The following is a 129,793-nucleotide window of genomic DNA, read 5'->3' on the forward strand; positions in this document are numbered from 1 at the left end:
GAACCCCCCAGCCCTGGGCATGTCCAAGTTCCTGATATGTCCCCTTTCTAGCACTTATCACCATCATCCTCCAATGTTGACCATGGAATTCTTGTTTCAGATCTGCCTCCCATGCAAAAGTGTGAACTCCATGAAGGTGCAGCTGTCTTGTGTCTTCACCACTGAATCTCAGGTACCCAGACCAGTATTTCTCAAGCTTTAATGTGCCTATGAATGAATGAATGACCTGGGGGATCTTGTTAAGCTGCGGATTCTGATCCAGTAGGTCTGGGGTGAGGCCCGAGAACCTGCTTTTCTTCCAAGTGATGCTGATGTTACGGGTCTTCTGAATCACTTTGAGTAGTCAAGTCTTACAGCACAGCTTGTCCCCGTGTCCCCACTGCCTTTAATCCATCCCCTTCTTTCCATCCTTACAGCTATTGTCTTAATGGAATCCTTTTGCATCTCTTATCCAGATGATCTGATCTCCCAACTGTTCTTCCTGCCTCAGTTTCCTAGAGGTCCAACCCCTTGGTCTGACACCTTCAAAGTGTTTTTCTAATATGTAAACCCGTCATGTTGTCCCTCTTCTTTAAAAACTTTAGAGATTCCCTGTCACCTTGTAGGAAAAAAGTCTAAGCTCCTCAGTATGGCATTCAAGGCTCTACCCTGCCTACTTTTCTGATCCTACCTCTTTTGTACCCCAATCTCACATCCCACACTCCTGACCTATCAAAGCCTTTGCAGTTCCACGGACTCACTAGGCTGTTTCATTCCTCCCTACCTTTGTTCAGGCTGCTGACTCCCAGAAATACCCTCCCCCAGCTCCATCTGCCTGTCAGAAGTCCACACTCATACTCTGAATTACCTCCCCTTGGTGGGAAGCATTTCCAAGGATTCCCCTCTCCAAGGAGAACTGGCAGCTCCCTCATTTTCTTACCAAGTCCAAGCTCGTACTGCTCCCCACATGACGGGTCAATAAATTGAGAGACAGTTTGTTGGGGCAAGGAGTAGGGACTTTATTTGGAAAGCCAGCAGGTCGAGAAGATGGTGGACTAGTGTCCCAAAGAACCATCTTCCCTGAGTTAAATTCAGACTTCCTTAATACTAAAAAGAGAGGGAGTAAAGTCCTGGTTCCAGGATGTCTTAATTTCATCTTTCCTGTAGCCATTTACAGGTGGGCCTGGTCAGGAGGTTTCCTGTGGGCTAAACAAAGGTATTTTAGCTTAACGCTCATTATATGGGAGGCAGGGTTCTCAGAGATGAGTCATTAGGTATACCTGAAGCTATAGGCAACACCCCTTTAGTGATTAACTTGTAGCAAAAGCAATAGAATACGAAGGTTAAAGTAATTTGTTCTTCCCTATTACAATTTGGGTTTCACTGTAGCTGTCTATGCTGGACTGTCTTATTTACAGGGCAGCCTCTTCCTTCTGGGCAGTGAGTCCTCTGAGCACAAAACTTTCTCATCCATCCATGTTACCCTTACACCTGGCACATGGGACACTTAAGGCATGTTTAACACATATGAATGGATGTTATCATGCTTTGCTCCAGATGCCATATTGTAAAGGTGATGCTTTGACACAGTGGTGTCCTTCTAAGGAAGGCACACCAGTACTGGTCCAGAATCCCTGTGACATGAGAAACAGTTCAAAGAACAGTCTAAACATAAATCCTGAAGAAAAGATGTGCCTGCACATTGTAGGTGCTCAATATTTATTGAATGAATGAACAAACGAGTCATAATAGCTCTCTTCATACGGAGCTGTCAGGTAGAAGAGAGCACACACGCATCCTGAGTTACCTGTAGCTCCCGAAGCTCCAACATTATATCTAAGGCAGAGATTTCGGTCCATTAAAATAATGAATTTCCTAACAAGACCAAGATGTACCAAACCGCACTTCCTCTAGGAGCCATCTAAATGATTTCTTTCTTTTACCAAGATAAAAACAAAGTAACACAACACATTCTCTGGACCAGTTAGAGTTATTTTTGTGGCAAATGACAGAAAAAAGTTAAGTTGTGGGTGATTTATTGCCTCTAATGATGTATGTCATCAGGACCCTCTCTCTCCCGCCCTCTTTCCCTTTATCTCCCCACTCCCCACTTTCTCCTCTGTTGGCTTCAGTGTAGAGACCCCACACACAGCTCCAGCTCACTTCTCCCCAAAGCAAAGAAAGGACACGGTCCTCTGACAGGACCAGCTGGAACTGTGGCTGAACAAAGCCCAGTGGCCCCGGGAAGACAGTTCTCTGGTACACAGAGGATCACCTACCAGTGTAGGACCCAGTGTACCTGGGGGAGGAGAACAAGATGGGACTGAGGGTGAAGGAGGGCGCAATTTCCTAGACTAACACTGGCTAAGAGTTACCCGAAGGAAAAATAAGAGCTGGAGGACAAAAACAGCACTTAGCCACCGCGGCCTGAACACTTGTCCCTATTCCAGAACTTATAACTGCATTCAGTATTACATTTGCCCATAATATAAATTCAGCTGACAACCACTGGTTATTAAAAATTCCTGAGCAATTCAACCCACATTTTACTAACCTAAAAAGATTTCACTATTCCTATAACATAGACTAGAAGACTTTTTCTGCGTTGACTTTCTTTATTCATTTCTTCAAAAAAAATGTTGTTACTGTATTGAGGATACAATGAGGAGGAAAACTGTCCTCATGAAGCCTATAATCTCGCAGAGAAGGCAGCCAAGTAAAATGACAATCACAAAGCAGGTGACAAGTACTTTAAGAAAATAACTCGTCTCCCTATTGTTGTATTGAGATAGAAAAAGATAAAGCGAAAGTTTCATCACACTCCTTTATGACCAAACATCGTTTTCTTTGTTAACACGACTAGCTGCCTCTCTGAGTTAGGATGTCAACTGGCAGAAATGTTATTTTGGCCGAAGTAATCTCAATGTTTCCCTGGCATAGCAACAGAAGAAAAGGGATCCTCTTGCTTGGAGCGCTGAGTTTCGAAGCTGGAAGAACTCATGGATGTAACATTGCAGACGCTGGAAATCAGCACCTTCAGAGCACAAAAAGCAACAGATCACTTCACGTGAAATCAGCAGCTCCTATCAGTGGCTGGGTCTATAAAGAATAAAAAAAGGAGGAAGTGAGGAGATTAGCAATGTCTTGATTCCCACACCATTTAATCCCTTGTGCCACCCATACTTCCCACTTGGTCATCAGTTTCACTTATTTTTCTCAGGTTGATGTTTTGAACTTCTATCATGATCCCACAAAGTATATGACCTCTCAGATGTCACCTTGGCTGTGGACATCCTTTTCTCTGTCCGTAGTGACATGGCATACTACTCGTCTTTCAGAATCTGCAGTAGGTGAAAAGGTTTGGGTGATACCCTTTTCTCAGGCAGAGAATAACAACACTTTCTTTTACTTGCCGCTCCAGCCTTGATCATATATTTCAGGTTATTGAGGTTTTGAGTGATGGCAGTGGTTGCTGAATTACAAAGCTCATCAGAATTCTGATCTCTACTTCTCACCTTGTTTTTAAAAATTTTCCTGTCGCTTATTAAAATCTTAGTTGCTGTTGTTAAGTAGCAAAGAGACATCTAAAATAACTGCTCTGGATTATTTTGCTATCCCTTCTGCAGGAGGCACAGATGTGCTACACTCAGGTGATCGAAGAGGCAATGGGTTCCATTGTAATTGCTGTGGGCCCAGCTGGGCTGACATTTTAATTTCTGTCTCTTTTGTGGTTTCCATTATCCTGGGGGCCAAGGTAAGAACGTGTCTGGAATCACAATTTGTGGAAGGTTAGTGAAATTCTGGAACAGGCCCAGGACCATTCAGTGCTTGGGATGGATTTCTTGGAGTCTCTCCAAATGTATGGGTTGTCCATTAGTGCCACGTGGCCAGACCTGAGTTTAGAATAGAGAGTTAAGACAAAATTATGCTTGCTGCAGCCTGGTTGTACAATGGAAAAAAACAGAACAGAGGTGAGTGGTCTGGAGAGGGTTGCTTCAGTGCTTTAGAAAGCTAGTTCCACAGAGGAATGCTCCCTGGGTGTATAAAGGGTTTAGGGTGCTTAGAAAGCAGTTCTTAAATAAATATAAAAGATGAATTACAGGGAAAATAATGGCTAAGACTGAAAAGGCTCTGGTTTGGGGAAAATGTTCTGTCTCCCAAAAAGAAGGTAGTTCTATGTAATGAATAAAAGCATGGCATTCTGGTTCAGCCTGGGTGGGTGTCCCAGCTTCACCAGTTATCAGCTGTAAGACTTTGAGAAAGTTAACTTCTCAGAAAAGCAGCAGTCTTGTGAAGTTACGGTTAAATGAGGTAATACATATAAAGTGTTTAGCATAATGCCTGACACATAGAAAGTGTTATTTCAAGCCTTATAAGGAGACAATCTACAATGTTATAATCCAGTGGCTTATAAGGTTTTGGGGTCTCAAACTACCTTGGGAATTTGATGAAAACTATGGATCCTTGTTCCTCAGGGGAAAAAATGCACATATATAAAATTTTTATGCACGGTTTTAGGGAATTCAAATATACAAGGAAGGACAACCATACACTTCAGGTTAAGTTTTTTTGTTCTAGGGCTACACTCATTCCCAAAAGAGAGAATAAAGACATCAGTTTTATTTATTTTTTATATTTTTTGATGATTTATAATTATAGTCTCAACTTTTTAGAATTGGAGGGAATTTTATCTAGTCTAAACCCCCCTCGACCCCCGCTTTTTAGGAATAATAATATTAAGGTCCTAGGAAAACTTGGTGTTTCAGATAAACAGGGAACGCTTTATCAATTTCACATTTCTATAATTAAAAAGCTTAATTTTCTCTTTATCAGCTACCCTTCATGTTCAAGATGCTCCTTAAAATTTAGTATATTTCTACTCCATTTTTAGTCCTGTTCTCTGAAATACATTTACAGCCCTCAGAAGCTCACGTTCATTCAAAGCCCATGATATTTACAACGATCTTTTTTTCCCTTGTGTATATTAATTAGCATATTAAAATCGACTCTGCCATACCTGTTTGACATTGTGCTATTTGATCGAGAAGAGCCTTGCTGAAATGCGGTACTAGAGTAACAATTCCATCGGGCAGGAATTCAAATTAACAAAGACTTATCGGGCACCTACAATGGGACAGGCGCCATTCTGTGCACCTGGGATACATGAATGAAAAGAACTCAGACAAAGATGTGTGCCCTCAGGGAGCTTACAGTCTACGACGAAAATGATCTTTGCTTTTGGAAGGATTTGGCTGGGCTTGAGATTCTGTTCGTGGGCAGGACCAGAGCTAACCTGAAAGGTTATTATCTACATGAATGTCACCCACGCCTCCATCACTGTTCCTCAAGGATACTTGCCTTCATTTGTTTCAAAAATAGCTGACTCAGCATGGGCAGCACAAAACACAGAATGGCCAAAGTGTGCCTGGGCAAAATCCCACCATACCTTCCCCCTGGCCAGAGCATGAATTACATCAAGCAGCAAATAGGCCATGCTTAGGTAAGTCATCTCTAGGCTTTCCACTGCAAAAATAGTTTAAGCTCTTCTCCTTTGCTTCCAGGATACTTTGGGTGACTTTTGAGGGGAATGTGAACAAGAGAGCAAAGGTACTGGGGTTGGCAGTTTGCTCTAGTGAGAAGGGAGCAGAAAGTAGGGCTGATGATATGGGAAAGAGTCAGATGAAATAAAAGGGATGGGAGATTGGAACATGAAAACTTGGAAGTAGGTCAGATAAGTGACACGCCAAAGGCAAGAGACATTAAAAGGCTCTGAAAAATCATGTGATCGTGTTGAATCTGCTTCTGGAGAAGCAGAGGTGACACAAAGTTGGTGTAGCTAACATGTCACTGGGATCCATGGGCTCTGAGGAATTCACCTAATCTCACTCTGAAATAGGGTAGAATGATGTCAGTGAAGCCCTGAAGATAAAGAGCAAATAGAACAAAGCTGAGGGTGCGCGGAGCTGGCTCAGGAGCTGGCAGGTGGGGCTAGAGCCGCTCTTCACCCCCAGGTCGTTGTCCTCTCTCGGGGCTCAGATGGCTGGTCTTCACTCTGAAGATACTTTGGGCAGCTCCAGGGCTACAGAAATTAGGCCACCAACACACCCAAGCATCTGCCTTCCCTTTGCTTTTTCCACCTAGAAAAATCTTACCGCTCCTTGTTACCTCCACATCTAGAACCTTATCCTTGTCTGGCTAAATCTACTCCTTAGTTCTTTGAAAAAGGGGAGAAAATCTTCTTGATGTTCTCAGGAGGATCCAACTCAGACTTTGCTTCAGGCCCTTTTTACCTGAGATGTCGCTGCACAAGCAACTAAGAACTATAGTGAAAAAGCAAAAATTATGTTCATGACATCTGAGGAAGGCAAAATCAACCTAAATGGGTTACATCATTTGTTCAAGAGAACAAAATCATTGTCTTATGACGTGGTAATGCGGTGACTTCTTTCTTGTGCACTCAGAATCTGCAAGCCGCAATATTTTTGTCAGATGAATCGCTCATCTCTTCTCCCAGTGAATGCTATGATAGACAACAGTATAAATATCCTGTAGCTTGGGCCCTTGGTTTTGTAAATAACCATGAAATAAATAAGGCATTTTGCCTGATGACCAAGGCAGACTCATAAATAGGTTTCTATAAACAGAGGGCAATTGTAAAAGGCAAAGAGGAAAGAATCCATGGCTTGGTCCCTGCTTTATATATCCTGCCCATTACACCTCCCAGAAGACCCTCTCAGCCCAGACCTATATTTTAAAAAAACCAGACCTATTTATAGTATGGTTAGGTTCTTCTAGAGTCATACAGAATACATGAGGTATATTATCTTTTGTGATTTTGTCCATCTCCCTAAAGGTAGTTACCTCCTGTAGAGTAAAACTGAGAATCATCAGCTATTGGCTAGTAGGCAAAGCTCTTGATGGCAAGAGCCAAGGCACTCTATCTTAGAACTCCAGCTCTTAAATGGGGATGATACATCCTGTTCATTAACTGGCAAACTGCAGTTCTTCAGTTAAAAGCTTAAGGAATGGGACTTCCCTGGTGGTGCAGTGGTTAAGAATCCGCCTACCAGTGCAGGTGACACGGGTTCGATCCCTGGTCCGGGAAGATCCCACATGCCATGGAGCAACTAAGCCCGTGCGCCACAACTACTGAGCCCACGCACTGCAACTACTGAAGCCTGCGTACCTAGAGCCCGTGCTCCGCAAGAGAAGCCACTGCAATGAGGAAGAAGCCCACACACTGGAACGAAGAATAGCCCCTGCTCAACACAACTGGAGAAAGCCCGAGTGCAGCAATGGAGACCCAACGCAGCCAAAAATAAATAAATAATTAATTAATTAAAAAAAAAAAAACACTTAAGGAATGATTATGACTCACTATCTCTAGCTTATCAAAAAAGAATTTGTTGGGAATTCCCTGGCAGTCCAGTGGTTAGGACTCCACCGTGCTTCCAAAAGCAGGGGGCTCCAGTTCAATCCCTGGTTGAGGAACTATGAGGAACTAAGATCCTGCAAGCTGTGAGGCACGGCCAAAAAAAAAAGAATTTGTTGAGAGCAGGACACATAAAGGCATATATCCATGTGTGTGGACGCATACACTCACCTAATACGCGTGAGAGCCCAAGTCCCAGAGAAGATGGTCTTTCTTCATCTTCATCTAGAGACAGGTTAGAATGGGGGTTACATTGTGGTCATTTAATTTCTCCAGACACTTAGGCTCTTCACTTTCCCACAGGCTCTCTGACACAGAATTCTCTATCTTGTAATGTGATTGAACAGACTAACTAAAAGAAGACCAAAATGTACTTTGCGAACACAAGTGCAATAAAGATGCTTTGATGATCAACCTTGCATGTTATCAAGTACTTGAGGCCCTTTTAAATCAAAACAAACAGTGGTAAATGGCATCAGGGAACCCAAAACATTAAAATTCAAGTAAATTTCAATTGCTATTGAACAAATATATTATTGTTGTATGAAAAATTTTAAAAATAATAATAGCTAACATTTATTGAGTGCTCATAATAGGAGGGACACTGTTCTATGCACTTTACATAAATTTTTTCATTTACTCCTCAAAAAACCCTACAAAGTAAGTACTAAAAAATGAAATTTGAAGAGTTTTTGAACAGCGACTTGATTATACAATACTGAGACAGAAAAAATTTCACCCGTACAGAGTTCTTAGGTAATACATTTCAGGTCACAGCTGAAGTTCCACTTGTGTAATATATTTCCATTTGTTTCCATTCCTCAGCATTCCAATTCCCCATAGACATGTGACTCTCTAGATGTTCAAGTCTTATTGAAGAAACAGAAAATGCAAAGCGACAGGCCTTGAGTATACAGAAATAACTGTAGAGTTATTGCATCAACAGCAAGTCCAACACGACCACAACCCTTCTAGTATGGCCCAGGGATAAGCACCACTTCCTTTAATTTCCCATCCACAAAGTTTCCAAAGGTGTGGCAAAAACAATCCTCACTGGTCAGGTGAAGTACCTCCTTTATTTTCCAAGGTCTTAGCAAATCCTAAGAACTATTTTACCTACAAGATAGAGAATGGGTTCAAGGGTGGCTGAGCTCAGAATAAGCCCAATATAAATGAGAGAGAGAGAGAGAAGGAGAAGGGGAAAGGGAAGAAGAAGAAGAAGGAGAAGGAGAAGGAGGAGAAGGAGAAAAGAAGAAGGAGGAGAGGGAGGAGGAGGAAGGGGGAAGGGAGGGCGGAAGAGGGAGAAAGAGGGAAAGAGGGAAGGGGTGGGGGAAGGAAGGGAGGAAGGAGGGGAGAGAGAGAAAGAGAGAGACTTAGAAAGGGAAGAAGAAGCAGCGGCTCCTGCAGAGACAAGGCATGTGAGGCACAGGAATGGAAACCAAGAATATTCCAGATCTATTCTGGTTAGCTGAGTTGAGCTCCTCCAAGGCTAGTGATTGGCCCTACGGAAACAGATCACTTGTTGAGGCACATTCCTCACCTGGCAAGTTGAGTCAAATTAAAGCATTTATACCTGTTCATATATATATGCCTGGTCCCCTTTGTATTTCATAAAGACCACCACAGTGATCTTTAACCTGCAAACTGACACAAAGCTGCCCTCATTCACTTTATCTTTTTCTTGACTAACTACTTAGTTCTTGGAAACATTCAAGGACATTTAACTTTGATTTCTGTTTTTACTTTTTAAAAAAATCTTTTTGGTTCAAAAACTCTAGAAAATCATTAAACTGGGCCAGCAGGCATGAGGTCTGAATGAAGGATAAAGAGTGGAAAGGGAGAAAGCCTTTTGTCTCTCAAAGTTTTCTTCACAGGCAGTTGCTCACGTAGACACATTAGAATCACTTTGACATTAAACTTGGAGAGAAGCAGTTCGGCTAATAGATTACTGATCTCCATTCTCCAACTGGGAACACAAAACGTTCTAAAAAGTTTGAGAGCAGACTTTCTTAATGAAACGTATGCTTAATGAAACGTAAAAATTTTCTATGTGCGAAAATCAAAATGCGGTTTTCTGGCTCAGCGTATTCCAGTTCTTTCTTTTGAATGTCTGACTTTTCACATCCATTTACTAATGAGAACTAAGAGTAATACTTCCTATTTGTAAGTGCTTGACATGTAAGGGAAGGAAGATGGTTTTAGTCTCTTTTGATTGAAAGAAACAGGCGCACTCAAGTTACTTCACAAAATTAGTGGTGGAAGGCGATTCAGATAGGGGTAGGGGCGATTACAGGGATACATAGCAGGGACCAGAACTGGAAACACCCAGGATCAAAGGCACCTCTAAATACCAGTGTCTTAGTGTCTTCGCTTTCTTTCTGTGCATTGTCTCTATGCTTCTTTTCCAACCAGCTTCCTCAACCTTTACTCTCTATCTGTTTTGCCCCTTCATAGTTTTAGCGTCCATATGGTTCATGGCATCCTCTCACAATCTGACTTTGCTGCCAACTGGCCTGGTGCCTTAGTTTCCAATTGCTGAATTTCCCAGAAAGGCAACTGATCAGCCCAGATCATCATTTTAAGCTAGTCCATCCAGATGGCTGGCCAGGTCACAGAATGTCTGTCTTCCAGCAAGCATCTACCCCTTGGTCCACTCATCTGAGACAAGGGGCAAACACACAGTATAGAGCACCATTGTGTAGAATGAGGCCACAAGCAGAAAGATTTCCTTAGAGGAGAATCTGTATGGGACAGGTTGAGATAAATATCTCTAGTACGCTAGCAGATTATGTGGAAACCAGTTCATTCATCTTCTTTCTTAGAGGAGCTAATCTCAACCAATCACAATGGACCCAGACCATCCTTGATACAGCATGTAAGAGGAGCAATGGCAACTTCTTTCCTCTCCCCTCTCCCTCAACTTTATCTCCATTACATCCATCACTTTACCTTCATGACTAACCAAGTGCCTAGGAATCATCAGACTTATATATCAAAACGTTTGGCATTTCAACTTAGAGTGTCAACAAAAGTATTTTTCACATCCCAGGATCATTTAGTTTTATTTTAGAGTAACATGCCAGTGGACAATAAAATATTAGAATAGGGAATAATGGGTATTTCTTTTCCTACTCCCATAGCATTGATCTCAGTAGGAATCCAACTACTGGAGGTGCCCACACTGTATTTGGTGGATGTTGGGAGATCTAAGTCAGTGGACCTCACAGTTTGGTAACCTATCACAGAGAATTAGTTCAAAGAATATCTACAGTATTCTGAATGTACAATGCCAAGGCAGGATTGAATAATACTATAAACACTGGCATCAAGCAAATCTGGGTTCAAATCTCAAATGTCTTGTAATAACTGTGACTTTGACCAAACTTTTAATCCCTATAAATCATTTGAAAAATGGAGATAATAATAACCATTTCATAGGCATTTTATAAATATTAGGTAAGATAATGTATATAAGATATTGCAAAATGACTGGTACATAGTAAGCATTCAGTAAGTGGTAGTGGTTGCTTCTATCACTATATCTATTATGATTATAGTATCATTACCATGGATGTTGTGGGGATTAGAGAAAATAGGTTAGAGATATGAGGATTACCTTCAAATACTTTAGAGTCTTAAGAGAGATAAAATAGATGTACCTCTTAGAAATGGTGCCTACATTTAACTTGCACATGCACGGATGGAACGCATCATGGTGGTGGCCTGAGTGAGAAATGTCAAGTGTGAAATAATGACGTTAAATGATATTCTTTAATCTGGAAAAAGAAGTTAAATAGGGATAGTGCTTCTTAGAAAAAGAAAGGAGGATTGCTCCCAGCATAAAAGTTTGTCTACTGTACTGTAAAAAGTCAGGATTCATAGGAGTTTTATAACTGGAACAGGAACTATATTAAAAGGAGAATTGAAACAACAAGATGAGAGTTGCAGATGGAAAGGACCTACTGGCTGGAATATGGGGAGTCACTGTCAGAAACAGTGGACACCCCGCCACTTGGGTTTCCATTTTACTTCCTCAGGGAGGCCAGGACCAGGTTAGATTCCCCTGCTCTATGTTCCCTTCCTGTGTTTTCCTTACTATAATACTCATTACATATTGGCATTACTTGTTTGAAGTCCATCTTCTCTGCTAGATTATCTGTTCTGTAAGACCCTGACTCTCATGTTTATCACTTTATCTCCATGGCTAGCCAAGAGCCTGGCACATGGTAAGTACTCCACAGACATACGTTGAGGAAATTAATGTGTGACTGTGGGAATGAATTGAGTAATGAACATGGAATTAAAAGGTGATTTCATTATATACTCTTCTGTATTGTTCTCTAGTATTTATAAGGGTTAATCCTATCCTCCTGTTGACATTGTAAATTGCATGGAGACACAGCAAGAATTCTGCATCATGTGTCTCCATCACTACCACTAAGGCATCCGGTTACAGGCATAAATGCTCAAAGGAGCTTTCTGAGTTCTTTGCTAATAATTCTCTTACCCTCTATTCTCCATTTTCTATTTATCTTCTACACCAATGCAGAGATTATACCCCAGTCTCCTTATTAGATTATAAACTTACCTTTTGTTATTTTTTGTCACCAGGACTTACTACTTGCTGAGGGTCCAATAAATAAATGAGCAAATAAAAGACTATCTGTACAGCATGTATTTCAAAGCATACTCTTGCAAAGTTGCAGCCTTCCAGAATCTTACAAGATGCTATTGTGATTCCAAGCTTGCAGCTCATGTGGGAATGCCAACATTTTATCTTTGAAATTGCTGTGTTTGTTACATTTATATAATTGTTGAAAGCTGCTTCTTGCTAACAAGGCAAATTTTACCTTTGCATGAAAATCATTTTACAGTTTTAAGACAACTTGGGAACTTTATTTGGTAAAAATATGTGTACTCGCTTTCCAGTTAACAAACTCTAATACATCCAACCATTTCATCCAACAAGCTCTTTCAAGCACCTCCTCTTAGGTTCCAAGTACTTGAAATACTCAGATGAATAAGACTCATCCCTGAAGATGCTCCAAGTCTGTATGTAATTGTCACTTTCAGAAGGCCTGAAAGTTGAAGTATAGACTGTTTCCTTCTAAGGGTCCCTTCAATCCCACCTCAGTTCTACATGTTGATTTACTGCAAATCCTTCACAATAGAATACTATGTCATCTAAGATACCCGAGTCTAAAAATTATAACTCTTCTGTGCTCTTATTAATTGGATCCTACTCCCAAACTCCTTCACTCTCATGTGGATTTTTGTTTTATTCACCCACTTTCCTTTCTAACACCCAGACAGCCAGCATATTTCACAATGATCTTTCCTTAAAATATATAAAATTATTTCTCTGTCTCAGTTTCCTTACATCTGAAAGAAGGATATTGAGAATTGGGGAGAGTGAATTTAGATTATCAAGGAGACGAACAGACTCACAGAAGAAATAAGGGAACAAAGGAAAACCAAGGCAACTCTGGGGATTTTTGAGACTAGAGCTGCTTTTACTTTCTCCCTGCTTACTTGCAGAAATTCTCCTACTTCTCCTATCCTACTAATCCTGCTTGCACTAGATTCTCATGGAAATCCTAAGACAAAACAAATTCACAGAATTTTAGAGCTTGGAAAGGTCTTTGCAATTCTCAGACACGGATTAACCACAAATTTATTAAAATTTAAACTTTAGTGTCCATCACTAGCACTGGCCCCTTCCAAGGCCCTTGGAGAGGCCAGAGCAATGTGTTCACGTGGTCATATTCTTAATTAAATTTCAAAAGCAAGCTATTTTAACCATTATTTGGTAAAGACCACAGTCTCTTTTCACTCAAGTTACCTCTTTCAAACTCTCCTTCATGCTGGAAGAATTGGGAAGCCATGTGTATTTTTGTTATTCTGGCTAAGGGAAAATTAAGATGCAGACACCTTTAGCTTGGGTTTGGTGGGTTATATAGAGAGAGTAAGATCACAGTCATTTCAGTGTGTGGTTGTTGTTTTGAGTTGTCCCAACATAAGAATGGGTTCTAGGAATATTTCTATCGCCCACCAGGCCAATTCACATGCATCAGATCACAAAGATGTAGGTTGGAGGACATTTCATGATGCATAAGTATCCTAGGGCACTAGACTAGAGAAAAATATTGAATTACCTTTCTATTTTCTCCATCGAAGATAACATTTCAAAAATCATTGTCATATGAAGAGGAAATCAAAATATACAGCCCAAAATATGTAGGGAAAAAAGTAATACAGGGTTGTGTCAGGTAGTTAATTAATAGAGATTTGTTATTTATTTGGATTTTGTGATGTTTATAGTATTTTCAACTTTTTAAAGTTTATTGATTCTATTGCTGATTTTAAATAAGTATTTGCTTTCATAAATAATTTTGCATCCACAGTTTTATATTCTTTTATTAAGGCAGGTCCCCACATTATATAAGCTTCAATTTTCCTACACTCTGGATTTGGCCCTGACCCTACTTAATTACCCTTCCACATTTAATAGATAAGAAAACTGAGACCCAAAATCACATCATTTACAGCACTACTGAACTAAACCCTGGGTCCTCTGACTTTCTGTCCATTGCTATTTCTACTACCCTACATTACCTTCTGAGAAGTATCTTGAAAATCAAAGATCTTCACAGAAAAAAAAAGAAACAAATAAAAAAGATCTCCTGACCACAGTATATAATAATAGTAAATATTTATATAGTATTTCTTATATGCTAGGCATTGTTTTACAGTGCTTTACATATAGCTCATTTAATCCTCAAAACAACTCTATGACTAAGCTAATATTAATATCCTCTTTTCAGATGACAAAAATCGAGACATAGAAAAGTTAAGTAACTAGACCAAGGTCACACAGTACGTAGAGAACATGACATCCTTTGTATTGTGGCAGCTAGCAGCAAACATTTTCTGAGGGCTTGCAATGTTCTAGCCACTTTGCTGAACACTACAGTGAATTAATCTCATTCAATCTTCACAATCACTCTTTGAGGAGGTAGCATTATTACTCAGTCTTACAGATGAGGAAACTGAAGCCTAAAGACAGTAAGTAACTTGCCCAAGGTCATATATCTAGTAAGGGGCAAAGTCAGTGCTCAAATCCATATCTGACTCCAGAGCCCAGGTTCTTAGTCTCCATGTGATAATGCCCATCAAAGAAAACACTCTCATGGTCCTTCTACTATTGCCACATTCCCCTTGGTCCCTTTCTCCTAAAGCTACAATTAGAATGGGGATGCGGGCAGACTTAGAATAAGGAGTGGGGTGAAGAGTGTAAAGGACATAATAGTCCCTTCTTAGACAACTATCCTTCCCATTGTGTACACACACACACACACACACACACACACGTCAGGGTACCTAGCTATCCATCATGATATTCCTTTTTTAAATATATATTTTTTATTGAAGTATAGTTGATTTACATATCATGATAATCTTTACATCTGACCCCTTTCCTCAACTTTTGCTATAGCCACGAGATGACAAGCTTCTTTTCAGTTCGTATTCTATAATAAAGTTAAGAGGGACAGTCAGCAGATCAGTAATTTAGGTATTTAGGTGCTGGAGAAAGGTTATAGAGGTGGCGAATCCTTACAAAGATCAAGAAGATAATGTAAATAAAGTGGCAAAACAGAACCCAAAAGAGTGACAGAGATGTTGGTAAACTAGAAAGTGCATGTCCAAACCCAAATAGCAGGTACTGGGTTCCAGCAGACGGTTGCCATGTGGCAGTATGAGTCCAGTGTGATCAGATCTGACAAATTTTCAAGAGACGCCAGAAATCTAGATTTGGGGGTGGGGGGGGGCGCAAAATCTCCTAAATTATAAATATTTAAAGTAATTCAATGTTTAAAAAGCACTGTGCTGGCTAACATCTTGCAGGCCAAACAAACACCATAAACCCACATCTGAGGGCCTTGCTCGCCTTTGCAGTCTGCTTTACATGGGGTTAAATGCAGGAAACTCTGAAATAGGAAGTTAGAAGAGAAAGCCGACAGAAATTTGGATGTTGGTGGAATATTTGTTCTTTGAAAAATGAGCTTTGGTAAGAATAATTTTCTCGGTGGAGGTGGGCGATGGAGGGGGTGGGATGGGAATGGGCACTCAAGCAGTGGCCTTTTTGGATCAGATCCTCTTAATTTCTCCTTTGGAGTAGTATTGGTCTTGGGCCGCAGGAATCTAATGAACAGCTCAAAGGGAGCAATCAATTTATAATTGTGTGAAGTACAAATTCCTTTGTGCACAACACAAATTACAGTATTTGCAAATTTGTAAATAATGCAGTACTTTCCCTGAAATCCAAAGGCTTTGGGTGCCCCCAGGGGAAAGAAAAAGAAGTCTGAGGAGGCAAAAGGTTAGAAAATGACCTATTGTCTCAAGAAATGGAATTTTTAAAATATCTTTAGTAATTGATTTTTTTCAATCGAATCCTTATTTAGGAACTATAAAGGGGCCCGTTCTTAGGTCAGTAGAATGAGAATATCTAGAGAAGTAAACAGTTTTAAGTCCAAAAGTCACAGCACGTTACTAACAGGGTATCTTCTTTCAAAAGCGCCGAGCATAAAAATGTGCCTCAACCCTCCCTCCCTACACCCTTGGTTTGTGGTAGGAAGTTTCATTTTGTAAAAGAGATAGCAAGTCCCAGTTATGATCATTATGTACAATGTCAGAGAAGGAATTGGTGACAGATAAGGACACGAATCCAATCTCTCTGCTTTGCAACAATAGTTGTTTTGAACCATTCAATTCACAAATATGTATTGGGATCCTTTTATAAGTTCCTGTAGCTGTTATTAGAGATTCAAAAGAGATGTTCTAGAAGAACTTATGGTGTACCGAGGAAAGTCAGAGTGAAAACTCCTTATTTTCTCCAAGATTTTTTAAGCACTTCTCTTAACATTGGTTGAGCTAGGAGTTGGGAGTGAATAAGTGAATGTAGTCCATCCCTGCCCTTAAGGGGTTCACCAGTCTAATGAGAACATAGAATTTGAACCAATCATTTCAGTATTGAGCTTGATGCTAAGGAAGAGGTATAGGAAAGCACTTTGGATGCTTTGACAAGTGCTTATTTCTACCAGAAGATCTTGCAAAGAGAAAGAGATGGAAGGCATTCGAAGTAGAGGTAAGCGGACTATTGACTGGCCTTCTGTAGGAGGACGACAGATCAGATTTGTGCTTTCAAATGATTCTCTCCCCTGTGCTCTTATTCACTGTGAGTTGGTTGCAAATTGGTTAAACCTTTCCACAAAATCTTTTAGCAAATTGCATCAAAAGCCTTAAAACATATTCATACCCTTTAGGTTAGAAATTCCATATCTAGGAATAAAAGATGCTGCCAGAAACTTACATATGAGGAAGCTTATCAGAGCATTATTTATAATCATGAGAAACTGGAAACAACCTACATGTTCCATAGTGGAGTAATGGTTAAATAATTTACGGTACATCCAAGCCATGTGATCTTATGCACAACTAGGAAAAAAAAGTCACATTTAAAAAAAAAATAGTTCAAAACAAGCAAAAACTATTTTTAAATGATGTAAAATGTTTAATGAAGTGTCATTCTCATTTTCTAATTAAAAAATTAAAAAGTAGTGCCCCACATTGGTTGGTAATTTTCACCCAGATCCTACTTTCCTAAAGTTCTTTCTTGTTTTAGATCAACCAGACAACAAAAGGGGTGGAGTTTTTCCTTGCTCTGTACAAAGTTCAAAGAATGGGCTTTTGTTTCCTTCCCTCTTAACTAACAATGAGATCCAGGATTTGCAAGTCACTTATTCTCTAAGTTACAGTCTCCTTCTGGTATCCAGGCTAGCTGGGAAAGAAAGGGAGGTCAGGTGAGGAATGGAAGAGAAAGGAAGGGTCCAGAAGTTGAACATTACCGTGAGAGGGTAGAAGAAGGATGATGGGACTGAGGGTGTGAGAACCAGAAGAAAGGGTGGTCATTGTGTATTGAGAATGAGTTACTGGATTGGAGATTTCAGGGGTGGGACACAGACACATATATCGTGGTTCAATAGAAGAAATGTTACAGTGCAGTACATGGTTGACAGCCAAATAAATGACAGTATAGACAATGTTATAACAGTTTGGAGGATTTGGTGGAGAGGGCCATCACTTGGTCACATACATGTATATGACCATGGATCAATGAAGAGATTCCTCTAAAACCTCCTTTTAGCAATCTTTGTTAGAGGGTATAATTGTATAGGGCTGGCCTCTCTTGGCCTCCCTCTTGAGAGATTTAGTTATGGAAGAACTTAAAGGACTTCACTGTGAAAGAATTTTAGCTATTAAATAGAAGGAAAGGATATAAAAAGTATATGATAGAAAATAATTTGAAGTTAAAATACTGTTTGAGAAAACTCAGTCTCTGCACAAAAATTCACTTCATCCTTCAATTTCTCCTTTCCTTTAAAATGTATTCACATAAAATCTGCTTTACAAGCCAGGAATATAACTCAAGATATTTACCACTAAATGGGGACACATATGTGTTTCAGTTCTTAGGACAACTGAGACTTCCTTTCTCCCTGGATTTCTTGGTTCTCTGCGTTGAAGTGTATGTAGTAATTTCTCCCTTTGCTGAATCTTCTTGCTTTTACAGTTTCTTCTAACTGCATGTTATACACCTTCCCCACGCCATTGCTATTCTAGGCTCTATAAATCTGCACAGCACCAAGAGAACTTTAGCTATCACTAGTTAAATGGATCAACACATTTACCCAACCACATAACTTAGACCCTTTGGGGGTTTTCCAGTCTATTTTAATCTATTTAAACCTGACACTGGCAGATTTCCATTTCCTTTGTTCCTTGTGTAGACTTGGTTTATGCCTGTTGGTCTCTAAAAGGGACAGAGAGGAGGCAGCTGTTGAAAAATGAGGAGATTGGCAGTTTTAACCACACAATTTGGTCTAATAGCTTTGATATGCTAAACTTGCTAGCTCCTCCAAGTGTACCTTCCTGATTTTGCATCACAACACTACACTGAATCCCTAAGGAAACCAGGGTAGTTTTTTAAAAAGAAAGGGAAGAAAAGAAAGAAATGCAAACCAGTGAAACCGTTCTTTTAAACCATCTCCACAGATTCATCCTGCCAACTGCAGGCCTTCACAAATCCTCGTACACCAGAGACCTTTAAAAAAGGAGAAGCAGAGAATACCGATCGTGTTCTCAACAGCGAAAACAGGTGATGTCATAACGCACAGTCCTATGTGGTCCCGGCCAAGGCCGGGTGGGGAGCTGGGGCGCCAGTGCGCACGGAGCTCCGCGCCAGTGGGCAGAGCAAGTTATCTCCGGGGTCCGGAGGACACCGGTGAGGACCGGGCACCAATCAGGTTCTCGCTCGGAGCCTGCCTTTGTTCTCACTGGGGAGCAGGTTTCGGGGCGTCTCTCGTTGGGAACCAGCATTCGAGTAGCATGCGCGCTGCTAGCTCCTCGGGAGACCTGGCTCCCCCACTCGCCTGTCCCCCACACCCTGCCAGCCTGAGCTTTCCCCAATTACATCTGCCTTCTCTCCCCAGAGCGTGAACGCCAAAATCCTAAATCCATTTTTAGCTTCGGAAGAGGCAGGTCCAGCCCAACAGTTTTAAATGGCAATTTGTTCTCTGAACCTTCGCTCCCAGGCAGAGCTCCATGCTCTGCGTTTATCTAAGCAGCTGCCTCAGAAGGACTTTTGGGTGGAAGACAACCCTGTCTCTTTGGCCTTTTCGTGCTGGACAAATAAAGGAATTTTCGTTGCTGAGAGACTGCGAGAAGGGGCTTTAGATGGAGGAGGAAACCGCTCACCTACAGGTTTTGGGTCTTTTCTTCCCTCTAACTTGATTAATGGTGCAAATATACTTAAACATCTATCCCTACCCGCTGCCGAAGCCTCAGGTAACTGGTCTTTTGCAAAACAGGGCTCACGATAAATGATGCATAAAGTTCTTTGAGATCCTTGGATGCAAAGTGCTACGTGATTGCAGTCTTCTTTATAGCTAAGCTAAGATTTTGGTTAAGAGAAAGCCTAACCACTGCCCTGACGGTAAGAACGTTTTAGCTCCCCCCAACCCCCACCCTCTTTCTCAAGAAATCAGGAAATATTTAGCTCAGTCTTAGACCCACTAGCGAGCTCTAGCTCCCAGTTATTTATCTCATTCCCTCACCATTTCTGCAGAGACCTAGAGCAGGGGCTGTGCCTTGTCTTAGGGGAGGGGCTGGGCTTCACGGAGTTATTTGCATATGACACACCCTCTTCCTCCTATTGGTGGAGCAGCACACTGTATTCCCTCCCACCCCACTACCTAACTAACCCGCCATCTCCCTTCAGTTCGGAGCCTCGGAGACAAACTTAACTTGCCCAGAGATTCAAGGCGTCTTCGGCCTCTCTGATTGGCCGGTGGAGCTCCCAGCCGGGCTCTAGTTGCTCATTGGCTGTGGGTTAGCTCCCGGGGGGCGTGGCCGGAGCGGCACGATTGGCGGGAGGGGGCGGTGCCCGAGCGTGGAGGTGGTGAAGGTGGTGGGGAGGGGGGGGCGGGGCCGCACTGAGGCGCTGCGGCGGCGGCGGAGGCGGCGGCGGCGGCAGCGGTGGCGGCTGCTCGTCCTAGCCTGGCGGGGGCGGGGGTCTGGAGGATGGGGGCGGGTGGAACAACGGGCCGGTGAGGAGCAGCCGCCACCGTCTCCGCCGTCGCTTCGGCAGCCGCCGCGGTGGTCGCTTCGGGCAGCCGCTCGCTCTCGGGGCGTCGCCTCCCATCCCGACATCCCGCCCGGAGGACGCTGAGGCTGAAGCGCGGCCGGCGGCTGGGGGACGGTCCGGCCCCTCAGCTGCGCGGGCGGCCGCAGTGACAGCCCGGCCCCAGCCCGCCGCCCGCCCTCGCCCTCGCCCTGAGTGCCCGCAGCCACGATGAACCGGGGCAGCAGCAGCCCGTCGGCCGCCGCCAACTACCTGCTCTGTACCAACTGCCGGAAAGTACTGCGGAAGGTACGGGCTCGGCCTGGGGTCCGGCCCGAAAAGGGCGCTTCCTGCCGGCCGCGGCTCGGGCTGCTCGGCCCCGGGGCGCACTCTTGGAGCAAGGCTCAAAGGGATCCCGGGGCACCTTCCCTACGCCGAGACCCAAAAAGGGGGCATGGGTTGAGAGTGGAGGGTTTAGCCTGCTGCTGCTTTTGATCTCTGCCGGGACAGACGCTAGTCCCCAGGGGTTGGGGATTTGGGGACGCGGGGGGTGCCTGTGGTCTGTTCCTCCGTTCACCTCCCTACCTTGCCACCCCCGGCCTGCTCCCAGGGCGGAGGGAGGGACGGACTTGTTCGATCCTCCTCCCCTTGCTCTTGATGGAGGTCGGTGTGAAATCAGAACTGCCTGGTCTGGTCCAGAGGAACCTGGCTCCCTCTTTGCTGTGCCTAACTCTTGCGGGTGTTGTTTTTGTTTATTCGGTTGCTTCTGCCTTCCTTGCACGCTTTCCCCGAACACTCCCTTTTTACATTCTTTGGATGGTCGTCTTGTGGCTACAGTTCGATCCTGAAAGGAACTGGTAAAGCAGCTTGAACTTTATGCCCATGGGAAATGCTATTCGACGTTACAGTTTCTCAAGCTGGGGTTGGGGGAGGTGGAGACTGAGGTGGACGTGAGTTATCCCTTTTTAGCACTTACTCATCCCCAGCACCCCGGTGTTGCTCCAGAAAAATCAGACGCACAATCAGCTTATTGCTTCCCAGAGTGACTGATAGAAAGTTTACTCCAGTATTGTTTAGCTTACTTGGCTTAGTCGCTCCGTTAAGGGGGGTGGGGTGAGGGGGCTGTGGAAAGATGTCGTTTTAGACCGAGAAAAGCTTTTAATCAGACTTTAACAGCCGCCACTGGGTAATATTATAATCAGTTTATTCTTCTCGAGACTCTATTTTTACATTTCATTAAGTGGAAACAGTAGTTGAGGTGCTTCTGTTTGTCCAGTACAAATGAATTAAAATTGCTGAGCTGTGCAAATGCGTCGGGACTGAAAGACTAAGATGAATACGGCACCGTTTTTAGTCAATTTCTCTAAATACAGTTCAATTGGGATTGTTCTTTATATATTAAAAAAAAAAGAAAGAAAGAAAGCATGTAAGTAAGCAAGCTCAAATATTTGCGCTCTTTGTCCAAAAACTGTTTTTCTTCCTCTGTGGGTCAGGCCAAGTGCCAATCAAAGTTGTTTTTCAAGCCTCTTTTCCCTGCAGTAGGGCTGCTGCTTCCCCCCCCACCCCACTTTATTTGAGAGCACGAAGAAAGCAAAGGGATTGCATATTTGAAGTTAATCAAACAGTGAAATATGCCTTAAATTGTGTTTATCGGATATGTTTTTCTTGAAACAGATTTTTATTAAATGTGCATGTTGAGTATGTGCAGTTATTTTTTTCCATAAACTCTGGGATCAAATTACAGTTGATACTTGCTCAGCTCATTGTAGGGGCAGCTCGTGAGAAATGTAATGGATCAGAAGCGCAGAGCAGCTTAGTTGAATGTTAACTCTTTCACTTCTGAGCCAGATGGCATCTGAACTTAGCTTTTTAAAAAATGATGATGATGATTTTCCAACTTTAAAAGTGATGTTATGTCTTTAACATGAAAAAAAAGTGTTGTTGAGACATGTTTGATTAAACTAAAGCCTGGTTTAAAAAAAAAAACAGCGAATTTTTTTTTTAACTGAATTAGGGAAAAACGAGCTGTATTGACTTGGATTTTTTTAAATGGCTCTGGCAATTTGGTGGACTAATTAAATTTTTGGAGGTAGTATTAAGTTTCAAGATCTATTTTTCTTTTGAGAGAACCATGGCTGTGGATCCATGACCCTTTGCTAGCTTTCAAGACATCTTTATATCTTTCTCTTAGCTTTTAAGAAACTATTTATATTTACCTAGAAAGAGCATCCTCATTTCTAGCTATTATTAAAAGACAGAGGTAGTATATGGAAAATGGATATTCACCATTTTCAGATCTTACAATTGCTATGCACACCTCTGCTAATTCCCAGTTTTTAGTAACTACAAGGTATTTAATATTGATTCATGCAGTAGCATGAAATAACTTTAGATGGAAATGGGATTGTTTGAGCCAGTTATGGCATGACTTGGCAAACATTTGTAGCTTTTTAAGAGTGCCTTAAGTGCTCTTAAAAGATATCAAGTGTTTAGCATTTTAAGTTCTTCATCATTCTAAAAACAGCATGTAAGAGTTTTCTAATAAAGAAATGGTTTTCTTTTTGATAGAAAGTATATAACTCTAAGCAAAATTCATCTATAACGCTCAAAATGGGATTCTCTGGATTTATCTTGTGTTTTCCACTTAATAAAGTGTTCAGTAATAACCATGTGAGTCACAGCATTTTGAATTTTAGTTCAGTGTAGTTCATGATGGAAGAATGAAAACCATGCACATCCAGTGTGAATTACTCTTGGCTGTTATAATCCTCATTAGTGATGGGGGAAGAGTCACCTTTATTTATGTGGCATGACACCTTTTTCTCTAAGTGGCTTAATTTGTTGCAATGTATTGAATTTGGAGGGAACTTCAAAAAGAACTGGATTCACCTTCAAAGAAAGTAATTTGGTTCAACCCAACATGTGAAAATTTAATTGTATATTGTATGAGAATTACATTTATTCTTAGAAGTACCTTTATGATTTTGATTCAGCGTCTTCCAAAAAAAAGAGACTTCTTCACGTATTAAATATACCTAATTTGGTAACCTTAGGTCAGTAAAAAGAATGGAGAGGTAAACCACATAGGGAAAGAAATGAACAAACAAAACTCTCCTCAAATCTATAACTCCTACTTATTCTAACTTGCTGTGTTATCAGAAATAATTCAATAAAGGTTTTAATAAAAGAGGAAATGCTTCTGTTTACTTTGGAAAAGTTAATGAGTTGTGAAGTGTAATACATTTTACTTGAAGAAATTCCACTGACAACTAGATACATTTCAAAGTGGAGTGCCAAACTGCATTAAGAAAGGTAGGTAACTCTCAGTCCACTCGTCTTCCAATAAATAAATGGGTGCATATTACAATGTATTTTGAGTATTGAGCAGTTAGTGCAACTGAAGTGAATAAAACTCTGCACTTTAAGTTAGAGGATTTACCATTTTATAATTCTTAATATGTTTAGGTAGTTCCAGTGATTTATCTTTGTTGGATATTGCACTTTTTCCCCTCTGCTTATACGATCGCTTCTTTTGACAACTTTTTGATGAGTGAAGAGACTGGGAAAATAAAATGGGAAACATTAGTTTAAGCCATATGAACCTCATTTTTATAGTCAAAATTGTCAGTTAATAGCAGTTTTATATGGTTCAACCAAAAGAATGGTATTGCTTTGACTGTGGATGAGTAGCTGTATTTTTCTTTGGTTAATCAGGTTTCTTAGGTACATATTTTTGATTGTCAAAAGTAGTTTTTTATTTAGTTTTATCTGAAAATGAACTAGACAGAGACCAAGCAGTGAATTTATGACAGCAAGCCATTATGCAGTGGTTTTCAAACTGCTTTTTATGGAGCCCTAAGATGCTTCAGTGTTCAAAAATACTTGAGTTGGATTAAATTTTAAGTACTTTTAAAAATTATAATTTAAAAATACAACCACCCAAAAATCTTTTGTTACAAGACTATTCTTGTGCAGGCCTTGAATTAAAATTTGTTCTGCTCCCTTTGTACATATATTTGAACTTTTTTGTTAATAAGACATTGATCAGAAAGATTGTCATTGATTATGAAGGCACTGGCCTTTAAAAAACTTCCTTCCTGTGCATATCTACTCATGTTTAATTTTCACGTGTGAGAAAAACTTATCAGTAATTGTCCATTTATAACTAAAACACTTATAAAAACGCTTTTGTGTATTTATGTGTTTCATAGCTCAGATTCAATGTAAGGTTTCATTTGTAAAGGGATTCTACTGCTTCGATAACCTCCCCACCACCAAATAAATAAACTGCTAAAATATAACTGCAAATGTAGTGATACTGGGAGTCACAAGATATGCTCACCATTAGGTCTTTGATAGGTCTTTGAATTTTGGGCAAGTTAGTTAACTTCTTGAAGCCTAGTTTTCTCTGTAAAGTGTACATCATTTCTACTTGCCTTGCAGGTTGCTGCATAGCTGGAGAGAGGTAATATGTGTTAAAGTACTTTGTAAACCATAAAGTACAACTACAAATATAAGAAAGACAAGTCTATGTATTTTCCCTATTCCTAGAATAGGTCCTTTGTGTGTTGTGGCAATATATTTCAATACATACGGAGTGATTTGGTTAGTCTTCACTTTTCTGTCTTGTCTAATTATTGCCTGTAAGTGAGAGGTAAAGATATTATGCTTTTAATTAGAGTGATCAACATACTGATTTATTTGCATATTCTACCCCTTCCCCTCCTTAAATAGTAATCCAATGCATTGCTTTTGACGTTTCAAATAATTAAGTAAGATAAAATTGCCTTTTGGACACCTCAGCAGATGAGGGATATTGGTATTAAGTTTGAAAAGACTAAGAGTTAAGGATGATTGTGCTTAATAGAAGTTGGGGCAAATCTAGGGTAAAGCAAAGAATGTTTAATTATTTTAATTTAGGAGAAGAGCTATGGAAGTAAAAAAATGTCATAATCTTTTTCTCCCGATCTCTTCATCCTCTTTTTCCCCTTTGAAGAGACTGGGTTATAACTTATGTTTGGGTAGACCTTCACAATTTTTACAGTGCTTTCACATTATCAGTTGATTCTCATAAACTGAGAAAATTTAAAAGGCATGGACTCTGTCATACAACTCGTATGAAGTCCATTCAATTCTTAATACCGCCTCTGTAATAAGCTAAAAACTACATTCGAATTGTCCCCTGTAGTATTGAGGCCATCAGGGAATAGCCATCCCCCCCACCCCCCAGCTTCAGCATCTGTGGAATGCCTATAGGTACCTAAAACTCTCCAGGTAATATTAGTTGGAAATGTGACTTTTAGCCACTCTTTGACACATTATTGCAGATCAACTGGAGGGGAAGGAGAAGAGTTAGCTGGCTATGTTTATTATCTCTCTAACAGTAGTTTGGTTAATTCTTTAATGAGGTAAAGCACAGTTCTCAAATATGATCTTCAGACCCTGGGAGTATCCAAGACCATTTCAGCGGGCCTGGGAGGTCAAAACTATTTTCATGATCATACAAGACTTTATTTCTTTTTTCACTGTGCAAAAGCAGTGGAGGTAAAACTGTGCTGGCCCCTTAGTGTAACTCAAGGTAGTGGCACCAAACAATAATCACTGTTAAGTTTTGTTAAATCCTGACCCTTGAGTGATGAGAAGTATACTATGTGCTTCTACTGCACAGCAATCTGGTTGTCTCTAGGGAAAGAATCTGTGCAGTAGTTTTAGTTGCAGGCTAAACTAGCCACTTTTAAAATGAACTCCATTTTTACTTAAAAGAACACCTGTCAGGCAAACTTTGGTTTGGCAAACTTGGGTATTTGATAAAAATTTTCTTAAGATTGAGTAATGTGACCCTGAAGATTTAAGGAAAAACACTGACAATATTTATTGCCAGTGATAAAATTCAAGCTTTCAAGGAATAATTCGAATTTTGGAAAATGTATATCTGTCACCATTAGCCTGAAAGCTTCCCAGTTCTTAAAGGTTCTCCTTTTGAGAGCAAGGGTGATTAATGGGTGTGATTTTTTTTTTTATAGTATATTATATTACAAAATGTGTCAACGTTTGGAAGATCTGCATGACTCAATGAGCCAGTATCTTTTAAATGACCAGTGCATGAAGACATTGCTACTCAGGACCTTTCTTGCCTTTTCAGCTCAGAACCAACCAATTAGAGCACAATGGACATAATCTTTGCCATCTTGACCATTATTTTTACCACTGCCAATGAATATTGTCATTTGTTTTCCTTGGATTTTCAGGATCACTTGACTCATTTTTGAGAAACTGTTTATCAAAATCATGCATGAGTAAAAAATCCATTCAAAATACAACATAGACAAATGAATTTTAATATAATATAGAAAGTTAAGTTTACTGATTGGGCTTCAGATTCCACATTGTGACTCACCTTTCGGAAGCTCTGCTTGTCAAGTTTTGGTGTAGTATCAAAGCAGAATATTCACAATTATCTCTTGCATTGTCCAACTACATATCTGTGTGAGGCCAGATTTTCCTTCCATACCTTCAATCAAAACCTATCACAACAGATTGAATACAGAAGCAGATATGAAATCCAGCTGTCTTACATTAAACAGACATTGAAGAGATTTGCAAAAATGTAAATCTCTTCTATTTCTTTTGTTCTGAAAAATAAAATTATTTTTATAAAAAACATGTGCCATGATAACATGTAGTGGATTTGTTATTATTTTAAATGAATTAATAGACATTCAAAATTTTCTGTTTTAACTTCTACACTAAATCCAACAGTAAATATTGACAGTTATAACGCACACATAAACAGAAGCTCTTTGGGGACCTCAAGAGGAGGTCCTCTTTGGAGTTCCAAGACCAAAACATTTGAGAACTGCTGAGCCAGAGATCCTGACAGCAGTGTATGTTGCATATACATGTAATTCTCTAGAGTGTCTATGGGGGAAATAAAAGGCTAATATCACTGGCAGAAAATGTAGATAAACCCAACCTAGTCATCTTTGTTCTATGTGGGGATCACTTGCAGATGCTGCCTAGCACCTTTCAGTGACATCTTAGAAGCTTCTCTAGTACCACAGTACAGATGGTCCTTGATTGAGGAAGGTTTGACTTACAATTTTTTGACTTTATGGTGGTGCAATGGTGATAGGCTTTCAGTAGAAACTGTATCTTTGAATTTTGATCTTTTCCTGGGCCAGTGATATGCTTTATGATGCTCTCTTGTGATGCTGGGCAACTGTAGCAAGTGGAGCTCCTGGTCTGCCATGTGATCATGAAGGTAAACAGCCAATTCACTTACAGCCATTCCAGACACATACAACCATTCTGTTTTTCACCTTCAGTACAGTATACAATAAGTTCCATGAGGTATTCAACACTTTATTATAAAATAGGCTTTGTGTTAGCTGATTTTGCCCAACTGTAGGCTAATGTAATTGTTCTGAGCACATTTAAGGTAGGCTAGGTGTATTAAATGCATTTTTGACCTAGGATATTTTTGACTTATGATGAATTTATTGGGATGTAACCCAATAAGTGGAGTAAGAGCTGTAGTAAGACTTAGACTAGCTAGAGATATCTTTCTGTGAGTTTTGTGAGCATCCCTTTACCATCCCCAGGTAGAAACTGAGGATGGATGAAAACAAAGCTCTTTGGCTCTAAAGGAATGCTCTCCTTAGTACTTACTATGCAACAACTGAAGAATGGTCAGATCCAAAGATTATGTCCATTGTGCTCTAATTGGTTGGTTCTTGGCTGAAAAGGAAAGAAAGGCCCTGAGTAGCAAGGTTAGCCTTTTTTTCTTGAAAGCTGAGAAGTGTGGGAGAAGCAACAGAAGAAGAGACAAGAATCAGAAGAAAGAGGAGTATCAGTGTAGACTACTGATAACTAGATTGTTTCAATAAAGAACAAGAAAACCACTACTGTAGACAGGAGATAGGACAGCTCTGAATGTGGAAGTCCCTAAATATTGCAGCCCTCTAAGGTATAGGGCATTTTCCACTTAGTGTGTGTGTGTGTGTGTGTGTGTGTGTGTGTGGTTGGGAGAGGGGGGGTTACCCTGTACACAAAGCTATGGCAGCCAACAACTACCTGTAATTCAGTGTGGTGTTGAAGGCATGGGCATAAGGATCTATCTGATTACATCTGGTGAGACCTACGAAGGACTACCAGTAGCTGACCTGTCCATTAGACATCACTGTGGTAGAAGTGGGAATAGAGGGAGGAGGTGGAATTCACAATACACAGTACGTACATTGCCAAGCCAAAACATTTAGTCATGTATTGTGTTAACAGTTACCTTAAATGTATAAGTAGATGTATAAACTATTTGAAAATATCTATCCTATAGCATCTAAACCTACAGTTAATATGTAGAATTTCTATTGTTCAAAATTTTTCTTAACACCTGTGACATCTCTAAAAAAGTCTTTCCTAATCTTCAAACGTTTTTTTCTTCTGTCTTCTGGACTGCCATGCTACTCAAGCATACTGCATTTATTGCACTTTGCATGTTGAATTATAATTAAAATTTATATATATCTTTCCCCTACTAGGTTGCCTCTTATTTGGGATCAGGTTAATGGAAAGTTTATTTTTAGCAAATATTGGCAGTACATTTATATTGAATACAGTATAATGTAGCTAAGAAAATGACAACTCTTTTCTCACTTTCCAAGATTTGTCTGTTCTTTATAGCCATATTTTGTCCTCTTTATTGATGAGATTTATCTGAACACTTTGAGAAGTTTAATAACAAAAATGATTTTTTCATCTTTGTGACCATGAGAATGTTTCGATTAAATATCATACCACTTTTTGGAGGGAGTTCTGATAGGCAGCAAGAGTGTTAGTTCACTAAGAGGATCAGGACACTGGCCTTAGCAGTTGGTCTCTCTCAGAAATGTAAAATGGCCATTGCTTTGATAGGGACACATGCTTCATCTCCTGGAATCTGCTAGAGTTCTCTAAGGGAAGGCTACTTTAAAGGAGTAACCTTTAAACCTCGGTTTCTCTGCAGGTCTCCTCCTGAGGTTTGTTTCACCAGAGAATTCTGGCTAAGCCTTTCCCTCTTCTACCTCCCCCAAGTCTTTTACTTTGGAATATTCCCAAGCCAGCTGTGATCTCCTTGGCCACCAAGGAGATCACCCTTGGTAACTGTTAACCAGAGAATTCTTCATAGGCCTGGACTACCTCTTAGCTAGACTTTACTTTTTAGATCCTCCCAGAAGTTATTTATTGGTCTATGGGCCAGAATACTGACTGCCCCCCTAAGGGACACATGAATGTTATGGGTTATTCAGTGGTGGGTTGCATTTTGCTGCTCAAAGCTAATAAGGAATGACAGCCATTTTACCTATGTTTCACAAAGAATGTATTGAACATATTATATGCGTAAGTATGACCAAGTGTAAAACTGGCTGACTAGGGCCATGTTATTTCTTGTACCAGAGATTTTTTAAAGTATAGATTTGAGTAAGACTTACTTTCTCTACTGATTAATAGCTACTTGTACTGCAGGTATATGTTCTCATTTCTAGATATATATTTTATTTTTACATCTTCCTATATTGCAAAGATGGAACTAGGCAGTTGAAGAAATGAAATCTCTCTTTCTTTTTTTTAGATATATGCAGAATTAGAAAGGTCAAATTTACCTCACAGGTAACTAAAACTGGATTTTGTGGAAGATTATGGTAATTATCTGAGACTGTAACTCTTAGTTTTGAAATGCATTTTATAATGTCAATAACAATAGTAGCTTCTATTGAATACCACCTATGTGCCATGGACTGTGCTAGGTATTCAGGCCCTACATGTGTATTATTATATTTAATCATCACAACAAACCTATAAAGAATTATTATTCACACTTTATGGATGAAGAAACTAGAGCTCAGAGAGCCTTAGTTACTTGCTTAAAATCATAGTACCAATAAGTGGCAGACTCAGGATTTAAAACCAGTCTAACTCCAAAGCCTGGCTCTTTATACAGCTATAAACACTGCATTCCCTTGTACTCCACATGTTTTCTTTACGTACAAGATTCAGAAAATGTAAAATTAATGAAACTTAATAGGACCTGATTACTTGAGATTAATAGGAGTGATTTCAAGTTCAGGTATTTTCTACTACTTTAATTTTACATGAAAAATGTAATTTTTTTCTCTTTATAAGATTAAATCAATGAGAATCAAATTGAAGTTCTCATTGAACAGTTTTGACCTATCTAGTTCATTGTTTTATCTATGTAAATCTATTGTTAATTTTGTGACCATTCTTATCCCAGGATATATTTTTCCTAGTTTCCCAGCAAACTTTGACCGACTCCTTTTGCCAACCAGCCATACATTAGTTCAATAACATTGATTCATTCAATACTGCTATAATGTCTGTGACCAACGACACTGTCTAGAAACATTTTACGTATTGTGTCTCATAAAGAGGACCTCTAGGAAACATTCTCACTTTTTGGTAAATTTTTCTTTTTCAGTAGCAAAGAGTTAATTTATGAAGATAAGAAGTAGCATGAATGATTATTTCCACTATTCATTTTATTAAATTAATTAATTAATTAATTTTTATTTTTGGCTGCGTTGGGTCTTCGTCACTGTGTGCAGGCGTTCTCTAGTTGCGGTGAGTGGGGGCTACTCTTCGCTGAGGTGTGCGGCTTCTCAGCGGCAGCTTCTCTTGTTGCGGAGCATGAGCTCTAGGCATGTGGGCTTCAGTAGTTGTGGCACGCAGGCTCAGTAGTTGTGGCTCACGGGCTCTAGAGCGCAGGCTCAGTAGTTGTGGCTCACGGGCTTAGTTGCTCCGCGGCATGTGGGATCTTCCTGGACCAGGGATCGAACCCGTGTCCCCTGCATTGGCAGGCAGATTCTTAACCACTGTGCCACCAGGGAAGTCTCTCCACTATTTATTTTGGCTTCCTGTGTTAAGGCAACAATGATGATGAAAGAAAACAAAGAAACCCTCGGACTTCATCCTTCCACTGGCCTTTCCCTACCAACACCCCTACAATACTGTGTCTACAGAAGAGTTTTTTGTCTTACAAAGGGAGAGAGATTTGTGGGAAGACATGGTTTTGCTATTTATTAATTGGAACTCTTGAGAGTTTTCTATAGAAACACAGTTAAGATATCTAGTTAGGTTCTGCAGTACTATTAATGTAACTAGTATTTTCAATAACCATTTACTGATTAGGCTGGAAACCTAACTACTAGGTATAACATTGTTTCCAGGGGAAGATACATTGTGAAATCGTAAGTAACTGCTTCACTGGAGCTATCTTTCCTAACTTGTATGCTTAACACTAAGAAGGGTAATGATTTTGACAAAAAAATATTTTTTAATATGTTCACTCTGAGGATATGTTTGGTTATTGGTTGTTGTGTCTAATAGGAAGACTGCAGTCTCATCCAATATTCAAGTAGGAGTTGATGGAAGGGATAAAAACTGGATGATAATCAGGATGTTGAGATAACCAAGGGCCAGTATCAAGCTGGCCTATCTGTTCACTTTGTACTCAATAAGACTCTAGTCCAGAATGGTGCGTTTTAGGCTGTTTCTACTACCCATTGTTGTCTTTAAGGTAATATAAACGAAAAAAACAATCAATTTTAACTCCCCAGCAAGTTTCCTTTTTATTTGAAATTAGGAATTTAACATGTGTATCTTAATTCTTTTGGTATAAATTAATAAAGAAAACAAATTAGCCCAGCAAATTTACTCAAAAAGAATTAAAACAAAACAAAAATCACCAAGCTAAAGGTACCTTAGCACTAAACCCCAAGTGATGCTCAAATTCTTTTATCAAAGCTTTTTTGTATAATATGTTACTTGAAATTAATGAATTCTCAGATGGAGTGTGGAATCCTATTTGTGTTATAGTTTTATTTTTTTTTAAGTATGACATAGTTAATAATCTTGTGAGATATCAATTGTTTTATATTGTACAGCTATTAAAATGACTACAAGGTCTAGGTTCTAATATTCTTTACACAAAGTACATTGATTATTGAGCACCCAAGATCAACATGAACTTGTAAGTATTCTTTTGACTATGCAAGAGACCTGTTTAATATTTAGTGCCCTTAAAAATGAGGGGAAATATATATTTTGGTAAATAGGATTGTAGAAACAATTTTCCTTTTTTGGTAAAAATATATGGATTACCATTTTACGCTCATTCTGTGTCTCAATGCTATCACCCTTTAATGGCTTTCATATTCTTAAGCAGGCAAGAAATGTAAAGGCTGTAAACATTTATAAACCACTCACATACTTTGTGAATATCTTTCATTCATTTATTCATTCAACAGACATGAAGTGCCCCTGCCTGTTAGACGCAGAAAGAACACCAAGTGAGGACATCAGGGTTCTTGCCTAAGCAATGTGATGAGTTGCAACACACACCTGGATCTCACAAAGAGATCTTCAAGATTATGCGCCTCCCTTGGCAGGTAGTATAGATCATGTTTGGCACCTGTTTCTATAAAGGGGTAGATAGTAGGTATTTTAGGCTTGCTGGCCCAAAGTAAGGGCTAAGTAGCTGCCTCTGTGACAACTACTCACTTCTGCCTCTGTATTGTAAAACCAGCCATAGACAATTCATTAAAGAATGGATTCAGCTTTATTCCAATACAACTTTATTTAGGGGTCCTGAAATTGTAATTTTGTATAATTTTCACATGTCATGACCATTCTTTTGACTTTTTTTTCAGTCATTTAAAAATATAAAACCCATTCTTAGCTCCCAAGCAGCAGAAAAAGAGGTAGCAGGCCAGATTTAGCCAGAAGTCAGAAGTTTGCTGACCTCTTGGTATAGAAGCAGTGCAAGGCATTTTGCATCAGAGACCTCAGTTAGGTGACCTTTCTGATAGACCTATTAAAAAGTTTTTTCTATGTAATTCTATCTACTTTCATTCGTGTACAAAATTAATCAAAAGCCAACTATGTAATAAACATTACCATTTGTAAAACATCTAACTGGAATGACCTGCCTATTTAGTACCTGGATAGATAGCATGTAATTTGGATGGATCCAAAGTAAAACTTTAAAAATCTGTAGATACTGAATATACTTGAAAGCACATTTGTCAGGTCATTTAGCACCTATAAACAGAGTGTTTTTTACCTCTTTTGAAATTGTCACACCTTGTTTGAGTTCAGTGGAAGTGCCATTAGTATTACAGAGGCTAACATTTTAATTAAAGTTACATTTTGAGAGTTTTCCAAAATCTAATATGAGTTGTTTGGATTGATATGTCACAGTGCACAACTAATCACTTAAGAATCTGTTTTTGTGCTGGCCAGAGTCCCCGTGTTAGTATCACAGAGCTCTGTTACTCATATTATCTTTGAGGTCTCACATGAAGAGAATATACAGTAGTTCTATAGACATTCCTTATGACTACAGATTGGCAGTACAACGAGCATTGTAGTTTTTATAGTAAATAATTTTAAAGTGTTGAACTCTGTCTTATTCCATTAGAGTCCTAATTCCTTATCTACCTTCCTCAACCAACATTCACATAGCGGCACTCAAGAATATGTAAGTGAAATGAACATATGCTCCAGAGCTGACAAGAGTAGTACCTGAATGCAGAGATACGTGAATGTTGGTGTTGGAGGGTGTGTGTGAGGGGAGGATAATTCCATGGAAACAAACCCCTTTCTGGTGAGTAGAAGTGATGGCTATCAATAATTTAAACCTGGAAAACCATTAGCTATTCAAAATACTTTTTATGGAAATGAGCTTTAAAAATTTCACACTGAGCATTTAATCAGTGAATATAATATGGCACCACTTATCCAGATCCCACATTTATAAAAGCGTCAGTGTATGATATTTTCCATGCTTGAGATCTAATGATACCCAGAGCAATGACACAGCTAGTTCAATGTGCAAGATTCAAACCTAGTCAGTCACTCAGAATTTTCATTGAAATGAAGATCGGTAACTATGCATTTTAATAATGTGTCCTCCAAACTAGGTCTGGTAGGGAGTTCTACTGACCAACTCTTGTTATGATTGCATATGGTTATGATTATATATGGGAGAATTAAATGTACATAACCCATGTATTGATATGGATGATCATTCTTGTTCTTCTATCTTATGAAGTAATTACAAGTCTGATGCACTTGGTTTAAAAAAACAAATTTCCATAATGTCTAAGCAGCAAATATTAATGGAACACATTTTACTTTTAATTGATGTTAAACTTCTCAAGGTAAGTACATGACATCTATGTGTTTTTCTATTGCTTCCTTTACTAATGATCTGGATCAAAGCTATTGCAGAGAACATATTTGTCACAGTGGCAAATGGAAAGATTTGATAATTAATGAATACCTGGATGATAAGTTCATTTAACTTCAGATATTTTTAAGAAACAATTTCTTACTGAGTAAGAAACTAACTCAGGTTCCTGCCATCAGTGTGCTACGGGGTGTTGCATCTTTTAGAGTGCCAGTAAAATTTGAACCTGTGTGGCAGTGTGCATTTAGTAATTTTAGCATTTAACAAACCACTGTGTTACCTTTCATGAAAGGTACTCTGATGTCATGAAAATGAAGTAATTTGTCCTCTAGAACTCCTAACTTGTCCATCACTTTTTTTAGTGACAGGTATGCATTTCATGACCATAAAAAAGGAGAGGAGTGCATTGTTACTATAAAAGGCCATTTCCTTTTATTCTATCTTTATAGTCATTTTAATGCATTTTAGTGTTTATGGGTAATTAACTATCTGACAGAGCTGTAGAGCACTTGAAAACTAAAACATAATGTGCTGTCAGTTTTGGATCAATCAATCCAAGATCAAGGATTTCTAAAAATGAAGATGTAAGTCAGTGGAAAAGCTAGATGGGACTCATAGAAACTCGATACCTATACATTTTCTGGGGCATATGTTAATTGTCATAATTGATTTACAGTTATTTCTAAGAAAAATTTACATTCAAGTACTAAGTTCCTCTGCACAATTTAATAGTAGATACTTGTTTTTCAAGGATTCACAGGGAACACAAGCCATTTATTGCTGGTCAGGGATTTATTTTCCTGACTGTCATTGTAACCTCACAGCAGTTATCCAACCACTAGATAGCAATTTTTTAGGAATTAATATAGTCTTGATTGAATTAATAGCCTTTCCAAATTGCTATGATTTACTGTTTTCCCCGAGGGACTGAAGCTATTGTTTTCTTTAAAATGGTTCATTTGGGGAAAGATTGGAGTAATTTATTGACAAGGAATAACAATTCTCTAGTCTAAGGAGTTTGTTTAAGGTCTAGGACAATGGTTCTTGAAGTGTGGTCCTGGAGCAAGCAGCATCAACATCACCTGGGACTTCGTTAGAAGTGCAAATTCCTGGACCCCATCCCAGACCCGCTGAATCGGAAATTCTGGAGGTGGGACCCATCAATCTGTATTTGAATAAGCCCCCCAGGTGATACAGATGCACTCTACGGATTGAAAATTACTAGTCTAGGATTCTTAGCTAAATACTTCTACAAATCAAAATTTATACATCCATTTTATGTTCAGTATGCGTTATCAATAATTTGAGAAATATGGTAAAGGAGGAAATTGTTTCCAATTAAATTGATTCTAAAGCTCTACTCTTTAGAGATAATAATGGCAAGTACCAGCTCTAGAATCAGGAGGATTTCTTTTGCCTGTTTTAAAAATACAGATTTGAGACTTTCAGGTACAATTTGCTCTTACCTTGAGAAAAATATGTCATTATATTGTTGCTAGCTTCTGAACTTCAGCTTAAGGAAAGAAAGAGATGGGTTTTGGAAATTTGTTTATGACTGAAATCAAGTGAAAATATCTCCTGGAATTGCTTGTCTACATAAAAATAGGTGTTTTAGCACTAACACTGGTAGACTCTGATGGATTTTATCATCTTAGGTGACTTTTATTGCAAGGAAGATTGATGTTTTAAGTTTTCATGGAAAATAAATTATCTTAGACATTTTTTTCTTAAATAGAAGGAGAAATGAATATATGTGTCTTAAAGACAGATTTAGAATTGCCACATTGTCTTTTTTAAATTATTTTGAGTCTCTTAGATAAGATTAAATATGTATATAAATTATGAGTATTCTTTTTTACCTGTAAACTGGTAGCTTACTCTTCAGTTACAAATGGGATGTCAGGAAGCCTGAAAATTAAAACAAAACAAACTTAAGGCATGTATATTACACATGGGCCCTAGATAAAAGGATAAAAGATTGCTCTTTGAAAAGGAAAGATAGTTCCAGTTAGTTGCAGTTCATCTAGGATAGTGAATATAAGTACTTTTATTTTGTTGCATCTAATTTTGAGGTAATGGGAGTTTTCTTCATATTGTCTCTACCTTAGTACTAAAATTTAACCTGTGTTGCTCTTACTCAGGAAAAATAATGGACTGTATTAAATTGCCCCCACCTACCCCACTCCCAAATTTCCCTTATGTGTTGGCTGCCCAAGAAACGTTTTTAGTGACTTAATTCTAAACCATGGAGATCGATGCTTTTTTATTGACCACTTTTTTATCCTCCTTCTGTGAGGAAAGGACTAATGTAGTACCTTAAATAGAACTGTCTCCATGGCAATGGGCAGTCAGCTTTTGACTTTGAGACTTATAAAAAAGGAAATTTTAAAAGGCATTTTCATGGTCTAAAATAGCAGTACAGCAAAACTAAGGTATGAGACTATTTCCTGTCAGTTATTGCATGACTGATTAAGCTAGCATAACATATCTTTTTTTACATAGCACTTTTTGTCTGAGTATTTCAAAACGCTATACAACAATTCCTTCCCTTAATTAATGAGTGATAATTGTTATCTTCAGATTAATAGAAAATTTGAGGAGCTCAGATATAAGATTAGAATTGGGTCCCTGAGAAAAAAGGGTTGCCTAGGTCTGGCTGTAATTTTATTCTCATAAGGAATAAAAATACTGATTAAATTATGGGCCATTCTTGATTATATTTAAACAGAATTATCTCTGAAACACTGGAAACAATGACAAGATTAAAAATAAAAGCTTAACAATTTCTGCCATCTTTTTCTAACTGCTTCCTACAATTGGGGATCTGTGCATTACTTCTCCTATTAAAAGACTTCCCTGGCAACCGCCTCCCTTGTTGCCTCTTGCATCCACACCCACTTAAGAGGCAAAGCTCTGTAGTTCTCACGGTTGGGCCACCTAGCCTTCCCTAAATGTCAGGAGTGTGCTGTATAGTAGAGGCTAAAGAGTAAGACCACATTATCCTTTGTAATCTTCTTTTGTCCTTTTCTTTTCTGTATTCATTTCCTCCTTGACTAAGCCTTATCTTAGTATGGGGTTAATTTCCAGTTGAATCATCTCTCAAAAGTATCATCAGTAAATACTTAATACTCTGATGTTACCATTAACAAGGGAATTGATAAAACAAATTATGTGACATAAATACAGTGGAGCACTAGACAACTCTCAGGATGTAGATCTATGTGTTGATGTGAACTGATGTCCATAATAGGTTATTGGCTGGAAAAAAAACCTTTTTTAAGGATATTAGGTTCTTCCTTTTTTTAAAAAAAATAAAAAGATAATACAGAAGGAGAGACTCCAAAATAAATAGTATTTGTTTCTGGGTGGTGAGGTTACTGGAAATTATTTTTACCATCTGTTTCTCTTCATTGCCTTTTGTTTGTTTTAACAATAAATATGTCTTTTATAAAAATGTTAAGAGCTCTTAGCACTTTGAAATAACAGAGTAGAACAAATTAAGTGAAGGATAGTGCTGAGAGCAAATCCAAGTGAGATGGTAAATTGAAGATGCCTTGAGATGAAAACAAAAGTTCGTGCATTTAATAGATATCCATCGAAGCTACAGATAAACTGCCGAGGGAATAGTAATGTGTGTGTAGGTGGCTAATGAGAACTCAAATATGCAGACACAGATGTATACAATCTGAAAATGAATGAAGGTATCGTAGCTGTTTCTATACCATATTCCTTTATGTTATCATAGCAATCATTCCAGGATTTCCCTTTAGGAACCTTATGTACTTACTAATATTTAATCAGAAAACTAGTTTTTTCTCTTTAATTTAGAATTCAAAAGATAGCTGCAATTGTATTCTTTTGCTTTTATACTGTATGGTAGATGAGACTTATTGTATTTTCAGAAGTGTATCAAATCTGTAATTTGAAAATTATATATTAATCTAGAGGTGTTTTCAATTAAGACCTGAAGATAGGAAAATATGCTTAATTTTTGAAATAATTTAATTTACAGTTACTTAATTGGTATTTATGGTCTAGGGTTTTTGAAGAATACAAAGGTATACAGAATATGACCTAGATTTTAGAGAGCTTACAGTGTGGTTGGAAAGGAAGATCTTTTCTAAATTATTATGAAGGGAGGTAAAAATGGAAAACATATACCCTTTTGGCTTTTTATAGATAATCATAGATTATTATTTATCTTTAACAATTATGAAGGCATGAATAAAACTTCAATCACCCAAATATGCTAGTGTATCGACAAAAAGTTTAATCAAGTATTAAAATCAAATACTTGTTTTTATTTTTAAGGCAGAGTGATGTGATCTTGATGACTTTCTGCATTTTTAATGATTTTTTTAAATCTAAATTTTAATTCTTGAAAATGATCATCACATTATGGAGTATCTATAACCAATTATTTTGTAAATGAGTGCTTCTCACTTAAGTAGCTTTATTTTCTAATTTTGTTTTCCATTTTTAATTGTCTGGGTCATTTGTTGAGCAAAATATTGAATTAAGGGACTACTGTGAGTCAATTAATAGTTTTCTAAATCCAGTCTACTCTATAAATCTTTTCTTTGACTTGTTAGATAATGTTTAAACACTTTGACTAGTTACACTGAACTTTATGAACTTGGTGTTGCATAATTCTAATAATAGCAAACACATGTAGTAGATAATATGGCACTGTTTTAAGAGCTTGACAGGTATTAGCTCATATAATGTTTTTACTATCTGTTTCAATAGCCTTTTATTCACCCCATTAGTGAGGAAGGGATTCCTAGCTTTGGGTCATGGGGATTACCAAAGAAACAACACTCAACACTGGACAGGTGAAATCAACAGTTTATTAGTTACATATACCACAGCCCAGGGAAAGAAAACACCGCATGCCACGTAGGCCATATGGAGGTTGCACTCAGGAGTGAGCAATCACGGGCCATGGGAGGGAGGTTTTGTAGTATCAAGAAAGTGAGGTACCTCCTGGTTCCTGTGGGAATCTGTGATTGTCTTGCTTGAGTAATTCCATGGCTGGTGGGGAACTGAAACCTGCCACTCAGAGATCAGCAGGAATTGCACCCGGTCCATTTGATAAGAAGGGTTATTTCGCCAAGGGACCTTATCTGCATGAGCAGAGTGGGGAGAGGAACTTGCGTTTGAGCCATTTGAGGTCTTCCTGATTTCATCAGATGTCTGGGCAGCACGTAATACTGAGCCTTAATTTTAGGCTTTACACTATACGACCCTATGAGGTAGGTACAATTATTAACCCCATTTCGTAGATGAGGAGATCAGGTACACAAGCTAACTTGCTTAAAACTATGATGACCACACCTCCAACTGTTGTCTTATATGTTTACTTTCCCTCAACCTAGATAGAAATTCTCAATATCCAGAAATAAAAGGAAGGCATATAGAAATTCAATGTTTTACACCCATTTCTATCTCATAAATAGAAGCGAACTGCTTTTGTGTTTGTTTGTTTACTAGTTGTCAGGAGTTTTCATGCATGTGCCCTGATGATTTTATTTCATTTCCCTTTATAAATCTATAAACTCTGATATAAGTGAATACGTTTGCATTTCTTGATTGAGAGTTGTTGGATATAGTCATTATCAAGAGAGGTAATAGATTTGGTTTTTGTCTTCTAAGAGCCTTTAAAAGCAGAAGAAATATTAAGATAATTTGGATTTTATTCTGTCTAGCATGGGAGGGAATGGTCTACTGATCTAGTGTTTCTATGAGTAACTTAGCTATATTTCTTATAAATATAAAAAAAAAACTTTTGGGTGATAGAAATTTTGCTGGTTTACTTGATTCCAACTTTGGAATTTGCAAATGTGATTTGTCATTATATTTTTAAAAACATTCTTTAACTATACAACAGAAAGTAATTGATGGTTATCTGCGATATATATCCTGTTTTATCACTCTAATGATATCAGAACATCTCATTTTTCTTGATAAAATTGGGTATCTTTTTCTGTGGATTTGGTCTTCAAATAATGCAAATCAAATTATAAACTGCCTGAATTAACCCTGGTTTTGTTTTTACTTTTCTTTTTTATTACGGCTAAATCTTTGATATAAGGAAGATAAGTATTTATTTATAGAGTATTACTTATCATGAACTATATGACAATTAAAAGCAGAATTTCCACACTTGAGTTTTTCTCATTGCCTTCACCTTGCCTGTGAACTTTGTCAAATTAACTTTTTTTTTTAAAATAAAAACAATTTCACATCTATTTATTAAATAGCCTTGAGTCGTCTGGTCCATAGGGATAATAAACTTTTTTAGTATTCCTTTCTGTCTTAATGAGAGCTGTGCTTCACTGATGTAGCGTCACAATGCCACATGCTGTTAATTCTGCTGTAACACTTATGCAGATTTGTTCCCATTGATGTATTAGGGAATAATATGGGCATGACGGTGAATTTTGCATTTGCTTATGGGCAATTTCATCCAAGAGAAATACTAGGTGAATTCAGAAAACCACACCCAGTTGACCTGAACTGCCTAGGAATACCCTAAACACACATGTTGCTCAAACATTCACCCTCCACCTCAGTTCACCAGTGTGTTTTGAGCTCTGTCCATCCACATCTGGTGTCACAACTTTCCATCCAATTTCAGATCATCTTCCTTCCACTGCTTCATAACTCACAAGCTGTAGGCCCTCCAGCACGCACTTCCATAAACAATCTTCAGATCTTTTTCAAGGTAATGTGCCATATTTACTGTAATGCTTATATATTTTTTAGCAATTTAATGTGTGTGAAACTTTGATACTATTTTTTATTAGGTTCCTTTTTTAAAGTGTAAAACTGATCCTTTTTTTTTAGTATTGTGCCCTTAACTTCACTTTCCCCATAAGCCTGTGGTTTTATTGCATGATTTTGCACAGTGCAGTGAATTTTTAGGGGCACATATATTGTGTTATAGCAGAATGACTGTAGTTGAAAAGGTTATCCTCTTTTTTTTTTTTTTTTCCCCAAATTACCCTTGGCTTTTAGTTACTTCATTGTAATAGTGTGATTAACTTAGTAAATTTACTAATTATAAATGTGATAAATCAGGCATAGAAACTCAGTAGATTTTTTAAAATAATTAGATCATTAGAGATCACAGATATCTTTAAAATATGTCACCTGTGAGGGCCCCAGAGGGAACTGTCATGTACTCATCACCTAAATTCATGGTTAAAAGCATAATTTATTATTGTAACATTATTAAAATTTATGTTTGGGGGAAATTATGGGGAAAAGGAAATTACAAAGTTGTAAAAAATCATGATCTCTAGTAAATTTATATTTATGCATCTACATATGTATGCTTAGAAAAACATTGGAAGGATAGAAATCACCATGTTAACAGTGGTAGTTTTTGTATGAAGAAATTATGAAGAATTTTTGTTTGTTCTCTGTGTTTTTCTTTATTTTCCATCATGAGTAAAAGTTAAGCTTTATAATGAGAAAAAAAGAAAAACTGCAGAGGGGGAAAGAGCACACAAGTTGTGGGGTGCAGTATAGTACTAACAATAATGTAATTTATTTCTTAATGAAGCTCTTAGGAAAACATAATCCAGAATGGAGGGAAATTAGTAAATCTTGCCAGAAATTCTGTCTAAAATTTGAATATAGGGCTACTTTTCATTTTGTGCCCACTATATTCTTGACACAGTACTAGATTTTTTTTCTTCATACCTTATCTCATTTAATCCTTATAACGTATCTTATGAAGTTGAGATACCATCCCCACTTGATGAAAGAATAAATTGAGGCTTGAAGAGATTAAATATTTACCTGCTGCCTTGGATGCTGCACTATTATCAATATAATGCATTACTTTTTCTCTGAGGAAATGTGTATTTTTGAAACACTTATTTATTTTTTATTTGTAATAAGAAAAACACTATCATATTGTTCTGTAAATTAGAAAAAAGCACTTATTTGGGGGGAAAATGTTGTTAACTTTTGTAGAGAAGGACCCCATTGCCTTGAAACCTTGTAGAACATTGCCACTCAAGGCTTATGAATCTGTATTTCATGTTTTGCTGTTAAAGGAATAAATGTTACTTCAAGGCTTATCCGTGAAATTAAACTGGGCCCTCTGTTCCATATAGCATTCTTATTTGATATTTTCATGTTTTTCTCTGAGAAATCAAATAATAACATTAACAAAATACCAAAGAAATCATTGGCTATCGGAAATGCAGATGTCCCTTGGTACCTTGCAATTATTTAAAAAGTATTTGCCAACTAAACTCTGATGTTTCAATAATCACACGTCTATTCAAACTGTTATTTAAAATAATTGTATTCACATGGGTAAGAGTGTCAACTTCGTTAAGTTCACTTCTGCTCTTGAGTATAACATAAAATCACCATTTGATTCATCTCTAAATCCTCTAAAAACTATCATTGGACTAGTTTTATTGATTTGGAAATGTACTTTGTCATGTGAACTTAAACCTTAGGTCTTATAACCACTTATATAATTGTGCTGAGAAAACTCAAGAGTTGTTCCCACTGTAATACACTCCTCTTAGAGAAAAAGATAGTTTGGAGCACAACTAGGGAAAAAAATTCTTTGCTTTAGAAAGGAAAATTAAGCTTTGAAGGGCAAACAATAAAAACTCATGGGGAAGATCTGCAGCTTCAGCTTTTCCATTTGTATGCTTCTTTTTGGACCCACTGCCATACTTGGAGGAAGCAAAAGCATCTCCTTCTCCATGTGGAGAAGCAGCAAGACACCCATTAGACAGCCAGCACCAGCTGCCAGCATTTGAGTGAGGCATCTTGACCTATCAGGCAATCTGTACGTGCTGATTATTATATACATGTTTGGCACAGCAATGATCATGTGGCTCTTCTTATAGAGGAGAAAAATCTTGTATCTTTTGGAGACTGCATTCTAGGGAAGAAACAGCTGTAAACCTCTGAAAACCTCTAAGATTATATAAACTCCCTAAAAATATGTTAGGGAAAATTAGAACTCACAAATATAGACAGGCCTAGTGATCCTTAATGCTGAAGCTAAAAATCTGTGATACATTTTTAAATAGAAATATCTGAGAACAACAAGTCCGTACATCATTTTGTGATGACTTTGAAAAATCATTTACAATATTTATAAAAGATTATAAAGATTATTAATCTTATAAAGATTACTTACAACGCTTTCATCATTCACATAAAACAGCTTATCATAATCCCTTGATTTATTTGGGGGGAAAAAGAAACGAGAGAAAGAAGAAAACCTTGAAGCAACACGGATCCTGACAAGGAATGGATTTTTTTATTTTTAACTTTTTTGGAGTATGGTATGTTTTCTTAACTGGATTATCGAAAAGAATCTTAGATATACTTAAAATTAAAGTCATTCTGTTTTAAATATGTATACCTTATATAATATATATTTATAATATAGGTTATCTTCTAATCTTGGCTTTATAACATTTTACCAAAAACTCTTTTTTAGTTTATTAATAGACTATAAGTAAACTGGTTATTTTTAAAATAGCATTTATTTTAAACTAGTTAAAACAATGAGAAAGTAATTCTAAAACAAATTGGCTATTTTGCTTCTGAAAACTTTCTACCAGGATTTAGAGCCTCTCACAGCGTTGTGTATTACCAGAGAATGTTAATGCAAAAAGGCCCCTAGAGATCATCTTTCTCATTTTTTATTTTTCAAATGAGAAAAGTGATGCCCCAGAAACTGATCAAAGTCTCTCAGTGCTTGAGAAGGGAAAAGAACTCAGGTTTTTCGTACCCTTTTCATTATATTACCTTGCCTATACCATTCAGTTACATATCATTCTGTTTATTATTGTTTGAGGTATATATGTCTAATTTCACCAGCTAGGTTGTAAGCTCCTTTTAGGTAACTTTTATATTGATGCTTTGTATATTCTTAAGAGAGCTATTACATAAGTTGTTTAACAATGAAGAATTCAGTGCATAACTGAATGGTTATGGATGGTTGTTTGATTTGAATATGTGTTTTTAACTTAGAATGCTTAGTGCAGTGTTCTGGTTCCCATTAGATGTCCTTTTAATGCTTAAAAATTAGTAATGCTTAAATCACATGAATGATCGTTATTTATTTTGAGTTAACCAGAAGACAATTCAGTATGCTAACACTGATGCCTTAAGTACAGGCCATCCTTAGTTCAAATAAGTTGTCAGTTAAAATAGAATAAGAAAGAACAGAACATTGCATGGATAACATCTGTATGTAAGCTAACCTGGAAAGTGGGAGGAACTATCAAGAGAATGACAAATTAAAGAAAGTCTTCTTGATTATTAGAAAATAATTATTTTCACAGATCTCGACTGTAACATAATTGCAGCATGTTCCTTCAATCAAAAACTACACTATGAGACTTTTGTTGCCAAAACAAATTCAAAAGCTTTGGATGTTGTGAAACAGCGGTCCCCAACCTTTTTGGCACCAGGGACAGATTTCATGGAAGACAGTTTTTCCGCGGGGGAGGGGGGATGGTTCAGGCAGTAATGTGAGCAATGGGGAGGGGCAGATGAAGCTTTGCCTGCTCTACGGCCACTCACCTCCTGCTGTGCAGCTGGCGGTGGGGGACCCCTGTTGTAAAATAATTATATTCATTTATAATAGGGGTGTGTGTGTGTGGCGTGTTTTTTAGGACTACCATGAGTCCAGGATGCCAAGAAACGATTTTTAAAGTGGTGGTTGTCCAAAAATTGTTACTTAGTATCATTAAATGTGTAATAGGCTCAGTAATACATAGGAAAATTGTGATCAATCAACATTTATTGAGCACCTGATTTGAATTAATTATTCAAGTTAATTAAGATGGAACACTTCTTTTATAATCAAATTGGTGATAGAGAAGATAAAGACATGTGTAAAGGTATGACCCAGAAAGGAGACAGTTCACTGGATTTGAATGATTCAATATAGTATATGTAGGAACTCAGTTGGGCCTTATGAGATGAGTGAGCAACTTTGTAATAAATATGAAGAGGGGACATGGCATTCCACATGGAGGTTCAGGGATGAAGGAACAGAAATATGCAAAGGAGTATTTGGGAGTCAGCAAATCAGTGTAGCCGAAGTGAAGTGTTCATGTCGGGAACACTTGGAAAACAAACACTGGAAAGCTAGGTAAAGGCCAGAATGTCGAAAACCTTACCTTTTTTGTTTCTACTGTACTTCCCCCAATCCCCACCCCCCGCTGGGGATAAAGTAATAGCCTAAAATCAGTAGTGGTGATGGAAACGGAAAGCATAATAGAGTCACTGAAAGAAAGTTTGTGAGCAGGCAGTATGAGAACCTGGTATGAAGTTATTAAATCTTATGGTGTTATGCATGATAGGAAGTTTGGGTCTTTAAGTGCAGATTAAAATGATAAAGCATTTGACTCTTGCCAGCAATTTCATCTCCCTGAACCCCATATCCTTCCGTATACCTGCCTTATAAACGTATATCTCTGGATTATTAGTATCAACCTCAATCCAAGCTGCCTCATTCTCCTGATTTCTTTTATACCAGTTGGTGTCACCATTATTCATCCATCCATTCATCCAATTCCGAATTCTGCGAGGCATCCTAGACGTCTCTCACTATCCTCATAGCCAATCAGTCACTCAATTCCGTTTATTCTACCTCCTAAAAAGCTCTCAACATAATTCCTTTTCTTAATCCATACTGCTTAGTTAGGCCAAGTCATCTCTTTCCTAGAACTTATAGTAGCCTTATAATGGGCTTTATTTCCTCCAACTTCCCCACCCCAGTCCATTTTCCAAATGATGTCTGAAATGCTTTCTCAAAAGACAATATCCTTTTAATATTGTCTGTCATTTATATGAAGTCAAAACTCTTGGCATTCATGATATGGCTCTTGCTTATGTCTCAAGTCTTATTCCCTGAGAAATATTCAGGGATCATATAGAAACAGCATATAGTTCCCCAAATGTGTCATGTCTTTGTATTTTCTTTTCTTTTTTTTTTTTAACATCTTTATTGGAGTATAATTGTCTTTGTATTTTCTCTTCCTTTTCCCTGGGATGTTGTACCCTCATGGACCTAGCCATCCTTTTCTAGGTAGTCTAACAAATCTTTATTTCTTCCTAAAGAATGATCCCATCTGGAGGGCAATTTTGATCCATCCTCTTGCAGAATTAGGCTTTCCTATCTTGGTCATCTCCATTGAAGCTCCTAACAGGTATTGTAACTGTGCATCCAAATTTATTCACCTCATGTTTCCTTGAGGTCAGCACCTATGCTTTATTTATCTTCATACTTCCAGTTCTTAGCCCAAGACCTTCCAGATAACAATCTTTAAAAAATCAAAAAAAAAATGTTGAATGAATTAATAGTTCTTCTTTATAAAAGTTACAATGCTTAATCTTAGTAAGGTTTAAATATGCATAACACATTTCTTCCTCTTTAACTTGTAAAGTACCAAAACTTTATTGTAATAATTGTCATTTATTAAATGCCTGTTTCATGTCAGGGACTTTGCTAGGCACCTTTAAAAAATTATCGTGAAAAATGTCACTCTACACAAAAGCAGAAAGAACAGTGTAATGAGCCTCCAAAACCTATCACCAAATTCAATATTGGCAAGATTTTGCTACTCTTACTTTATCAATCCTGTGTTGTTGTTATTGTTGCTGAAGTAATTTAAATTAAATCTCAAAACTCATTTCCTTTTACCCCTACGTATGTTAGTATGCATTTCTAAAATATAGACACATTCTTGTATAGCTACAATGCCAGTATCACACTTAACAAAATTAGCAATAATTGCTTGATGTCATTTAATACCTCATCTTATTCAAGTTCCTGCCAATTGTTTAATGTCTTTTTCGAGGTAACTCTTTCTGAATTAGGTCCACCATTACATTTGGTTGTTAGGTCTTTTAAGTCTCTCTTAGGAGTAGTTCCTCCTTTTATTTTTGTTTTTGTTTTTCATGGCTTTAACTTGTTGTTTTCAGCTGTCCTCTAGAATATTTTGTAACCTGGATAGTTTTCTATGCTTCCTCATGTTGTCATTTCACTTGCTCCTCTAACCTTCTATTTCCTATGAATTTGAAGTTGGGGCTGAAGGCTTGATTAGATACAGGTTCAAATTATTTTTGTATATAGACATTTTCCTCATCCTATTTTATGGCTGTATTGATAGGTTAGATTCCTGCAAGTGGGATTGCTGGGTCAAAGGGTAGATGAATATGTAATTTTGCTAGACATTGTCAAATTCCTATGGGGGGGGGTTGTTTGATTTTGCATTCCCACAGTTTTTGGGAATGCCTGTTCCCCTATAGTCTTGTCAATAAATATGTTGCCTAACTTGGATTTTTGTCAGTCTGGTGTGTGAAATATAATATTTGCTTTTCTTTTTATGAGTTATTTCTTCTATTAATTGCCCATTCTTTGTTCACTTTTTGATCTGGTTGTTGGTTTTTCCCTCATGATTTTCAGGAGCTCCTTATATAATTGATATATTAGCCATTGTCTGTGTTAAATTGCAAATATTTGTCTTCTGATTTTGTTTATTGTGTTTTTGTACCATACAAAAGGTTTGTTTTTTTTTTCTTTTCAGTGTGTGTGTGTGTAGTTGAATTATCAATTTTTTATTGTTTCTGGATTTTGAGTCATAATTAGGGAAGTTCCATTGGTTTGTCTATTTATGTGCTAACACAACTCCTTTAATTATAAAAGTACTATGTTTTACTATATGGTAGAGCTTGCACCCCTTCTACATTGCTCTTCTGTTATAGGGTTTTCTTGATCGTTCATGCTTAATTGTTTTACAATTAAGTTTATTTTACAAATAAGGAAATGAACACTTCCACAGAAGTTCTATGACCATGTAGTAATGAGAAAAGTAAAAAATAATAATTGTTCTTAATGGTTTCTTAACACTTTGTCTTCATGTGAAGGTTACTTTTAGCAATCCTTTTGCAACTGAAACCATTTATAAGGATACATAATTAAAAGGAGGAGAGATGAGAGAGTATTGGAAACATTTATTTCAATCAGTGGTTCCCAAAGTGTGGCTGTGGACCTCTGGCTTTTAGCACAAATCAAAGCAGTGGCATTACACTGAAATAATAATCATTATTTAACTCACCACCCTGTATTCACACACACAAAAAAAGTCAGTTTCACTGAAGAGTATCCTTGATGAAACAGTAAAAATTATGCATGTTATTAAATCCTGACCATTGAATACTTATCATTTTAATAGTCCCTGTTTCAAAATGGAGAATATAAACAAAGCTCTTCTCCATGCCAAAGTATGGTGGCTGTCTTGAGGAAAAGCAGCTGTGTGACTGAGTTGTGAGCCAAACTAGTCATTTTTTTTGAATATCATTTTTATATGAAAAAATGACCGACTCATAGCTATGGTTATTCAGACTTGGGTATTTAGTAGACATTTTTATAAAAATGAACAAAGCGAATCCATCACTCCCAGGAAAACAACTGATAGGATTTATTGCCAATGATAAAATTTGAACTTTGAGGAGAAAAGAATTTTGGAAAACAGGTATCTCGACCATGAGCTTGACCACTTCTCAAAACTTAAAGATTTTTCTGATATGAACAGTGCTGACATTAACACATTTTATTTTAAATAATATATTCAATGTGTCAACTTCGGAAAACCTGTCAAATGCAGTGATCCACTATTTTCTAAATGACCAATGGTTAATAATACAAAATCATGCATGGGTAAACGATCCCTTCAAAGTATAAGATAAAAAAATTAATTTTTTTTTTTAATTTTTAAATTTTATTTTATTTATTTTTTATACAGCACGTTCTTATTACTTACCTGTTTTATACATACTAGTGTATACATGTCAATCCCAATCTCCCAATTCATCCCACCACCAACCCCACCCCCCTGCCACTTTCCCCCCTTGGTGTCCATATGTTTGTTCTCTACATCTGTGTCTCTATTTCTGCCCTGCACACCAGTTCATCTGTACCATTTTTCTAGGTTCCACATATATGTGTTAATATACGATATTTGTTTTTCTCTTTCTGACTTACTTCACTCCTTATGACAGTCTCTAGATCCATCCATGTCTCTGCAAATGACCCAACTGCGTTCCTTTTTATGGCTGAGTAATATTCCATTGTATATATGTACCACATCTTCTTTATCCATTCATCTGTTGATGGGCATTTAGGTTGCTTCCATGACCCGGCTATTGTAAATAGTGCTGCAATGAACATTGGGGTGCATGTGTCTTTTGAATTATGGTTTTCTCTGGATATATGCCCAGTAGTGGGATTGCTGGATCATATGGTAATTCTATTTTTAGTTTTTTAAGGAACCTCCATACTGTTCTCCATAGTGGCTGTATCAATTTACATTCCCACCAACAGTGCAAAAGGGTTCCCTTTTCTCCACACCCTCTCCAGCATTTGTTGTTTGTAGATTTTCTGATGATGCCTATTCTAACTGGTGTGAGGTGATACCTCACTGTAGTTTTGATTTGCATTTCTCTAATCATTAGTGATGTTGAGCAGCTTTTCATCTGCTTCTTGGCCATCTGTATATCTTCTTTGGAGAAATGTCTATTTAGGTCTTTTGCCCATTTTTGGATTGGGTTGTTTGTTTCTTTAATATTGACCTGCATGAGCTGTTTATATAATTTGGAGATTAATCCTTTGTCCGTTGATTCGTTTGCAAATATTTTCTCCCATTCTGAGGGTTTTCTTTTCGTCTTGTTTATGGTTTCCTTTGCTGTGCAAAAGCTTTGAAGTTTCATTAGGTCCCATTTGTTTATTTTTGTTTTTATTTCCATTACTCTAGGAGGTGGGTCAAAAAAGATCTTGCTGTGATTTATGTCGTGGAGTGTTCTGCCTATGTTTTCCTCTAAGAGTTTTATAGTGTCCAGTATTACACTAAGGTCTCTAATCCATTTTGAGTTTATTTTTGTGTATGGTATTAGGGAGTATTCTAATTTCATTCTTTTACATTTAGCTGTCCAGTTTTCCCAGCACCACTTATTGAAGAGACTGTATTTTCTCCATTGTATATCCTTGCCTCCTTTGTCATAGATTAGTTGACCGTAGGTGTGTGGGTTTATCTCTGGTCTTTCTATCTTGTTCCATTGATCTATGTTTCTGTTTTAGTGCCAGTACCATATTGTCCTGATTACTGTAGCTTTGTAGTATAGTCTGAAGTCAACAAGTCTGATTCCTCCAGCTCCGTTTTCTTCCCTCAAGGCTTTGGCTATTCGGGGTCTTTTGTGTCTCCATACAAATTTTAATATTTTTGTTCTAGTTCTTCAAAAAATGCCATTGGTAATTTGATAGGGATTGCATTGAATCTGTAGATTGCTTTGGGTAGTATAGTCATTTTCACAATATTGATTCTTCCAAGCCAAGAACATGGTATATCTCTCCATCTGTTTGTGTCATCTTTGATTTCTTTCATCAGTGTCATATAGTTTTCTGAGTACAGGTCTTTTACCTCCTTAGGTAGGTTTATTCCTAGGTATTTTATTCTTTTTGTTGCAATGGTGAATGGGATTGTTTCCTTAATTTCTCTTTCTGATCTTTTGTTGTTGGTGTATAGGAATGCAAGAGATTTCTGTGCATTAATTTTGTATCCTGAAACTCTACCAAATTTATTGATTAGCTCTAGTAGTTTACTGGTGGCATCTTTAGGATTCTCTATGTATAGTATGTCATCTGCAAACGGTGACAGTTTTATTTCTTCTTTTCCAATTTGTATTCCTTTTATTTCTTTTTCTTCTCTGATTGCCGTGGCTAGGACTTCCAAAACTATATTGAATAATAGTGGCAAGAGTGGACATCCTTGTCTTGTTCCTGATCTTAGAGGAAATGCTTTCAGTTTTTCACCATTGAGAACGATGTTGGCTGTGGGTTTGTCATATATGGCCTGTATTATGTTGAGGTAGGTTCCCTCTATGCCCACTTTCTGGAGAGTTTTTATCATAAATTGGTGTTGAGTTTTGTCAAAAGCTTTTTCTGCATCTGTTGAGGTGATCATATGGTTTTTATTCTTCAGTTTGTTAATATGGTGTATCACATTGATTGATTTGCATATATTGAAGAATCCTTGCATCCCTGGGTTAAATCCCACTTGATCATGGTGTATGATCCTTTTAATGTGTTGCTGAATCATATTTGCTAGTATTTTGTTGAGGGTTTTTGCATCTATATTCATCAGTGATATTGGTCTGTAATTTTCTTTTTTTGTAGTATCTTTGTCTGGTTTTGGTATCAGGGTGATGGTAGCCTCACAGAATGATTTTGGGAGTGTTCCTTCTGCAGTTTTTTGGAGGAGTTTGAGAAGGATAGGTGTTAGCTCTTCTCTAAATGTTTGATAGAATTCACCTGTGAAGCCATCTGGTCCTGGACTTTTGTTTGTTGGAAGATTTTTAATCACAGTTTCAATTTCATTACTTGTGATTGGTCTGTTCATATTTTCTACTTCTTCCTGGTTCAGTCTTGGAAGCTTATACCTTTCTAAAAATTTGTCCATTTCTTCCAGGTTGTCCATTTTATCAGCATAGAGTTGCTTGTAGTAGTCTCTTATGATGCTTTGTGTTTCTGCGGTGTCCATTGTAACTTCCCCTTTTTCATTTCGAATTTTATTGATTTGAATCCTCTCCCTCTTTTTCTTGATGTGTCTAGCTAAAGGTTTATCAATTTTGTTTATCTTCTCAAAGAAGCAGCTTTTAGTTTTATTGATCTTTGCTATTGTTTTCTTTGTTTCTATTTCATTTATTTCTGCTCTGATCTTTATGATTTCTTTCCTTCTGCTAACTTTGGGTTTTGTTTGTTCTTCTTTCCGTAGTTCCTTTAGGTGTAAGATTAGATTGTTTGTTTGAGATTTTTCTTGTTTCTTGAGGTAGGCTTGTAATGCTATAAACTTCCCTCTTAGAACTGCTTTTGCTGCATCCCATAGGTTTTGGATTGTCGTGTTTTCATTGTCATTTGTCTCTAGGTATTTTTAGATTTCCTCTTTGATTTCTTCAGCAATCTCTTAGTTATTTAGTAACGTATTGTTTAGCCTCCATGTGTTTGTGTTTTTTATGTTTTTTCCCCTGTAATTTATTTCTAATCTCATAGCGTTGTGGTCGGAAAAGATGCTTGATATGATTTCAATTTTCTTAAATTTACTGAGGCTTGATTTGTGACCCAAGATGTGATCTGTCCTGGAGAATGTTCCCTGTGCATTTGAGAAGAAAGTGTAATCTGCTATTTTTGGATGGAATGTCCTATAAATATCAATTAAATCTATCTGGTCTATTGTGTCATTTAAAGCTTGTGTTTCCTTATTAATTTTCTGTCTGGATGATCTGTCCATTGGTGTAAGTGAGGTGTTAAAATCCCCCACTATTATTGTGTTACTGTCGATTTCCCCTTTTATAGCTGTTAGCAGTTGCCTTATGTATTGAGGTATTCCTATGTTGGGTGCATATCTATTTATAATTGTTATATCTTCTTCTTGGATTGATCCCTTGATCATTATGTAGTGTCCTTCCTTGTCTCTTGTAACATTCTTTATTTTAAAGTCTATTTTATCTAATATGACTGTTGCTACTCCAGCTTTCTTTTGATTTCCATTTTCATGGACTATCTTTTTCCATCCCCTCACTTTCAGTCTGTATGTGTCCCTATGTGTCAAGTGGGTCTCTTATAGACAGCATATATATGGGTCTTGTTTTTGTATCCATTCAGCGAGCCTGTGGCTTTTGGTTGGAACATTTAATCCATTCATGTTTAAGGTAATTATCGATATGTATGTTCCTATTACCATTTTCTTAATTATTATGGGTTTGTTTTTGTAGGTCCTTTTCTTCTCTTGTGTTTCCCACTTAGACAAGTTCCTTTAGCATTTGTTGTAGAGCTGGTTTGGTGATGCTGAATTCTTTTAGCTTTTGCTTGTCTGTAAAGCTTTTGATTTCTCCATTGAATCTGAATGAGATCCTTGCCAGGTAGAGTAATCTTGGTTGTAGGTTCTTCCCTTTCATCACTTTAAATATATCATGCCACTCCCTTCTGGCTTGTAGTGTTTCTGCTGAGAAATCAGCTGTTAACCTTATGGGAGTTCCCTTGTATGTTATTTTTCATTTTTCCCTTGTTGCTTTCAATAACTTTTCTTTGTCTTTAATTTTTGTCAGTTTGATTTCTATGTGTCTCAGCATGTTTATTCTTGGGTTTATCCTGCCTGGGACTCTGTGCTTCCTGGACTTGGGTGGCGATTTCCTTTCCCATGTTAGAGAAGTTTTCGACTATAATCTCTTCAAATATTTTCTCTGGTCCTTTCTCTCTCTCTTCTCCTTCTGGGACCCCTATAATGCAAATGTTGTTGTGTTTAATGTTGTCCCAGAGGTCTCTTAGGCTGTCTTCATTTCTTTTCATCTTTTTTCTTTATTCTGTTCCATGACAGTGAATTCCACCATTCTGTCTTCCAGGTCACTTATCTGTTCTTCTGCCTCAGTTATTCTGCTATTGATTCCTTCTAGTGTATTTTTCATTTCAGTTATTGTATTGTTCATCTCCGTTTGTTTGTTCTTTAATTCTTCTAAGTGTTTGTTTTTAATTCTTCTAGGTCTTTGTTAAACATTTCTTGCATCTTCTTAATCTTTGCCTCCATTCTTTTTCCGAGGCCCTAGATCATCTTCACTATCATTATTCTGAATTCTTTTCCTGGAAGGTTGCCTATCTCCACTTCTTTTAGTTGTTTTTCTCGGGTTTTATCTTGTTCCTTCATCTGGTACAAAGTCCTCTGCCTTTTCATTTTGTATATCTTTCTGTGAATGTGGTTTTCCTTCCACAGGCTGCAGAATTGTGGTTCTTCTTGCTTCTGCTGTCTGCCCTCTGGTGGATGAGGCTATCTAAGAGGCTTGTGCAAGCTTCCTGATGGGAGGGACTGGTGGTAGGTAGAGCTAGGTGTTGCTCTGGTGGGCAGAGCTCAGTAAAACTTTAATCCGCTTGTCTGCTGATGGGTGGGTCTGGGTTCCCTCCCTGTTGGTTGTTTGGCCTGAGGCGACTCAGCACTGGAGCCTACCTGGCTCTTTGTTGGGGCTAATGGTGGACTCTGGGAGGGCTCACCCCAAGGAGCACTTTCCAGAACTTCTGTTGCCAGTGACCTTGTCCCCACATTGAGCCACAGCCACCCCCCGCCTCCACAGGAGACCCTCCACCACTAGCAGGTAGGTCTGGTTCAGTCTCCTATGGGGTCACTGCTCCTTCCCCCAGGTCCCGATGCACACACTACTTTGTTTGTGCCCTCCAAGAGTGGAGTCTCTGTTTCCCCCAGTCCTGTCGAAGTCCTGCAATTAAATCCCGCTAGCCTTCAAAGTCTGATTCTCTAGGAATTCCTTCCTCCATTGCCAGACGCCCAGTTTGGGAAGCCTGATTTGGAGCTCAGAACCTTCACTCCAGTGGGTGGACTTCTGTGCTATAAGTGTTCTCCAGTTTGTGAGTCACCTACCCAGCAGTTATGGGATTTGATTTTATTGTGATTGCACCCCTCCTACCGTCTCATTGAAGCTTCTCCTTTGTTTTTGGATGTGGGGTATCTTTTTTTTCAGTTCCAGTGTCTTCCTGTTGATGATTGTTCAGCAGTTAGTTGTGATTACGGTGCTCTCGCAAGAGGGAGTGAGCACACGTCCTTCTACTCCACCATCTTGAACCAATCTCAAACCAATGGATTTTTATGTAACAGAGTAAGAAGTTTATTGATGTGGTTTCAAATTCTACATTCCAACAAACTTAAAAGCTACTACTTGTCAAGTCTTAATGTAGTATCTGTGAGGCTGGATTTTCTTCATGTTGTACAACAAACAGATTGAATACAGAAGTGGATATAAGAATCCAGTTCTCTTTAATTAAGCCAGATATTTGCACAAACGTATAATGATGCTACTCTTCTTAGTAAATTTGTTTTGTTTTGTTTTGGAATCTGTAGTTTCAAAAAAATTCATTTGTGTTAAAATGTAATGGGTTTATTACTTCTATTTTTATTTTTAAATGAATTAATATTTAAATTTTTTCTTTGATTTAATTTCTAATATAATAATTATTGATAGATATCACTCACATTAACAAAAGCTTTTTGGGGTCAATAATTTTTAGCAATATAAAGAGGTTCTGACATCAGAAAGTTTGTGAGCCATCTACTTACATGAGCATAACAACTGGTTTTAATTCCGATTATAACAGGTTTTATGTTTACCTGTATACATTAAAGCACAGTTTTGTAGTCCTCTGTTTATAGATTTAGGGATTGACAAAATAGAGATGAAGAGATGAAGTTCATGAGACAAATCCTATTTTCTATTCTAGGCAAAAATTAAAACACAATTGTTCCTTTCAAACTTCTGTTCTTTTCAATTGTATTGAAACTGAAGTTTAATATAATTCGATGTGAAACTGAACATACTTTAATTTGCTCAGTTGTGTTCCTGGCAGGCTGTGTGAAATGTACTTTCTCAATTTAAATGAGAGCATGAGTTCTTGTTATTTTTGACAACTCAGTGTATAAAGAAGTACTGGTTTTTCAAATGGCTAAATGCTTGTTTTGAAAATCTCTAGAAATCAATTGTATTTAATGTGTTTTTCCCTGATTACTCTAAGCTGAGCAAGTGACCTGTATTTTGTTAATCATTGTGTTTTGAAAAACCTGGAAACTGTCCTGTCATTCTGTTTCATTAGAATAACCTAGAGGCCTTTTGATTTTGTTACAACGTGGGTGGTAGATACTAAATACAGATGTTTGACTTAAAACTCTACTTTTCCTTCATATACCAGGTAACTACATTCACAGCATATTTTTTGTTTCTCCAAAAGACTAGTAACTATCAGCCATATTCTTAGTAATATTAGAATGTTCTGTAACTGTAATTGTCTCTAATAGGAGTCTTAATTTCAAAAACTCCCAATTTTTATTTCTTTTAATCTAATTGGAACATAATTTTAATAGGTAAAGCTTTCTAAAATTAAAAGCAAGTTTTACTATTACACATTACAGAACATTAAAAATTGTTTGAGGGAATTCCCTGGTGGTGCAGTGGTTAGGACTCTGCGCTTCCTCTGCCAGGGGCCTGGGTTCGATCCCTGGTCTTGGTGAACTAAGATCCCACAAGCCTGCGGTGCAGCCAAAAATAAATAAATAAATAAAAATTGCTTGTATGGAAGTAAAGCATTTCTTAATACTTTTGTGGGACCTGGGGAGTGATCTTATAATTAGTGGTAGAAAAGTATATTGTCTGTATGTTAATAAGGAAGCATTGAGTTAGGTAGCTATTATGAAGTTGCATTATCTCAGGTACAAGGCATAGTTCTCTTCTCATTTTCTTGGCCTTAGCCCAAAATTTTACAGCATGTTCAACAAGTATATTTTGTTATTCTGCATCTCTAAAGAAAGTGCTTAACACTTAAAAGCTTTTATGGGAGCCTTTGTTGCTCAAGATCAGTGTCACAGCATGCAATATTATTACTGGTTTTTAAGAAAGTAGTACAAATTATAGGAAGTTGCAGGTCCTGCTTGTTTTAACAACATAAAAAGATAAACAAATGGAGAAAAGTGAATATTTGTCACATAGGGAGCCCAGAGGGTACAAGGAAGGTAGTGGATTGATGTCCAGGACTGTGGTTATTAGTTTAATTTATTGGTATTTCTCAATAAGAGTCCAGAGAACTGCCTCGAGTCCACAGGATGCTCTTCCCTGCTGAAGGAAGAGAAAAGGGATGGAAGAGCCTGTACCAGACTCCTGTCTCCTCAGTTCAATTCAACAAATGTATGAGCGTTTACTATTTTCATGTTGCTGTACTGTAATGCTATAGATACCATGTTAGAAATTGATCCTGCTCTTTTAGGAGCTTACTTATGGTCTGAAGGGAGTGATAAGATAATGATATATGTTAATAGCTACAAGAGAGAAACAAAATATAATTGTGAATCTTAAGAATAGATTTAAATTACTAGAAGAGCTTGAGAGTTGGTGGGAGTGGAAGAAGACCAAAAGAGTTGGTATTTGAGCTGGGTCTTAGAGGAAGAATGGGTAGACTTTCAATAGAGATAAAAAGGGAGGGCAGAGCCTCAGGAAATGCTGGTTCAAATCTATCTAAATTCCACAGGACACAGAGAAGATCTGCCATGTTAGAAATACCAATTTTTAATTTACAAGTAAACCTAACTTAATTGATTTACGCTACTCTGTGGTATTACATGGAAAGTGGAAAACGAGGTGTATTCTTTGCTACTTGCCTCTGGATGGCACTGGACTTGAGCATGATTTTAAATTTACTTTCAGTTTAAAGGATTAGCTAATGGTGTAGTTTAAAGGCTATCCTAGGGCCATATTTGTTCTTCTTTGTAGATTTGTGTCACTCTGTGGTTGTAGAGGGTACTTGTGGTCCTTTGTTTTTAGAAGTTTGCTATTTCATAGACAGGGTGTAAATATGAAAACTTACCTGCACTTTGAACAGGGTCACCCATGTGTTCTAATGAGTAAAATTTAAGGGATTTTGTTACTAGCCAAGGGGAAGCTCATTTAGAAACTCAAAGTTTAGAAACTTTGCTCTATGGATATTAATTTTTAATTCTTTTAGTGCTAGGATGAGGTCCATTCATCTTTGTGTACTTAATTGCATCTACTACAACAGCTACTGCTGATTTCTACTAGTAATAGTAGTACTCATGGCTACTGTTTCCAGAGTACTCAGTAGGTGAGTTTGTTTATCTTTAGGCCCACAAGTTAGTAAAACAAAATTTATCTAACTGTTCCTATCAAATGGCGCACCGAGGTTTTTTGTTTTTTTAGTGAGAGTTGCTTAATTCATTTCCTGCAGCTCATTTTTTGAAAAGAGATGCTGTTATTCAAATGGCCATTATGTAAAACTTTCAAAAATGGACCCAAAGTTTACCTGACACCATACACCATACTAAAGTTGAAATACTCCAAGATGAACAAGGTACTGTCCCAACCCACTAGCACCTGACAGCTTAGTAGGGGAATGAGGAGGTAGGGAAATTGATAAATGCAGTACTTTTAGTGGAAATGTTTTGAGAGTTCAAGTTAAAAATCTTACTCAGTATGTGTTGTTGAAGAAGGCTGAAATTCATGTTATTAGTGACAAGATCTTTGCAGTGTTCCTCAAGTGACTATACCCAGCGGTGGAGCTGTTGCAGGAAGGGCTTGGTAGCCTTGGTTTTAATAGCTTGGTTAGAAGGGGAACTGAAATCTCAGGATCTTGGAGACAGGATTCCCCACTTATGAAGGGGAATTTCAAGTGCTCTTAAGAGTGTCTGCAAATTTCTGCCACACCCTACATGTGGGGCTGGGCTTCTGGTGCTCTTGGGGTCCCTATACCACTCTAGCTCCAAGGAATAGAAGACATGTTGTGTGATTTGCAAGATTCTTGCCCTTGATGCTATTGCTGTTTTCTGCTTACCAATCTTTTCTCACTAAATGACCTTAGATCTCAGTTAGTTATTATAATACATATCTTTATTGTATTGAAGGTCAATACATATTTTAACCTAGAGTAGGAGAAGTCACAATTTTATTAAATAGTCTTTTAGGCCATTTTGGGATGGTGGGAATTAATGTATGTTCCAGGTAATGAAAGACATTTAATTTGAGTTTACTATAAAATTAAAAATCTATTACAATTAATCTAATTTAGAACCCGTCCTTTTCACATTTAGGGATAGAGAGTTTTTAGAACATCTCTGTGTTCTTTTGCATTTGTCCTTTCCTTCTGGAATATGTAATGTCATCAGTTTCTATAAACCCAGTCATTATTCCTGAGATTGTCTGCTAAGGAATAAAAGGATGACATCAGCATTATTTCATAGCATAGAGCCACCTGCCCATCTCTGCCCTTTCTGCAGTGGTTTCTGCCAAAATGGAACATCTAAAAAGAATAGAAGGAGAGTCAACAACGGTAATTTACTGTTTGTATTCATAATTGCAGTTAGCTTTCTTATAGTCACAATTAAAATTTTTATTTGGGGCATGTGTTTTATACTTAAGATATTTTGTCATTACAGTATGTTAAAAAAATGTTGAAGCTATTAAACTATCTTCTAAGGATACCTTTAAAAATCTTCAAAAATTGAAGGATTAGTATGTTAAGTGGAGTCAATTTCTGTTTTGCCAGAATTTCGTATATGTTGAACACATTTTTTTAACCTCTTAGTGTCTGTATGTAAAGTTAATTATACACATTACTCTCAATATTATTGTCTCCCATAGATATAAGTTCATAAGCAGCTTTTACATTTTAATGGATAGAATTTGTATGTTTTTTGCTTTTCCATTTTAATGAGATAAACTAAAGAAGAGAAATGTAAAAATTAAATTGAATAATTTATTTTAAAGATATTTAGTAGCTTAAAATGCAGCAATTAATTCTCCTTAGCAGTTGGCCTTTTAGGGGCAAGTAATTTGCAGATTACCTCTAAAGTCTCATAATTTTAAGAATTCCTAACGTCCACGTAATTTTCTAGTGGGATTAATTTATATAAAGTGATCTAGTAAATTGCCTAGCAGTTAAGTGTCAAAATAAGCAATTTTCTAAATATAATTCATCTTTATCCTTTTAGTGTTTTGTTTTCCAGCACATAATTACTTAATAGGCATAATTTCACCTGATGAATTTCAAGCATAACTTCTTTCAGCTATAATAACACATCTGAAAAAAGAAACTTTCCTTATGTAGCATTCTTGAGATCACAACCCTTGTAAAATAATCTCTTAGGGCACATGGAACTGATACATAAAAAGTATCAGTTCTTATTTTATAACTAGTTTTTCTCTTGATTGAAATTGTAGGATTTTATGGGAAAAAAATGTATGCAAATACTGTGACTGCTGTCTAAGATATTTGAAGACAAATCACAATTAAATTTACTATTGTTTAAAATTTCTTAAATATTTTATACCCCCTTTTATTTTTAACATGAGTCAACATTTTAGAGAATTTCCTTTCTTCTTTTTAAGTTAGTGATTTGAAAGTTGTCATCAAATTAAGACTCTGAAGAATGGCATCTGCCAACTTTTCTGCCATCGTGGTTAATTTGTTGGTTTTATTGGTTTTCCAGTCTTATTATCCAAATAATTTTTATATTTCTATGAAGTTACCTTAATACTTGTTTATTCTGCTTATGTTCATTCCTGAATTTTTAACCATTTTGTATCTTTGCATTATCCGAGTAGCTGAAATCAAGACTAATCAATGCTATGGAGCAGTGCTGTACCATGGAACTTTTGGCAATGATAGAGAAATCCAGCTTGGTACCCACTAGCTACATGTAGCTATTATACACTTTAAATGTGGCTAGTGCAATCAAGACGCTTAGTTTTTAACTTCTATTTAATGTTAATCAACTTAAATTTAAAGAGCCACATGTGACTAGTGGATACTGTAATGAACAGTACAGCTTTTAAAAAATCCAGGACTTGTTTTTTGGTTTTATTTTTTCACAGAAATGAAACAAGGTTTATGATTTCAAGGTCACTGTGTAAGATTCACTAGTATGATCAAAATCACATATTCCCCAGGGTAAGATATTAGCTTTATACTTAAGAGAGGAAAACATGGCAATATTATTCCTCAAAATTAGTGTAGCTGTGGGTTATTTTCACTTCTAATATAGAACAACCCTGGAATTCTTCTATTAAGAGTAGCAACTGTTGAGAAAGTATATTACAGCTGTTCCAGTTTGGGGTGTTTTTTTATGCTTTAGGGAAAATTGACAGAAGAAAAATAAAAAATGAGATATTATTTTGTCTTCTACTTTGCGTGTTTTTTTACATTTTTATGTGTTATCTCCTCAAAAGCAAGGGCCTGGAATTGACATGATTCTCAGCTGTGAGGGGAAAATATTTCTCAGCATGAGAGACACTCTTATGGTTGAGATGGAACTGGGGAAAGGGTAACTGAAAGATTTTGTTGGGAAAAGGCAATTATAGGATTTAGCGGCTGTTTGAATGCAGATTCCTAGGATGAAGAGTCAAAGATAACTCTGTAAATCGGAGCCAGGGTTACTGGTGTTGTGTGGTGATTTGTAACTTATAGAGGAAAGTGAGGAACAACCTGTTTAGGGTAGGAGATTAGTTTGAAACATGTTGATTTTAAGGTTCCAAAATGCCCCAGGAGTTCAAAATGCCCCAAAGCCAGATGGAAGGGCAGAGCAGAGCTAGCTCTGAGCTCAATAGCAAAGATGCAGCAGTCAGTCGCAGGGCTTGCTTGTTTTTCACATCACATGCCCTTCTCTCTCCCTAATCTGCTCCACCCTTCTCCCCCCAATATAGTGAAGCTCAACAGTTCAGTAGAGTTTTGTTTGTATCAAGAAGATGGAAGCTATGGACGAGAACACTCACTTGAGAGAATGAACGTCAATGAAGGAAATGCAAGGAATGTCTAGGAAGAGTGTAGACGTGTTCAAAGAATTCAGTGGATTGAATGGCTCAATGCTAGGAAAGCTGAGCTAGGGGAGAGTTGCCTAGCAAGAAGCAGATGTGAATTGTCCATGGAGGTGAGAAGGCCGGTGATTGCGGGGGTCGCATCTCAGCTGGGATCTGAAGAGTGTGGGCAGCTGTTGTTCAGTGGGTGTAAAGTTTCAGTTATGCCAGATGACAAAGTCCTGGACATCTGTTTTCAGTACTGTACTGTGCACTTCGCTTGTTAGGAGGGTGCACTTCGCTTGTTAGGAGGGTAGAGCTCATGTTATGTGTTTTTTTACCGTAATTTCTTAAAAGGGGAAAAAAGAAAGAAAAAAAAAAGTCCTTGATATTTTTTGCAGACTGTAATATGTGCAGACATTGAGACAAAGATTCTCAGAACTGGCTGATTTTGTTTTTTTTCTTTTCCTGAATTGTTTCTGTCTGGATTCACTCTCAATTCGGTTGAGAGGATTTCTGCAATTACATTAAGATGCTTGGTTATGGGATTCAGTAGCTGTGACCGTCAGACCAATAACTCTGCAGAGCAGTCATTTAACATTTCAAAAAGGCATTAAAATGCCTGAAGATGTGATTAAAAGAAAATGAGATGTAGTCTCGAGCAGCATTTCTGCGATGGTGGAACCTTCTGTGATGGAGATGCCTGCACAGGCCTGTACAGTAGGAACCAGAGCCACATGTGGCTGCTGGGCACTTGAAATGTGACCAGCGTGATTAAGCCACTGGATTTTGAACTTTATTTAATTTTAATTAATTTAAATGTAGTCACATGTGGCTGATGGCTGCCATATAAGGCAACACAGGTCTGGAGACTTCAGAAAAGTGAATCAGGGCATGAATAAAGTAGGAACCCAGTTCTTGGGCATTTTGGATTTGAAACAAAAGCTGAGGAAAGGTATTACAAGGTATTACAGGGGACCAGAACTCCAGCTTATGGTTGTAAAGGGAATCTTTTGGATATGGTGCTATCCTGTTTCTTTTGTGTTTTATTTTATCAACTTTAAAAACATACAGAAATAGAAAGTAGGTGGGGAATAAACTTTCAGGAAAATGAGTTTTAAGTAGAATTCACAAGCTGCCTTGATCGTTAAAAAATTTTTTTTTCACCTTCATATAAATATACAAAACAGTCGGACTTTCCTGGTGGCACAGTGGTTGAGAATCTGCCTGCCAATGCAGGGGACACGGGTTCGAGCCCTGGTCTGGGAGGATCCCACATGCCGTGGAGCAACTGGGCCCGTGAGCCACAACTACTGAGCCTGCGCGTGTGGAGCCTGTGCTCCGCAGCAGGAGAGGCTGCGATAGGGAGAGGCTGCGATAGTTAGAGGCCCGCGCACCGCGATGAAGAGTGGCCCCCGCTCGCCACAACTAGAGAAAGCCCTCGCACAGAAACGAAGACCCAACGCAGCCAAAAATAAATAAATAAATAAATTTATTAAAAATATATATATATATACAAAACAGTCAACCGAGACAATAGTAGAGTCCTCACCAGAAAATATGCTTCTTTTACAGAAGCTGGAAGTCGGCTGATCCTTTCAGTAGTGACGCCATTTTAAAAATATAACTGAAGAAGGACACATGCTGGTATAACTTTAAAATGTTAGTTTTCCCTTCTCTTCAGTGTATAAGTAGCTCTCTTAGGTGAGGCCACATCATCTCTCCCTTGGGCTATTGCACTAGCTTCCCAGCTGGGGTTTTGTTTTGTTTTGTTTTTTGTTTTAGGGTGTTATTTTGTAGTTTTTTTGTTTTTTGTTTTGTATTTTTTGTTTGTTTTTGTTTTTTTGTCTCTGGCCCAGGGACCACATCACTCCCAGAACTGTATTATTAAACACACAGATCTGATCACAACTCTGCTTAAGGAATTTTACCTCAAATATGTATACAATTAAAAGTTTCAAACACATTTTTGAAGGCTGTTTTTCACTTTTGAAGTTAGTGGGTTAAGTGAACATTTTCTCAGCTGATGAAAGTAGAATTGGTAAAACATTTCCATTAGCATATTGGTAGTATGCAACAAGAACTTTAAAGATTTATAACCTAAACCCTAGTGGAACATCTGGGAATCTTCCTAAAGAAACCATCTTAAATACCACAAAATGTGCCCCCAAGTCTCTTTATACAAAGATATTCATCATAGCATTATTTATAATAGTGAAAACTGTACATAACTTTAATGGAAAATGACTAAGTAAATAATTAATAAAATGATGTCTTCCCATATCACTTTGTATATGCATCTGCTATGGGCTATATCATATGATATAGTTAATGCATTTTTGCCAGTCTACTCCTTTTTTGTGTCCCCACTGTGCCTAGCACATTGTGAATGCTCAGTGAATATTTGCTGAATAAATGAACAAATGAATGTTGACACAAATGAAATCGTGTCAGTTGCTTCTTATCAATTGGTTAAAATTAATAGATGTTATATTCTTTTAAGTGCAATAGTGTGCAGTTCCATTTGTGATGAAACTGTATTTCAGATTTAATTCTCTGCTATTCCAGAAAATATTTTTGTAGACAAAATAACTATTTCAGACATTTAAAGGTAAATTCAGTTGATGAATATATCAAGTAATGATTTTTATAAATAAATCATATTAGTAATAAATCATTCTTTCTCCAAAGTCCCTTTGTACACTTTTAGTTTATTTTTCTCTCCCTATATTTTCTCTGAATTTTATGTATTTTTTTATGCACCTAATAAAAGCTTCCACTTATCTCCCTATTGGTATTTTTCCCCTCAAACCTGTGATTTGTCCTCACAATCAGTTCCTCTGACTGCTTTGTTTATTTGAAATGATCAACTGTCAAGGAAATTGCTTTTCACATACTAGCGCATTAGGCTATACTATATAGAGAGTATTCGAAATTTTATTTTCTATAATTTACTAAGGCTAGCAAAGGGAAGAAATCTGTTATTTTCTTTTAAATTATTTTTCCAGGTAAATCTAGATGATAGTTGATGCAGACAAGAAATACCAATATTAGAAATTCTAAATTATTCCTTTTTACATGGAATCCTCTAATGTACTTCACCAGTAGATAGAGATCTATTTGTCATCAGTTCACAAATATAACCTAGATGCCTACTTCTTTCTGAAACATTAGCAGTTTGAGATGATCATTATTTTATATATTTATTTCAGTAGAACCCTGAAATTGTTGAAGACTGTGTGCCAAGCTCCCGAGGGCAGGGACCATATCTGTTTTGCTCGACCTATGTCTTCAGTCTATCACAGTATCTGATTAGGTTCTCAAAGAATTGTTGAATGTCTGACTGCTTCCTAATGAAGTAAGGGATTTAAATAACTGTTTTGTGTTTGGTAGGCTCTTGGATTGTAAGGAACAAAAAAAATTCAGGTTACCTTGTGGAGAAAAAAGAGGGAGGGGGAAGGGAGAGAAAGAAGAGATGATTAGGCTTTATTTTGTCTTGTGAATCTGTAGAAACTCAAGTGGTTTTCCCATAGAGGCTGATATCTGTTGATGCCACTCTGCTGCTGCTTCATTGTTTTCTCTTTGCCTCTGCCTCTGAGAGCTATTTTGTGTCTCTTCTCTGTCAGATTACATTACTTTCCTATAACTCTAGTATTCTAGAATCCTACTGGTCCAGCCAATTACCCTCAACTCTGTCTGGGTAGAACTTTTTTCATCAAGGCACTCGTGGGCTGCAGATCAGCTTCTGTGTTGATTGGTCTAGTTGGCTGTGGCCAGGACACAAGGTCATGTGAAATAGTTATTGCCATCCTCAGATAGGAACCACCTAGAGCTGCTTCCTCATTTTAGCAGTTTCCTGAGGAGGGCTTGGTGGCAAGCTTAATATTAACACTCCTTTCCAGCAGACATCTGTTCCCATGTTCTTCAGTTTCCCAGTCTTTATAATATTTATAAACCATGGCATAGTCCCTATTTTTATGTAATGACTTTGGAGGGCTTCTATTTCAGAACCTTAGGCTGTCACTTTTATTATAGAAAATTAAGTGGCCATTCCTCCTGTCTCTTCTCCTGGTTAAAAAGGATTTCAAAGCCTGAGAGTTCTTCATCATGCCTACGGAGAAGGAAGTTAGTCCCTGATTGGATTTTCCTGACTTAGAGATAATTGTACTTGAATGGGGAGACCAAAACAATTTAACAAAAAAATTAAAAACTTAAAAAAATAAACACTCAGACCTACCTCTGGCAATCTAGCAGTTGTTAATGCTAAATAGAATAGCAGTGGAACAATAAGCATTGCTATAGTCTCCATTTCTTAGATTAAATTAACCTCTGCTTCTCCAAGGTTTACAATTTTCCTACTTAAAGCTTCAAAACTTTATATTAAATATGCTTATTCCTATTTTATTCAGAAAGAAGAACACAAGTCAGATCATTGCTTTGGGTAGTTGTATGTAATCCTCTTAAAATTTAACCTTTCCTTTAGCTTTCAAATTGAGGTCTAACAGTGTACTAGTATACTATTAGATATGATTTTATTATGGAGGTTGATGGTTTCAGTCACATCAAATATGGGCTAAAAATTCTATGGTGCTGTAGAGTGTGACTGAGGGAAATGACATTTGGGGAGCCTACTGGGTACCCAGCACTGTGGTAAGAGCTTGTCTGTCCCATTATCTTGTTCATACAATGGCCATATGGGGTTTTTGTTGTTGTTGTTTGTGTTTTGCAATTGGGGGGGGGGGGTGGGTGGGAACCAAGACCTAACACTTACTCTGATTTTATGTAATTCTATTTATTTATTCCATTTATTTTAGTACCTTAGCAGTCAATTTGCACCAATTTAACTTTTCATAGAAAGTTATCATTAATACGTAAAACTTTTCTTTTAAAAATAGGATAAAAGAATCAGAGTATCTCAACCCTTGACAAGAGGACCAAGTGCCTTTATTCCAGAGAAGGAAGTAAGTTGATCTGTCTTAATATACATAAAGTGTGATTTAAAAAATAGCTTAACTATTTCAAAGAATATCTCCATTTTTTTAATATGGAAGTAAACATGTGTTTTGCTCTTATTTCTTATTTATATGTCAGAAAACCACAGAGGTATTTTCTTTTCAACTTCACTTAAAAGACTGTGTGTGTAATAATCTGCCTTCTTATTTTGGAGTTAGGTAGTACTGCAAGGTTAGAATAATATAAATTTTACCATATTTGATTTCAAATATAACTTTTCTGAACAAAGCTGCTAACAATAACAAAACAATATTATTTTGAAGGTTTAAGGTTTTAAAATGGCTAGTGTTTCATGGTGATTGTAGGTTACATAAATGTTAAGAAAAGACATTTTGAAATGAAAAAGTGAGTTTCCCAACTAAACCTGTTGAAGAAAACATGATATTATATCACTAGCAGTTAATCTTTTCATTTGGTTCTAAGTCTCTGGTGGGACAGAATGTCACAGAATCTCCACTCCAAGCTGCACTTTTGATGAGGGTGGGAAGTTAAGATAGTAAATGTTGAAAGAAAGGATGTAAAATGACACAAAGGAGATTATAATCAATACAAGATTTGTGTACCTATTTAATGGGTATATATCTCTATGAAAGATCACAGCAATATTTAGGACCTGTAGATTCCTAGATGCCTCTAAGTTATACTTGGGCTAAGAAAAGTTTAAGGACCACTAAATGAGTTTTTCTCTGCTTCAAGGAGTTATTAATTCATATTAACTATGGTTATATATACTGATTTACTATGGGCTGCAAAGATATCATTTATCTTAAAGCACCAGCATTATTCCTTTATTGTTCAGAAATTAGTCAACACATATTTTTAGAGTACCTATTATATTTCAGGCAATGCTTAAAAGAAGGGATGAGTAGAATTTGAATAATAATACATGCCAGGCCATTGCCAGAGTCAGCAATTCCATCATGTTCATTTGCCTTTTTAGTGACCTTACCACTTACATGAAACTCCAAAGTTAACAATAATGTTTCAGGAGCTCAGTGACTGTGGCTGATCTAGGTGGTGACCATGCATTAGAGAAACTGCTGTGCTTGTCCTATTTCCCTCATAGAGCACAGGGCTGCTCTTAGCGGAGTGATTGCCTCATATATATATATAAAGACTTCCTGAAACACAGCCATTTACACAGTATGTATTTGAAGACAATCTGGTTTGCAGAAGCAGCTGCTGTTTTCAGGCTCTGTTGCATCATATGAATCTATTCATGTATTTTAGGCATCAGTTAAACAGAAGAATCTGCTGCTGGAAAACAAAACAAAAACAACAAATATTCTGTCCCTAATTATATATAGTTTATCTTGATCCTATCATATTTTTAACTATCATCTTGGTTCCCTGTAGTTGACAAAATGGGAGGAAATGGGCAAATGGAAATATATTTGGTTTTATAATGAGCCAAAGTGGAATTGCCTCTTTTTTACACCATTGTAATTAACATTTCCTCACAACTTACACTTTTTACACATTACATTTCCTTTGGGATTAAATTTTCCTCAGTCAGTAGTGTCTTTGTATAATTTGTACTTATTTTCAGAAGAGACTGTGAAGCCAGCCCTGAAAAGTAAACAGAATTTCTTAAGAGCAGTGTGGATCTTTGGAAAGACCATGAGTCTGGACTTTAGGAGATTAGATTTTAGACCGGTCTCTGCTATTAAATAGCTGTATGAGTTGAATTTAATCTTGAGTGTGTTTCCTTATCTAAAATAAGGGACACATTCTTCTTAGTTCTAGAACTCTAATTCTAAAATACCAATAAATAATGAACCAATCTGAGAAATACACATCTGATGTCCATTAATTCCCACAGAGCAGGGTCCTTCTAAGAGGTGCTAATAAGCTCTTAACACCTTCGGAGCCAATTCTTGGTATGACGCCCGAGCTGTCACTGTTTATAAAGCTATATGTAAATAATCTATTTTTGAGAAAGCTCTTTTGATTCTCTCCAATGCAGCATGTTCATTGTAATAATTTACCTTGTTTTTAGTAATTAATATGATAGGCTCAAAATAGGAATTCTAGTGTCCTTATTAATTTTTCAATTAACACTTTCCTACAAATTATCATATTTTTCTTTGTCCCTAAAAAGACTGCAGAAAGCTTTTTTTATGTTGAATAATGAAAACAAGCAAAGGATCAGTCTGAAAATACTTGTCTTCAGATATAGTGATTAATGATTAAGTATCTTCATAAGCTATTGAGATAAAATTGTAAATATATGTAATCAAATGCCAGTGCTTTTGCCTCCCCAATTTCGCCTTATGTGCCTGGCAAAGCAGATGGGAGCTTCTTTTCTCCAATTTCATAGCTGTGTGTATAATGTTTGATAATTTCACATTTGTTGTTTAATAAATTGTGGTCCCAGAGCCAAAAATGCATGGGCTTTCTTTTTCATTTCTGTTTCTAATATGAGCAACTACCTAATTTCAGTGTCTGTTCATATAAAAAGAACATTCATTTGCTTCAATCGTGGCATAATGTATGTAAACCAAGGGTGTGTTTACAAAAATCATGATATTGTTTTGTTTCTTGATTGGAAGGTTGTCCAAGCAAACACAGTGGATGAACGTACTAACTTTCTTGTGGAAGAATACTCTACATCCGGTCGCCTGGACAACATCACCCAGGTCATGAGTCTGCACACGCAGTACCTGGAGTCCTTCCTGAGGAGCCAGTTCTACATGCTGCGCATGGACGGCCCCCTTCCTCTACCGCACCGGCACTACATCGCCATCATGGTGCGCTGTGTTCACGTGACATCATCCTCACTTGGTCCCTCTCCCTCCTAGTATTATATGTGTGTGCACATATAATAAGTATAATTAGGTAGAGAAGAACTGAAAAAGCCTGTGGACTTTTGGATCCCAAGTCCATTGGATACATTTTGAATGCTTTAAGCCACTTGATGTACTGAATGTTTCTCATTTAATTATTAGTAAAGTAATTTTCCATGTTTAATCTCTTGTGATTAAAGATGCTTGTAGGGTCCAAAGTAATATCTCTAGTAGCCCACAAGTTTTGTTTTTGCTCCTGATAGCTTTCTTTTATTATTAATATAAAACAGGTTGGTTGTGCCATTTTAGTCATTCTTTACAAGATGAACATCACTAATTTGGCCAAATAAGAGGAAAGTATCCGTCAGCACCAAAGGAGGCTCTGGATAAGAGAAGAATTCTTAAGTGAACTCTAATACTTCTAAGTTTAATACTTGGTACAAACTAGTTAGCTAATGTTTGGGGGGTGGGGAGAATTATAAATTGGGATGATAGGCAGCAGGAGTAAGAAGTGTAGAAGCAGTGCTACAGTTGGACTGTTGCTGGAGAAAAGAAGAAGAAGACAAGATGCCAGTGCTATATATTTGGAGAGGTTAGTGGAACGGCTGGGCTGACAGAGTGAACAGAGCCAGCCAAGAGTTCGTTTTTATCCAGTTTAATTTGTTTATGCTCTCACTGAAGTTTTAAACAACAAAAAAGGGCTGCATCCTGTGTTTTGTTAAATGATGAACTTGACAAAGATTACTCAGCTTAAGGTTTTGATGACAGTGAGGCCGAAAGCCAACTTAGAATGGTCACCAATGAAGAGAGAAATAAGATGTAGAAAATAGAATAAAACAGTACTGTTTAACTGAGAAGCAGCCCTGAGGAAATGAGAGGTGAAAAGTCTGTTTTGCATGGACTTACCAACTTATCAAGGCTGATTCTGGCTTGCATATGAAACAAAGGTTCAGTGAGCTTCAGTTTCATCTCGATAGGAGGATGGGCACAGATAAGGCTGATTCACAGTTATCTCAAAGGGAGTACAAGAAATACTCAAATTAGCATACATTCTGAATTGGTACAGTACAAGTTAATGAGATTTTATTGCGTTTTAAGTAGAATACAGTTGATATCATTTACCATAATGAAATGAACATGTATTTCCTTAACATAAATAGAAAATGGGTTCTAGGTTGACCCGTACCACTTCTGGATGGGAAGTAATTGGCTTCTTGTGACATTTGCTTATATAAAGTATCAGCTTTATGTATTGATTCAAGAATCTATGACAGCATTGTGATGAAAGTTTTAGGAAGAGGATTCTGTAAGAAAAGAATTATTAGCTATAAAAATTAACTCTATCTCAGTGATTGGCTTAGTAATAGTAGAATAAGACCATACCATGACTATATTATCCACTAACTTTTTTCTTTGTGTTTTAGGCTGCAGCTAGACATCAGTGTTCTTACTTAATAAACATGCATGTGGATGAATTTTTAAAGACAGGAGGTATTGCTGAGTGGTTGAATGGTTTGGAATATGTACCACAAAGACTGAAAAATCTTAATGAAATAAACAAGCTGTTAGCACACCGACCCTGGCTGATCACAAAAGAGCACATTCAGGTACTGAGTGTTTCTTTCGGGGAAAAAAAAATAGTTTACTAACGATTCTCACTAAGAGTTAATTTTTTAGTTAAGTATTTTACCTAAGACTTAATTTTAAATACTTGCATATTAGGAACTTGAAAAATAAAAAAATAGTGTATTCATATGTGTAGGAAAGATAAATTTAGAAAGTCAGTGGGTTTAATTTAAATGTAAATGAGTATTTCTCTTCAAGTAATCAGTAATTAGCTTGTACTAGTGCTTTAGCGAGTAGCTGTAAGAAAAGTTGATTCCTATTTTCAAGCAGTAGGTAGAACAAAGAAAATACACTAGCAGGATAAGATACCTGGGTTCTAGTCTCTTAACTCTGTTACCCACAAGTTTGTGACCTTTAGTAAGTTAACTTCTGTGGGCCTGGGTAGTTCACCCTTCTATAAAATGAGGGGCCTAGATTAAATGAGTTCTAAACTCTTTTCTAGTTCTAACATTTCATAATTTTAAGATTTTGAAAAAATGGTTATGCAAATAAAAATGATTTGCCAACTGGTGTGTGTATGCTTACATGCCTCTAGAAACTAGAACGTAGATAAGAAAGAGAACTGTGATTGACTGGAGCACTTGCCCTGCAAAAGGAGTGTCTGTGAAAGGCCTCCAGGGTGAGGTTGTTGTATAATATGCTTAGCACTGTCCTTGGCACTTGGTCACTATTCAATAAGTAGGAGTCATCATCTAAATCATTATCAGTAGAAGCCTTAGGTATTTAAAGTCCCTGCTTCTAATGCATAGAAATGTCCTTGGTTTGGTTTGGTTTGGTTTGGTTTTTTCCTCGTTTTGTTAGTTGTTTGCCCAGTTAAACCAAACTTAGCTTTTGTCAATATGCATACTCTCAGACTTTTATTATCTGTTAGGGATTGTTTACAAAAATATGAACAAAGTTATAGCAATTTGAACATGTAAGGGAATGGAGATGTAGTTCTGGGCTACAATATAGCCCATGCTTCATGAACATCGCACTTTTCAAAAAGTTTGAAAAGCAGAGAAAAATGTAGGTATACTCAGATTATATACTACTACTTATGAAAATAAAAGAAGATATGTAAAAGTTACATTAGAGTGGTAGAATATGATTGATTTTCCCTTTTTTCCCCTGAGCTTTTGGTAATATATTAAATTTGTATGTAGATAAATAATGGAGAGTAAGGCAAAAGCAGTTTTTTGGTTTTGGGTTTTAGCTGTGAAGTGAAACAAATGAAAGTTTTACTTTTGTGGTGGGGTGGGGGGGTGAAGGCACAGCAGGACATATCCCCATGCATCCACACGCACTGAGAAAGAGACAGACAGACAGATAGACAGAGACGGATGGGAGAGGATCCCTGACGGATTAACAGCTGGAATTGGTATTGGAGGGATTACTGCTTTTAATGGCTTCACTTATGATTCCATCATTCATCTGGAGGAGCCAGTAAAATAGCATATAAAAAAGTGCTTTGATATTCTTTATGTCCTTTCAAATGTGAGCTAGTATTCTACAGTTTCTCTCATCTGCTATAGGTTCTTCCTCCGTCAGAGAAGATAACTAAAAGTTAACTTACTGAATAAATTTTTATGTGATTTTTAAGGTAGAGTCTCTACCTTAAAACCTTAAAATGAATGATTTTGCTAGAGAAGCTTTAAAGTCCCTTCCCTACTTAAAGTAGCTTCAGTGTTCTTGGATTCTCTAAAATACCTTATTGAAATAGCATAATATGTAAAAGTGCTTTGGAAGCAGAAGTTGCATTGTATATATAAGGAATTTCAGAGAAGCCACGATGTATTTCTGCTGTTAAGTTTGATAGGTTTAATGTAACATTGAGCAAAGCTGTATCTTTAATATATGAAACATTTTTAAAGGGAATTTTAAGTATTATAAATGGACATATGAAATTTTATAGATTTTCCATACTTTCTAAAATTGCTTTGTAGCATTCTATGATTTTCACTTTTACTCTGATTTGCTTTCTCATTTCAGAAACTTGTCAAAACTGGAGAAAATAATTGGTCTCTGCCCGAACTGGTACATGCTGTGGTCCTACTGGCACATTATCATGCTTTGGCAAGCTTTGTTTTTGGTAGTGGCATCAATCCAGAAAGAGATCCAGAAATCTCCAATGGATTCAGGCTAATATCAGTCAACAATTTCTGTGTGTGTGATCTCGCTAATGACAACAACATAGAGAATGCATCTCTAACAGGCAGCAACTTTGGGGTTAGTTTTCTTAACTGTTTTCTTTACTACTTTGCCTTTTAACTTGCTACGTTAAAAATATCTAGAGAATTTATCTGATTAAACAGGATATTATGTACTTGAAATATTTCATATAATTTTTATTACTGTAAAAATTTAACCTGTACCTGAAGTTCTGAATTGTCTTAAGGAAGGTTTTAAAGCAAATAGATTACAAATCATATTACAAATCATAAGGCTGCCTCAATTTTCAAAATAAGTGATAATGTAATTTAACATATACCAAATTCTAGAATTCTAGATTAAATAAATCCATTCATATAACCTTTCTGTATTTATAGCTGAAGCAAAAACACTACACTTCTGAAAATGTTTGATTTTGTCATATGATTTTCTTTGGAGTTACTGGAAAACCCACTTAGGAACTTAATAACTCTGCTAGTGCCACTATGCATAAGGTGACATTGGGAGATGGAGACATTGACTGGAACAACTTTTAATATTAATAACACCCAATATTATCTTCTCTGGCTCCAGATCGTCGATTCTCTAAGTGAGCTAGAGGCCTTAATGGAAAGAATGAAAAGGCTTCAAGAAGAAAGGGAAGATGAAGAGGCATCTCAGGAAGAAATGACCACTCGCTTTGAGAAGGAGAAGAAAGAAAGTCTTTTTGTGGTCTCTGGAGATACTTTTCATTCATTTCCTCATTCAGGTGCTTTTTTATTTCACTGTCTTTGCCTTTTAGTTGTTCTTAGAACCCTGACAGACCACCTTCAGTATTTTCCATATGGATATGTCGAAACGATTTTACTACCATGTTCCTTTCATTTAGTTCTCCTCTACCTGACCCTGATGCCATTGCTTCCCCTCTTATGTTGGTGTATCTTTGAATATATTTCAGATTCAGTTGAGAGGTACTTCAGTTTTGTGGTTCATATTCTATCCTGGATAAAATGTTTTTCAGAGCAGACCAGTTGCTTATAAGGTTAGATAGGAATATTTAATCCATCCTACTTTTGTAATTTTTTTTAATGATAAGTAAAATTCTGTTTCGACAGATGTAATTTGTAAGAAATATCTCTGCCTTTTTTGTGGGTGGGGAGTTATGTGGGAGGATTGTTCTCACGCTGCCACTTTTTTCCAGATTAGTTCTAAAATTACACTGCATTTGCATTTGCATTTCTTTGGAGAAACCTTTGGAATTTTATAAGAATATATTATTTAGGTCATTTTCTTAGATTGAATTTGGAGGAATTCATTCTGTATTAAAAGCTAGGCTTCTGGACTTCCCTGGTGGTGCAGTGGTTGAGAATCCGCCTGCCAGTGCAGGGGACACGGGTTCGAGCCCTGGTCTGGGAGGATCCCACATGCCGCGGAGCAACTGGGCCCGTGAGCCACAACTACTGAGCCTGCACGTCTGGAGCCTGTGCTCCGCAACAAGAGAGGCTGCGATAGTGAGAGGCCCGTGCACCGCGATGAAGAGTGGCCCCCGCTCGCTGCAACTAGAGAAAGCCCCCGCACAGAAACGAAGACCTAACACAGCCAAAAATTAAATAAATAAATTTATTAAAAATAAAAAAAAAAAAAGCTAGGCTTCTTTGCTGTAGTCTTAAAAACACATTTTTTCCCTAATACTCTGAGAGACTTTGAAATAGGAGGGAAACTTTCCAATTATGACTAGAAAAGATATTGAACACCACATAGTAAATGTTATTAAAATAGCATAGACTCAATAGACTTTGAAAGCTTAAACCCTTCAAAGTCATCAATCTACATAACATTTATTTTTAGAGTTCCCTTGGTTTAAAAGAGGGCTTCAAAGTGACTAGTCATACAGCTAGTCAGTCTCATAAATCCTGAGGGTAATTGATTTGGCCATGACTTGTTTGTTAAATATGGCGTTGACCAATAGCTCTCAGAAGTTTTACCAGGAAGAACAAGAACCCCTTTTATCATTTCCCTGATGACTTTTTTTTATGAAAGATTTTATCTACCAAATTGAGTATATTTAGTAATAATTTCTCAGAGCTTCTAACCAGCAGGAAATGCCAAATATAAAGAAGCTTATTGTTTTGGTTATTGATTTACTATTCATACTACAAACATTTATTGTACCTTATGTAATCTCAGCAAGGTGGTAGGTACTAAGGTTTCCAGGCTAAATAAGGCATGATTCCTGCCCTCTGGGGGGCTCTCCTTGCTAGTGGGAGAGAAAGAAATAATTACAATACATGGCAGAATGTGAAGGGTATATGGACCCAGTCGTGGTGGGGGAGGAGTGTGGACAGAAGGGGTCCTAGAGGAGGACTTCCTCCAGCTGCTTGGCTCGAAGCTAAATCTTAGAGACTTGAGTGCAAGGGAGTCTGACGGTGGCTGGGGGATGGGGAGTTGGTGGTGAACAGCATACCTGCCTGAGCCAAGGCACAGTGGTAAGGAAACAGGATGGTAGGTGCAGAAGCAAGTGGTTCTGCATTAGGACGTAACTCACGAGGTAGGTAATGTGAGGAGGAAGCTGATTAGATAGGTAGAGGCCTTATCATGATGACCTTTCTAACCTTACAGAGCACGTAACCTGCCCTATTTTGGACATGTTGAGTTGCAATGTCTCTAAAGCTTCCAGTCTGGAGACATCTAGTACAGTGCTTCTCAAACTTTAATGTGCACTTGAGTCACTGAGGAATCTTGTTGAAATGCAGATTTGTATTTGGTCCATCTGGGCCAGGACCTGAGAAGCCTCATTTCTATCACGTCTCTAAGTGATGCCCGTGCTGCTGGTCAGCAAACCACACTTGGAGCAGCAAGCGTTGAGCAGGAGAGGGTTTTAAGCTCAAGATAAAGTTTTGGAAGTTATCGGCATATATTTGGGAGTTAAAATCAAAAGGTTATTTATAAAAATCATCCAGGGAAAACAAATGGGACGAAGGAAAGTAATGAGCCTTCTAGGTAAACCAATATTTTAAAATGTAATTGTATTAAGGTTAGTAATATCTATTCGCTTTTAGACATTAATTTTTGTGTGTATGTATGAAAAATTTTAGTATACATCTCTTTATAACTGAAAGGGTAAGTAGACAAAAATCCAGAGTATTTAACTTATTTAGCACACTTTAGCTAATTGACATATATAAAACACTATATCCCAAACTGCAACATATACCATTTTTTCAAGTGCACGTAGAAAATTTCCCAATGTCAACCATATACTGTTAATAAAACAAATATCAACAAATTTTGAGATTAAAATTTCATGGATCATAACTTTTGACTATAATGGAAGTAAGCTAGAAATCAGTAACAAAAATAACTGGAAACTTCTCAAGTGTTTAGAAATTAAGCAGTATACTTCTAAATAGCACAGAGTGAAAGAAAAAGTTACAATGGTTAGAAAATACTTGGAGCTGAATAGCGGTGAAACATGGCATAGACATTAATTTTTTAAAGCTTCTCTAAGACCATTAGAGCTTAAAGGACATATAAATGTTTTATTTCTTTTAGGTTTTTTTTTTTAGTATTGAAAATATATTTTAGAAGACCAGTCTTTACTTTCTTGGACCCTTGAGCAAGGACTTCTAGCTTCTATAGTGAATTTTGACCAGCAAGTCTTAGACCCTAGCCAAAAATTATGTTCTGATTTTAACAGAAAAGGCTGCATCATTTAAAAATTATTCAAGGAAATAAATTGTTTCATTATTAACTCTTCACCATTCCCAGTACTAAATTTGCTGGTTCCACAAAGATAACAGAAAAATGACTCAGTATGTGGCTAATTGAGTTATTTTTATAGACTTACTACGTTTTAAAATGGAAATAGAAATTAATTTTTCCCTATAACAAGTTTCTTGGTTTGATCAGTGTGATAAAAGCATTTCAGATTCCATGCAGAGATTCTAAGAATAGTTTTTCAAACCTCTTGGAGAAAATAAATGTTTAAAGTGTCCTACAAGGGGAGAATTCTGTAGCTTGATAACAGAGTTAACTAGCTTTTATTGTTATTTTTTTTTTTCCAAGTTAGAATGGTGTTCCATTACTGTAACATAGTATTTTCTGTAGTATATTAGTAGCCACCTCTTAGGAGCAGAAGAATGCAGATAATATGTAAAATAATATTTTGAGTCCAGAGTTTGAAATATTTGTTTAGATAAAATTAAGATTAGAGTTTTAGATTTGTCGATCAGACACATTTTTTTTTTTTAATTTAACTTCTTAAGGTAAATTTAGGAAAAAAATATTTGTAGTTTGAGAGAACTTTGTACATTTCCTTCTATGGACAAAATTGTCTAGAAAACAGATCTTGACTGACTCCTAATTTGAAAATGAATAGATGGATATTATTTGTAGGATAAATTCTATCATACTTGGTTTTACTCTTTATTGTTTATTTTAAAATGTTTAAAGTTCCTATGACAACTTAGAAATATATATGAGCAAAACAAAAGCTAAGAGCAAAGTCAAAGGAGCCAGCTGTGTAATAGTCAACTCCAGGATCGATGTCCGCCAAATGAGACCACCTGGTTGTACAGTGTGGGGGGGAAGATCACTTCAAGAGAGGAACTATTTTATAGAACTTATTTATCACTCACTGGTCTTGGTTTAACCCACAAGACTCCTAGTTTTCATAGCAGCCTCAGTGATTGCTACTACATTTTACATTTTTGGCTTCATTTATATTTATTATGTGATGGACTGAATTAAGGAAAGCATAACCTCGTCCATACATGTTAAGAGATAATGCATTGAAAACACCATTTTTTAAGTGTTTCTATTTATCTGAACAGAGGCTGGAGCACAAGGAGACAGGGCAGTGGTTGTGGGGTTGGGTGGGAAGAAGCCTGAGCTTTCTCTTGGGAGAACTGCAAGTCACCTAAAAGCTTCAGATCAGTTTAAGTAGTTTAATGTTTACAAGTTTCCCACATCATCTTAAACTAACCCACACTGTATTCGTTACTGACACTCAGTACTGATAATGGTATTAGTAACTTACAGTTAGTTTTATTTCTTAAGTATATATTTCTTAAGTATATATTTATTTTCATATTATTTCTTAAGTATATATTTCTTAAGTATATATTTCTTAAGTATATATTTCTTTTCATATTAATGAAACAATGAAAAAATAGATATTAAGTACATAGCATAGTATCTGGTATATTGTAAGTACTCTACAAATGCTAGTTTCTTCTCTTTATGTGTAATAAGTTACGTAAGATTTTAATAAGCTGTTTCCTAGGTTGGGTAGCCTGGGCACTTGAGCTTTCCTGCCTATATTAAGCACCCTAATTAGTCCATGCTAAGGGAACTAAGGAAGGGTCAAAACTCATGAGAAAAGAATAATTGCTAGGATTTTCATGAATAGCAAAGATTAAAGATAATTCAGGTACTACTAGTCTATTAGGTCTTTCAGATGAATTACTGTAATTGCACTTGTATTTTAAGCTTCTCAAGGCTGTCCACTTGAGGATTATAACTTTTTATTATGCCACAAAATTGTTTCATTACTATTATTTAATATTTATTTGTTTATTAAATGTTAAAATTATTTAATATTAATTAAAACACTTATTAGGAAAATACTGTTCTTTATGTGGAAGAAACTAGTGTTTTATTTTGAAAAATATGTGTTCATTTTCTAGAGTAGAAGGTAGTAAATAAAGGTTGTTCATTCCCTTTTAGTGTTTGAAATCAGAAAAAGAGTAATTATAAAGACAGAGTAACCTAGGAAAAAAAAAGTAAGTTAAAAAAGAATTATCTTTAAACCAAATTAACACGCATTGGGCATTTACAATTTTTCAGTGGTAAATTTTTAATATTATCAAGTATACAGAAGTCAGCTGTCTTAAAATATTATTATAGTCTTCTGTCTTTCTGAATGCCATTTTGATAATATTCTAATCACAGTCTCAGAAGCACATTGTTTACTTCATATGTTGTATACCTTGTTGTTTTCATGTACCCAGAAAAGCGCATGTATCTTAGGTGTAAAACTTAATGAACTTTACGCACAAACTGATCCTTCCTGTTTAACTAGCACCCAAATCAACTAAGGGAATAATAGTGGTACCCAAAAGTCTACTTTCCTCCCTGTTGTGAGCCCTTACCAGTTCTCCCTGGATGCCTCTTTGTAAGCTAAAAATGAACTCTATTGAACTAACTTTCACTGTGAATACATCCAGATGAAACACCATCTAATTTTAATAAAATTCGTCTTAACATTAAATTCAATTTTAAGTGGTCTTTCACCTTCATTCCTTCTCTTTCCCCACATCCTACTTCATCCCCTGGAGAGATCAAAAATTTTTTTAAGCTTTATATTCAAAGGCCTGTGCTATCTTCCTTTTCTAAATAAGTAAAACACTTGTATTGATCCTTGACTACTACTATTTAGATATTTAGTCAATTTTTTGCCTGGGTAACTACAGCTGAATGTTACGATTGCCAATATTTGGTAATGAAGTTGTATTCAGAACTTCAGCTAAAGATATTTTATGTGAATTTAAGCCATGTAGTCAACATTGTCACTTTGGAAAGCCATGGAAAAGCTAAGCGAAAAAGTGGAAGAAAGTGAAGCTGATTCATTTGTTCTAACTCCGTATGGTTTCCTTAACACTAGATTGTTCATTATTGTCCTTAGATTTTGAGGATGACATGATTATAACATCTGATGTCTCACGATATATCGAAGACCCTGGTTTTGGGTATGAAGACTTTGCCAGACGAGGAGAGGAGCATTTGCCAACATTCCGAGCTCAGGTATGAGATGCCTTTAATTCAGAGAAACTGGAGAAGAGATACTGTCATTTTAATTATGAAATGTTGAAATGTAAATAAGTTGACTTCTAAATAAATTAATAGAGCATTTCGATAGCATCTGTAAATATCTTTATTTAACCTAGTTTTCATCCTTGTCTAATTTGATGTCCCAGTTGATGGATTATTATTTCAACATTAACCCCCTTAGAAGGCAAAAGGAAACTGCTTTATTCAGTTACTTGCATTATTACATGATAGTTGTATAATGTCCTTTTTTGGAGAGGGCAGGGAGGAAATCGAGTGATATGTTAACATTTATAATAAAAAGGCATTTTGTAATAAGATCATATACATCAGTAGTTACGAGCTTAAGGGCCACCCCCTCCCCAGCCCTAGAAAAGAGCCATAGTAGTGATGTGGTTCATAAAAAGAGTATGAGTGTGAATAAAGACAGACTTCTCCATGCTTGCTTCATATGATCTGCTAACCATCCGTGTCACTGAGTAGGTTTAGTCACATAGGAATATTCCAAGGTCTTCTGGGGTCCTTCCAAATGAGGGAATAGTTTGCACAGTACTTGACCACAGGAGGTAAACAGAGTTCATCACCAGTGTGCCAAACCCTGGACCCACCGAGGAAACAGCACAGCACTCCCATCTACAAACTGATGTGAAGCGTTCTTGGTAAAGCTACAAACTTGGAATTAGTGAAAGAATTACGGACTTTGAAATATCTCCACTTAACTTGCTTCAGTAGGTATACTTAAAAACGTAGACTTTAAATGGAGAGTGACCGTTTTGTAATTGGAGATACATTTTATTTTTTTAGGACTATACCTGGGAAAATCATGGGTTCTCCCTGGTGAACAGACTTTATTCTGACATTGGACATCTTCTTGATGAGAAGTTCCGCATGGTCTACAATCTCACCTATAACACTATGGCCACCCATGAGGATGTTGACACAACCATGCTGCGCAGAGCTTTATTTAACTACGTTCACTGTATGTTCGGAATCAGGTATGGTCATCATGGAGACAGTTTTATATGTTTCGAAGTGAAAATTCTGGCATGCGTCTTACTTCTGTCCCATTGAGGAGTATATGCTTCTGGGGAGAAAATATTACATGTGGACTTCTGATTTTTAAAAATTAATTCTGTTTTATAGAGAAGCATTTTTCTTTGTTTAACTGTTACGAATCTTAACATGCATATATAACTATAGTAGTTAGAATCTACTAAGGAGGGAAAAGACTATCAGTAATCATTGGGGATAGGAGAGAATTACTCAATTTGAGAATCCTTACTGGACGAACTGGACATTTAAAAATGTATGTATTATGTCCCTTTAGATAGCAATAAGAAGTGCTGGTTGGTTGGTTGGTTAGTTTTTGGAGGAATAGTAATTAAGGCATAAATAAAACTAGGGTAGAGTCCTCCCTCATAAAGCTCACGTAAGAACACTGAAACGAAACTGTAAGTCAATATAAATTAGTGGTCTCTAAATTTAGAAAATTAGAATTGAGAGGACAGGGAGTCAATGAGTGAATGAGACTGAATGGTCTAATCAGGAAAGCTCTTTTGGAGAACATCCTTTTTGAGCTGGGTTTTGAAGACTTTTATGGAGAGGGATTTGCAGAAAGAGAAAATCCCCTTCAGTCAACTGAATGAATACATTCAGTTGACTCTATACTATATCCTTTCTGATATAGTATCAGAAAGCCTTTATGGAATGGAATTAAAATTCAATTTGTTAAGCAACGTGGTTTCTATAACTTTTTAAAAAATCCCAAATTTCCTGAAAAATCAACTAATAATGAAATAGTCCACCTAAAGGACACTATTACAATGGTAAATAATAAATCTGCTATTTGCCCATTTACCATTCTAGAAAGAATCATCACACTTTAAAACAGATATTATACCAACCTAATTAAGAAAAATAAACACTAATAGATTTTAATTCAGTTGCAATAAATATTTATTATATTCAAGACAATAAATAACAAATATTATGGTGATTATATTTCTCTGTTGAATGCTACTAAATAAAGTTTATATAAAATACTGGAGGCTTTTTTTTTTTTAAACTAAGCATTATGTTTGGGTTAGAAAGTAACAGAAAATATAGAAGAGAAATCCCACAAGCTCCCACTCCTACATTTACCCTTGTATCTGCCTCTGTGCCTGTTTGCTCTTTCTTCTCTCATATTATGGATGAACCGTCTACACTCCTATGCTCTTGGGCATAGAATCCCATCTCCTCTCATCTTCAAAAGATCACTGTTCTAGCAATTCTCCCTTCTCCCTCCTGCATAATCAACTTTACTCTCTTAATCAGATCTTTCCCATCAGTATATAAACATGCTATTATTTCTCTCATCATCTCAAAAAAAAAAATCCTTTCTTCATCCTTCTTTTCCCTCTGGCTGTTGCCTCATGTTTCTGCTCCCAAGCACAGCAAATCTCTTTGAAAAAGCTTTGTATGTCTACTGTCACCATTTTCTCATCTCCCATTCTCTTGTGAACCGACTGCAGTATCAGGCTTTTACTCCTGTTATGTCAACAAAGCTGCTCTTACTGAGGTTGTCCGTGACCTCTGCATAGCACCTTGCCATGGTCAGTTCTCAGTAGCATCTTCTTTGACTAGTCAGTAGCATTGGACGCAATTGATTATCCTCTCTTCCTTGAAATGGGAAGCCCTAGACTCCTGCCTTAGGGCTCAAATGTCAGCATCTCAGAGAAGCCTTCCTGCCCACTCTATCTAAAATCACAATTCCCCTCCCAGCCTCCAGTTGCATTTTATCTCCATAGCAGTTATCACTATCTGATACATTGTATGGTTTTCTTTTTCATTTCTTTCTTTTTTCTCCAGTAGAATTTAAATTCCACGGGTCCAGTGATTTTTGTCTATTTTGTTCATCACCAGTGCCTAGGGAAGTAACATGGTGGCACATAATAGACACTCAGTAACTATTTGTTAGGTGAATTAACGAATGAGCTTTTGTTATTTAATTACTAGATAATGATTGTGTCTTGGTATAATTTTAGAAATCAGAAATTTTGATTCTGTCATTCTAAATCTTGTTGTCATATTGCTTATAGGTATGATGACTATGATTATGGAGAAGTTAATCAATTACTTGAACGAAGCCTGAAGGTTTACATTAAGACAGTGACCTGCTATCCTGAGAGGACTACCAAGCGCATGTATGATAGTTACTGGCGTCAGTTCAAACACTCAGAAAAGGTGTGTTTCGTGACTAAACCTTTTACCGTAGACCAATATTCAATATAAGAAGTAACGATTATGAAAAAATTATACATGAAAATATTAATAAATTAGCTCCATCAAAGAAATGGAAGTGGCATCATCTGGCCATCTGTTTTTCTTTCAGTGATTTTAAATTAGGGTTTATTGAGTATTAACTAAATTTTGGTTATGTGTTTTGTCCAGTATGCTGTATAAAAAGTTTAACATTAGCCTTTGAAAGATTGGATCTGAATATTGATATTTTAAAAGTACATTTGGGAAACTGTCCACCATCCTACTAGTAAAAATCAAACCTTCAGAGATGTTGTGTGAGCTATAATTGTATATTATTGTATGCCCAGAAGGCATATCCATTTAGAGATTCTTTCACTCTAGCCATTACAGTTAACCTCTTAGAACAAGGGTTTCTCATTCCAATTTGGTAATTTGGTATTTTGACAATATAATGGATTTGGATCTTTTGAGCCAAATATGTTATTATATGAGGATATTTCTTTGGATTGAAATATATAGGAATCCTTATTTAAGACCTAATAAATGTTAAGGATCTTTACCAATATACTAGTACAGTATAAGTATGGCTATAAATCCTAGGTCTTTGACCTTAAAGTCCACGAATCTTCCATTTATATCACAGTTTCTAAGCTTGAGAGTAAGAAAACCTTTTTAGGGTCCTAATATTCACTCCATAACCATATGACTTTGGTAAAGAATGTTATGACCTCAATCCCTAGCAGACTTTGTTGAAGTCTTAGAGCCGATCACACATCAGATAAATAAATACCCATTTGCCTCCAGCATCTCTCCGAGATGGATCGCTATGCTCTGCTTATATGTTTGCATTAGATTTTCTCCCTTTACTAGGTGGTATCTAGAAATTCTCCTTACTCATCAAGAGAATAGATCCAACAATACATCTAACCTATAGAAAGATATCAAAATAATCTAAATATATCACAACATATTTTTGAAAATATGTGGGTATATAATTTAACCTATCGGATGAGCTGTATCCCCCCCAAAAAAGTTAGGTGCTTGTTCACAGCTGTATCTGAAAGACTCTAGGCAAGCTATGCATATCTGAGTACCAGACACTAATTCCAAACTGCTTTAAGCTTTACATTTTCACTTTAATATCTCCCAAGTACAGGCATACCTCAAAGATATTATGGGTTTGGTTCCAGACCACTGCACTAAAGTGAATATCACAATAAAGGGAGTCACATGAATTTTTGATTTCCCAGGGCATATAAAAGTTATGTTTACACTATATTGTAGTCTATTAAGTGTATAGTAGCATTATGTCTTAAAAAACAGTGTACCTACCTTAATTTAAAAAAATACTTTGTCACTAAAAAGTGCTAACCATCATGTGAACCTTCAGTGAGTCATAATCTTTTTGCTGGTGGAGGGTTTGAAATGTTGTGAGGATTCCCAAATGTGACACAGAGACACAAAGCGAGCAAACACTGTTGGAAAAATGACACCGATAGACTTGCTTGGTGCAGCGTTGCCACAAACCTTCAGTTTGTAAAAAACACAGTATCTGTAAAGTGCCATAAAGCAAAGCATGATAAAACGAGGTATGCCTGTAAATAGTAAGAAATGTTTTTAAAAGCTCTCCAAGGAATAAGCATAGGCTATAAGAAACGTGGCACTGAGTTTTAGCCATATAAAATTTTACAACTGGAAGAAAGTATAATTTGTAGGAAAATTGTGATTTGTAAAAATTAGTTTTATTTTATAACCCAAAAGATTGACTGGCTTTACATAACATCGATCCTAACAAAATTATTGGACTTTTTAAGACTTTAGGGGTCATTTTTACTGCTCACTTTTTTTTTTATAAACGCAGTTTTCTTATGCGTATTACATCATGTACACACATAAATATGCCCAGGCATGTGTGTTTGTATATGTGTCTGTAATACCCATGAAAAACATTTATGAATGTCTGATATATGAAAAAAAAAATTAAAGTTTTTTCAGTTGTTTACAATGGTCACTAAATTGGTAACACTTTCGTTTCTAGGTTCACGTAAATTTACTTCTCATGGAAGCACGGATGCAAGCTGAGCTTCTCTATGCTCTTCGTGCCATAACTCGGCATTTGACCTGAAACATCATCCAGGGAAAATGTCATATATGTGTAAAGACCTTTTCACATAGGATATACATCAGAAGCTGTTTGTGATGTAGCATCAAACATTATCCAATTCTCTAGTGTCAAAGTTTTAGCCGTTTTTTTGGGGGCGGCTGTAATGTGCAATGATGTTATTTTCTTTTTCTTGATGCTTAACATGACTAACAATTGCAAAAATAATACTGAGGAGCACTACTTGGCATTGTTTATAGTTGGGTTTTTGGATACTGATCATAAGTCATGAACCTGGTTTGTTAATGCTTAACTTCAGTGCTTTGGGGTTTGTGTGTATGTGTATTTTTGTTCTTTCCTTTTTTTTTTTTTTTTTTTTATAATATGGAAAAGCGCTTACAATCTGCTCGAGCAATTGTTTTTCAGATATCGGAATTCAGCAATGAATGACCTCCTCTGGCCATTCTAGAATTTTAATGTTGTGTCCTAAATCTGGTGGAGGAGAAGCATGCGCTGTTGAACTAAGCTGCTCACAGGACACTCATCTGTGTCCCCAGGAGATTATTTGTCAGGCACTGTTTATTTTTTTGTTTGTTTGTTTATTTGTTTGTTTTTTTTTACTGCTATTGGCGATAACATGAAATGTGATACAGCCATTGTCCATAATTGAATGTGAAATTGATCATGATGAATTCTATAGCATGCTACTGAAATGCCAAATTCAGCTAGTTTCTTTCTCTTCTGAAACAGAAGTTTCCGTTTTCCATATCAGATGTATATATTAAAAGTGGAATTATGCACAATCCTTTCTATCACTGACAGTAATCCTCAGTCATCAGAAATAATCAGTGCTTGCAGGGCTACTTGCAGTTCATTTAGTTGGCACATATAAACATGTACCCACATAAGACTGACCAAAAATTTTCTTTGCACATTTTTCTTTTCTCATAGTGTTTTCTATATTGCAGTAAGCGGAAGAAGGTTAATATACCTATATTTTTTCCTGTTAGGCTGTTAGAACTTATTTTCCATGGTTTTTCTTATGATAGGTTAAACAGTTTATTATTCAAAGGTAAAAATTGTGTTTCTATGCATTAATGTGATTGAACGACAGCAACAAAAGAGTGCAATATGTTAAAAAAAAATACTCAACAGACTTTCCCCCTATTATGTCACTGCAGAAGTGTCCTTTTAACAGAGAGCCATAAAGAAATTTGGTTCAGATTTCTTTATCGCCCAAGGCTTTTGCCTTCCTGGGGTTGAACAATGTTCCTTTCATAATGCCAAAGCATCCCCTTCCCCAGAAAAATCTCTTTGGACAACTGGTTAAAAAAAGATCTCAAGTCTTAAGGGAAGAAAAAGCATCCCAAAAGTCACATTTTTGCATTGGTTTATGTTGCTTGATTAGATTATCTTCACAGAGCACAACGTTATGTGTTTATAGCTTTAATTTATATTATGTTAATGAACCAGTGAAGTGCCTAAAGAGATGCTTACAGCTATCCAGTAGGACACGACTGCACTGCTTAAACACTTTTTGGTTAACTAAGGGTGACTTGAATTTTACACAAACATGCTAATTGTTTTAAAACAGATCCATTTTTTCATAGTGAAAAAGATAGTTAAAATTTTCCATTAGAGTTCCCACAAAGATTTCATTTTAGACTTACTTGTTATCTAGGACTTACTTTTTTTCTCTCATGAAAGAATTGTGGACTAGTGTTCTGTTCAGTCATTTTCCCCTTCCATTTATCATCCTTTTCTGGTACAATCCATTAGGTTGCTTTCTTTTAGGCTTTGTTCTAGATAAGAAAATAGAAAGATGACTGTAAACCTATGAATATGAGATAGTTCTGCATTTTTAGATTCCAGGATTTTGTTTGAAATCTTCCACGTGAGGAAAAGAATTGCTAATTTTTTTTAAGACAGGGTGGTTTATTTAAAGAGATTATTCAAAGAACTCGTGTCAGATCTAGTCTGTTTTGTTTATTGCATATACCATATGTTGATTTTATGCCATATCACATTATATAGATATGTGTTAACTACGAAGAAAGTCTTTAGGGGAATGGCAAAATACGAATGACAACATGTATGTCCATTTGACTTCCCTAATTTTAGAACTTTCAAGTTGAGGATATCCTTTACTCTTGACTTTCTTTTTTCTTTTTTTTTTTAACTAGAATTCTTTCAGTTAATATCCCTATGTTTTTGTGCAGGTGACCTGTATTACAGGATAAAAAATGATTTTTATATATTGAAAAGGAGGAGAAATTCTCACAGAACACCATATGAGCTTTAGACCAAAAGGGGAAACAAGATTTAAGTAACTAAAAAGGCCACTTAGTTTTTGTTTTTTGTGTTCCCCCCAACCCCCCGGAAATGTAGGTAGTTGGAGTTGGGTTATGGAAATATTAGTGCCTTTACTAGATCTCTTTCCTAGCAAGGTTTCTTATTAGCTCAGCATCGATCTGTCTCATCACTAATCAGGAAAATCAGTTGACTTGGAACTATAAACAAAAGCAAAACAATATATTTATGAACCTCACTGAATCAGCCTAGAAAAGTTGACTTTGAAGGTGCCAAAGCACCTGCCAAGATGCAGCACGCACAGCCTTCCAGGTTGTGAAATCCATTGTACAGCGAGTTTGCTGTGAACTTCAGCTAATGCAAACTTGAAATTCTGATGCGGTTTTCCAGGGTGGTATTTTTTCAGAGTATTGAATTTACTATGTAGTAATTTATAGTATAGCTTTTTATATTAAAATGTGATATTTTTAAAAGAGATATCTGGTTCAATTGGTGTATTGACGTGACTATACGATCTGCTAACCCACCCCTTGGGCTCGCATTGTGCCAAACTGAGATGTGCAGGTGTGCGTGAGAAAAGCACACGTGACTGGGAAGTCTCTCACTCCGTTGCTTATTATTTTCAAAATAGTCTAATAATCCACTGATGTATATGCTTGGTGGATAGCCGTTTACTTTTGAATTTCAACTTTTCCCACTTCCAGTTATAACTCTCAATTTCTCAGATCACCTTAGGAAAATCCAACTCCTCTCCTCTCTGAAAGTAAATCTTGAACCCAATCCCTTGACTGTGGGAGTGGCCAGGCAGGTGCCTCCTTGGAGCCTTCTGATGAGGCTTCCTCAGATGGACTTGTGATAATTAGAGGAAAACAGGCTTTTGAGACGGGACAACTTATTATTTCTTCACCTTTTTGAGCTAAGGATACTATCTCAGTCTCAGGAAGAATCTTTGTCCCATTTGGGGACTTTTTAAATAAAGAATGGCTAGTGTGGAATCTGGGGCATGGCCTTGGCCTGTAATTATGACTTTAAACCCAAATAATAGTGACAGAGCAACACAGGACTGTCTTAGAACAGAGAACTCGATGTCAGCTTTATACCAAAATCGTATTTGAACCAGAGCCCCTATTTTAATTGTATTATAAAGTCCCTTAAATTGGGATTGACCTATATACACTAACTAATATGTATAAAATAGATAACTAATGAGAACCTGCTGTGTAGCACAGGGAACTCTACTTCATTTCGCTGTACAGTTGAAACTAACACAACATTGTAAAACAAATATACCCCAATACAAAATAAATAAAGTCCCTGAAAGATTTTAAATGCTTCTAACAACTAGTTAACATTATTCCTGAGCAACTTTTATTCCCACCTTATAGAGTTTTTAAATCCAAAATCTTAGATCTTTATGCCACAGCAAAATGAAATTATCAACGAACAATTAAAGATCTGTACTTAAAAATAGTTCACCACTTTCATGCAGAGCACATGCCTATATGATGGTAAGATTCTTTTAAACTCTAAGGACAATTCGTCAGGGAAAAAACAATTTCAGTGCATATTATAAAAATGATTTGCACTGTGCTAGTAAAATGAGGTTTTTGTTTTGTTTTATGTTGTGTTTTAAAGACAATTCTAAATCATTCCTCTGGAAAGCAAGACCTTAAACTCTTCTCTTTATCTAAGGGGACTTTTTCTTCTTTTATGCAAATAGACGGTCTTGCATGAAGTGAAAATTATGCAACAATAATGTTATATAAATAGTACAGGAAATTTGCTAACAGTGTAATTCAACAGCAAACTGAAAGGTATATGGCTCCTCTATTCAGATCGAGTTTTAAGTTACCTAATTTTATAGTCAGAACCTATTCTAGGCAGCCATAATCATAAACTATGTTTCCCGATTATATCCCTCTGGAGACTGAGAATCAAATAATCTTTCCTTAAAACAGTACTGTAACATGAATGTATTCATCTCAGTCAACAGAACTTCAGTGCCCCCTGTATGTGGAGCTTACTTCCATGCTAATTTGGCTTCGTTAGTAGTATCCGCTCAGGTGAGACCTAGAACAAAAATATCTGGGGTGAAATGGATCATAGAGGTAGAGGTACCTGTCAAGGCAGAACCCTGTGAGGAAGGAAGAGTCTTTCAAAGAACACATGGACCATAATTCTAAGAGCGTGGCTGCCCTCAGCATCACACACCTAATCTAAAGGAGCACTTCCTATTGTGGGAGCTTCTGCCTACATTCAGCCCATCCTTTCCTGCCTGCTTTCTCTTTCTCCAAGTGCCTCGACCTCTACCACGCTCGCTCTCTTCCCCTCCCCTCAGCCCATCTTGGTCTGAGCGCCTTTTCACAATCCAAATGAAACACCACCAGCCACCTGCTGATCGTCACCAGCATTTACTTTTCCCAGTTACTTTTTCTCCATCCATGAGGAATACGACTTGTCCCAACTCCCTCAAAATCCCTCTACCATCTAGCTATATCTTGGCTAACCTTTGCCCTAGACACCCTACCAGATCTAATGCAGCACCACGTGTAATCTCGTCCATCCCATACTGTTCTACCCTTTCCCAGCTGCCAAAATATCTTGCTCTCCTCTACCTCATCCCCAAAGAGCCTATAAACTCAGAGTATCCAACCTTTTCATGGATTCACTCTCCGTTGTTCAGTAATACTACTTCCATATTTTAAATAAATCATAGAAGATTTTTGCCTTCTATCAAAGTAGGAATCTTTATATTTATACATGATACAGAAATTGAACTATTTCTACCATGCAGAATTTAGCATTTAGCAGGATTTTAAAGTGATTGAATTGCCATCTTAACCTGGATCTATATTTGGTTAGTCCAAGTTATTTGAATGTAAAGTGAAAATTCTCCAGCAATCCAGATTGATCTGTAACCTATCAATGGAACAGGAAGTTTCTGGCATACGAATGGGTGGTGTTTCAGACATTTGTTTTATTGGTGTCATTTGGGCCTTGAAACACATTTCCAATAGAAGGACATATGATAAAGGATGTTTAGGTGGTCCCATTGGATCACAGAAGACCATTTGATTTATAATATAGATAAAATACCATAAAATTGGCTACATAATGGTTTGATCAAGCTTCCCTAGGTTAGACTAAGCTTCTAACTCCTACTCCTACCCTATTCTCATGGGGGAAAATGAGCTACGGGATGAAAAGGGAATGCACTGCCTTCGTAGTCCTTATAACCATGGCTGCACTTCCGGTATATCCAGACAGTATCATTAAGGAACAGGAAACGCACAGAAGAGGAAGAAGCAGCAGTTCTTCCTCTATAGCCAGTGCCTGCTCAGTGTGGTCCATAGATGAACACTGTCAGGCTTCTAACGTGGGGCGTGTTTATCTATAGATGGTTGTCTGACCTGAAGACAAACCCCCCTTGTTTGAAAGTACAGATTATTATGATCTACAGTGGTATTTGGATGGCCTTACATGCCCGTTCATGAACAACCCAACCTGATAACAGAGTCTAGTCAATTCCTTTAAGGGCCCAGAAATGAATAGATGCCTAGTTAAGAAATGAGACTTGAATGATGGAGACTGAAAGGATGGTTTTTATTAAATCATATGTCATGAAGTGTTCATTCTAGCTTTAAATTAATTATGACTGCACCACCATGAAGTCCAGAGTTGAAAACAGAAGGAATATGGGGGCGGTGGGCGGGGGGATGCATATCTGATTCTTTTCAATGCTTGTGGAAATCTTTGAAATAATAAAATGCATACTATAAAATAGCCATTAGAACAAACACCCCATTTTACAGCTCATAGGACAGCATCAAATGTTAGTAAGTCTAAATATGATAAATGTAATTTTTGGTATATAAATTTGCTAAAACAGTCTATTTTCTTGCACCCCTCAGTTTAACCTCTTAAAAATGAATGTATAATTTTAACAGAAAGAATATCAAAAGGAGAGACACTCTGTAGTCTTTAATGTTAAAATATTGTTTATGAATGCTGATTAGCTTAAGTATATGCATTATGACACTTAGTGAATGAAACTGATTATACGTCTCTTTCTCGAGTTAGTCTTTACAAATTGTCAACTGACTCCTAAATCTGATAAGGAAGGATCAAAAGGTAGGATAAAGGAAATGTATCAGTTGGGTAGCCAAGAAATTTCCTTCGTAATGTTGAGACTGTCTTCTCCTTTCTGAATTTCACTGGTTCGCTAAAATAAAGGGTAAGCGTTAAATGGTACCCTTGTTCATCAAGGAAAGAAAGTCATCCCAACTCTATATCTACTGCAGATAATTTCCTTTACATCCATATATCTTCCCTGGAAAGAAAATGCAATTTTTCCCTTCCTCTTTCTCCTCACATTTACTCTTTTCAATCTGATAAGATAGACACAGAAAGCAAACCACAAGCCAGTTTGGCATCTTCTCCATGCTAATAGAATACTCACAGCCACAGGCACAGTTGGTTGGAGCAAGGTTACAAAGAACCCTGTCAGGTCAACTTGGAACATGGCCTTGCTACTTGGATTAGCTCCTTCAAACCTGAAAATAACTTTCCTGGTCATGGAAGAACTGGATGTATCCTTTAGCTTATGAAATAGGATTTGAACTTGAAATCTCTCTTTTTTTTTTTAACCTGATTTTGCAGAGCAGCTACATCATGAATGTATATATTAAGACTCTGTAGCTGAATTGCACGTGAAATCAGATTGCCAACTTCTTATCTTTCAATTTTAGACATCATTTTATCCTTAAGTTGTGAGTGATATATGTAGCATGCTGTGAAACGTCTGTTATAGTTCTTTAATTCATCAGTATTAATACAGAGTTATCTTTTGCGTTCCTTGGTACTTTTTATTCCATGTAATCAGAAGCTGTGATGTTTTGCCTTTGTAGTCCTGTGCTTTGTTACTGTAATTTTTTTTTACGAAGCGCGTGACTTTGGACTAACGTGAGGCGGATGACATGATCTTTAAGACTGCTATATATCTATGAGTCTCTTACTATATAAGGTTTTCAATTAGAATAAGCTTTTATCAAATAGATCATTGATGCAATTTAGGATTCACACAATTTTTAGTGTCAAATGGCGGTCTTACATTTATAGTTTCAATTCTGAAAATAGCAAACTTGCTAAACAGCCACTTTAAACTTGTTCTGGCAAATCAGACCCTGCTGTAGATATAGTCTAAGTTAGTTAACCATATAAGCCTTTTCAACTATTATGCCCTCCACATAAGTCAGCAGTTAAGAAGATTATAGAACCCATGAAAGCTTTTTGTATGTATAACTAGGTTTTATTTTTCTTATGTTGCTGATTCTACAGTTCTGACTAAAGCTGACCTGAATGGATCAGTTTTTGTGTAATATTCTAGTGCTTTAATGCCTCTATTTTTTTTTTTTTTTTTTTGGAGGGATGGGTAATATTATTTGAACAGATGCAGAAGGAACTGTTGGTGAGTCAAGGCAAACACATTTGAAATAAAGGAACTGTGTATTAACATGTTAACAATTCATAACTGCACTTTTTATGACATTTTGAAAATCTATTTATAGGTACAGAACAATGGGTTTTGTTAAACTGTATCACATTTATACTTGCAGAAATTTATTTCATTGTTATTAGTAGGAATTTTATTGGTTCAATAAAATTGGCAAAACAGAACACTGTTTGCTTTTATGTATATATATTTAAATTAATATTGGAGTAGCATTCTTGCCTAGGTTTGTTTCTGCTTAAATTATTGGACATGCATTCTGAAAGACATCAGCATTGTAAGAGTCATTTTTTTCCCCTTATTTCTGCCTGACCCACAGTTTTCTTGGGATATTTCTTACAATCACTTGATACTGCATTAATGGAATACTGCAATAGTGTAAGTTGTGCAAAACGTACAGTTATTGTTACCTTTGAAAATGTCCATTGTGATCTCAGCAATAGGCAAATTAGTTTCACTATTATCTCTTATTAACCAAAAATAGTAAGGTAGAATGAGGAAAGGGACATTGAACCTGGGGTCAGAGCTTGAATTCAAAGCTTGTTTTTCACATTCTGCTAGCTTTGTGACCTTAAGTAATTTGATCTCTAGGAACGTCGATTTCTGTACCACAATCTGAGGGGCATAATGCCTTCTTGAGATGGTTGTCTGAGATTAGGTGAAGTGTAATAATGTATTTGAAATATGCAGTACAGTGATGACTCTGAGCGAATAAATGAGAAAGCCCAGAGAATACTCTTGTTGCTAATTGAAATAAAGAGTTAGGAAGGAGAATTTGGGGGGAGGGAGGTTTATACATGTGTAATGTGAGGTGATAGTAAGACTCCCAAGTAGAAATGTAAAATAGTCTTTGGGAAAGTTATAGAGGATGTACAAAGCCTTTTGTGCAAGGTATTCCAAGGAGAGCCCTTTTTATTTCTCTTAGCTTGCTGATTACATAAAAATTCATAGCAAAGGCAAGAACTCTCCCTTTGTGCCATGTGTCCAGCTGTACTGGGAGATCAGCAAAAACCAGCTTCTTGCTGATTAGTCTGTCTTTTTCAATAATATGCAACCTCTGGGGGAGATAAAGGACAGGACACATCAGACCAAACTCAGCCAACAGCTAAGTTTCCACTTCTCCCCCAGTTCAAAATCCAGCTTTTTGACACTAGTTCCCTAGGAATTGATTAATAACTTTGAGCCATTTTTAAAAGTAAAATGAAACTCCTTGTTTATGTGTGTATTTGATCTTTTCACATATATATGATCTCATTTAATCCTCATAATAACTTTGTAAAGAAATGATAACATTTTACAGAAGAGGAAACTGAGTCTTGAGAGCTTTGCCCAAGAGTTGGCACCTAGAATCAGCACAGTGGGAATTTGAACTCTGTCTTTCTGATGCCACTTGTATACTAAACTTCACTACCTTAATTCAGCCTAAGCTTCTTAAGTTAATGATATAAATGACTATACTCTCAACATGACATTTTAACTGAAAAATAAAAGGATAGTCCATGCTCCAAACAAGAGTTTAGATAACTTACCTCTCTGGCTAACTGGCAACTTTTTTTTAATTTTAAAAAATAGATTTTTTTCCTCCAGTCCTGAATGGGCCTTTCGATTTAAAAGATGGTCCCCGAGGGACAGGTTCACAGACCAATATATAAAAGCAGGTCTTGTCAATTTAAAGGCCAAAAGTTTCTCCAAAGAGAACAATAAGCCTGATGCTAAAGAAGACACAGGAAAGCTTACAACCATGTTACTTTTTTATTTTTAGGACTAGTCTGCATGGTGGAAGTTACCAATGCAAAGTCATAGTTTCTAATGTATGTAATTTTCTTCTCCCATAATCTCACGTACTTGACATGTTTCAAAACACAGGTGGGCCCACATCTTTCCATAGAACTCTTTTTTTAATATATAAATTTACTTAATTAATTAATTAATTAATTTCGGCTGCGCTGGGTCTTCGTTGCTGCACGCAGGCTTTCTCTAGCTGCAGCGAGCAGGTGCTACTCTTTGTTGTGGAGCACGGGCTCTAGACACGCGGGCTTCAGTAGTTGTGGCACACGGGCTTCAGTAGTTGTGGCTCGCAGGCTCTAGAGCCCAGGCTCAGTAGTTGTGGCACACGGGCTTCGTTGCTCCGTGGCATGTGGGATCTTCCCGGACCAGGGGTCGAACCCATGTCCCCTGCGTTGGCAGGCGGATTCTTAGCCACTGCGCCACCAGGGAAGTCCTTTTTTTTTTTTTTTTTTTTTTTTTTTTTTTTTAATTCATCCATAGAACTCTTTAAAAGGAATTTGAGACAAGAATTCTTAATACTCCCTCTTACACTGGCCTGCTTCTAAAATAAACATAAACGAACCCTTCATCTTCACATCAAGAGGAAACTCTGGAAGACTCTCCTGGTTACAGTATTTTCACCGCCCACTGACTGTCTCCTTTATTTGCTGAGGCAGCAGTGCCAACCACTCCACACACACCAGCTGCTTCGCACACCAACCACTTGACCGTGGCCCATCGCTAACTCCCTCCTGCCCTGTGCTGTGGCCACCAGCTCCGTGCAGGCTGGGGCCAGGTTTTCCCAGAGACAGTGGGAAAGCACCTCTTAGGTCTGGCTTCCTGCCCTGGGGCTGCTCTGAGTGCTTGTGGCAGGGTGCCAGATGGACCTGCCTCGACACTGATCATGCACAACCACAAGTGCAGGGGGTTAACAGTTAACCCCTGAGCAGTGACTCACTGGAGACAAGGGATGAGTGTTTCCTTCTTTCCATCTCCCAGGTTGCAGTTCGGAGACTCAGAGGGCCTGGTGGAATCGAATACCAGTCTACTCTTTCCTCCTTTTCCTATTTCACTCCCCCGGTCCTCCACTCCGGCCACTTGATCTCAAATAAACCTTGGTCTCGGGCCTCGCTTCCTGGAAGTCCACGCCAAGATAAGGCAGTGCAGTGCAGTGCAGGGGTTTATCGAGCAGGTCCTAGAATAAATTCAAATCTCAACTCCACCATTGTGAACTATCTGGACTTGAACAAACTACCTGCTCTTGTGGTTCCTCCGTTTCCTCATCTGTAAATACAGATAACAGTAATAACAAAGAAGACATAGCCCTTGTCGTTAAGAAGGGGGAAGTGTGGGAAAGAAGAGGGTAAAATAGGCAACATCAGACAACATAGGAAAGAAGATAAGAGCTTGTAATGTGGGGTCATAAAAATAGCCATCGTTTATCAAGTTATCATGTGTCTTATCTAAATGTTAGGAACTTTAAATACATTATTTTATTATAACCCCCCTGCAAGTAGGTATTATCCCCATTTTAGAGAGTTAAAAAGAACCTCCTTTCCGAGGTAATGAGCATTCAGCTAAAATACCTTTGTTTAGCTCACAGGAAACATCCTGACCAGGTCCACCTGTGAATGACTGCAGGGAGGAAGAAATTAACACATCTCCTCCGGAGGCTGATGGGAGCCAGGATGTGTTTGACTTTACTCCCTCCCTTTTAATATAAAAGGAGCCTGAATTCTAACTCAGGCAAGATGGTTCTTTGGGCCACGAGTCCACCGTCTTCTCGGTCTGCTGGCTTTCCGAATAAAGTCGTTATTCCTTGCCTCAACAACTCGTCTCTCGATTGCTGGCCTGTTGTGCGGCGAGCAGTACAAGCTTAGACTCAGTAACCAGATGCCAAATAAAGAGGAGAGTCGTGCATTTTTGTCTGCTGTTAACAGTGATGGTTTTTAAAACAGTGAATATTGAAACAGGCACTTCTAGAATTGCTACGATTTGGATTTGCAGAGATTGAGGAACTACATGTTTAGGCAAGGAGGTCGGAGGGAGCAAAAGCCTGCTGCAACATGCAGTGCACGTGTGCGGGACCTACATTAGAAGATGAATTTGGAAATTGTAATTTGGTCAGATGTTCTGGGTCTGAAAGGTCAGGCTAAAGGACTTGTATTCATTCATTTGGAAAAGGAGATGAAAGCCATTTTCAATGGGTCTTTAGCACAGGGATGGATGTGTCCCACTTTAAAACAATAGCATCTCCATGGCAACCAGAGCCCAACTAGAATATCAGGACAGCATGGAAACAGGATCTGCAAGGTAATTGTGATGCCTTCTTTGGGACGTTTTCTGAATATCTTGAATAATTTCCTGAATACTTTTGCACATCCCCCTGGATGATGTACTCCAGGCCATGATTGGTAAAGCCTAACATACTCGAAGCAGACAGTTGCCATACAAGGCCTTACCTTCCCACCTATGTGCGCAGAGACTCTTTCGATGCCCAGAACCAATGTGAGACCCTTCAGAACTTGGTGCCTTCTAGCCATGCAATACCTAAACAGATAAAGATTAGGTGATGGATGTGGTAGATTGTTTGTATAAATGGCACCAATTGATGTCCTCCCTGGACCCACACGTTTTGGAATGTGACTTTACAGCTTATCTTATTAAGAGGTAGGGTCTGTTTCTCCACCTCCTTGAATGTGGGCTCTTCCTGTGACCAAGTTGGCCAACAGCGTGGTAGAAGTGGCATTGTACAAGTCACAGAGCTAGGCTCTAAGAGGCCTTGCATGCTTCCACACTCTCTCAGAATTTGGCCACACCTGGGCTAGCCTGCTGGAGGACGAGCCACTTGGAGCAAGCTGAATTGCCCCAGGGGTTCTGGCCAAGATGTGGGAAAGCCCAAGCAAGATCAGCTAAGTCATTTAGCCTGACTGCTAGCCTGACAACTGACTGCTGACTCGGGGGGGCACCTCACCCAGCCCAGTTCAGATCAGCAGAATCACCCCGCCAACCCACAGACTCATGAACAGCATTGTATTGTGCACCACTGAGGTTTTATGGTTGCATGTTACACAGCATGGCTGTGGCAGTAGATAACTGATGTAACATCAGTGCTGGAGGTGGTTAGCACTTCATCCACAGAGAAACTGGATTGGAAAAATTATTCTTATATCACAGTCTATAAAGGATAGCCTTGAGAATAGTTGTAGGGATTTTCATTTATACTCTCTAAACTAGAGTCAATGTCGTTGGTAACAACAATCAGCCCTTTACTCATCCCTGTCCTCAGAATGTCCATCTTCATGGGGTGAAATGTATCACATTCCTGTTAAGCTTGTTCTTAGGTCTTCATCCTCAATATTTTGGATCCAAAGTGTGACTGTACTCATAACGGGGCTGGTGAGGTTAGGGCCAAAATACCCAAACTTTATAAGAATCACTGAGGAACTTGTTAAAAATCCAGGTTCATGGAACCATCCCCATTAATTCTGATTTAATGAATATAGGCAGAGACCAGGAATCTCCATTTTTTTTTTGAATTTTATTTAATTTATTTTTTTATACAGCAGGTTCTTATTAGTTTTCTATTTTATACATATGAATCTCCATTTTTAAAAAGTATCCCTGGTAACTGGGGGCGGCATGGTCAGACTTTGAGGGGAAAATGGTTCAGGTTACAAGATGAGCTTTCCAGTTCTAAATGTAATAAAACTATAATATGGGGTCATGCAACCGGGTAATAATTGAAGTCTGTGAAAAGAAAAAAAGCAAACCAATCCACAGAAAGACAAGTGGACACAGAAAGTAATCATGAATCAGGTACAAGGAAAAGAAATATTTTTCTCCTGGCCTTTCACTACAGTTTCCTGCGCTACTTCTATTTCTACCTCAAGTGAAGTTTAGGCTAGATTAATAGTTCTCAACCATGTTGCACCTAGAATCACATGAGGACTTTAAAAATACTGATATCTGAGAACCCCACACCCACCCCGAGATTCTGGTGGAATTAGTCTGAGGTGCAAGCAAGACATTTGGTTTTGAAAAGCTCTCCTGGTGATTCCAACGTCCAGCACATTTTGAGAACCAGTGGACAAAATTAATAACACCTCCCACCAAGTAGATCTCTTCCTAACAGTGGAAAGAATCGCAGCCCAATTTATGACCTCCAGGCAGAATGGAGAGAAGACAGCTGGATTAGGCAGAGAAGAAAAGGAATTCTCATCTGCTTCTAAAATCATACGTTATGGCAGAGTCTTAGAAGTGCTGGGAAACATACACCCAGTTCACATGGCCCCAGGAAAAGAAGTCAAGTGCCCACGCTTGCTTGTGGGCAGAACAAGTTTTGCATACTGAAGTCATTCTAGATGTCTCTGTCTCTATATGCAGTGTGTACACTTAAAAGTGTGGTATACAGGTTACATCGTGTCTTTTTGATAATTAACTCTCTCCCTCTAAATTTGTGGTAAGAATGCTTGTCTGGTATTTCAGATATTTCTTGAACGCACAGATCCTGTGTGACGCCATGAAAATAAGACTTAGGGGAATTCTTTAAAAACTAAATGGACTCTGGAAGATTACAAGTCTAAGCAATGGTTCTCAGACCTTCTCCCTGTGCATCGAAATCTACAGGGAAGCTTCTTAAAAACAGAGATTCCTGGAAACCACCTGAACTTACTGAATCAGAATGGGAGGTCGGGGGCCAATACAATTTCCCTTTTTACAAGCTCCCCACACAAATTTTTATGCACTCAGCACCACAAGAGTCTCCTTTTGAGAACCATGTATCTTTGGGGACAGGCCCCCTTAGGGGGTTTTTACGCAGAGTTACACAGCCTTAAATCCACTTTGACTGTCTCCACCCTCTCTCCATGTTCAGTATATGACTGGGAAACCAAAGAAGGTTGTCATGTTATCAGAGCAGCAAATCAAAAGGCATCCAGAAGAAGCTGCATCAAAGATGGGTTCCCCACGGTGAAAAGGAGCTCCCCATTATCAACTTCGGTTACAAATGTCTACTGAAATGGAACTTCTCAGTCAAAAGGCAAAAACACTCTTAATGCTCTTGATACACATTTCTGAATTGCTTCCCAGAAAGATTGTGCCAGTTTACACCTTGCCAATGTGCATGAGATGCCCGTCCCTATGGTCACAAGCACTTCCGACGAACTGTGTCTCCTACATGAGTTTGCCCAGCGCTGGCCTTGATGGGGTAAGATAGAAATACACTGTGCCTGGACCAAGGAGTCAGTGACGGGCAAGGCTCAGATAGCCATGGGACTTCTGAACCAGAGAGAAGGACTCTGACCCCCTGATTGATTCTCTGTGCTTTTCAAGAGAAGTGTGGCTCTCAGCCCGGAGGGGCTGTGGCGGCCCCCGCTGCTTGGCAGAAGTTTGGGGGATGCTGCCTACGGAAGCAGCTCCTCTGGGCTGAGGCCGGGGCTGACTCCATGGAGGGGGCCCCCAGGTGGGGTAAGGGAGTGACTGAGAGGATGGGAGGTCGACAGAGGCGGCAAGGTTGAAGGCTTCAGAAGACCCTGCCCTCTAACTTCAGGTGACACAGCCAAGTTACCCCCGTGCCCTCTCTCTCAGCTTCCTGGTGCTGCTATGGGACTCCCGGCTGCTTGGGGCTGTGCCTACCCGACTTCTCCTAAAGCAACATGCCCATGTCTCTGAGGGGTAGATTCTAGCCAACTCCTTCCATGGAGCACTTTCTATGTAAAACAGTATTCTGTACCTAGAACTCTCTTTACTCAGTTCTAGTGGGCCCCAAAGGATTTAGGAGTTGGCGAGGTGCTCCCATATTCCAAAGTGAAATAATGGTGCATGAACTCAGGAGTAGCAAAAGAGGTCATCCCACACCTGTCTGTGATCCTTAACCTCAACCCTGCTCCTGGCTATGAAAGAGCTGAGGTTGAAAAGGCAGGAGGAGATTTCTTTACGAAGAACTATGTTTGAGCTCCTCACAGAGACCTTTCTGAGGCATTTACACACGTCTGGTGGGGTTTAAAGAACCCCATGGACAGTGCTCGCCTCCAATCTAGAAGAAACCACATAGGCTAGATTACGACTCAAGTTGCCCAGGTTGGCATTTGGCAGGGGACGGTGCGTGAGTTCTCTTGGACCAGAGAAGACCTTGGAAGATAAGCTGGCTGGAGCCATCCTGAAGGGACACTGTCTAAGAGGGTGCCTGCCAGAGGAAGGTGGGATCACAAGAGGTGACCCAGAGAGTGCCTGTCCTGAGTCAGTCCCCGTGTGGTCAAGGCTGTTTCAAATTGTGTGTGTGGAGGAGGGAGGGATGACGTGATCAGATCTGCATTTCAAGAACATTCTGACTGGAGCATGGAGAATGGAGGGGCCCAGAGGAGCAGTAAGAAGGCGTGTTAATAAGCCAGTCAGGTGAAAGGAGCAGGTAGCATGGACCAGGACAGGGACTGCAGAGATGGTGAGAAGTAGATGGACCTAGGAGATGCGAAAGAGGTCCAAGTGATTGAATTGGGGGGCGGGTAAACAAGGAGGAGGCACCCATGACTCCTTGTTTCCTGGTTTGCCCATGTGGCTGCCTGATGGAGCCATGGACTCAGAGAACCCTGGAAAAGGGCCATTTTCCAGGGAAGAGACCATGTGTTTTGCCTCGGTCATGGGAATTCGGGGTGACTTGAAGACACACAGACAAAAATGTCAAGTAAGCAAATGGAAGCTTTGGACATGGGTGAGATGGCTTAGGAAAAAGAGTGAGACATGAAGGCAGCCTAAGAGCCCACCTTGAGAAACTCAACAGTCAAGGCCAGGACGAGGAGAAGGCACCAGTGCAGGGAAAAGAGGAAGAGAAGGAGCTGCCAGAGACCTGACCAAAACGCCATGGGCTGCACCTGTTCTCAATGCTGGCTGCACAACAGGGAATAAAATAGATGAGTTCCCTGCCCGCACAGAGTTTACAGTCAGGGGCAGGGGGCAGGGAACAGTAAGCAAGAAAATCTTAACATTTTAGAACTAGAAATTGGAATAAATGTTGTAAGGGGAAAGACAGGGAACAAGAGTGAATTGTGGGGCAGGGAAGGGTTCTCGGAGGAGGTGACATTTATGCAGATTAGCTCACCAGCACAGGATGCTAATTTGGGGCAGCTGTCCTGGGGCAAATGTCACCGGGATCCCTGGCGATTTCTTAAACCCTTGGTATTGGAGGCGCCAGTGCACAATGAAGAGGGAAGTGTTTGGAGAAGGGGAACTCCCTCGCGCCTGTTGTCTGCTTCCCCACTGGAGACTGTTCTTCCCTCCCCAGCTCCTTCCCTGCAGCTGCCAGGGGCCCAGTGACTAAGTGTCTTCAACTAGTGAGTGTCTCCCCAAAAAATGGGAGAGGACCTGCAGGATGGACCCAGGACACAAACGCCTGGCTGGCCGTGAATGGGTGGGAGAGAAGCTGTCACAGGCCCTGGTCCGGTCGGAAGCTGTTTGGGCTCTCGTTCAATACCTGAGACCTGAAGACCTGGCTGGCACTGGCCCCTAAGGGAGCCAAGTCCTTGTTCAAAGCCAAGTGCCCCAGAGGGCGTCAGGTACCACTCAGCCCTGCCAAGCAGTCTGCAAAGAAATGTTAACTGCGGTTGCCATGGTGATTTCTGTGCTACAGGCACGCGGGTGGGGTTGGGGGATGGGTGTCAGCTGGCGGTGCCCCTGGGGCCTGAGCCTTGGGAATACAGCCTAAGAGCTCCTCACCCGCCCAGGCTGCCTGAAAGACACCCCGGCCTAAGGGTGCATTTATACACTCAAAGCCCCTGTCAGACTGCTCTATTGGATTTCTATAATTGATTTCTTTCAAAGTAAACAGTATAGTATTATTTATATACAATCCCATTAACTAAGCAAATGGGAAGCCCTGTTTTAAGGCAGCCTCCTTAAGCACTGTGAGAAAGCACGAAGCCACCGTGAAGAGTTTAGGCTCTGGGGTCAGACAGACGTAGGTTCAAAAATCCAGCTCTACCACCTGCCAGCTCTGCCCCCTACCGGTTCAGGGACAGGCAAATTCCGAAACTTCCTTCCGCCTTCCTTTGGTTTTATAGGATGAGGATGACAGAACCTTCTTTGCAGGGATGTTGTGAGAATTCAACCAGATGACATCTGTAAGGGACTTGATAATAATAGTAATGATAACAATGCTAACATTTATCGAACACTTCAAGTACATCGAACGTGGTCAAAGTGACTTACCCGAATGAATTAATGACCTATCATCTCATGGAACTTGAGATTCTTAAGTTGAGATCCTGAAGATCCTTTGCCAATCTTAGCCTGACCGCACCTTTCTGGACTCTTTTTGTGATTTTACTCCCTCCCCAAGCCAGATACAAGTCCTTGGCTACAGCTGCACCGGCCTCTCTGCTCCTCCTTCAAGCCGCTGCCTTCTCTCACGCCTCTGACACGCTCCCCCATCCCTGGGTTCACTCGGCGCCACCTTGGTCTACCAAACTCCTACTCATCTTTCAGGGCGCAATGCAAATGTCACCGGCTCTTTGAAGCCTCCCCTGCCGCATCTAGGCAGTCAGCTGCACCCGCCTCCGTGCTCCCACGCACTTCCTGCACACCTTCTGAATGATAATAATAAACACAAGTGCCAAGCACCATGCTGAAGTCCTTTATTTTAGCTCATTCAATCCTCACAGGCACCCTATAACATAGGTTTGGTAATGAACCCCGTTTTAGGATGCAAAACTTAAGACCCAGAGAAGCTAAGTAACTTGCCCAGTGCCACGTAGCCCATAAGCAGCAGAGCCAGGGCACAGGTCTTCTGACTCCAGAGCTGGTGCTGGTAACCACTGCACCAGACTGCTTCTCCCTGCCGCTGGGGGCCCAAGCCCACCTCCTCCAGCAGGTGGGGAGAGCCAGAGATTGCGCTGCATTCATTTCAGCAACCCTGCCATCCAGCATAGCAGCTGGCGCCCAGGCACATGCAAACTCCCCCTCCACGCAACCCCACACACACTAAACTAGACTATTTAAGGAAAAACCACTAGTCCAGTAAACTCACCCATGTGTCCTGGTCTCTTTTTCTTTCTGCCCTTGATTAGGAAACTCAGCTCTGAGTCCTGTCCAAGGGGCCCAGTAGAATCTCTTTGAAGTTGATGAATAATAAAGAGCTTCTTCAAGTTTATTGAATTAAAAACAAACAAACAAACAAACAGAAAACAGCTATTTTTTTCCCCCGGGGAGAAGTCTGGAGCCTAATGATAAAATAGAGACATATTATTTGTCTCTTGACAAATGACACCTTTTCCCATTGAAAGGAAGGGAATCCATTTCTAAAGAAAAGAGTAATAACAGAATTCATTAACCGGGCTTCCAGAAAGGTCCCTCTCTGTCCGGGCAGCTCCCAGAGGCAGCTGTGAGGCCAGAGGAAGTCTTAAACAGAGAGCTTGAGAGGGCACCGCTGGCCACAAAGTCATAGCAGCAGCCCAGGGCCCCCAGCCCAGCTCAGCACCTCTCAGCCAGCGCTAGCTGGGGAGGCCAGGAATCACAAAAAAGGGAGAATATTTGAAAAATCTTTGGAGTTAGAAAGACTGAAAGGTTGCCCAGCCGGTTCTTGTCCCTTTGTTTGTTTGTTTGTTTGTTTCCCAAGTCTAGTGTCTAATTTGGGTGTTTCCAGGATTCTTGCCCTTTCCTCGTTGGAAGCAGATCATGTCTGGGGCCAACCGGTCCTTTGCTCCAAGTCACCCGTGTCCCTCGGGACTTTTTCCCCCGCTTAGAAACAAAAGGTGGGGCTTTGTCAAGATTCAGTGGCATTCCTCTCAAAGCCCCAAGTCTGCCTCAGTTCAGCATGCACAAGAGGAGGTCTTTGAAGGTGCTATGGCTAATTTCCTAATAAAGCAGGCCAAAAAGGAACCAACATCTTTCAAATTCAGGTCCTAATCAGCTCTGTAAAAAAATGGATTTTTTTTTTTAAAGGAATTCCTTTATTTTTATTATTTATTTATTTATTTATTTATGGCTGTGTTGGATCTTCGTTTCTGTGTGAGGGCTTTCTCCGGTTGCGGCAAGCGGGGGCCACTCTTCATCGCGGTGCACGGGCCTCTCACTATCGCGACCTCTCTTGCTGCGGAGCACAGGCTCCAGACGCGCAGGCTCAGTAGTTGTGGCTCACGGGCCTAGTTGCTCCGCGCCATGTGGGATCCTCCCAGACCAGGGCTCGAACCCGTGTCCCCTGCATTGGCAGGCAGACTCTCAACCACTGCGCCACCAGGGAAGCCCAAAAATGGATTTTTAAGCCAAGGCTTAAATTTGGACAAAAGCCTCAGATTTGAAAAATGCTTGAAACTAGAATCAGGAGGGGACGGGTGTGTGGTAAGGAAACATGGGAGTGGGGAAGCACTGGTACAGGGTTTTGCCTTCAGTCTGCAGTTACTGAGTTCAGGAGTTTGCACCTTCCTGGTCCCATTGCTAAGTATACCCTGAGCACATATTTGTACCAAAACTCAACACGGAAATCAGAGTTATATGTCACAGGGTTGCTGTCCTTGAGTGATTCACCATCCCACCAAGGACAGGAGACCAAAAATAAGCAAAGCTCTGCGTATAAAGGTCTTGGCTCATGGTAAGGGTCTCTCAAAGTCACTTCCTGGCCTCCCTTTGGGCTGCTGGAGAGGAGAATAATGTGACCACTGGTGGCGTCTCTGGGTGGAGAGGAGCATTCTGACCTCGGAAAGAGAAAGATCACTGTGGATCTGAGTGGCCAGCAGGACTGGTGAGGTGGAAGATGGCCAGGGGGTCCATGATGAGTGAGAATTGGCTGGTGGGGGGCAGGGGTGGGTGGGCAGGAGGACGGTGGGAGTGGAGGGCAGAGCTCTCGATCAGGGGCCGCCGATGCCAGGCGCAGTGGTTGGGCCTCGCCCGAGTCTCACATAGGAGCCAGACTCTGATAGCCATGTATGTGTTATGTGTGTACGTGCGTTATGTCTGTTTGCTTGCTTGCTTTTTGCTTTAATATTTTATTTAAAATCCTTAATAATATTACAATGTTCTGAATTTGAATGTCTAGAGTGGGGGAATATTTGCTCTTCGATTTTCAATTTAGTTCCAGGCCCCGTTCCTATTACTCATCACTCAATTCATACATTTATGTCCCCTGCCCACACCCCACAGAAGCTTATGGCCTCAGCCCTATAGCTAACAGGGAAATTGGACATCTTCAGAATGACGTAAATGGTGTTCAGAACTGTCACTTGCATGTAGAGTTGCCAGATAAAATACAGGTGCTCAGTTAAATCTGAGTTTTAGATAAACAGAAACCTTTTTTGGCCATGCCACACGGCATGTGGGATCTTAGTTCCCCAACCAGGGATTGAACCTGCACCCCCTGCGTTGGAAGCACAGAGCCTTAGCCACTGGACCGCTAGGGAAGTCCCTTAGATACACAGAAACATTTTAATATGTCCATGCAATAAAAATTATTCATTTTTTTCTAAATTTCCAATTTAACTGAACATCTCATTTTTGGTTTTTGCTATATCTGGTGATCTTACTCCTATAGCATATGTCAAATTAATGGGAAGAAAGAGAGGATAAGACCAAATGCAGAAGTTGTACAGTCCCAGAAAGAGACAGATAACAGCTCCTATAATAGGGCAGATGGCTGGATTGGAGATGAACGATGTTCTGAAAAAGGAAGGAGCAGAACATGCAGCCTGGTTAGAGACATGGGGCCAAAGCAGAGAAAAACCCAAGAGTCACAGAAATGCAATTCACGCTATAGCTCCACCATAAGTGGGTAATTAGATGAGATGCTCCCAGCCTCGGTTTCCCCATTACCACCTCCTAGCCTGTGGAGAGGAGTAAAAAGATCATGGAAGTGCCTTACAAGTGCTGCACAAACAGGAGTTGTTATCACAAAGGCCCCAGCCCTGTTCTTCCCCACATACGCCACTGCTCCAGCCAGGCGTCTTCCATGCTGTCCCTGCCCAATTATTTTGAGCACAGGGTAAATGTCCCCTTGTTCCATCTCCCCGCTGCCCACTCTTCCACATGGGCACTTGTAAGACTCAGGAGTTTCCTGTCCTTGGCAAACTGGATGACCTTTCTTCTGCTTTTTAATGAGCCATTGGTAAATGTTTATTAGGGCAGAGATGGGGACACAGTCCCACAAGCCAGAAGCTCTGACGATCCAGGTCGCCATCAGCCCATGACCAAACAGCCTCTGGGTCGCAGCGAATGTACTTGGACCTACACCTGGTTCCTCTACCTGGCAGAAACCTGCTTTGCAGACGACGCAGGGCAGTGGCCCTGAAACTGACCCTCCCCTCCCCACTTTCTGTGACTTGGGACAGATCGTGTGGCTTTTCCATCCAAACGTAAGGTTTCACTTTGTTACTGGATGTCCTTTTATTTTCGTTGTTTTTTTCCTTTCTTCATATCCATGTTATAACTAGTGCTAACACTGCAAGTGTCTAAACAATTTCTTTCTGAGTTACACTTGATGGAGACATAAGACCTCTCTCTCTTGCTCAGATTCCTTCAAGTCACTTGCCCCACCCTCAGAAAGCTTTGCCTTCCTTACGTACCCGCCCAGACAGGGGCTCAGGACGGGAGCTGCACTTTTCCTTGGCCTCTGTTGCCACCTGCAGGATCATTTGGGGGAGAGTTCAAGGACCCTGGATGGTGGCGCAAAGAGAAGGCAAAGGCAGCGTGGAGTCTTTGGGCTTCACCGGTTGTCAAGAGATTTCATAAGGCACGACCTCATCGCCTCTCTGGCACTCCAGATCCAATATTTAATTAGCTGGATGGCTTTGCGCAGTCACTTCTGTGAGTCTATTTCCTCATCTCTGAAACAGTTATTTGATATCCATAAAATCGCTTTGATAGTGATTATTGAGGGGTCACTCATTCATTTATGTGTTTATGAAGCAAACACCACATCGGATACAAAGACATGAAAAAAAAATAAGATTTCCTAGAGGAAATCACAGTCTTACAGTGGCATCAGTCAAACACATAGGAAACTGTCCGTTGTTGTGAGAGAGGTATGACCAAAGTGTCGTGGGAACTAAGTAGTGACTAACTCTGTTTGGTGCAAGCAGGGAAGGTTTCACAGTGGAAGTGAGATACAAGCTGGATTTGGAAAAACTGGAGTTGACCAGAATTCGGAAGAACACACAGGAGTCACCCACCATATAAAGAAGAGGGGAAAGAACATTCCAGAGTGAGGGAGCAATGAACCAAAATGCTTTGACCCAGCTTGCTCTAGAAAGTTCCCAAGGAGTGAATGAACTTTCACATCCTGCAGCAGCCTTGGTAGGAGAGAAGTGTGAGGAGAGAGAATTTTTCCAACTTCAAAGCCAGGAGGCAGCCACTCACGCTGCCTATGGCAAGGCCCAGTCCTGGTAGGAATCTAGGATGCAAATGAGGAAGAGGAGCTACCGGATGGGAAAAGATCATTCAAGGCAGGATTGGGAGGTTTGCTCATGACCCGGGCACTCACCACGTGGCCTTGGCCAAGTGAGCCATCCTCTCCATGCTTCAGTTTCCTTATTTGCAAATGGAGATAATAATACCCACCTCAAGAGTGTCCTTGCAAGATGCAAGCAAAATCGTTAACCCAGTGCCTGACACAGACATACGCAGATACATTAGCCAGGGGAATTACTATCAGAGGTGAGCCTTCAGGAAGTTATTTTACCTCCCCAAGCCCACGTTCCTCATCCATAAAATGAGAATAACAATGTTTGCCCTGCACGCAAAGAGTCACCCGGACAGGAATTTATTGTGACAATACCATCAAGAAATATAAGCTGTAAAGTTCATATAAACCTGAGTTACAAACAAGAGGGAAGAGGATGAGATCATCAAACCTACTTTTTTAAGATACACTGAGTGCCTGCTACTTATAAGGCATTTTCACTTTCATGACCTCATTTAACTTTTCCTGAAGACAACCTTCTGAGGTGAGTACCACGTTTAATTTCATTTTACGTGTGATGCAAGTAAGAGTCAGAGAGGTTGGTTTGTCCATTTACCAGATGCTCTCTGAGCAGGCCCTGTGCCTGAGCCATGAGCCAGAGAGGATCATGGGAGCTGGAGCTGAGCAGGCTCCCTTGTGATGCACACGATGGCGCCTCGGGCTCAGGGCTTGGACTCCTGTGTCCCACTCATCCTCTCGCTGATCTCTCCAGCCTTAGGGTTTTCAGCACCGCCTATATGTATCCCGATAACCCCCCCTTTCCATCTCCAGCCCAGCCCTCCCGAGACACGAGTGTCCGCCTAGCCAACCTCTCCACTGGCTTTTCTAATAGATACCTCACCCTGAATATGTCCAAAATTCAGCTCTACTCCACCTTTTCTCCACAGTCTTCCAGTCTCAGTCAGCAGCAGCTCTATCCTTCCAACTGCTTGGCGTCATCTTCGATTTCCTTCACACCCCACAGGAGGGCAGGAATCTTTTTTCTCCTACTTTGAAAACTACATCCAGAATCTGAGCACCTCTTTCCACCCCTGACCCGAGGGAACCTCCCCAGATCATCACCATGGCCCTCATTTTGTTGTTACCTCCTATTCGCAGCCAAGTGTGATCCTTGTGAAGAAAAAGAAGTATCCACCTGTTGGGCAAAACCCACGAATGGCTCCCCGTATCATTCACGTTAGAGCCCATAAAATGTCTGCAAAGCCCTATACAATCGGCCCCCTTCCAACAGACATGCTCTAGTTATTATATTTATTGCTTATTGTCTGACTACAAGCTCGGCCAGGGGTCCTATACTGGCACATAGAAATACGTCTTGAATGGATAAAATGACTATACAAGTGTTTGATTACATATAGAAAGTGCTATGAACAAGATGTGCTTCTCTAAAAGGAAATTGACAGGGAGAGAGCCAGAATCCAGCTGGATCTTACAGCTCCAAGCCCAGAGCTCATCCCCTAAGGAAGACAGTGTGCAACCCAGTGCCTGGCACAGAGCAGGGGCTCCCACAGGCTAGCTGAACTGGAAACTGAAGGGATTTCAGAAAGCAGGGAAAGCCTTCCCTCACCCTCTTTCAGAGGCTGCCCAGCCGTCCTGCTCTCTCTTTCTCTGTCTCCTTGCATGCGCCCATGCACACACCCCAACGCCCTGCCTCCCTGGGCCTGCTTTCCCTCAGGTGGGCGCCTTGTGTCTCCTTAAAATGTAAACAGCTCTCAGGAGGGGGAATAAAAGGACAGTCACCCGGACAGAGCTCACACTGGCTGTGCTAGAGAGGAGATGCGCAGGGACCCTCTCCCCTAAGCCTTACTGCAAGTGAGGGGGAGGCCAGCACTGCTGGATCTTCTGGAGGACCCCGATGAGGAAAGGGAACATCATAGGAAGGAATGGATGTAAACACGGAAGACCTAAGTCCCACCTCAGCAGCTGGGTGGAGAGAGGAGACGTGCCTAGGAGCCCTCGAGAACTTGGAGTAAGGCTGCCCTCTGCCGGTGAACCTGTGAAATCAGCCCACAGAGGAAGAGTGCAGAGATAAATGTGCAAAAAACAGCCCGACTAAACCGTAACCTGAGTGCGTGTATTAACACACCTCAGACGGGGCGCATCACAAAAGAGAGGAGGAAGGGGACACGGATCTAGGCAAGGGCGAGCCTTAGGGGGCTCACGGAAGTATCTGGTCACGTTGAGATGGGTTGACAGACTGTCCGAGCCTAATGTCCCCATACCTTTGATTCATCTAACTCTCCAGCTCTGAGTTCACCGTTTTCCAGCAACTTCGCCGGCTCCGGCCTCCCACTGGGCTTGCCAGCAGCGAGGAGACGCACCCGCAGGCGAACTCACAGGTGTGGACCCCAGCCTCCCTTTCTCGGTATACATGAATAAATGACGCTCCGCATGGTCAGCACCGCCCAGCCCTTCCCAGGCGGGTCACCGGGGGTGTGCGGGCGCCGCGCACAGGTAGGATCCAGAGGGGGCGAACGGGGCTCGGATCCCGGAGCCGAGGGCTGGCCAGCCGCCTTCCCGAGCTGGGATCGGGCCCCACCCGGGTCTTCAGCGGGTCCAAGGGAGGCCCAGAGGGTAACGCAGAATTGGGTAGATGAGAGCGCAACTTTCTGGGAAGAGTCTACGGCTTCCTTCCCTCTGACGCTCAAAGGCTACCAGCCCTGGGAAGGGGAGGAAGGACACGATCCGCCCAGCGGGAAGGAGCCTGGCTCTCCCAGCTGGACTCGGCCTACTTCTTTGGGCTCATCCTCCCCGCAGTGCCGACTGTCACCAGAGATGCAGGGAGCGGGTGGGTGTCGGGAGCGGCGGGGGCAGGACCCCAGACCTGCAGGCGGGCACGGCCGACAGCGATCACAGCGAAGAAAGATTCTCTCAAATCCCCGTGCCCTCCTCTTTCGAGCCCGAGCCTAGGGAGGGGAGCCCCGGAGGCAGCGGACAACCCCCCAGAGAACCGGGTGGCGACCCAGCCGCCCTCCTCCAAGCGGAGACGCCCTCCCCACCATCGCCGTCGTGGGACTGGGGGGTTGTCAAAGGAGGTGCCGGGTTTCCTTGTAGAAGGGAACGATGTGGGGTGTGTGTGTGTGTGTGTGTGTGTGTGTGTGTGTGTATTTTCCATCTCCCGGTACTACAGTGGGGTGAGGGTGGGTTAAGTTTATCCCGGTTTCGGGCCTGTGAGCCCTAGCATCTTTTTCAGGCGCCGAAGAAAACAGGCTGAGTGGGGCTGGGAAAGGCGCGCAGTTGCCGAGAGGAAGGGGCCTGGAGGTCACCTGGCCGCCTCCCCGGGGACCTCGGAGCTTGGTGCGGCCACACCGCCGGCGGGACAAGACTCGATCCCGCCCAGGAAAGGGAGCGACTTTCTCTCCGGCCCACCCCAAGGGAAAATAAACGGTCTCTGGCACTTTCCTGCATTCCTGATTTTTAACAAAACTATTGTTGGAGGTTGGCCCCTGTGCTTGCTCCTCGGCGGGAGCAAACCTGCCCACTCCCGGGCCCGCGGCGGAGCCAGCGCCATCCAGCAGGCAGGCCGGGAACAATGCCTCTTTGTAGCGGGCCCTCGAGGCAGCTGCGGCTCCGCCACGCCCAGGGCCCTCCCCTTAGAGAATTCCGAAAGCAGTCGCAAGCCCTGCTCTTCCTCGAGGTCTCGACCTGGGAAGAAAGCAAAGCATCCTTTCTAATCCTTCCGAGGGGGTGAGAGAGAAGGGAACTGACTTTTCCTGCGCTCCGTGTGTGCCAGCCCTTGAATCCTCCCTGGCAGCCTTGTCCAGAGGAATTATTACCCGCCTTTAGTTTATGTGCCTTGTGCCAGGTCCCACAATGGTAAATGGCAGAGGGGATCTCAAACTCAGCGCTGTTTAAGAGAAGTTATATATACATATTTTTTTTCTTTTCACCACCCAGGGTTGAGGATTAAAGCCATTTTGACATTGTCCCTGGCATTTGCTTGACTACAGTTCTTCCATATGCCCCAGGAAATAACATCTTTCCACCCCCTCTTTCACCCACCTCCTTGGTTGCCTGATAGCAGTGGTCACAGTGTGACTGTTTGGGGGGTTTCCTGCCTCCTCGTTCGGTTCTGAGAGAACAGTGCCTTCTGCTGGGTGTGCTTCCAGAATGGTCCTCTTCTCTCCGGCTCTGGCTTGTCAGTCCTCACTCAACGCTCGCACCCATCTCTCAGTGCCCTGCCAGAACCTGGGAGCACCGAGTCCCTCCCATCCACCTTGCAGAAGGGCAGAGCCTCAGGGCTCCCATCCTTTGAGGGACTATTGGAGCATCCACAGGCATCCACACAGGATAGAGCCAGTCCCAGGCCAAGGATGATTGCCAAAGGCACGGGGCAGTGGGTGCTGGCTGTGGGGTCACTAAGGGACTACAGACCCAAAGTAGAGACTGAATGGCTTCTTGGGTGAATACTGACATGGGGGTGCTGGTTATTTGTGGGGAGGCAAAGATGCGGTGTTTGCACTCACAGCTCCATACATTACAAACGTCTTCCCCGACCCCACCCCACCCCTTTTCCTGCATTCTTCCTCTATTTGCACTGGCTGTGAACCACTTATTGCCAAATGACTCAGTACAGATGGGAAGTTTAATTTATTTGAGGGAGGCCTGTATGCTATCTGGATAGCAACAGTCACCAAAAAAGAAAAAAGAAAAAAGAAAAAATTTGAACTACCTAAATAAAGATAAAATGCCCAGTACTGGTAACTGATCCATGCAAAATTTGCAGCCCGTGATGGACCCTGAATGTTTGGATCAATCAAAAGCAAGACCGGGGCAATATATGTAGGGTTCATGGACCTCAGTAATTTTGAGGCAAGAGGGTCAAGTGAAAAGTGTGTAGGCTCCAACCTGGCTTAGAATACCAGTTCTGACACAAGCTGTGTGATCTTGGACCAGTTACTCAAGCTCTCAGAGCTTCAGATTCATCTTCTACAAAAATAGAAATAATAATTCTTTATTTTGGCGTGGTTATTGTGAAGAGTAAAGGAAATAACATATTTGAAAGTTCCTGTAGTACAGAGAGTGTTCATTTTATTGCTGAAAATTCTATTAGTAGGGGCTTCCCTGGTGGCACAGTGGTTAAGAATCTGCATGCCAATGCAGGGGACACGGGTTCGAGCCCTGTTTCGGGAAGATCCCACATGCTGTGGAGCAACTAAGCCTGTGCGCCACCACTACTGACCCTGCGCTCTAGAGCCCGCGAGCCACAACTACTGAGCCCATGTGTCATAACTACCGAAGCCCACGTGCCTAGAGCCTGTGTGCTCCGCAACAAGAGAAGCCACCACAATGAGAAGCCCGTGCACTGCAACGAAGAGTAGCCCCTGCTTGCCACAACTAGAGAAAGCCCGCACGCAGCAACAAAGGCCCAACGCTGTCAAAAATAAATAAATAAAAATAAAATTTAAAAAAATAAATTAAAAAAGAAAATTCTATTAGAATTGAAGCCAAAAATGATTTCTGTGATCACGTGTTTAAAACCTCTGGAAAGACAAGCCATCAGAGGTCTTTGGGTGCCTCAAGCAGGAGCTGCAGGTATGAGAAGGGAGAAAGAGAAGGTAGAATGAGGTCTGGGGGTTCAGGGACTTATTTCCCTCTTGGTTTCCCAGTTTGGGTGCAGAGGGAGGAAGCATGGTGTTGTGGCAGCATGAGTATGTTTTGGCAACATTTCAAAAATTGTCCCCCTTTTCTGATCAACCTGCCCAACTCCAGTCTCTTCCCTTCTCTCCTCCCTTCACTCCTTTCTCCTTCTCCCCCTGTTTCTTCCCACACCCATGAGATCGCAATTAGTCCTTTTGAATCTCAATCTCCTCCTCTGAAAAGCTTGTAATAAGAGTAGTTCAAAGACCTAAATGTAAGGCCAGACACTATAAAACTCTTAGAAGAAAACATAGGTAGAACACTCTGACATAAATCACAACAATATCTTTTTTGATCCACCGCCTAGAGTAATGAAAATAAAAACAAAAATAAACAAATGGGACCTAATTAAATTTAAAAGCTTCTGTACAGCTCTTAAAGCATAAATAAAATGAAAAGGCAAACCAGAGAATGGAAGAAAATATTTGCAAACAAAGCAACCGACAAGGGATTAATCTCCAAAATATAATAAGTTCATGCAGCTCTATGTCAAAAAAGAAAATGAACAACCCAATCAAAAAATGGGCAGAAGATCTAAGTAGACATTTCTCCAAAGAAGACATATAGGGAATTCCCTGGTGGTCCAGTGGTTAGGACTTGGAGCTTTCACTGCCAAGTCCTGGGTTCGATCCCTGGTTGGGGAACTAAGATCCCACAAGCCAAACAGCATGGCCAAAATAAAAAGAAAGAAAGAAGAAGAAGACATACAGATGGCCAAAAAGTACATGAAAAGATGCTAAACATCACTAATTATCAGAGAAATGCAAATCAAAACTACAATGAGGTATCACCTCACACCAGTCAGAATGACCATCATCACAAAATCTACAAACAATAATTTCTGGAGAGGGTGTGGAGAAAAGGGAACCCTCCTACACAGTTGGTAGGAATGTAAGTTGGTACAACCACTATGGAGAACAGTATGGAGGTTCCTTAAAAAACTAAAAATAGAACTACCATATGATCCTACAATCCCTCTCCTGGGCTTATATCCAGAGAAAACCATAATCTGAAAGTATATATGCACCCCCAATGTTCATGGCAGCACTGTTTACAATAGACAAGACATGGAAGCAACCTAAATATCCATCAACAGAGGAATGGATAAAGAAGATGTGGAACATATACACAATGGAATATTACTCAACCATAAAAAAGAATGAAATAATGCCATTTGCAGCAACATGGACGGACCTAGAGATTATCATACTAAGTGAAGTCAGACAAGAGAAAGACAAGTATCTTATGATATCACTTATATGTGGAATCTAAAAAAATGGTACAAATGAACTTATTTACAAAACAGAAATAGAGTCACAGATATAGAAAACAAACTTATGGTTACCAGGGGGGAAATTGGGAGAGGGATGAATTGGGAGATTGGGATTGACATATACACACTACTATACATAAAATAGATAACTAGGGACTTCCCTGGCAGTCCAGTGGTTGGGACTTCGCCTTCCAATGCAGGGGGTGCACGTTCGATCCCTGGTCGGGGAGCTAAGATCTCACATGCCTTGCAGCCAAAAAACCAAAACATAAAACAGAAGCAATATTGTAACAAATTCAGTAAATACTTAAAAAAAATTAGATAACTAATAAGGATCTACTGTACAGCACAGGGAACTCTACTCAGTACTCTGTAATGACCTATATGGGAAAATAATATTAAAAAGAGTGGTTATATGTATATGTGTAACTGTTTCACTTTGCTGTACAGCAGAAACTAACGCAACATTGTAAATCAACTATACTCCAATAAAAATTTTTTTTAAAAAAGAGTAGTTCATAGGGTTGTAATAAGGATTAAGTGGGATAACATATATTCGATAAATCAGTCCTATTTCCCTTAAGTTGTCTCATCTTTTCCTCTTCCCTCTTGACTTCTAATTCTCCCTGCTCTCCTTCTTCCCGTTTCCCACAGAGACTGAACGTGAGGACTGGGAAACATGTGGTTCCTTTATTCCATCCCACCCTCTTGGGCGGCTGCCCTTTGAAGATGACTGTCTTTATGATTAACAATCTCCCACCACCGGCCTCTATGAGCGAACAGCTCCTGAATTATTTACTTTTAGGAACTCTTCATTGGGTGTGTGTCACAACTTGGAATCCTAGAGTAAATAAATTCAATACTGTAAGTTGATTCAATGTGGGGTCATGCCTAAACTCAACAACATTAAAAATGTACCAGCTTGCCCTGAGGGCTCCTAGGACAGGTTACATAGAGAAACTTGGAGTGTTCATCTTAGCACTTTGTTTGGGCTTAGAGATCTGGCTTCTTTTTTTGAGGAGGGCCCTGAATATTCTAGAGCCCTGCAGGAAAGACTCTCCTGGCCCAGAGCTAGGGCTGGCTGCCCTTACCATCGCGGTCCCTCCCCTCTGTGATGCTGCCTCCCTTTCACAGTTCCATCTGGATTGACCGCTAATGCATTTGTTTATTCTGCAACCATCTACTGTGATGCCTGCTATGGTGGATAGGGTGGTAGTAAAAGTCCAGACCCGTTGCCCCTAATCGGGACAACTCTGAAGGGCTATCCCAGCTTTAGGGGGCTTCATGGGCCTGCTGAGTTCTTTGTTCTGACTGCATCACAACCCACTTTCTCTTTTGCCTTGTCCTGTGTCTTTGCCTTCCCTCACAGGTGTGGTCCCTGAGCACGCCTCAGTTAACTTCCTTCACGCTAATCTCATCTCAGAGTCTGATCCCTGGGAGCCCAACCTGCACCATGGAGCTGCATGGAAAGCACACAGAAAGTGGGCTGGGACACACCTGTGTTTAAATCCTGCCTCTGTCACTTAGTGACTGTGTGACTTTAGACAAGTTATTTAACCTCTCAAAATTTCATTTTTCATCTGAAGGAAAAAGATTCTTGTGAGGATTAAATGAGTTTATATATAGTGTGTAAGAACGTGGACCACTGCAGTAACTCAACGAATGTTAGTCCTTCCTTAAATAGTATTTCTCAAACATGACATCCCAGATTCCACTCGAACTATATTTCTAGTTTATAAATTATTATTATATTTCTAGTTTATAAATTTTAGTAGAATTTCTGTTTTTAGATCCTTGAAATTACTCCTGTATCTTTGAAAGGGGTGACTCTTTCATTATTAAAGGTCTAGAACACTGTCTTAGGTCAAGCATAATGGTGAAGAAATCAGAAGAACTGTGGATTTGGTGATCTTAAATAAGCAAGCTAACCATATCACCTAGCTAATCGTTGCAAAAGTTCCTCACCTGTAGAACGGGTTATTAATAGTACATACTTAGGGCAGATGGTATCTTTCTTAAATGCCTACAACAGTGTTTCCCATCCCCACTGCTCTTCTGAAATGATCTTGCCCTCAAAAGATGGAGTCTAGCTCTCATCCTCTTGCATCTGGGCTGGCCTCAGTGACTTGCTTGAACATTAGAATGTCACAGAAGCAATTTCTGGGATTTCCAAGGCTAGATCATATGAGGCTAAGTCATTTTGTCTGGGTCTCTTATAATGTGCCCTGTTGGAACCCAGCCACCATACTGTGAGAAGCCCAAGCCCTGGGAGAGGTCGTGATGTAGGCGTCTGCCGACAGCCAGCATCACTGCCAGCCAAGTGAAGGAGCCATCTTTGATGTCCAGCACCAGTGGGCCTTCAGATGCATGTGGTCCCAGTCAACATCTGACTGCAGCCCCGTGAGACCCCAAAAAGGATGGCCCCACTGAGCCCAGCCAACCCACAAACCATGACAGATAATAATAAATTGTTGTTTTAAGCCATTAAATTATGGGGCGGTTTGTCATGCAGCAACAGGAACCAAAATACTACCTCCTAGGTTTGTTGTGAGAAGTAAATGAGGTAATGCATGCAAATTGATTAGCAAAGTGCTTGGTTAAGGATTACTACACTTATTGAAAAAGGCAAGCTGATTTACATGGGAGCTAAAACATGGGTACAAATAAACTCAATCCTAAGCAGACATCATCTGATTCAATATTTAGTGAGCACCTGTCACATGCCGGGCTCTCTCTATAATCAGAGAACCTCAGAGTAAAAAGGAATCTTCTAGTTCAACCTCCCACCGAGTTAGGACATTCCTTCTTGAATGTTTGCTTAACCCAACAATTATTTATTAACCCCTGCTCTGTGCCAGGAAGGGTGGTAGATGGTAATGCCAGGAAATCAGACACAAAGATGCCTAAGACTCAGTCCAGGGCCAGAGGCGAACACGTGGACAGTTTCTGCACAGCGTACCATCTGCAGAGAAGAGGAACACGTTCCCCCACATTGAATGGGGTGAATCATTTCATTGTCGGCCGGCTCTGGTGATTTCACCTCCCTGTGCACTGGCTCCTGCTGCTGTGTTTTCTGTGTATCAACTTGTAGTTTGAATGGCAGTTCTCAGGCTCTTTGCCTTCTTCTTTGCTCCATATCCTGAAGTTGACTATTTACACATCCACTTACCCACCTCTGCTCATGCTGACCCTCATCAAGGGCACTTGAGCACCAGCATGGGCTCTTTGAGGGCAGTACCTGGGTCTTGTTCATTGTTGGGGCCCCAGCTCCTAGAGCAACCAGGAAGAAAGGAGGCGGAGAAGGGGGAGGAGGGGGAGGAGGAGGACGAGGGGGAGGAGAAGGGGGAAGAGAAGGAGGGGAGGAGGAGGGGAGAAAACAAAAGACAACAAAAACAAACAAAATTGCATCCTGTTATGTGTGGGTTCAGAAAAATGCCAAAAATTCCTTTAATTCAAGTTGATTTCAAACAAGGACAGCAGGGAAAATTACCAGCATAAGCTGCATTCTCCAGCTTCGAGTGAGTCTAAGTTTTTAATAGGCTGGTGTTTTAATAGGCAGGTGAAACCAGTTTCTGAAAACCCCGAAAAAGTTCACTTTGAGTTCATTCCAGCCAGGTAGTTAATAGCTGCTACAGTTATGAGCTGTCACTGTTTCCCACACAGAGCCCTGTTTTATGGCTTCTTAAAATTACCTTTAGGGCTTCCCTGGTGGCGCAGTGGTTGAGAATCTGCCTGCTAATGCAGGGGACACGGGTTCGAGCCCTGGTCTGGGAGGATCCCACATGCCACGGAGCAACTAGGACCATGAGCCACAACTGCTGAGCCTGCGCGTCTGGAGCCTGTGCTCCGCAACAGGAGAGGCCGCGACAGTGAGAGGCCCGCGCGCCGCGATGAAGAGTGGCCCCTGCTCGCCGCAACTGGAGAAAGCCCTCGCACAGAAACGAAGACCCAACACAGCCAAAAATAAATATAAATAAATTAATTAATTAAAAAAAAAATTACCTTTAAAAAATGTTTCACAAACCATGAGCTTTACACAAACATACGGGTTAGAATTTTTATTTTAAATGATAAATATAAGTTCTGTGGCACATCTGAGAACGCTATTGTCTTCTCTTGAGAAACAGGAAGAGAACACTGTATAACCCACCAGGTCAGAGCACACAGCCACCTGATCTGGGCCTTTTCTTCCCAGCCTAACTCACCTGCTGAGAGCCCCGCCCACACCTCACAGGTATGGGGCGCAGGAGCCCTGGGCATGAATAGACCAACATTTGCTTCATTTCTTTATAGTTTCCCTTTCATATAAGTCAGACCTCTTCTCCTGCTCATTCTCTTCCTCCTTATTTGAAAATGTTATCACTTGTTTGTATTAGTGTTTCTCTGCATGGCTGTAATTATAGTTTACATGAAACATAGCACAGGGCTCTTTTATTTAGCAATTTTTTATTTTTTGTTGTTGCTACAGTGTATTCATATCCCGCGGGGGAGGGGTAGAATCTGTATCACCAGCTCTGGAGATAATTCAGTCTCCTCCACAAAATGACCAAAACTTTCCTATGGAGGAAAATACAGGAAATCAGAACAGAGTGAAAACTTGGTGGGGAAAGGGCAGAGCTTTTCGTTAGGAAGAGGGGGAGGAACGTTTCCTTCTTCAGAGATGAGTGGGGACCTCCTCGTTGGAGAGTTGGTAATCACTGTGTAGTCTGGGGTCAGTGGGATGCACTTGAAGATGCTGGGGTGACCCCCAGAAGCAGCGGAATAAACCCCAGAAGCTGGTGGACCTCTGGGGCCTGGGAGTGAACTGCAGTGTTTGGCGGATGGATTTCTGGGCCTAGGTGTGGACCCCAGCAGGTGAAGGATGCACCCAGGAGCTGGGAATAGACCTAGAAGTTGGTGGTGGATTCCTGGTGCCAGGATTAGATCCAGGGAGCTGCAGAGGTAACAGAGTAGCCAGGGGGTACAAGGTTGGGGGCAAAAATTCAGAGCAGTGATGGCCAAGGGGAAAAACTATCTATCAGTAGAAGCAGGGCCCCTTCATACCGGGAGGGCCAGTGGTGGCTTCTCCCTCTTAAAGTGGAAGTGAAGGGAAAATAGTTCCAGTGTGTCCAAAACTTGCCTGGTCAGCCTCTCTGCTCAACACCTCGAAGGTGATTGTCTTGTGAGACCTTATCAGTGGGTACTTTCAGTACCCATCTGGGGGTTCAATCCTCTGTTCCTTAGCGAAATGAAGCAGTGGCAGGGCATGGTGCCCTTGGCAAGCTCTAGATAGTCAATCTGGAAGAGAAGGAGGCTCTGCAATCCACCGTTAAACTTCTCTGCATGGTTATTTTATAGCCCAAAGGGCTGATTTTCATTAACTTCTTCATCACCTTGACCTTGTCCAGCACTGGCTGAGCTGCAGACCCCTTGGCTGATCTCTGTACCAATTTGGTTTGCTTTTTCCCTTATATATTAGGTAACTCACCTCCTTGTTATAAAGGGTCAAGTAGACTTGCATTCATATGAGCCCAAGTTATTGTTCCTAAAATGTGGAATCTTGTTTAATGTCACTGATCTTTACAGCCAACTTCCAGACATGATCTCTGTGCTGTTGCTTGTCCTCAGAGCAGGAGGACACCCCCAAACTCTGGTCTTGACTCTACCCCTCATTGATGCCAGAAGTTCAAGCTGAGGGCCTTTGTGATTTTTTTTTCTCTAATAAATGTGCATTTGTTTAATTAAGAAAGGTAAAAGAGAGAAAAACCCTAACCATAACAAACTCTCGATGTCCTAAGAGTATTGAAAAATCAGTGTTTCCTCTATATTGAAATATCTGAGAAGCTGAGGGTGCCCCTAGTTAGAACTCCAGTTTCAAGTTCTTCTAGGATCAGAGTTGGTGCCCAATAAATTGCTGCTGGTCTGGGGGAGCCCCGATTGTTAGCTGAGGCAGATGCAGCAGCAGGGTCTCTACACCCCTATGACCATACCCTCAGTCACAAGAGTTACATATCCTCAACACTCCTCTTACTGGCAAGTTCTTCCACTACCTTCTTGCTTACAAACCTGCAAAATGCTTTAGTTCAAAAATACTGGATCTGTCTACTCCATCCTGTGATATCCAGGCCAGATTTCAAATCTGTTGGGAGGAGGTGCCAGGCCACTGCCACAAGGCTTCCCTTTCTTTTTCATGTTCTCCTTGGGCTTATTATTCTCAATGAATTTGGCCATAGATCCCCCTGTTTATCCCTGAGCATCCAATCCAAGTAACATTCCATCATTCCATCTGCATCTCCATCATTGTTTCCTGTACATTCTGTTGTTCTGGCTCCTTACCCCACTTGGCAGACTCCCAATCTTCTCTGCTTTTCTCCTTTGCTCCAAACAATCCAGTTTCAAGTTCCTCATCTGATTGGGTTTATCTTAAAATATGGCTTTGGCATTTTAGAATTCATCTTCAAACTCCATGATTCCTTCATCTCACTTCCTAAGGTTCTATGATTCTCACTGTGTGTCAGTTAATACCAAGTCTGTTTGAGCCCCAGAAAGCCTGTACTCAGCCTTATTTCCAGGAGGTTGACCCATCCAGAATGAGTGAGATCAGATTTGAATCAGAAAAGCTGGTCTCCTGTTTCCTTTGGAGTCAGAATCAAAGCTCCATGGTCAAGGTCTATCCAACAATGAAGATAGGTCTGGGTCAGAGACCACCCTGCTTTCATTCCAGTGGGAAGTAGATCCCAAGCCATAACTTCCAGATAAAGTTTATCTGAAATTCCCTATGGCTGGGAAAAGAGCCTTTGAAGTCATGAAGCTTCTTACTTCCAGAATAGGATTTTGCTTGCTTTTTTTTTTCATGGAGAAGAGAGTCTAAATTATATTTATATTTACTGTCCTTTGAAAATGACTGATGAGAGAGTCCTCAGCTCGTCCAAAGTGGAAAAGACTTGCTGGAGGCTCTTTCTAGTATCTCACTACTTCTTTTGGTTTGGGGCAGGAAGTAATGGACATGAAAAGCCAAAACTGGGGAATCATGACAGGTCCTCCTGGGTCATAAAGAAGTGTCTGAGGAGTCAAAAGCCCTCCTGGATTGAGATGTGTCTGGTCGGTATGACAGGTCTTCCTGGAGAGAGATCGATCTGGGAAGTCATGATGAGCTCTCCTAGGAAGAGCTGCATCTGGGGAATGTTGATATGTTCTCCTAGTTTGCATTGTTCCTGAGAAGTCAAGAGCCCTCTTAGACTGCGATGTGTCTGGAGGGTCATGATGGACGCCCCTTGAGTGAGATGGGTCTGAGATATTTTGCTGAGCCCTCCTAGAATGAGAAGGATCTGGGAAATCATTACATCCCTGCTAGAGAGAGATGGCTCCACGGAGTCAGGACAAGAAAGCCTATGAAAAGTCAGACCTTCATTCTTGCTTCCATTTGGCATTGGTCCAAAAGGCCTCCATCTGTTTTCCCATCTGTCTCATACCCCTCAAGTAAGTCTCCATCATCTTCCTCTTTCTCCTTTCCCAGTTTAGTGGTAAAGATAGCTCACATCATGATCAACTCACATCATGGTGCACAACATTCCTCTTCCTCCCACTGGCCCTGCCAGGCTTCAGCTGCTTTTTGCAACACTTGCAACTGAAAGATTGCAAAGATCTCTTAGGCAAAAGTGACACTTCAAATGCATGACTGCTGAGAGTGGTAGAGCCCTGCCCAGGGTGGTAGCATGTCGGGCTCCTGAGTTTTAACGGGCAAGGAGGAGAAACCACACCAGAGGGTGTTAAGTCCCAGAGCAAGATGATCTTCTAGAGAGCCCTGAGGGAAATGCAGCAGGGTGGGGCTCCACTCCGAGGCTCAGGGCTTCAGGAAACACTTCACGTAGTCCCTAAGAGGATCACCTCTATTTTGTCAAGCAATGCATATAATGGGGTCAAGTTTAGCCGTGATCCAAACAACCTATCTACGAAACAGAAACAGACTCAGGGATATAGAGAAGAGACTTGTGGTTGCCAGGGGAGGGTATTGGGGGAGGGATGGAGTGGCAGTTTGGGATTAGCAGATGTAAGCTATTATATATAGAATGGATAAACAACAAGGTCCGACTGTATAGCACAGGGAACTTTATTCAATATCCTACGATAAACCAGAATGGAAAAGAATATTTTTAGAAAGAATGCATATATATGTATAACTGAATCACTTTGCTGTACAGCAGAAATTAACACAACATTGTACATCAACTCTACTCCAATTAAAATAAAAAAATGTTTAGCCATGATCACAGTGTTTACCTACATCCAGATAAGCCTGACTAGATATTAGGTCATTGTCCAATTGATTGACTGGGATACTCATTCAAGAGAAAGAATATTTGTGTGATGAGGGTTAGGAATAAAATCATTTTCAGGGATAAGATCTGTTTACATTTTTCAGTAATTAAATCTAAAGAGGTCCTAGAGTTTCTTCACCGTTCAGTGTGTTTTCATTAAAACACTACCTCCGTCAGTAGGAGTGGATAGGGGTGGACATAGTTGCTCATTATTGAAAGTTGATTTCTTCTTTACTCTTTCCACTGACTCAGTCTAAGCCAGCCCCTTAAAGTTGTTTTTACTTTGCCTTGGAAAGAAAACAATAGCGTGCCCTTACATAATGTTAGCGTTTGGAGAAGTGCCTACAGAATATCTAGTTTCTCTAAGTGAGTGATTCTGCGGTTCAGTCCTAATGTAAGTGTCCTGGTGAGAGAGGTGTGTTGATGGTCAGATCGCCTTCCTTATCTTCTTTGTTCACCCCAACAGCTTGGAAGTTGGAGCCCTGCACGGAGCAGCATGAAACACCTCTCCCAAGAAGAACATGGCTCTGGGGCTTTGGCATGCGAGCGCTTGCAACAGTATCAGAAATCCGAAGCTGGACTTCACATCTGGCCTCCACGGCCCGCCGTGGAGTTAGGAAGGAAGACACGACTGCTCGAAACACTGCTGGTGTGACAGAGGCTGTTTTGGAAGCACCTTCTATGTGCCCATCAGTGGGCCAAACGCTTTTCATCTATTTTCTCACTCACAACACAATACTAGCTGGTAATAAATGAATAATTCTCCAGGGTCACCTTGTTCTGGGAACACGTAAGTAAACAAGCTGGGAGGCAAGGGCACTTGATGAACTGACGGATCAGAGGGTCAACCTGACCGTGAGTTCCTTAAGGATGGATTCCTCATGTGACTCAATTTTATACCTGCAGACCAAGGCCCTGGAAGACTCAGAGGACAGTTTCTGGGCAGGTTAAACAGGCTGAAGGGAGCAAGAGGGGCTTAGGAGGCAGCATGGGCTAGCAGTGGAGCCAAAATCCTTCATCCTTCTCAAAGGAAGATTGGATTTTCTCCAAGATTTCTCTGAATTTTCCATCTGGACCATTTTGCTGCAAACTGGCAAGGCTATGAGATTCCCCTAGACTACCTGGGCACATCCTCTCTTTGATGGAACACAGCTCTAATATTTTCAGGGTCCCCACAATTCTTATGATCAGCACTACTCAATCTTGGTTTGCCTGCAGATGACTCTTCACAGTCTTTTGAAATCAAAGAACTCAAATGTAGGCGCTGGAATTGCTCAGGGAAGGCCAGAGTTAAGCACCTGTTCACATGGGGGATGAAATGGGCAGACCCCCTGTTCTACAACCTCACCTCTAGTCAGAGTGGCTGAAGACATTTGTAAATCTGCGTCCCCTCTTAAAGATAAGTTTTTTGGTAATAATTTTGCATTACAAAATCATTTCCCTTCTCAAAATGGGAACTTATGTTATTTTGAAATCCTTTACCCATTTAAAAAAATGTTGACAGTAAAAATACATATCAGTAAAAGATGTCATTTGGGAAAGATTGCATTCCTAATTTGCCTTTCTATAAACTCATTCCTTACAAAAAGATAAACTGTGACTTTATTTTTTTTAATTTATTTTATTTATTTATTTTTGGCTGCGATGGGTCTTCATTGCTGCAAGTGGGCTTTCTCTAGTTGCCGCGAGAGGGGGCTACTCTTCATTGCAGTGCGCGGGCTTCTCATTGCGGTGGCTTCTCTTGTTCAGGAGCATGGGCTCTAGGTGCGCGGGCTTCAGTAGTTGTGGCACGCAGGCTTAGTAGTTGTGGCTCGCGGGCTCTAGAGCGCAGGCTCGGTACTTGTGGTGTATGGGCTTAGTTGCTTCACGGCATGTAGGATCTTCCCAGACCAGGGCTCGAACCCGTGTCCCCTGCATTGACAGGCAGATTCTTAACCACTGCACCACTGGGGAAGCCCAAACTGTGACTTTATATAACAACGAAACTTTGGCAACAATGTTCTTCTTAGGCATTTTTGTAATACGTACATATTAAGGATGTTTGCTGTTTGCCATGTTACATTTATCAGTCTTCTCCCCCTCTCCCCGACCAACTTGTACTGTAAGGCGTACAAATACACAACTGTATTTTTGGTCTACCTTCCATGCCTAACAAACAGCCTAGAGGACATGAAGTGTTCAACAGATGAATATTAACCAGAAACTCTAAAGGCAGATCACCCTACATTTTGCAACCTATCTGAAAACCCTAATCTTATTTCATTAGGCTTATTTTCAGATGCTGAGGGAAAATATTTGTTTTGAAAACCCTATCACAAACATCCAGTCTCATCTCCAGATAGCACAGAAAATTCTAGAACAAAGACTCATTGTCTCCTGATTCCTGGCAGAGCCCTGCCTGATTTGGGATTGAGAGAGAATGTCTGCAGAGGGCACCTGAGACATTTACTAATATATTGAGCAGAGAGACATCCCCTTGGGGGAGAAAGCTTAGCTGGTTCTAACTATGGGCTCTGAAGCTGGATTGTGGCATGTCAAGACCCAAGTTCACTCCTGGCTGTGTGACCTTGGACAAGGTGTTAACCTCCCTAATCCTCAGTGCCTTCCTTTGTAAAATTCCTTTGTAAAAAATGGATGTGCACTTCATCAGAATGTCTAGAGTGTAAGTGTTCAATGAACTTTAGCTATTATTATGTTATGTTATGTTATGTTATGTTATGATTTCAGTACCGGCATGTCATGTACACAGCAAATTGTTATGTTATGATTTCAGTACCGGCATGTCATGTACACAGCAAATCTAGTTTCTGGAAACTGTGCAGTGATGTCATTCCACAGGTTTATCCAGTTTCCTACCAATTGAGTCTATGCCTTTGCTTCTCCGTTCTATAAAACAATGAGATAAGCATGTAAATAATCATCCCTTTGTGCTTATAAGGCATGATCACATCAGTGTTCTTATTTGATCCCCACAATATCTCTGTGGAAGTAAATGAGAAAGACCTTGTTATCTCCATTTTACAGGTGAGGCAAAAAGAGGTTAAATGACTTTCCCAAACTAATAATAAATATAGAATAGAATGGGACTTAAAGCAATATCTTTCTCACTGTGTCTCTGGGCTGAGTAGAAAGAGCCTTGGCAAAACATCACCCCCCTAGTTCGAGTTCCTGACTACCATGTTCGCTGGTCTATGCCACTGGCCAAGTTTCGCTGCCATCACTGGGAGCATCGGGATGGGAGGGGGGTGGGATTTCTCCTCCGCTTCCTGGGATTCTGGACCCACACTTTGCTGCCTTAGCTTTGAAGCCTAAGCATCTGGTATCAGCCTCTCATCCTGCCCAAGGTTGTACCGACAAGTGTTACTAGAAGGCAGCTTGCTGGGGCAAATCACACCGTTCTTACACATACAAGCCCTCCCAACTGACATCTTTATCTACGTTAAATATCATCAACATTCTCACCCAAGGCAGCTTTGAAAGGAAAGGAAGTCACAAGAAGGCATCAGGCTGCCTGGAGGAGATGGATAAACATTGGGGGTGAAGGGATGTTTCTATTCTGTGAAAGTCCAAGGTAGCTCCAGCTTCCAAGCAGCCAGACCTGACCCCTGGGCACTGAGGCAATGGATTTGAGCACTTTGCAGCCTTTTGGATGAGAATCCGCTCTGGTGGGACCCTTCCTTTGTGCTCTAGTCCACAAAGTAGGGAAGGACTCTCTCAAAGTACCTGGCACAGGACAACTGTAGTGACCTAAAATCATAAAACCAACCCTGGCTGTACAGCAGAATTGTATATGAAGTTTTTAATAAATACCTATGCCTAGACCAATTCAATCAGAATCTTGCACCTGAGATCCAGGTATCAGTATTTTTGTAGTTGTATTGATATACATTGTATTGTATACATTATCTTATTGGTATATAATAAACAATTTGTCAGCATAAGTATACATCACCACAGTCAAGATAATGAATACAGACATCACCACCTAAAGTTTCCTCATGCCTTTTGTAATCCTCCCCCATCCCACCACCAGGCAGACATTGATCTGCTTTCTGTTGCTATAGATTAGTTTCCATTTTCAAGAATTTTATGCAAATGTAATCATATGGTATTTTCTTTTTCTTCGGTCTGGCTTCATTAACTCAGAATTATTTTGAGATCTACCCATGTGGTTGTGTGTCAATTCCCTTTCACTGCGGAGTAGTATTCCATTCCTTTGTGTGGATATACCTCAATTTCTTTATCTATTCACCTGTCACTGAACATTTGAGTTGTTTCCAGTTTGGGACTATTATAAACAAAGCTGCTCTGAACACCCATGTACAAGTCTTCGTATGGACGTATGTTTTCTTTTCTCTTGGGTAAATATTTAGGAGTGGAGTGACTGAATCATAGAGTGGGTATATGTTTAACATTTTAAGATGTTGCCAAACAGTTTTGCAAGTGCTTGTACCAGTTTACATTTCCATCAACAGTTAATGAGAGTTCCAGTTGCCCTACATCCTCACCATTCTTGTGGGTGTGGGTGTATAATACATTTCATTGTGATTTTAATTTGAATTTCTATAATGACTAATGATGTTGAGAGCATACTTCATGTGCTCTTTTCCTTTTTTGACATACGTAGATCTTTTTTCCTTGTAAATTTATTTATTTATTTATTTTTGGCTGCGTTGGGTCTTTGTTGCTGCGCGCGGGCTTTCTCTAGTTGCAGCGAGCGGGGGCTACTCTTTGTTGCGGTACACGGGCTTCTCATTGTGGTGGCTTCTCTTGTTGCAGAGCACGGGCTCTAGGATTGCGGGCTCAGTAGTTGTGGCACACAGGCTTAGCTGCTCTGCAGCATGTGGGATCTTCCTGGACCAGGGCTCGAACCCGTGTCCCCTGCTTTGGCAGGTGGATTCTTAACCACTGCACCACCAGGGAAATCCCAACATATGTATATCTTTTTTGGTCAAGTGTCTGTTCAAATCTTTAGGGATGGGACCTAAGCATCTGTTAAAAGTAAATAAAAGGTCCCTGGTGATTCTAATGTTCAGTCGGGATTAAGCACTACTGTCTTTCTGAAAAATTGAGTACAAATCTCTCATTTTAATTATGTGGAAACTGAAATCTGGGGAGAGATTGGATTACCTGTAAAGTAAGGGAAATTGCAAGACAGAGAAATCACCCTTAACACAATTATGGCCATTAGGGAGCAAGTTCTTCATTGCAGACTTAACTGCATCATTTCCATAAGTCGGATGAAGTATCTATCCATGTCAAGACTTGCTGGTCTTTGTTCCAAGCTGATCATTCATCATTTCTCTTAGTCATGTGAGTATTTGTTCTATAATAAACATTTGAAGGAATTGACAATTGACTTCTTTTAACCAAATATTTGACAGTATTATAACTGTGGTGAAATGAAAGGGAAAATAGCCTTAGGGCTTCCACAGATAGTGTTAACTACACAACTCTAGAGGACTCCATTCACATAGACACAATGTGCAGTGCACAACCTGTACAACCTTATGTGGTAATCCTGAACAACCTTCAATCTAAGATCTAGGTTCTGAATCTCACCTTCTAACTGTGTTATCCTAGGAAAGTCGGTTGAATCTCTGACTCTTGGTTTAAAATCTATACAATTTGGATAATTAGCGCTCACAGGATAAATATAAATGAAATGAGATGATGTTAGGGATTAGCAAACCCAGGTGGCTATAGGAGCTAAAGCAAGTAACTTAAATGAGCAAAGTTGTTCAGAGAGGTGATCAGGAAAAAATGGGGTTCATGACAAACTGTCTAATCAGCTCTAGATGATTATGGCCTTAGAAAAATGCTGGCCCAGAGTTACCAGAGCTTCTATTTTTTAAGAGAAGTCAGAAATCAAAATAGGTGTGGTTCAGATGTCCACTGATAAATGTGAAAGGACTTTATAAATCACAGTGCACCTTATATATTGAAAGGGCATCACTCTGTCTTAAATCAAGCTGTGAGTCAGTCCATGTGGGTCTATTGTAGGTGTCTGTCCTACACCCCCTCCTTCATCTTTCTTATGACAAGTACCACCAACATCACATGGTTCATGACCCAGACTGGGTCAATCATCTTAT

At 39.4% G+C, this 129,793-nt stretch overlaps 2 protein-coding genes across 3 annotated transcripts; both read left to right on the top strand.

Moving 5' to 3' along the window:
- The first annotated feature begins 20,068 nt into the window (after positions 1-20,068).
- Positions 20,069-89,355, top strand: SESN3 (sestrin 3). 2 transcript variants are annotated; one of them, XM_061204035.1, is made up of 10 exons: positions 20,069-20,399; positions 66,633-66,698; positions 69,303-69,500; positions 70,961-71,143; positions 73,134-73,370; positions 73,887-74,061; positions 79,978-80,096; positions 80,925-81,115; positions 83,201-83,345; positions 85,402-89,355. In XM_061204035.1, exons 1-10 carry the CDS (start codon positions 20,322-20,324, stop codon positions 85,486-85,488), a joined length of 1,479 nt encoding a protein of 492 aa, XP_061060018.1. In that variant the 5' UTR covers positions 20,069-20,321; the 3' UTR covers positions 85,489-89,355. The 2 variants fall into 2 exon arrangements, with proteins under 2 accessions (XP_061060018.1, XP_061060019.1); XM_061204036.1 differs by lacking the exon at positions 20,069-20,399 and adding an exon at positions 33,699-33,750.
- A 9,421-nt stretch (positions 89,356-98,776) lies between these two features.
- Positions 98,777-112,394, top strand: LOC133099840 (uncharacterized). Its single transcript, XM_061203700.1, has 6 exons — positions 98,777-98,786; positions 100,385-100,519; positions 109,260-109,422; positions 110,734-110,827; positions 110,947-111,062; positions 111,682-112,394. Exons 1-6 carry the CDS (start codon positions 98,777-98,779, stop codon positions 112,160-112,162), a joined length of 999 nt encoding a protein of 332 aa, XP_061059683.1. The 3' UTR covers positions 112,163-112,394.
- The last annotated feature ends 17,399 nt before the right edge of the window (positions 112,395-129,793 follow it).

The sequence above is a fragment of the Eubalaena glacialis genome, chromosome 10 (assembly GCF_028564815.1).
Source record: "Eubalaena glacialis isolate mEubGla1 chromosome 10, mEubGla1.1.hap2.+ XY, whole genome shotgun sequence".
In the NCBI taxonomy this organism is placed as follows: Eukaryota; Metazoa; Chordata; class Mammalia; order Artiodactyla; family Balaenidae; genus Eubalaena; species Eubalaena glacialis.

Excerpts from the sequence above, each read along its gene's own strand:
- SESN3 (XM_061204035.1), top strand. The coding sequence starts at position 20,322 with ATGAACCGGGGCAGCAGCAGCCCGTCGGCCGCCGCCAACTACCTGCTC. Across the intron at positions 20,400-66,632 it reads GCCGGAAAGTACTGCGGAAG|GATAAAAGAATCAGAGTATC; the intron begins GTACGGGCTCGG and ends TTTTAAAAATAG. Across the intron at positions 71,144-73,133 it reads TCACAAAAGAGCACATTCAG|AAACTTGTCAAAACTGGAGA; the intron begins GTACTGAGTGTT and ends TTCTCATTTCAG.
- LOC133099840 (XM_061203700.1), top strand. Across the intron at positions 110,828-110,946 it reads ACCCGCAGGCGAACTCACAG|GATCCAGAGGGGGCGAACGG; the intron begins GTGTGGACCCCA and ends GCGCACAGGTAG. Across the intron at positions 111,063-111,681 it reads GTCCAAGGGAGGCCCAGAGG|GCGCCGAAGAAAACAGGCTG; the intron begins GTAACGCAGAAT and ends CATCTTTTTCAG.